At 50.9% G+C, this 138,870-nt stretch overlaps 3 protein-coding genes and 2 non-coding genes across 6 annotated transcripts; 3 read left to right on the forward strand and 2 right to left on the reverse strand.

The window, feature by feature from the left end:
- The first annotated feature begins 18,432 nt into the window (after window positions 1–18,432).
- Rps3 (ribosomal protein S3) lies at window positions 18,433–23,215 on the forward strand. Its single transcript, XM_021166269.3, has 7 exons — window positions 18,433–18,571; window positions 19,490–19,620; window positions 19,831–19,924; window positions 20,266–20,360; window positions 22,035–22,222; window positions 22,629–22,825; window positions 23,143–23,215. Exons 1-6 carry the CDS (start codon window positions 18,542–18,544, stop codon window positions 22,820–22,822), a joined length of 732 nt encoding a protein of 243 aa, XP_021021928.1. The 5' UTR covers window positions 18,433–18,541; the 3' UTR covers window positions 22,823–22,825; window positions 23,143–23,215.
- LOC115031592 (small nucleolar RNA SNORD15) lies at window positions 19,259–19,405 on the forward strand. The gene has a single exon (XR_003837267.1). It is a non-coding gene; the product is annotated as a small nucleolar RNA SNORD15 (small nucleolar RNA).
- LOC115031591 (small nucleolar RNA SNORD15) lies at window positions 22,392–22,536 on the forward strand. The gene has a single exon (XR_003837266.1). It is a non-coding gene; the product is annotated as a small nucleolar RNA SNORD15 (small nucleolar RNA).
- A 3,819-nt stretch (window positions 23,216–27,034) lies between the features above and the next one.
- Window positions 27,035–33,262, reverse strand: Klhl35 (kelch like family member 35). The gene is made up of 6 exons (XM_021168678.2): window positions 31,930–33,262; window positions 30,693–30,877; window positions 29,961–30,079; window positions 29,128–29,316; window positions 28,007–28,195; window positions 27,035–27,231 (listed from the first exon to the last, which is right to left on the reverse strand). The coding sequence occupies exons 1-6, from the start codon at window positions 32,784–32,786 to the stop codon at window positions 27,043–27,045; spliced, it is 1,728 nt and encodes a 575-aa protein (XP_021024337.1). The 5' UTR covers window positions 32,787–33,262; the 3' UTR covers window positions 27,035–27,042.
- A 6,302-nt stretch (window positions 33,263–39,564) lies between these two features.
- Gdpd5 (glycerophosphodiester phosphodiesterase domain containing 5) lies at window positions 39,565–118,701 on the reverse strand. Of its 2 annotated transcripts, XM_029480154.2 has the most exons (19): window positions 117,837–118,701; window positions 112,826–112,910; window positions 89,159–89,241; window positions 75,924–76,100; window positions 62,280–62,383; window positions 59,578–59,671; window positions 58,892–58,951; window positions 53,032–53,130; window positions 52,678–52,771; window positions 52,182–52,327; window positions 49,493–49,575; window positions 48,149–48,299; window positions 47,293–47,511; window positions 46,663–46,820; window positions 46,233–46,380; window positions 44,760–44,842; window positions 44,287–44,301; window positions 42,398–42,510; window positions 39,565–41,320 (listed from the first exon to the last, which is right to left on the reverse strand). In XM_029480154.2, the coding sequence occupies exons 4-19, from the start codon at window positions 76,038–76,040 to the stop codon at window positions 41,181–41,183; spliced, it is 1,824 nt and encodes a 607-aa protein (XP_029336014.1). In that variant the 5' UTR covers window positions 76,041–76,100; window positions 89,159–89,241; window positions 112,826–112,910; window positions 117,837–118,701; the 3' UTR covers window positions 39,565–41,180. The 2 variants fall into 2 exon arrangements, with proteins under 2 accessions (XP_029336014.1, XP_021022767.1); XM_021167108.3 differs by lacking the exon at window positions 44,287–44,301 and having other exon boundaries at window positions 117,837–118,694.
- Between the last annotated feature and the right edge of the window lie 20,169 nt (window positions 118,702–138,870).

The raw sequence follows: 138,870 nt of genomic DNA on the forward strand, positions 1-138,870 counted from the left end.
CTCCCACGTACTGTGATAAGAAGGCTTGTACCACTATGCCCAGTTGTTATATTTACCTCAGTATCTTCTGGGAGACTCGTGGAGTCCTCACAAGACCCCTCTCCACAGCAAATGCACCTAATACATTAGATGAACTACCCATACACACAAAAAGTCCTAGAAATACAAAATACACGTTGGATTTCAGTATTAATACTAAAAAATGTTAATAACAATGCAAGATGACTAAATAAATTTTATCTTAATAACAGTTTAGAAATATGGGATTAAATTAAAATATTAAAATTCTTTTCTTTTTCTTATCTTTTGTTTTTTTGTTGTTGTTTTGTTTTGTTTTGTTTTTTGTTTTTTGTTTTGTTTTGTTTTGGTTTGGTTTTTCGAGACAGGGTTTCTCTGTGTAGCCCTGGCTGTCCTGGTACTCACTTTGTAGACCAGGCTGGCCTCGAACTCAGAAATCCGCCTGCCTCTGCCTCCTGAGTGCTGGGATTAAAGGCGTGCGCCACCATGCCCGGCCTTATCTTTTGTTAAAAGGGACTTTTTAAAGGGGAATAGAAAAAAAGAAAGACCTGACTGCTCTTAGGTATGGTAGAGGAGAATGTTTACTGTAGATCAAGGGAGAGCTAGCAGAGGCAGAGGCAAGGACATCTGGGAGAGTCCAGAGTGAGCAAGACCCTGAGGAGAGGGGAGGAGCCGCTGACTGGGAGGGTCAGCCTCGTCCAAGAGATTGGTTCAAGAGACTGGCATAGCTAAAATATCTGAGTTATGGGGTCCAGAGGAGCTGGGGCAGGAGGAGTTCTGTTGGGGGTGGGGTGTGCTAGCCAAGAGGGCCTTGTAACAGGTAGAGATAGAGGGGAGCTGGGAGAACCTGGCAGCCAGCTTTGATATGTTGATGAACACCACAATTAGCCATTTATTCAGGGTTTGAGACCTAATAAAAAGAGTACTAGAAAACGTGAAAATAAACTAACAATTTATTTAAAAAAAAAAAAAGGAAAAAACAGGAAAGCTTGAAATTACATACATGGCTCACATTGTGTTCCTATTGGATAGTTCTTGCTCACTTCCCACCTCCGGGCTCCAGGCCTTCCTCCCTCAGCATTCACAGCTGTGGCTCCAAAGAGACAGCCTCAGCCAGGCTTTTAAACCTATTTTCTCCTGCTTTCAGGACAGCACTGAGGCTTCTGCCCTGTGTTCTGCTGCCCCCAAGCGGCCGCTCTTCTACGCAACCCTCCAATGACAGCTACCCTTAGTAGTGGGGTTGTATCTAATTCTTGAAACACTTTTGAGGTCCCAAACCAAGGATCCTAAGTCTTTCCAGTCCTTTGATTTTGCTGGATTCGGAGTGTGGAGATGAGACGGTCTTTCCCTGCCTGCCATCTCAGCACGTCCGAGGTGGAAGTAAGAAACTGAGGCGTTCAAGGACATCCTCTGCGACACCGAGAATTTGACGCCAAAACAGAACAAAAATCCAGTCTACAAAAGGAACCTTGGTTATTTCTTGGTCCCTATTGACTGTCCTTTTGCTTATTGCTGGCATGATTAAAATGCATATACTTTTTTTTTGGTCTCTCATTACAGATGGTTGGAAGCTACCATGTGGTTGTAGGATTTGAACTCATGACAGAACAGTTGAGCCATCTCACCAGCCCTGCATGCACCTTTTAATTGTGGCTTCTGGTTGGTGGAAAGATATTGTTTACATCTGATAAAGATGCAACTCACCCCTTGATGTTAAAAAATGCCTGAATTTATGGAGCTAGAACTTGTCCAGGAAGATAATTTTCTGTTATTGGCAATGTTATGTTATTACTGTGTTATGTTCATAGCATGGCAACAGGCTTGATCTCACCATGAAGACATAATGGAGGTTGTATATGAGAATTATATAGTGTGCCTCATTCTTTTTGCCAGTACTGAGGATCAAGCCTTCATCCTCACAGGTTAGTGCTCTACCACTGAGTTGCATCCACGGCTCTTAGCATTATAGAATGTCTACCACACATTTAGCACAGGGCCCAGCACATTGCAAACTCCTGATAACTGTAGCCACTAATGTGTGAAACTGTTACTTGAATAGGCATGATTTGAGGGTGTTCTTTGTTGCATGCTAGGACTCTATGTCAGAAGCATCATGTCAGTCAACAAAGGGAGTGGAAATGAACTACATTTCAATCTGACAGTAGACTGGGAAAATGCCAAGCTGCTTGGGATCTTTCTGGAATTTTGCCAGTCCTGGGTGAACTCAGCCAACCATGGCAATGGGAGCAGATGGGAGAGGTCATGGATCAACTCTACAGGGACCTCTGATATCCCAGGGCTGCGTGGAACTATAGATGAGCTGACATAAAATGGGCAGCTCTTTAAGGAAAATGGAACTGTATATTTTAAGATTATGGTCAGTATCAAATTCCAATAGCATTCCTATTTCTGTGGATACAGGGTAGTTAAAAGAGTGTCTAACTGTTCTGTTTTAAGGCGTTAGCATTGTGATAAATAATGCTACAAATTATAGTCTTTGTGGATGTATTTAAACTTATGGGGGAAAGCTGTCTGTAGCTTGGGTGCAAAAGTTGAAAGTTCTCTCTGGGCACTATGGCGCACATCTTTAGTCTCAGCACTCATGAGACAGAGGCAGGTGGATCTCTGAGTTTGAGGCCAGTCTGGTCTACAGAGTTCTAGGCCAGTGAGGGCCACCTAGTGAAACCTTGTCACCAGAAAAGGAAATAATAATAACAACAACAACAATAATAGTAAATTTTCTAGCCCTCAGCTTTTTGTAGGGAGAATGTGAACAGAACTTTTTGGAGCTAGAACTATGTGCTATCTCCCCAAGAGGGGAATTGGTGGGCTGCAGGTACAACCACCATTCCTCCAAAATAACAAGCTTTCCATGGTCAGTGAAACAGCTCAGCAAGAAAAGATGCCTACCACTGTAGTTCCAAGGAAGTGTACGTGAACCCCAAAAGACCACACCAGGGTCTTTATTTGAGCTAGCTTGGGCTTCACCACCAACCTGAAGGACGACGGTTCCAGTGGAGGGAACGTCCTGAACATTTATTGAGACAGGTTTTAGAGAAAACTGCAAGCAAGGGGTGACTGTTTCTAGCCTGGCAAGCATCTAATCAGAGTGCTACTGTGGCCTTTAGCATATTTGGCTGGTGCTGGGAGCCCAACCATAAACTTCTGATTTCTTCCTAATCGGTGGCTCTTAGGCAGGGGCAGGCTTGTAACCTGGAGATGCAGATTTGTTGGGGGGGAAATAATCTGGAGACTGGTGCTAGACGCAGCTTTGTTGGGGGAGATTAAACTGGAAACACGGGTCTTGTTGGGGTTAGCCTAGGAACTAGAGCTACGCTCAGGTTTTGTTGGGGAATAACTTGGAAACTAATGCTAGGTGCCGGCCTTGAGTTCAAACTAGATCAGGTTCTCTAAGCTGGAGTCTGAACCCAAAATGTGGTCTCTCACCACCAAGCCTCACAACCTGAGCTCAATCTCATGAACCCACATGATAGAAATGAAGAACGGATTCTCGAAGGTTGGCCTGAGCATGAAGCTGGTATATGCATGCATGTGTGTACACACAATAATAATAGATAAGCAAAGAGTATTTTTAAAAGCTTCCCAAGGTACCTGTGTCACCACACAATCTCTCCCAAGTGAGTGGGGATTGCTGCAGGGCATTTGCACAGGAGTGATGAAACTTTATTCAAAGCAAAGTGACAGAACATGTCAGGCACAGGGTCAAGAGTGACAGTTGATCCATGAGTGAGAACACTCATGGGCCCAAGTCATTATCTGAGGCTTCTTTTAATGAAGTCTAAAGAAGGGGTGGTGGCGGCAGTCTGCTGTTTCACAAGAACAACCTGCCCATCATCCATTGAGTCCAAGGTTGGGTAGATGTTCCTCGATCAGAGCCAGGACTTTCTTTCTTTTCTTTTTTCTTTTTTCTTTTTAACCAATCAGATTTATGTATCACTAATATCACAGTTTACAAGATGCCAATACAATAATTTCAGAGCCAGTTGATAACGATAAAAGCTTTATCCCAATATTTCTAATCTTGTGAAGTCATAACTACTTGTGGCTAGAATTCACCACGCGGGTATATGCCAGCAGCCATCTTCCTTTTCCTTCTTTGAGATGCTCTCTCAGAGCCAGGACTTTCAGGACCTGGAGAATCAAACTCTGTGGTCCTAATGGCATGTCTCTAAGAAGGAGCCCTCCGCCTGCACCGAGCCTGCACCTATCCTCCCTGTGACTCGGTTCCCTTTGGAGTCCCAAGTCTCTGACCTACTTATTTTTTGTTCCATCTTTTTCCTTCCAAGGAATGGCCCCTGCTGTGATGTCATGTCCATGTGGGCCATTTTGCCTGTATGGGACACAGTGTTCCACGTATGGGAGATGGTGGTAACTAATGTCTTATGCTTTTGTAAGAGATGAGCCATGTCTTGCTGTTGGGTGACATTACGTGTGAGATCAGCTGGCATAGGGAATTTTAGCAACCTGAGACTCCACTTGGCTTGAGCCCCTTCCTACAACGTCCTTAGCGATCTCTGTTGGCAACCTAGGATCTCCCACCTATATCAACCTGTAACGTCCCATTCATACACAACTCCAAACAGTGGGATTATTTCCCTTAATGATCCTTCAAGTCAGATTCTACTTAATCACATTCTAGTTATGTCTTAGCTATAAAGGGTCCAGTCTGCTTTGAACTGTTTTGGAATCTGTCTAAAGTTTCTATTGCTCTGATGAAGTACCATTTCCAAAGGTAACTTGAGGAGGAAAGAATTCATGTCTATTACACTTTCAGGTAACAGTCCATCACAGAGGGAAGTCAGGGGAGGAACCTAGAGTCAGAAGCTGATGCAGAGGGCATGGAAGATAGCTGCTCCTCATGACTTACTCAGTCTGCTTTCTTTCTTTCTTTCTTTTTTTTTTTTTTGGTTTTTCGAGACAGGGTTTCTCTGTGTAGCCTTGGCTATCCTGGAACTCACTTTGTAGACCAGGCTAGCCTCGAACTCAGAAATCCGCCTGCCTCTGCCTCCCAAGTGCTGGGATTAAAGGCGTGTGCCACCACGCCCAGCCTCAGTCTGCTTTCTAATAGCATTTGAAACCAATAGCTCAGGGTTGGGCCCCACTCACGACAGGCTGAGCCCTCACACATCAATCACTAAGTCCCACAGACTTGCCTACAGCCTGATCTTATAGAGGCATGTGCTCAACTGAGGTTCCCTCTTCTCTGAATACTATAGCTGTGTCCAGCTGACATGAAATTAGCCAGCACAGGATGCATGGCCAATAAGACAATCCATGTCTCCTAAGAGAACATTTAGGAAGAATTCCCTGTTACCATCTTGTGCCTATGCATCAATGGGCATGCATGTGATTAAAATCAGGTGCATTATGGGAAGAGACAAGCACAGTAATCACAGGTGTCTTAGGGTTTTACTGCTGTGAACAGACACCATGACCAATGCAAGTCTTATGAAGGACAACATTTAATTGGGGCTGGCTTACAGGTTCAGAGGTTCAATCCATTATCATCAAGGTGGGAGCATGGCAGCGTCCATGCAGGCATTGGGCAGGAGGTGCTGAAAGTTCTACTTCTTCATCTGAAGGCTGCTAGCAGAATACTGGCTTCCAGGGAATTAGGATGAGGGTCTTAAAGGCCACACCCACAGTGACACACTTACTCCAACAGGGCCACAACTTCTAATAGTGCCACTCCATGGGCCCAACATATATAAACCATTACAAAGGCTTATGTAATTCAACCTTGTCAATCAAATAGAGACTCACCCAAAGTATCCTAACTACTAGACCCTAATAACCAAGATCTTCCTCTTTCTTTTAGACCCCATAGATAGAAGCCCCAGACAATAGTGTGGGGTCTTTGGACTTTGACTCGTGTGTCAAATGTCACTCTTGACCCTGTCCCTGATATGTTCTATCAATCTACATTGAATGAAGTTTCCTTGATGCTTTTACAAACCTGTGTGAACCTTCATAAGTTTTTTTTTTTTAAATTAAAAGGCCAAGAACTTGTTATCACCATTGAGATGTGGATTACAGATAGGACTCATTGAAAGAGACTCACCGGGGGCTGGTGAGATGGCTCAGTGGGTAAGAGCACCCGACTGCTCTTCCAAAGGTCCAGAGTTCAAATCCCAGCAACCACATGGTGGCTCACAACCATCCGCAACGAGATCTGGCGCCCTCTTCTGGAATGTCTGAAGACAGCTACAGTGTACTTACATATAATAAATAAATAAATCTTTAAAAAAAAAGAAAGAGACTCACCTCAACCAAAACCACTGATGCCTAAAGTAAACCAAACTATTTGTCCATGTTAAGAAGTAGAATAATTGGCCAGGTGTGGTGGTGCACGCCTTTAATCCCAGCACTCAGGAGGCAGAGGCAGGCGGATCTCTGAGTTCTAGGCCAACCTGGTCTACTGAGTGAGTTCCAGGACAGCCGTAGCTACACAGAGAAACCCTGTCTCGAAAAACCAAAAAAAGAAGAAAGAGAAGGGAGAAGGGAAGAAGAAGAAGAAGAAGAAGAAGAAGAAGAAGAAGAAGAAGAAGAAGAAGAAGTAGGATAATTGGGCTGAAGAGATGGCTCAGTGAAGAAGGAGAAGGAAGAAGGAAGAAGGAGGAGAAGGAGAAGGAGAAGAAGAAGAAGAAGAAGAAGGAGAAGGAGAAGGAGAAGGAGAAGAAGAAGAAGAAAAAGTAGGATAATTGGGCTGGAGAGACGGCTCAGTGGTTAAGAGCACTGACTGCTTTTCAGAAGGTCCTGAGTTCAAATCCCAGCAACCACATGATGGCTCACAACCATTCATAATGAAATCTGATGCCCTCTTCTGGAATGTCTGAAGATAGCTACAGTATACTTACATATAATAAATAAATAAATAAATAAATAAATAAAAGAAGAAGAAGAAGAAGAAAAGAAAGAAAAGAATTTGGCTGAGCAGTGGTGGCACACACCTTTAATCCCAGCACTTGAGCGGCAGGCAGATTTCTGAGTTCGAGGCCAGCCTGGTCTATAAAGGAAGTTCTGCTCCTCACAATGGATACCCACAGATAGGGAAAGATCTGGAGACTCCTGTCTCTAAAGCTTACACTAACCATCCATTCTCATTTTTCTTTCCCTGGGACACTTTTTTTTTTAATAAAATGTGTGTGTGTGTGCTTGTGTGTATGCATGTGTGTGTATGTGTATGTATGTGTATGCATGTGTGTGTATGTGTATGTATGTGTATGCATATGTGTGTGTGCGTGTGTGTATGCATGTGTGTGTATGTGTGTGTATGCATGTGTGTGTGTGTGCCTGCTCATCTGTATGTGCACCACACCACATGTGTGCAGACCTCTATAGAGGCCAGAAGAGGGCCTCTGATCCCCCGAGGCTGAGTTACACAAGGTTGAGTGACTTGACAGGGGTGCTGGGAACTGAACCTTGGTTCTCTGCAAGAGCAGCAAGTGACTGTAACCACTGAGGCGTCACCGAGGCCCCTGTTCTTTTTTATGGGCATATTTTATTGTTTTGAATCAGAGAAGGAAAGCTATTGAACTGCATGGAATGTTTGTCCCTTGCTCTCCTTCATCCTGCTCACTCTGCCCATGTTCCCTGACTGTGTTCCCACACACATGTCTCTTCTGAGCTTCAACTGAAGGGTAGATCCTGTGACATTTTTAAAGGTTTATGTACCGGCTGGTTTTGTGTCAATTTGACACAGGCTGGAGTTATCACAGAGAAAGGAGCTTCAGTTGGGAAAATGCCTCCACGAGATCCAGCTGTAGGGCATTTTCTCAATTAGTGATCAAGGTGTGCGGTCCCCTTATGGGTGGTGCCATCTCTGGGCTGGTAGTCTTGGTTCTATAAGAGAGCAAGCTGAGCAAGCCAGGGGAAGCAAGCCAGTAAGGAACATCCCTCCATGACCTCTGCATCAGCTCCTGCTTCCTGACCTGCTTGAGTTCCAGTCCTGACTTTCTTTGGTGAGAAACAGCAGTATGGCAGTGTAAGCTGAATAAACCCTTTCCTCCCCAACTTGCTTCTTGGTCATAATGTTTGTGCAGGAATAGAAACCCCGACTAAGACAGTTTATTGTTTTATTTGTTTGTTTGTTTGTTTGTTTGGGGGACAAGGTTTCTCTGTGCAACAGTCCTGGCTATTCTGGAACTCCTTTTGTAGACCAGGCTGGCCTTGAACTCACAGAGATCCACCTGCCTCCTCTGCCCATGCCTCCCGAGTGCTGGGATTAAAGGTGTGTGCTACTGTGCCTGGCTTTAAAGGTTTATTTTGGAGTGTGTGTGTGTGTGTGTGTGCATGCCAAGGACCAGCCTCTGCTTGGAGAAGAGTTCCTGAGAGGAGTGTTTGAGAGCTTTGAAAAAGCAACTGTTAGGATAAACAATATACAAGGTACAATTTGCAAAACGCATGAAACTCAAGAAGAACGAAGACCAAAGTGTGGACACTTTGCCCCCTCTTAGAATTGGGAACAAAACACCCATGGAAGGAGTTACAGAGACAAAATTTGGAGCTGAGAAAAAGGATGGACCATCTAGAGACTGCCACACCCGGGGATCCATCCCATAATCAGCCTCCAAACGCTGACACCATTGCATACACTAGCAAGATTTTGCTGAAAGGACCCTGATATAGCTGTCTCTTGTGAGGCTATGCTGGTGCCTGGCAAACACAGAAGTGGATGCTCACAGTCAGCTATTGGATGGAACACAGGGCCCCCAATGGAGGAGCTAGAGAAAGTAGCCAAGGAGCTAAAGGGGTCTGCAACCCTATAGGTGGAACAACAAAATGAACTAACCAGTACCCCCGGAGCTCGTGTCTCTAGCTGCATATGTAGCTCGTGTCTCTAGCTGCATATTCAGCCATCATTGGGAAGAGAGGCCCCTTGGTCTTGTGAACTTTATATGCCTCAGTACAGGGGAACGACAGGGCCAAGAAGTGGGAGTGGGTGGGTAGGGGAGTGGGGTGGGTAGGGTATGGAGGACTTTTGGGATAGCTTTTGAAATGTAAATGAAGAAAATGCCTAATTAACCCCCCCCAAAAAAAGCAACTGTAAGTCAATTATGGGTACTAGCTGTATTCTGCTTGAGACAGCTTTCTCTGGAGCTCTTCAGACAGCTCATCCAAATAGCTCAGCTCTGGCAGACTGGTTCTTAGAAAGAGACAGCAAGCACAGCTTTTAACATTGCAAATGAATTCAGATATCTGCTTGCCTTTGTAAGCACAAACAATAAGCTAACTGAGTGAGATCCTGTCCTGAGATTATCATTCCCACCATACCTGGGCCCAAATTAGCTCTGTCCCTGGCTGACCTTGAACTCAGGACTCTGTCTGCCTTTGTATCTTTCTAACAAGCTGGCTCATTAGTATAGCTGCCTCTACTCTTTTAGGTCCATGAAGCCCTTCATACAATTCACATTGCATCCTTATATTTTGCACAGTTGAGATATTACATTTTTTAAAATTATTAATTTATTATATGTGAGTACACTGTAACTGTCTTCAGCCATACAAGAAGAGGGCATCAGATCTCATTACAAATGGTTGTGAGCCACCATGTGGTTGCTGGGAATTGAATTCAGGACCTCCAGAAGAGTAGTCAGTGCTCTTAACTGCGGAGCCATCTCTCTAGCCCGAAATTACATATTTTTGAATTCATGTTTTCAGAGTTATTCCCCACAGCTTTAAGGTCTGTCCTGAAGGTCATAGCATTTACCATTTTTCCTAAGGACATAGACATACCCTTGGTTCCTAGACTCAGGTTGTCTCTGATTATCATGAAGCCATTAATTAACCTGGGCAGAGAGGACATTCCCAATAACCTTGGCTTGCAGGGAGAATATTTCCCTAAGGAGAAACAGAAGAGTGTGTGTGTGTGCATACTATATGTGTGTCTGTGTGTGTGTGTATATATATATATATATATATATATATATATATATATGTATATGTATATATATGCCTTATACAATATATATTACACAAATGAGCCTCATCCCCAGCAAACATCAACACTTGTAGAGACTCATGCCCTGCTGGCTCTGCCCCAGGAGCAGGAAACCTTATTATGCCATCTCGTCCAGGTCATGCAGGACTTGGAATATGTGGGTCTGTGTACCCTCTGAGGCCAGAAGAGGGAGGGGGTTGGGTCTGCTCAAGCTGGAGTTAAGGCAGTTGTAGGCCACCTGATATAAGCATACTATGGGGATGAATTCAGGTCCTCTAGAAGAACAGTATGAGTCCTTAACTGCTGAGGCTGGGCTGCCATTCCAGACCCTGTAACAACTTTTTAGATATACCCTTAGAGTCCCATTGTCTCTATGGTGTCACTTTGGACACTTACCACATTTATTTACATATCTCCCCAGCAATAGATCCTGGGAGGAGGAAGCTGTGTCAGGTTTATTATTATTCCTGGTTACAATGACCCCAGTATCTACCTCAAATAGGAATAATAATTCCAACTGATGTCCTAAACTATTAGTACATTCCATATACTAAGCACTTCGCTTGTATTAATTCATGTAACTTCACAATGATGTGTGATATCACATTAACACTGTCATCTGATTTTCTGGATGTGGAGACTGAGACAGAGATAACTCATGTCACAGAAATGGAGCCAGCCAGAAGTAAGTGACTGAGCACTGTGTCACACCAAATCTATGCCTGTTAGGACTTGGATAAGCAAAAGAAGCTAGAACTTCTCCAAAGTCCTTCTCTCCCTCTCTCCCTCTCTCCCTCTCTCCCTCTCTCTCTCCCTCTCTCTCTCCCTCTCCCTCTCTCTCCCCCCTCCCCCTCTCTTTCCCAGCCAATCTCTGTTGTTCAATTCTCTTGGACATATGGATGGCTTATATAAGAAAGAGCCTCTGGGGGAAGGGCAGCCCAGCCCCAGGGCTAGAGTTTAGGGTAGGTGTTGAGGTATGTCAGCCATACTCTGTAACAGGTAAGTTACAGGTAACTGAGGGATGCTGGGAAAGCCTTGCTACCAGGGCTGCTTTGATATGTTAAATAGGCACCTTAGCCTAGAATTTGAGACCTAACAGTTTCCTGGTAGTCAGCCACCCATCACCTCCAGTCTTACACCTCAGTCTTACACCTCACCCACACCTCATTCATATATATATATGTATATATATATATATATACACACACACACACACACACATGGTCTCACTGAATTGAGGCTGTTCTTTTTTTCTTTTTTAAGATTTATTTTTTATTTATATGAGTACACTGTAGCTGTCTTCAGACACACCAGAACAGGGCATCAAATCCCATTACAGATGGTTGTGACTCAGGACCTTAGGAAAAGCAGCCAGTGCTCTTAACCACTGAGCCATCTCTTCATCCCCCATCACCCCCCCCCTTTTTGAGGCTGTTCTTAAACTCACTGCATAGTCCAGAATGACCTTGACCAGAATCGACCTGTCCCAGGGTTTATCGCCATGTGCCACCTAGCTTTTTGGAAGGCATTCATGATGGCCCCAGGCAAGGTTTAAATCCATATCTATTAAACCAAATCCATTTAAATCCAAGGATATAAATCGACTGTGTGCCCTGGCTTCCTGCCAATTTGGTTCTGGAAAACTGAATAAGGCCAAGGGGCTGACATGACTGAATTTACCTTTACTCATTCTCTGAGCTTGCCAAACATCAACTCATAAGAGAAAAGAGGAGTGGGGAAGGGCTCGGGCGGTCTCATCTCTCCAGCTCCAGGACTCAGCAGACAGTCCCAGATTTCTCTTGGTCATATTCCTTGGTTCTTCTATAGCGGCTTGTCTAGACCAAGAAGAGATCCCAGGAATTCAACCAAGTAAAAAACTCAGTTTCTCATATGTTGTAAACAAGATTGATATTTTTAACTTTATTGTGGTTGTTGGTGGTAGTAGTGTGTGTGTGTTTGTAAGATAGAGAAAGAGAGGGAGGGAGAGAGGGAGGGAGGAGGAGGAGGAGAAATAGTAGTAGTTGTAATCCTTGCCATACCCATCAGAGGACAATCTTGTTGAGTCAGTTCTTCCCTCCCACGTTTATGTAGGTTCCAGGGTTTGAACCCAGGTTGTAAGGACTGGGCTGTAAGTGCCTTTACAAGCTGAGCCAGCTTACCAACTGCATAGGATGGCTTTGTTGTTGTTCTGTTCTGTTTTGTTTTGTTTTGATGCTCCTTAGAGTCAAGCTTGGTGGTGCTTGCCAATAATCCCTGCACTGGAGAAATGGAAGCAAAAGAATTATGAGAGAGAAAACCAGAATATATTTATTTAGTTGGGCTAAAAGGTGTCTAAGGGTTACATTTTTGTGGAAACTCTCAATCTACCCTGCAAAAAAAGGCAATGCCGATTTATACCCCACTGACAGTGTGAAGGCATTCCTTCCCTCACCCTTGCACACCCCAGAGCTTATTTTTACCATAAGTAAGGAACTCAGAAGTGCCAGTTCTGGACTGGAGAGATGGCTCAGCGGTTAGGAGCACTGACTGTTCTTCCAAAGGTCCTGAGTTCAAATCCCAGCAACCTCATGGTGGCTCACAACCATCTGTAATGAGATCCAATGCCCTTTTCTGGTGTGTCTGTCTGAAGACAGCTACAGTGTATTTATAATAATAAATAAATCTTTGGCCGGAGTGAACAGGGCTGGAGCAAGCAGGGCTGACAGGAGCAAGCAGAGGTCCTAAATTCAATTCCCAGCAACCACATTATGGTTCACAAGCATCTATACAGCTACAGTGTACTCACATACATTAAATAAATAAATAAATAAATAAATAAATAAATAAATAAATAAATAAATATCTCTAGAAGTGTCAGCCCTTTAGCCATGATGCGAAACCAGCAAAGCAATATCTTGGTGTTTTTCTTTTTCTTTTTTTTTCTTTTCTTTTTTTTTTAAAGATTTATTTATTATATGTAAGTACACTGTAGCTGTCTTCAGACACTCCAGAAGAAGAAGTCAGATCTCGTTCCAGATGGTTGTGAGCCACCATGTGGTTGCTGGGATTTGAACTCCGGACCTTCGGAAGAGCAATCGGGTGCTCTTACCCACTGAGCCATCTCACCAGCCCCCGGTGTTTTTCTTTTTCATGTGAGAGATTCAAGTTGAGGCTCTGAGTGAGTGCTGATCAATTTTAGTGTAATCAATGATTATCTATGATGCCGTGGCTTCTGGTCATGGGTATTAGGTGCTCTCCTGGGGACAGATGATCCTTCCATGGTGTAGGTCTTCCTCCAGGTTAGCCAAGCACCCCTGGTTATTACTCAGGATTCTGTAGAGTCACAGAACTTATGGAATGTCTCTATGTATTAAGGGAATTTATTGTAGTGACTTACAGTCTGCAGTCCAACTAACCCAACAATGGGCAGCTGTAAACGAGAAGTCAAAGAATCTAGTAGTTTCTCAGTTCCATAAAGCTAGGTGTTTGAGCTGGTCTTCTGTATAAGCTGGAATCCTGAAGAAGTAGGTTCCAACAGATGTGCTGGCAAGTAAGTGCAAGCAGGTGAAGAAGAGAGAGCCTTCCTTCTTCCATTATCCTTCTGTAGGCCTCCAGCATAAGGTATGGTCCAGATTAAATGTGTGTACCACCATGCCTGAATTTAGAACTTACTCTGTTCCTGGCTACCCTTGAACTCAGAGATCTCCTTGCCTCAGTCTCCTGGGATTAAAGGCGTGTACTACCTTGCCTGGGCCTAAGCTTTTCATGGCCACTATGCCTCAAGATCTGGATCAGAAGTGTGTCATCCCATGTCAGTATCCAGGTCAGAAGCCTGTGTCTTCCAACCTCAAGATCTGGATCACGGGTGTGCCCTCCATTTCTGGATTGTAGTTCCTTCCAGATATACTCAAGTTGACAACCAGGAATAGCCAACACAAGTAGTTTGCTTATTCAGGAGTCTCACACAAAGCAATGCAGAAGCAAAACACATTTGAACAGTGTCCTGGCTGGTCTTATGTCAACTAGGCACACAAACTAGAGGTATCTGAAAGGAGGGAACCTCAACTGAGAAAAATGCCTCCATGCTGGGCAATGTTGGCACAGGCCTTTAATCCCAGCACTCGGGAGGCAGAGGCAGGCAGATTTCTGAGTTCAAGGTTAGCCTGGTCTACAGAGTGAGTTCCAGGACAGCCAGCCAGGGCTATACAGAGAAACTCTGTCTCAAAAAAGCAAAGAGAGAGAGAGAGAGAGAGAGAGAGAGAGAGAGAGAGAGAGAGAGCTCTATAAGATCCAGTCTGTAAAACATTTTCTTAGTAAGTGATCGATGTGGGAGTGCCCAGACTATTGTGGATGGTGCTATCCCTGGGCTGGTGGTCCTTGGTTCTATAGGAGAGCAGGCTGAGCAATCCATGAGGAGCAAGTGTCATGGCCTCTGCATCAGCTCCTGCCTCCAGGTTCCTGCCCTGTTGAGTTCCTGTCCTGGAAATGTAAGCAAATAAACCCCCTCCTCCCCAACTTGCTTTTGGTCACAGTGTTTCATCACAGCAATAGAAACCCTCAGACAAACACTTAGCTCTGCTCTGGCCGCCCCATGAAAGCTCCAGGGCTGTGATGAGGGCACACAGGATGCTGCGGAAACATCTAGAAGAAGCACAAACTAGAAGGGAGTGCCATGGTTTTTTTGTTTGTTTGTTTGTTTTTAAATAACTTTTTAAAAATATTTATTTATTTATTATATGTAAGTACACTGTAGCTATCTTCAGACACACCAGAAAAGGGCATCAGATTTTGTTACAGATGGTTACGAGCCACCATGTGGTTGCTGGGATCTGAACTCAGGACCTTTGGAAGAGCAGTTGGCGCTCTTAACCGCTGAGCCATCTCAGGAGTGCCATGTTGATCATGGAAGCAAAGAGCCAGAATGAAGGAAGACCACCAAAAGGATGGCAGAGACTATGTGACTTTAGGCTGGAGGGGAGGTTATTAAGCTGGTAGGGAGGAAAGGGGTGCAGGGTTATAGGGTGGGAACAGTTCTTGCCTGGGAAGGAGACAAGGGACTAACAAGGAAGAAAGCTGGCTTCTAAGAATAAGGAGTATTTTGGATTAAAATTTCTCACACACACATACACATACTCACTCACACTCAGAGAGAGAGAGAAAGAGAGAGAGAGAGAGAGAGAGAGAGAGACTCACTATGGCTGTCCCGGGATTCACTATGTAGTCCAAAATGGCCTTGAACTCACCAGGTCCCCTGTTTCTGCCTCCCAAGTACTGGGATTAAAGGCATTTGCCACCATGCCCCGCCCCTCAAGATTTATTTATTTAATGTATGATGTATGTGAATACACTGTATCTGTCTTCAGACACACCAGAAGAGGACATTGGATTCTATTACAGATGTTTGTGAGCCACCATGTGGTTGCTGGGAATTGAACTCAGGACCTCTGAAAGTTCAGTCAGTTCTCTTAACCACTGAGCCATCGCTCCAGCCCCACCCCCTATTGTTTTGTTTTATTTTTGTCAGCAATCTCTGGTGCAGCCCTGCCTGGCCTTGAATTCCACACATAGCCAAGGACAATCTTGAACTCCTGATCCTCCTGGCTCCACCTCCCAAAAGTTAGATTATTGTGGGAATTGTCCTGGAATAAGCCCTCTGATACCAATGAGAGTGGAAGACAGATGCCACCAGATAGACAGAAGCCAGGAGAGATCCTGAAAAGCTTTGATTCCCTTGTCTACTTTGCATTCTCATTTTATACCCTAAAACACAAGGTGGGGCAGGAATGCAAGCAGGAGTCCACAGAAGCATACTTGACAGTTAGCAAGTTAAACACAGTAACCCATTGGCCCAGTGATTTCTCCACATCATTTTATTCCAGGTAGCAAATGACATCATGCTTGCTAAACAGGCAGTATAAGCAGTGCTTTGAGTAAGTCACTAAGTGAGTCTCTAGACAAATATCTAATAACTGTTTTTTCCTACCTTATTCTACTTCAAGATTACAGGCATGAACCACCTTGCCCAGTTCAGAGGTTCCTGCTTCACTTTGCTTCTCACATTCTCCTGCCACTGTAGTGTCCTGCTCAAATACATGGAGCCCTCATGTAAAATGGGGTAATGGTCACACAAGCCTGTTAGTTACCTCAGCCTTGGAGGTGGAGACAGGAAGATTTTAGGAGTTTGATGGCCAGCCGGCCTAACTGGAATGGAGAGTCCCAGGTTCAGTGAGAGGCCCTACTTCAAAAACTAAGGTAGAAGCCAGGCATGGTGGTGCACGCCTTTAATCCCAACACTTGGGAGGCAGAGGCAGGCAGATTTCTGAGTTCGAGGCCAGCCTGGTCTACAGAGTGAGTTCCAGGACAGCCAAGACTACAGAGAGAAACCTTGTCTCAAAAAACAAACAAAACAAAAAAACAAACAAAAAAAAAGAAGAAGAAAGAAAGAAAGAAAGGAAGAAAGAAAGAAAGAAAGAAAGAAAGAAAGAAAGAAAGAAAGAAAGAAAGAAAGAAAGAAAGAAAGAGTGTATAAGACTGTGAACCCCTGGAATTTACCTAGGACAGAGACTGGCCGCTGTGACTTCAGCACTCAAGGTCATGTGCCCTCCATCAGTATTGACATCCTGAGTATAAATGGTAGTCATTTTTTAAAAGGTATTTACTTTTATTTCATGTGCGCTGGTGTTTTGCTTGCATGCATGTCTGTATAAGGGTATCAGAGCACCTGAAACTGGAGTCACAGTTGTAAGCTGCCATGTAGGACTGGGAGTTGAACATGGGTCTTTTGGTAGGCAAGCCAGTGTTCCTAACCACTGAGCATCTCTCCAGCCCTGAGTCATGGTTTTAGTGTGAGAGGCATCATTGAATTTTCTGAGCACGGCCATCAGGGCAGCTGGCACAGGTCTTCAGATACAAGGAGATAGTTATAAGAAGGCAGCCATAGCTGTGGTGCACTAGAAATGGAGAAACAGCTTCGTCAGGTGACAGACCAGTCTGACTCTGTCCCATGATTAGAAGCCATCTTGTTACAAGGTCAAAATAAGTTCATTCCTGTTTTCTGTAACACTTGGGTTTGATCCTGTCGTCAACCCATTTTCTGGAATTTGACATGTTCCATACTCCATTATACCCTGACTTCCACCCTGATAAGATGTTCTGCCAAGTTCCTGTGTAGCCAACATTCCCCTGGAAATCTCTCAACCCTTGGAAACCACCTAGTCTTAGAAATTTTGAGTTATATAAATTCCACTTCTATGTTTGATGCTATTCTTTAAAACCCCACTTTGGGGAGATAACCCTGTCTGATAGAAAATAAAACTTGCTTAATTTATCTAAAAGAGTTTAAGTAATAGTTTTTACTTTTGTTCCGTGGGATTAATACTGAGTGAAACAGACTTCCGTGTTTCCAGTGTGAAGTGCGCCACACACTGCAGTACAAGTTATATCAGCAGGTTCTGCCTCTGGGCAATGAACTTTTGCTGGTGTGGACATCAGGGTTTGTGTGAAGGGAAGGTCCTGTGGCCTAGATTTATACTATTCAACAGTCTGTCCCCCGAAGCCCTGGTGCTTTATTATTTTGACAAGCCACTGCTGCTGGTATTCCACCTTGCTGAGAGTCAAAGAAGTTCCTGTCTCGGAAAAAAAAACAAAACAAAAAAAACAAAAAAAATTTTTCCCCCCCACAGGTTCTAGTGGAGGTACTCACTACCAGAAAACCTACAAATAAGCCTGGCGTGGTGGCTCACGCCTTTAATCCCAGCACTCCGGAGGCAGAGGCAGGCGGATTTCTGAGTTTGAGGCCAGCCTGGTCTACAGAGTGAGTTCCAGGACAGCCAGGGCTACACAGAGAAACCCTGTCTCGAAAAACCAAAAAAAAAAAAAAAAAAAAAAAAAAAAAAGAAATCCTACAAATATGCCCATCTCATGGATCAGGGTTTATCTTTGTAATAATATTAAATCTGTGTGCATGCGCGCGCACATGTGTTTTATGCTTGCGTATATGTATACGCAGCCATGGTTTTCTACTGTCCCACTCACTCTGTAACTTACTGAGCCATCCAGCTGGTCCTCTAAATACATTTCAATGAAAGTTTTCATTAGTGTGGACGTGAAGGAGGTAAAATCTGTTAGTGTGTGCTTATGCCTGTGGTTTGCACCTCTAGTCTGAAGGTTGCTCTGTTCAAATTTTTTATTTATTTACGTTTTTACTTTTGAGTCAGAAACTCATACAGACCAAGCTGGCCTCGAATTCGCTATGTAGTCAATGATGACCTTAAACTTGTGACCCTCTACTTCGTTAGTGCTGGAACCCCAAGCGCGCTCCACCACGCTGGGTACAGAGCACTTTCAGACCGGAACTAGATGTCTACTTCCTGTTCCGCCTACATTACAGGTTGCTAGGTTACACACACACACACACACACACACACACACACACACCCTTTTACGCCGTTTTAGACGCAAAACTTCATTTCCCATGAACACTTGTAAGGGTTGCCGCGCTGCGTGGCGTCATTGCTCCCGCCCTATATACCTACTTCCGCCCGCGAGCCACTTCCTTTCCTTTCAGCGGCGCGCGGCTGCAAGATGGCGGTGCAGATTTCCAAGAAGAGGAAGGTAAGCGTCTGGGCCCTGTCCGGGAGTCCGCCGCGGGTTCTAGAAGTGCCAGGGAGGCCTGTGGCTCCGTGATCAGTCCTGTGGAGCGTCTGGGGCCGCCTGCCGTCTCCTCGAGCCTCGGATGGCCGTAGATTGTGTGCTGGGCCGGAGCCGGGCGAGTGCTGTGTGTCTGGGCAAGGGAGGGACAAACTCCTCGAGTTCTGGACCGACTCGAACACCGGGCGCCTCCAGTTCCGGACTAGACACCTTTGAGCGTTTCTTGGTCTCCATAATAGCAATCCTGTGGCACAGTTAGAGGGCGTGTGCCATCAGATCTAGTCCAGTTTCTTTAGTAAGTGAAGTTTAGCAGTCCCTTAGTCGCGTGATCCTGCAAGTGGCCATAGTTGAAAGCCTACTTACTGACTGCTGCCGTGTTCACTCGGGACCCGGAGCTGCAGCGTCCCTGTGGTTGTGTTTTTTTTCTTTTAATCATTTCATGGGGGAAAAGTGTGCAGATTGTCAGGTTTAGAAATAGATGGTCTGTGGTTTGTGCTTACGCACACAGGTGATAAAGCTGTTTTGAGTCAGGATTCCTCTCATATCCCAGGTACAACTTACAGCCCCGGCTGTGCAGGATGAACTGTACACGTGCTACTTGGAGACAGATTTTTCTTTTTGTCTTTTGGGTGTAGATTATGCCGTAGAGCCCTTCGATGAAGAGGTGATGACGAGTCTGAGTAGGAAGTGTTGTCTTTGTCCAAGATGCCTCACTGGGCTGCGTTCTGTGGCACAGCTGAAAGCACTGTGGTCAAAGAAACTTCCTAAAGATGACCTAGAGGCATTTGTCTGAGAAGGGTTGCTGCTTTGCTGTAGGGCCATTGGGCTTGCTCTGACTAACCCTGTCTTCACCTCAGAGGTAACTTGTTTCCTTTGGTTCAGTTTGTAGCTGACGGCATCTTCAAAGCTGAACTGAATGAGTTTCTCACTCGGGAGCTGGCTGAAGACGGCTACTCTGGAGTTGAAGTCCGAGTCACACCAACCAGGACAGAAATCATTATTTTAGCCACCAGGTAAAAATACCATTGGTTATCACCTGTAAACACTGTGTGCACTGAGATGCTGTGTCAACTTGGGCCAACCAAGCAGTAAATCTGGCCTCAGTGGGTGTAACTGCTTTTTTAGAACTGCACTTGAAGAGAATTTACCTTGCATTTAACGTGTATGCTGGCCGTGCTGTGGATGGCGGGTGGGATCTTGAATGATCGCGTTTCCCTCTACAGGACACAGAATGTTCTTGGGGAGAAGGGCCGTCGGATCAGAGAGTTGACCGCAGTTGTCCAGAAGCGCTTTGGCTTCCCTGAAGGCAGCGTAGAGGTGGGTTCCTCTGCTTTATCTCCCGGGGGTTTTAGACTGAGCGGGGGCATATCTTGTCCTGGCACCCAGAAGGCAGGATGACGGCGGTGCAGAGCTAGTCAGGGCTGCTGTAGTGAGACCCTGTCTTAAACCACAAACAGTATATTCTGGTGGTCTAATGTAGAAATAATACATGGGTTATCCTTACTGTGATTGTGAGGAGCCAGAGTAGAAGGGCGTTTTCAGCCTTCATCGCTGCCTTGTGTGGGTAGTGGAGATACTTGAGTATCTAAGGGATATTATATTAAATGGCTTGATTGAAGATGGGTGAGTGACAGGAATGTACTTTGCTTTCTTTAAAGCTTTATGCAGAGAAAGTGGCCACAAGAGGTCTGTGTGCCATTGCCCAGGCAGAGTCTCTACGCTACAAACTCCTTGGGGGGCTTGCGGTTCGAAGGTGAGTGTCCTGAGACTTGATGGTCATGCCCTCCTGTGGATCAGTGTGTGCTAGCATTTTTTGTTAGCAAATAACTTGATTGACAGAATCATCTAGTCTCTGGTGGTGTAGCTCATCCCCTCACTGAACCTAGTTAGGCTAACTAGGCTAGTGGTAGGCTGGTGGATGAAGGGCCTATTGTTGGTGACACATGCCTGTATGCCAGCACTGGGAGGGCCAGCCTGGGCTGCGGGATGAGCCCCGAAAGAATGGTTAGTGCTGTGACGAGGGAATGCTGTGGGTACGGGTACGTTGAGAATGAAATGAGTAGATAGAATCATACAGGGAGGGGCATCTGCTCTGTTTGGTTTAGCAAGGACCCTTGATAGGTGAGCAGGAGAGCATCCTGCCTGTCACTGCACCTGGGAGTCGTGCAACGCTTAGCAGTGCAGGTTCCAAAACAAGCTAGAAGTCCTGCAGCTCTACTAATTAATGCATCCACTGTGTGGATATAGAGATAGCAGTTCTGATGGGAAACACATTTACACCAGCAATTGGCCAGGGCTCATAATGCCTACCCCTAATCTTAGCACTGGAGGTAGAAAATCAGCAGTGCAAAGCTCCAAAGCCAGCTCAGCCTCAAAACAGAGGCTCGTCTCAGGGGAGGCCCTCTCAAAGACCCAAAATTTCCTGTAAATTTTAGGGCACTGAGAAGTGATGTAAGATCAGGTAAGGGGCCTGACATTGTTTCAGAAGTTGTAAAACCTTGCCTTTGTTATAAGGATTAGATGTTGAGAAGGCCAATTTGCTTCTTTGTTAAGAGTCAAAGTCTCACTGTATAGCCTAGCTGACCTCCAAATCAGGTTGCTTGCTGAAATTAGGGTGTGTACCACCACACCTGGCTTTAATAGGATTTTGTTTCTCTGTGAGACCTTAGGCTAGGCTGGCCTCGAACTCCGATCCTCCTTCCTCTGCCTCCCTAGTGCTGGGATTAAAGGTGTGCGCCACCACTCCCAGCTTCCTAGTGTTGTATAGGCTAAAGGGTTTTTTGGTGCCATTAATGCTTAGGTTTCCTGGTGGGGTGGATTGTAGAGGTGGAGGGGCCTCCCATGGCCTGCACTTAGGAGAGTTTTGTGTACTTCTCAACTAAGGTGGTAGCTGGGAGCCACCCAGTAAACACTTCTCAAAAAATGCACATTCCTGCCAGGTGTGGCTTGTGTTGCACACCTTTAACCCATAACTCAAGACAGTCTGGTGGATCTTCTGCAACCTTGTCCTGACAGCAAGGTCCTTGGCCACCAGACAAAGGCGAGCCTGACAGCCTGGGTTTGGTGTCTAAAGGAACGAAACATGACTCTATAGTTGTCTCCTGGCCTCCATGCAGTCACATCATGTGCATGCTGCATGGTAATAGATTAACTAGTAAGATGTGAAAACATACCTCTCTTTGAGTTTGGCCAGCCCAGATAACTGGCTTAGAGAAGGATCTGGGCATGGGGGTATAAAATTTTCTAGAGGTGATTCTAGTGCGCAGGCCAAGGCTGGAAAGCATTTGGTCAGTGAATGGCTGTTCTGGTCTAACTGGTTGTTTCTTCTGTCTACCATTGGAGAGTTGTTAATGTGAAAACCAAACTTGGTGGGGTGAACAGGCAGGTTGTGTCTTTGGTAATACCAGATGAATCTTGTCTTCCAAAGGGCCTGCTATGGTGTGCTTCGGTTCATTATGGAGAGTGGGGCCAAGGGCTGCGAGGTTGTGGTGTCTGGGAAGCTCCGAGGACAGAGGGCCAAGTCCATGAAGTTTGTGGATGGTCTGATGATTCACAGTGGAGACCCTGTTAACTACTATGTTGACACAGCCGTGCGCCATGTGCTCCTCAGACAGGGTAAGTAGCTGTGTCCCTTTAAAAACTGGGTAGCTAGGAATGCCTAGGGCAGAGAGTGGCATTTCTATATAGACTTCTGTTCAGGAGGTGTTGTGGATTCCCTTCAGGGGCTGGGAAAGTAGCATTGCTGAAATGGTGAGGTCAGTTGTTAGACACAGCTTTCTGTGCCCTTCAGTGATGACACGATGACGAGTCAGAATGGCCACGTCTTGCTCTTGGTCCCTGTCAGTGCCATGTTCTGTGGTGCTGTACATGGTTCCCTTGGCAAAAGTGTCCTGCGCACTGATTGATTTAGAGGCATTTGTCTGAGAAGGGAACAGAGCTCAGTGTTTTTGGATAGCTGCTTTCCCCGCCGTCCACTGTGGTGGGGAAACGCCAGCTCAGCCCTAACCTGGGCGTCTTCTAGGTGTGCTGGGCATCAAAGTAAAGATCATGCTGCCCTGGGACCCAAGTGGTAAGATTGGTCCCAAGAAGCCTCTGCCTGATCATGTGAGCATCGTGGAACCTAAAGATGAAATCCTGCCCACGACCCCCATCTCCGAACAGAAGGGTGGGAAGCCAGAGCCACCGGCCATGCCCCAGCCAGTGCCTACAGCATAACAGGTATGTCTGCAGTGACCTTCCCGGGCCAAACTGCTTTTACTGGTCTTTCCTCTGATGTTTCAGTTTGTGAATAGGGTTCTTAGCTTAATGTGGGAGAATACTAGTTGGGATGTGGTGTCCGATTGACAAGTCGGTCAGTGGGTGGATACCCACTTAGTTCGATGCCTTTGCTCAAGACTTTCCAGCTCTTGTGGGCATTGGTGAAGGTGGTATCAAGCCTTTGTGCTGGGCTGTATTAAGGCAGGCTGAGTGGGAGTGTAGTAAATGAAGGCACACAGGTGCATTTCTCTTACCATTGTTATTTTATTTGGTTTCAGGGTCTTGGTAGCTGCATCTGGAGGCTGGATGTTACCTTGTAAAGACATTTAATAAAATCTTGAACAAAGACAAGGCCTGACTGGATTGTGTCCAGTATTCAACTGACTGAGTTATGTTGCCTATGGAGCCATGCTTATTCTGTTGGTTTAAGCTGGAGGGCATGAGCAGAGCTGACCAGAGAAGTCATGGTTCCATGAAGTTGGTGGCCACAGGGCAGCATCCTGACCCTGTGATGAACAATTGAGGGTTAGAAGAGCAGTTTGGTTTTGGTGCTCTTGATGGAATCCAGGTCCTTGGACATAGTAAGCACACATAAGACAGAGTGAGACTGCTGTGTCTCTGGCCTGGAGTAGTCTTTCTTTCTTTTTTCTAGAATGAAAGCAGATGGCCCAGCGAGTTAGGTGCTTCCTATGAAAGCATGTGTGCTGATTTGTCATGCACACACCCCTGCAGGAGAGAGTAGAACGGCTCTGTTGCCATGCTATACTGTTTTAGTCTCAGCATCCCAAGATAAAAAGGGAGTTTCTACTGCCATTTGAGCTTGGGAGTTTGAAATGTAAAGCCTGTCCATATGTTTTAAGGATCCATGTATTTTTTGTTTTTCAAGACAGGGTTTCTCTGTAGCCCTGGCTGTTCTGGAACCTTGAACTCAGAAATCCACCTACCTGCCTCTGCCTCCCAAGTGCTGGGATTAAAGGTGTGCGCCACCACTGCCCGGCAATCCATATATTTCTAAGTCCTGTACTTAGGCACTGTTTTGGAAAATTCATTTTGGAAGCATTTACTGTTGGTGTGTTTTGTGGGGAATGAATGTTAGCTTGGGAATTCTTTTCTGTTTGAGAGTGAAGCTGTCGAGCCCGGTTGTAGCCTGGCTGGTGCTCAAAAGCTCACCTTCGTGAGCCATCAATGCTCTTTCTCTCATTGTCTTCACCTATGTAGCTTTGCGTGGGGTAAGGACTAAAGTTATGTTGGGTGCACACTGACCATGTCCACAACCTGTTACCCAACTCTACATGATGAGTACAGATGTACCTTTTTAAAAAGTGTTAATGTGTAGCCCTGGCTGGCCTCTGCCTCAGGGTATTATGAATAAAGTGTGCAATCTTCATCTGATGGATTAAACTCATGAGTATACAATTTTTGACATCTGAGGTTTCCAGACACTAACACAGCTAGTTATTTACTGGACTCTGGTAGAGTGTTTTATGAGACCTCATGAAAAAAATTGGTTCCTCTTCCAGAGAACCCAAAGTTAGATCCCCAGCACCTGTGTAATTGATGTTCACACACAACTGAAACTCTAGTCCCAGGGGATCTGACAGCTCTTCTGGCCTCAGTAGGTACACAGACAAAACAGTCATAAACTTATGACTGGGGAGGCCAGAGGGAGGTTGCAAACAAGTACTACTGAGGACCTATCTAGGAACAGAAGGGCAAAACTGCTAGCATCCATGTGGTATCAGTGGCTTTGAAAACCTTATCTCCAGACCTGACCCTTTTTTGGGCCACAAAATCAAGGCCTTTGAGCATGCTCAGTTAAGTCTGGTCTGGCACATCAGTTGTACATATTCTATTAGATATTTAAAAGTTCAGCCTGCCAGGGCAGTGGTGGCACACCTTTAATCCCAGCACTTAGGAGGCAGCGGTAGGCAGATTTCTGAGTTTGAGGCCAGCTTGGTCTACAGAGTGAGTTCCAGGACTACACACAAACCCTGTCTGAAAATCAAAAAAAATCAGCCTGTGAGATGGTGTTTGCTTCTTACCCAGGAGGTGTCACTGTATCACAGCATTGCTATAGAGGACCAAGTAGGGAATCTTACTCCTCTAAGCCAGCAGGAATCTCAGGGCTGGGAAGGGAAAACCAAAAGACTGGACTTGAACTTGGAACATGTTGGCAGCATGAGATCAATGCTGAAGTGTACGAACTTTGCCGGGGGGGGGGGGGGGGGTGGGGGGTGGGGGGGGTGGGAGTGCGTGACTGGCCAGCAACTCAGGTCCACCTACCTGTGATCGTTTTTTTTTTCAATACTGTTTTCTTCCTTGGGGCTATTGCCTTTTAATGCTAAAATCTTTATGAGGTGACTTTAACCCCCTAGCCCACTAGTAACATTGAGCATCGCTATAATAGACCCATTCTGATTGACAGCCTCATCTTCACTGTCTAAGGGGGCGTGTCTATTTCTCTGAGGGTTTACCTCACCATCTTCATTTCCAGGCAGAGAATTAACTTCAGACCCAAAGCTGGGAATGTCAACTGCTCTCAAGCTCTAATTACAAATAAAACTGCAGCCCTGGGTAGCTATGATAGGTGAAAGTCTCAGCTGCTCAGACTGGGCAGTTGTCCACTGGGGGTGTCACTGCTATGTTGGATGATACATCCTGCCGTCTGGTAAGCTACCCATGTAGATAGGCTATGGCTGTCACCTGGGACACCTTGAACTTGCCATCCTGTCCCTCCTGACTGAGATGGGTTGGTTTTTGGTTTTAATTTTCCCCACCAATTTAACAGGAGCCCTGGATGGGCTCCTATTGTTCTTGGATAGACATGTGATAGGTGCCAGTGCTTTGTCCTGTGTCCTCTTGGGGTGAGGACAGGCAGGATCCGTGGGTCTGTCCTGCACTCCCGTCCCCACCTGCCCACCCGCCCACTCACTGTCATTATCAGCGGTGTCCAGATGGCCACAGTTCCCTAATCTGTGCTATTGAAGCTCAGCTGGGACCGCAGCCTTTGTGCCTGGCTGTGATGGGGCAGCCCCAGCTGGAGAGATCCTGCAGACATGACCCTCAGGGCACTGAGGATGGGAGAGATGGGAAAACAAACAGGCTCGTCTTCAAAAGGCAATCTGAGTGCAAATGAGTGTCTGCAGCTGGGGCTGGCCAGGACCCAGGACTGTAGCGTCAGCATCTCTGGTGTGTTATCCTTTCTCCCATCCAGGAGTTCTCTCAGTGTCCTGGATCCCTGAGCCATACAGAGTGTATTGTGGCATCAGAGTTGTGCCTCATATTGATGTTGGGGATGTGGCCAGTCCAGGTACATCCTGGCCTGTGGCTGTGGTGTCTTCTGCCCTGAAACAAAACAGCTGAGCCTGGAGCGGTGGCTCAGTGGGTAAAGGCTCTTGCTGCTAATCCTGATGATTTGAGTTCAGTCCCTTGAACCTACCTGTTAGGAAAGAACTGACTACAGTTTGTTCTCTGACCTCCCCACAGGTACCATGACTCAGAAGTTGTAATATCTACAATAAGCAAAGTAAATGGGGTAATGGGTGCACTAAAGGTTGAATGTAAGTGTTCCTCCAAAATCAATGTTAGGACCTAATATCTAATGTCAGCATACAAGTGGGGGTGGTGACATGGCTCAGCTGGGAGTGTTTGCCATGCCAGCCTGATCCCCAGAACTCAGGCGGAAGGAGAACACAGAACCAGACAGAATCTGATGGATGGCACCTTGCCCCTAGCCTCTCATGCCCAGACCTGAGTAATTTATCTGTTCATACACTCCTACAGTGGTCTAAGGAGTGGCTTGCTTTGGCACAGGAGTCCTGGCAAGCTGCAAAAGCAGGAGTGGAGGCTAGGGATCCTTCTCTAGCTAAGCAGGCATGAGTTGGAACACACCCAACTCCCCACCCCCGACAGGGTTTCTCTGTGTAGCCCTGGCTGTCCTGGAGCTCTGTATGTAGACCAGGCTGACCTCAAACTCAGAAATCTGCCTGCCTCTGCCTCCCGAGTGCTGGGATTAAATGCGTACGCCACCACTGCCTGGCCACACCCAACTTTTGAAAAAGCTTTTATTTCTGTAAGAAGAGGGGAAATAAGTTAAAGGACTGTTCACATGGAGGTTCCAGGAGGGGAGCCAAGTGCCATGCCCAAATGTTCTCTTGGCTAAGGCTGCCCCATCTGAGTCATCGGCTCAGGCTCTGCACGATGGTGACACAGCCATGAGAGCTGGTGCAGCGCTGCAGGGATGGCTGGGCCTCCACCTGCCCAGTGCCAGGGTCAAAGGTGAAGACACTGCTGGTGCTCTCCCCGTGTTCGTCCCGCCCACCAAGGATGTGGACCTTCCCGTCACACACTGTCACGCCACAGCTCTCCTGAGTGGGGACAGACAAACAGTTAACTGAGATGCACCCGGTGACTTCTGCTATGTGGCCAAGCCTTGCCCTACAGCCTGACCAGGCAGTCTGGATGGCATCGAGATAAGTCACATACTTTATGTCTTAGGTCTCATTGCACAGTTCAAAGAATAACCATCCTCTACTTTGAATATGGCATAGCCTTCATTTGATCTTAGCCAGAAAGCTAAAGATATGCTTAGAAGATTGTACCCAGGCCTGGAAGATTGTACACACGGGAACAGTGACACCGCCCTACAGTCGTATTCAGAGAAGTTGGAAGCCTCAGCCTTGAGTCATCCAGGACCCAAATGGACAGGAACCACCAATTATACCTGATACATAGTTTCTTTGGAGTTTTGGGGTGACAGGTGGGTGCAGGGGGAGCAAGGGGCTGTGAGAGTCAGAACTTGTGCCTCTGGTCACTGATGCCACTGGAATAGGGAACTTAGCAGGTAGGTCTCTTGCCCATTCTTTGCTAGTTGGTACCTTTGGGACAGACCAACTCCCTTACTCAGCCCCAGCACTTGAATTCTATGTCCTACCTTACATTTTGGTCCTAGACCAACCTCTCTAAGGTCTTTCTCATCTGAAATGAGAGGTGATTTGTCACTGGGAGGACAAGCAAGGGGACTAAGTGAAACCATTTACAATGGGATCATGCAAGACCTCTAGCCTGGAGCTCCAGAGCCTTGGGAGTGGGTCTGTACCCCCGAATGGGCCAGTGCAGGAGCTTGCCAGGGAGCCCACTTACCACAGGGCTGGGCAGGTCAGCTGCCTCTCTCCAGACATCTGAGCCAGGGTCATAGGTGAAAATTTTGCTCATGAGGCCTCCCACCACATAAATGGTGTCTTCCAGGGAGACAGCCTCAAGACACCGCTGCAAGAAGGGTGCTGGGGACCGCAGACTCCACTGGTCCTCCTTGGGGTCAAAGCACTGCACCTGTAGGAGGAAGACTGGTAAAAGAGCCTCACCCTGAACTGCTCTGCTACTTGGCACAGCATCCTAATTTTTATCCCACTACAACTGGCTTATACAGTGCAAAAGATCAAACCCAGAGCTTCTACAATCCCTGCTTTTAATAGATCATCATCATCATCTTTTGAATAGAGGAAAAGCATTTTAACCAGTTCTACCTCTCCTAATTTTTGTTTGTTTGTTTGTTTTCAAGACAGGGTTTCTCTGTGTAGCCCTGACTGTCCTGGAACTTACTCTGTAGACCAGGCTGGCCCCAAACTCAGGAATTCGCCTGCCTCTGCCTCCCAAGTTCTGGGATTAAAGGCGTGTGCCACCACTGCCCAACTCCTAATTTTTAAAAATATTGTTTTTATGTGTTTGTTTTATGTGTTTGTGTGCATCAATGGGTTCTTTCAGAAAGCCAGACAAACCTGGAGGCAGTTGTGAGCAGTTGTGAGCCACTTAACACAGGAGTGCTGGGGACCAAACTCTGGTCCTTTGCAAGAGCAGTCAGTGCTCTTGAATACTGGGCCACACTTCCAGCCCCGATTTTTTCATTTTTAAAATCTATGGACCATCGGAAGAGTTCAAGTGTTCTGTTGACTGAGTAACCTTTGAGGAGTGCCCCCTCCCTCTCCTGGATTTCCGAGACAGGGTTTCTCTGTGTAGTGGCTGCTCTGAAACTTGCTCTGTAGACAAGATTGGCCTAGAACTCCCAGAGATTGACCTGCCTCTGCCTCCCCAGTGCTAGGATTGAAGGCGTGTGCTTGGCTGAGGTCAAGATTCCCTGAGTGCTGATGGGATTTAGGAAATAGACTGGCTCACACCAGTGCCCAGATCTAGCCTGCACATAGTAGGCTATACTGTTTCCTGTACAGTTTTCTCTACAGTCCCCTAACCACAAAGCCTGAGCCCACCTTGTCAGTGTTGACACCGTCCTGCCCTGCGCCCCCAATCACGTATAGCTGGCCAGCACAGGGCGCCACGGCTGCAGAGCTCACGGCCTCCGGCAGGGGCGCTGTGGCCGCCCAGGTGTTGGAGAACGGGTCATAGCGCTCCACGCTGCGCAGGCGTCTCAGGCCATCGAAGCCACCTACTGCAAAGAGCTGAGGGCAAGAACAGAGGCCAGGGCCCCTGGATTCAGAGCTACAGGCGCTTCCAGCGCCCCACAGCTTCACTCTCTGAGCCCATCAGGGGCGTCGCAGCACAGCTATTGCCTGGCCAACTTCCTCTCTCCCTAGTTCAGGAACCCTTCCCTAGTCGATGCAGGTGACAGGGAGCTGGTGTCCGAGTGACGACGATTTCGGCTGCAAATGATGTTTAGTAATAACCCGAGTGGTTTCTAAGGGTTTACAACCCACCTACCACTTCCTGATTTTGACTGCTGAACGATGTTTACAAATATAACTGGCAGTATTTTGTTTATATGTGGGAGAGTCAAGACTCAATCCCTGGTCTGTTTGGTACCAAAGCCTAAACCTTTCACCAATGTATTCCTCACTGTTGGCTATTTATCTGGTAGGGGTGGTAATGTTGAGACAGTCTTGCTATGTAGCCCTGGCTGGCCTCAAACTCATGACCCTCTTGCCTCAGCTTCCTAAGTACCCAGCTGCAATGATGACTGTTAACACTATTATGGGATCTTCAGCAAGTCCTTATCTTTTGGGGGCCTCAGATCCCTCTGCCTTTGCCCCCCCCCCCGACCATCTCTGCCTTGGATCCTAGGGCAGCAGCCATAGCATGTGCCTACCTGTCCCTGCAGGGCCACCATCTTGTGCCTCCACCTGCCCTTGTGCATTGAGGCAACCTTGATCCAGGTGTTCAGATGGGAGCTAAACATCCAGACGTCACGGCTATTGATGTGACCTCCTATGGAGAAAGAGGCAGCTGTCCTTTCATAGCCCTCTTACTAACCCCCAACGCCCCCAAAGAGCCATACAAACTCCTAAATCCAAAGGAGGGCTTAAGACCGTAGGGACAGGCCTAAGAGATCCAGAGAGGGGGCAGTAATGCTCACCGGGTGCCTGTGGTGTGACACATCTTGTGCTCAGGGAAGCAAAGCAGGAGTGTCCCCAAGTGTCACTGAGAATGTGTGTTGGGCCAAGGGAAAGCAGAGTGTCTGTCTGCACAGTGGTGGAGTGGTTGGGGCACAGTCATCTCTCTTTACTAAAACTTTGCCTTCATTCCCGTCCTCATTCTCCGAGGTGTTAGGATTATTACAGGGTCTCCATTTAGGAAATGAGGATGGAGTTTAGGGACCAGGAAATGGCCGACTGAATACCAGGTAGCCTCTTGTCAGAGCAAAGACTAACACCAAGGCTTAAGGCTTCTGGCCCAAACCCCATCATCAGCACTCCCATCGTGACTAGGCTTTGCTGGACCACACATTTTTAGTCACTAACCAGCCCCCATCTCCTCACTGGAGGGAAATATAAGGGGGTGGGTGGGAAACTAGAGGCTCCTATTTTACTTGTACCCTCACCAGAAACGTAAATATCATTTCGAAGTGCACAGGAGGCAAATTCAGAGCGTGTATAACCAGGAAGGCTAGGCAGTGGGGTCCAGCGCTGACTTTCTGGGTGGTAAGCATCGGCAAAAGGCAGTTTCAGGAGCCCCTTTCGGTCACACCCGCCAATGACCACAATCACTTCAGCTAAGTCCATGAACCTGGGGTGGGGATAAATTCAAGACCTCTAGATCCACACCTACACTGCTGTTCTTCTCATGCTGTGCGCCCCTGTCCCCCAAACGGTGCTGGGGATTACTGAACCAGAGCGCTAGTGTGCTCTCCTCTAAGCTATATCCTCAGCACATGGGTTTGCTTTTTTGACAGCCTCTGTTCTCTATCCTGTTTCTGCTTACTCCGCACTGGATTTACAGGCTCCCAGCACCAAGCCCAGGTCCTTTCTGCTGTTTTGATCACACCAGACAATGCCCGCTGGCTTTCTGCCTACCCTGGCAGCTGCCCCTGGAAGCCACCACTTCCATCCTGACCTCTGGTTACAGACAGGAAGAAGTCACTAACTCTTACCCCAGTCTGCTGGGGAGGGGGGGGGGAGCCTTTCTTCTCCTTTTGTTGTTTAGTCCTTCAGATGGCTGTTAGGATTATTGCGCCTTTTACAGAGGAGAAAACTGAGGCTTATGGATTACGGGCTCTCAGAGTCACGCTTAGTTTTGAATATGACTCTTCTGTCACCACCAGCTAATGTACTGTACCCTGCCTTCCCCTAGCCACCTCCTAATAGGGAATTGCAATGAGCAAGCTAACTCAGGCTTTCCGCAAAGCTCCCCACCACCCTTTGGCCTCATCAGGATATCCAAACTCTCTGGCTAGTGCTTTCCTAACCCACTGTGTCCCCGACCTCATACTCAGCATTAGAGACCGCATTAATCCCTGCCTTCAGTCCCTTGGGTATGAAAGGCCATTGTAGACTATAGTCTCTGGGTCTGGCATCTCACGGGTGGAGTGGGTGTTTTGTATGTCTTTGTAGGTTTAGTTGTCTTACTAGCCTGTGGAACCCCAGAGGGCAGATCCCTACGGGACCTGTTTGTGAGAATGAGAGATGGGGCATGGAATAGAATGCATTCCTCCTTCACTGACGCCAGGTACCAAGCTTATGAAGCGGCGACATTTCAAAATGGACAGTGAAGGAACCAGAGCTGGGGAAGACACTAGGTCTCGCTGGAGCTCGAGGTAAGCAAGCCGGAGGCCATCATACCTCCGCGGCCTGGCCCGCAGCGCGCCCGCTTCCCGGCCCAGGATGAAGCAGGCGCGGGCCTCGAGCAGCAGAGGGCGGCAATCGCCGCACGCCTGCAGCAGCTCGTCCGCCTCCACCTTCTCCAGGAAGTAGGCGGGCGCCAGCAGCGGCAGGCGCACGTGCTCCAGGAGGCGACGCAGCTGCCCGCGGCGGGCCGGCGCGTCGTGGCGCACCCAGCGCATGGCCGCCTCGAACACGGCCTCCTCGCGCGCCACGCGCAGCGCGGGATCGGCCAGCAGCGCCGCCACCTCATCGGGCGCGAGCTCCAGGAAGTCGGCGTGGCGCGTCACCTCCTCGAAGGCCTGGCGCAGCACGCGGCCGCAGCGCTCCGCCAGGGAGGCGAGCGAGAAGGCGGCGGCGACGCGGCGCAGCGCCAGGCTGTTGGCGGCGCGCAGGCGGCCCTCGAGGAAGCGCGCGCAGGCCTCGCGCAGCCCGGCCACGCCCAGCCGCTCGGCCAGCGCCAGCACAGCAGCCGCCTCGTCCTCGGCGCGCAGCCGCACGCCCGCGCCGTACACGTAGTCGAGCACCACGGCCAGGGCCGCCGCCGTCCCCGGCGTCTCGGGTCCTACCGGGACCACGGCCGCCGCGCGCTCGGGACGGCTGGCCGCGAACAGGCCGCGGAAGTGGGCGCTGGCCGCGCTGAGCGCCGCGCGGTGGCACGGGAAGTCGCGGCCTCCGGCGCGCAGCACCACGTCGGTGAGGGTGCCGCTCCGGCGGTACGCGTTGAGCGTCTGCAGGATGCGCTGCGCGTGGCAGGACGCGGCGCACGGGGCCTCCGTGCCCGGCTCTGACTCCTCGCGCCCCGGGGTCTCTCGCATCCTGCGGGGAGAGGACACGGACCGCGTCGGAGATGGGCCTGCTGGTGGACTTCCCGAACATTTAGGCTTCCCTTCACTAGTTCATTCATCACTCACTTCCCGTGCACTCACACCATGCACCTACTGACCCCATCACCCCATCTTGACTCCCGATGGCGGTGAGCCAGCCCTGCCTTCTGTGTCCACTCTTCCTTTCCAGTGGGAGCCATATTGCCCTTTCCTGTTCAGATTTGGTAAGCTTTTCCTGCCAGGCTCTGCAGGAAACAGATGGCAGACTCAAATAAGATAATTTGAGGAGAGATTAAAAAGAGGGGGTGGTGGTGGAACGATTCATAGGAGTCTAGACTATGCAGTGTTTAAGGGATTTCAACTAGAATTGAGTGGTGTTCCATGGCTACCACTGACAGGAAGACCACTCCCAAGTTCTGAAGAGGGACCTTCAGGGAGTTTGCAAAAACCTGGACAAAATGTCTGTATAGGGATGGTCTCTTTGCACGAACTGTAGTCTCTGGTAAAAGGGTTAGGGCTACCCTACTAGACGTGTGTGTGTGTGTGTGTTTGTGTGTTTGTGTCGCCTTTAGATCTCTTGTAGGTACTTTCCCTTGATCAAACTCTCCTCTATAGTAGTGTACTAGGAACTCAGTACTTAGCTCAAGGTCAAGTTCATGTATTATTTAAACTGGTGTTTATTAGAATGTGTGTGTGCGCGCACGTGCTGAACAATAATAATTCCTGCCTTTCTGGATCTCAGAGCGAGGGAGGAGGTCCTTTGAGAGATCTCAGGAGAATTGGGGGAGCTCAGAAAGGATAATAAACACAGTTGGAGCAGAGATAGGAAAGAGATTCCTGAGAGGGCAGAATTAGCTGTGTAAAAGCAAGAGTGAGAGATGTTTCTAGTCTCCAGTGGGAAGATCCAGGTTCTAGGGACTGCATGGAGCTCTCATCCTCCTTTAGTCTGGTGTGATCTCACCTAGGCAAGCCACTGGCACCATTTCTGAAACAGAACAGTTATAGTTCCTAGCCAGAGAACTATAACTATTGGATGAAGTATATAAAATCGCTGCATTTGTAGTATGCCCCAGTTATCGGCTTACCTTTTTAGAGCATGGGGTGTGGGTAAGTTGACTCTTATAGGAGTTGTGAGGAAGCAGTCATATGGAGGGAGCCTGCCCTTGAGATGTTTGCTGTGAGGGTCAGTGAAGGGGTGTGTATGAAAACACACCACAGATTGCAGGCCGTTCACCCTGGTTAGGACTTGGTCCTTAAGAACTCAAGGTCAGTACTTGACATGGTCTGTAAATGGACCGAGGTCTCCTTTCTGTGGGAACTTACTCCATGGCTCATCTCTGCTTCTTATCTGCCTCTCCCTACATTGTCCCATCTGCAGATCATCCTGCCTCTTCTAGCCTATGCAGGACCATGTAGGTGGATCCCCTGCCTCAGAGTCATAAGAAATAAGTTCCTGGTGGACAAGGACTGTAGCCCAGATAGTGGCTGCCAGCCCAAGTCCACCATGTACCCGGCAGCCCTTGCCAGGGGGAGGTGTGTCCTCAAGGAACGACCAGGCATGCACAGAGGGAAATGAGACAGGTCGTCAGAGTGCAGCAGGGCTGTCCTTAGCTAGCCTACGACACAGCTACTCTCTAGGCTGAGACCCAGGAAGGCAGGTCTCGACAAAAGGAGTCTGCCTGCTAGTGTGGTGGACTGTGCCAATACTTAGGCATTCTAATGCCACCTCTGTCCTAGGCTGAGGGAACTGTGGGGACACGATAGTGGGAGACTCAGTTTCCACCATGGAGTCAATCGTCTGGGAGTCCAAGGACACATGAGAAGTTAGGGATTCTGTCAACATTCTCCCATCTCAGAGTCTCAGCCTGTGAAACTGGCTCAGTGAGCCACTATCCTGCTCTTCCCCCGGACACACACACACCCCTCCACCCCCACATACACCCTGACACACAGCATAGTCTCACACTTTGGGTGGACGCCCCTCAGAACAAGACATCACTTTAGCCAACCACTAACCCAGGTACTTGGCTCTTACCTGGCCACGCCCTCTTCCTGGGACTCGAAACTGCTGATCCCGTGGAGCCTCTCCTGTCTGTGCCTGCCGCTTGCCAGCTCTTCCTGCTTGCCTTGCAGCCTGAGCTGATTTTATTCTCGCTTTGCCTAGACTCCCACTTGGGCTCAGCTGCGGGAGGACAAAGGGTCTGTCTGGGCGCCAGGGGGGAGGGGAGGAGAGGGAGCCGGTAGGAATGGGCACTGGGCTTTTGTTCCACTCTTGGGCCAGTTTTGGAAGGGAGGAGTGTAGATAAGCATGGAATTGGTCGTGTGTTATGGTGGGCTGCGGTGTTTTGAAGACTGGGGTGTCTGCCTCAGGTAGATGGGGTGGTTATCAGAATGTAGGTGTTCCTAGAATGTGTGTGAGTGCATACACACAGTGACTGTAGTCCTGGGGTGATTGGGCTCTGGGGACATGTGACTACATGGCTTTGGATGTAACCAAGAATGGGGCTGCCTTTGCTGTGGATCCAGGTTTCCCTTCTGCCTCTTTGTCACCAACTCACACAGGTTCCTTCCTCACAGGGTTCCTGTCACTGTATTTGTGACTGGTCATTTGCATGTCGGGCTGGGCTTGTGTGTGTGAGGAATGAGTGTAAGGTGTCGGTGTGGACAGATGCTCATGCAGGTGTGACCAGGATCTTCTGGGCTGTGTGCATTGCGTGGTTCTGTGACTGCACTGTCCGAGTGGAGTGTGGGCCCCATGGAGAGGACACAGCGGGAGCACATGGTGGCACTGAGCAGTTTAAAGTGGATGGAGAGAGAATGGGACGGCTCTGAGTCCACCTGACCTCCCGGAGCCAGACAGTGTGGGTTTAGAGGGTGGCGTGGGACCACTTGCTGCCTCTGTGAAGGACTGCAGGGCTTGTCACAGGAGCACAGCAATCCAGGAAGAAGGTGGGTCTCCAATAGCATCTGTCCTGTTGTGTCAGGACACTGTCACAGTTGTCACACTGTCAGTGTTGTCACTGGACAACACTGACTACATCGATGCCTGCCCCTCGGCCTGACTTCACTCATCAGCAGGAGGGTAATGGTGACTCTGCCCTTTGTGTGGAGTGACCTCTGTGTGTTAGAGCCTGATACTGCCTGGCTCAGGTAGGCTTAGAGATCGTGGAAGACGGGAGGCATTATGGTTTGGTATGAGTATAGAGTGTCCCCTGAAAGGCCTCATGGCGCCAGAGAGATGGCTCAGAGATAAAGGCGCCTGCTTCTATGCCTGAGGATATCTGAGATCCACAAGGTGGAAGGAGAGAACTCACTCACATACATACTGTAGCACACAGGTGCCCATGCACATTCACACATCCGTACATAACAAATAAAAATGAGAAAAAATTAGATCAGGTGTAGTGTGGTACATGCCGTTTATTCCAATACTGCAAGTTCTGGGACAGCCTGGTCTACTTAGTGAATTCTGGGATAGCCCAGGGCTATATACTGAGTCCCTGTCTCCAAAAAAAAAAAAAAAAAAATTATTTTTAAAGCTCTACAAGTTGGTACCTTGGTCCCTAGGCTGGTGGTGCTATGGAGAAGTCTTTGAGCACCTTCCTAATGGGCTCATCCATTAATGGACTAATAATTTGATGGTATTACTGTGAAGTGGCAGAGAGTTCGAGTTGGGGTGTAGTTGCTTGGCCCTGTATTTTCTTGCTTTCTGGCTCCTGCCCACCATGGAGTATGTCATTTGTTCTGACACGTGCTCCCTGACACCATGTAGCAATAGTTAAGTTGCCAAGTATTGAAAAATAAATCCTACTTCTTATGATGTTGTTTTACTCTGGTATTTTGTTCCGGTGGTAAAAATCTAGCGCAGAGCGTGTATTCTGAAGTCTAGCTGAGGTTGTCAATGAACCCTGCTTGTGCTGACTAGTTTTTTTTTTTTTTTAAAGATTTATTTATTCATTATATGTAAGTACACTGTAGCTGTCTTCAGAGACTCCAGAAGAGGGCATCAGATCTCATTATGGATGGTTGTGAGCCACCATGTGCTGGGATTTGAACTCAGGACCTTCAGAAGAACAGTCAGCACTCTTAACTACTGAGCCATCTCGCCAGCCCAGTGTGTTGACTAGTTTTATGTCAACTTGACACAAACAAAAGTCACCTGGGAAGAGAGACACTCAACTGAGAAAACATCCCCACCTAAGTGGCCTGTGGACAAGTGTGAGGCTCATTTTCTAAGTCAGTGATTGATGTGGGAAGTCCCATCCCTCAGGGGTTGGGGGAAGGGTAGGCGGTCCTGAGTTGTATAAGAAATCAAACTGAGCAAGCCATGAGGAACCAGCCAGTAAGCCTTGTTCCTCCATGGTCTCTCTGCTTCAGTTCCTGCCTCCTGGTTCCTGCTTTGCCTTCCTGCCCTGACTTACCTCAGTGACCTGAGAGATGTAAGATGGAATAAACCCATTCCTCCCCAAGTTGCTCTCCGTTGTGATGTTTTATCATAAGAATAGAAAAGTAACTAAGATGCTGCTCCAGAAGTGGTAAGCTGCCTGAATACCGGAGGGAATGAACTTCTCAGTATAGCGGAGAAAGGGCATCATGGGGGCAGGGAGACGGCTTACCAGGGAAAGGCACAAGCTGCCGAATCTGATAACCTTAGGTCAGTCTCTGGGACCCGTCATAGATATTATGTGTCCAGGTATTAACCTGACACAAACCCATAGTCACCTGGGAAGGTGGAGCCTCAGCTGAAGGATTGCCTTGTGACTGGTTTGTGGCCATGTCTGGGTTTTTGTGTTTTTTGTTTCCTTTTGTTTTTTAATTGCTAATTGATGTAAGAGGATTCAACTATGATGGGCAGTGCCATACTAGCCAGGTGGTCCTGGGCTTCATAAAAGGCATGTGAGCAAGCCAGAGGGAGGCGAACCAGCAAGGAGTGCTCCTTGGTCTCTGCTTCAGTTCCTGCCTCGAGCCCCTGCCCTGGAAGACCTGACTCTCTCTTGTTTTCTTGCTTTCTGCCTCTGACCTCCACATCTGTACTGTGACACACACACACACACACACACACACACACACGCTGTAAAAGGAAGCGAGTGGCTTGAAGACCTTTAGACTTGGGAAGGAGCTGAGGGTTCCCAGAGGCCTGCAGGAGATAGAGGTTCATCTGGACAGAGAAGGCACTGGAGAGGAAGGAGCGAGGCACAGGAGTGTCCAGAAGGTGAAGAGGCTCTTTTGCTTCTCTGTAAGGTGGGCAGTGAGGTGTACTCTGTAGTCAAGGGGATCTACTGGGGGCGTTATCAGGGCAGGGGGTTCAGTAACCACTAAGTTAGGGAAGGGAAGCCAAGGTGCAGCACAGGCTGAAGGCCTTGGAGGATGGAGATAGGACTGCCATTCATTGTTTGGTGACAGGGAGGTGGCCTGATCATCCTTGGGCAGGAGAGGATTTCAGAATCAGGTTCTGATGAGGGTGGGATGCAGCTAGCGATTCTGAGTGGGACTCTAGGTCCTGCACCCTTCTTTATCCCCCCCCACTCTAAGATTTCAAGGTGTCTCATGTGCACCAGCATGGCCGGGAGCCTTGGGTACCCTGTCCAGATAGCCCAGGGGAGTTGACTGGACAGGGAGAGGATTTCATGAAAATGTGTCATCTTTCCGAATGGCTTTCCATAAGCTAGACAGTTGCCATGACATCATATGGGTAAGACTGTACACATTTCCCAGCCTCACAGATCAGGTTTGATTCTACCTGTGTCCTGGGACAGGCAGAGATGATCTCTGCCACAGCAAGAGATGTGCAGTAGTGAGGAAAATGGTGGATAAATCCCCCCCAGATGCCCAAAGGACTGTGTAGAGAGGCAAATGGAGGACAACTGAAGGGTCTGAATTTGGAGGGGGCTCAAAGTGACACAGAATCTTTTCATAGATCAAGAATTCCATCTGGAACATCCACTTTTGGAGATGAGATAGTACATTGTCCCCTCAGTGGTGTGGCATTGACCTAGTGCAAGCTGGGGCACCGGTTCAGCTTTCTTCCCTTCAGGATGCACTCAAGACATGCAGATTTGGGCAGAGCCCCAAGATTTTTTTTTTTTTTTTTTTTTTTTTGGTTTTTTGAGACAGGGTTTCTCTGTGTAGCCCTGGCTGTCCTGGAACTCACTTTGTAGACCAGGCTGGCCTCGAACTCATAAATCCGCCTGCCTCTGCCTCCCGAGTGCTGGGATTAAAGGCGTGCGCCACCATGCCCGGCCTAGCCCCAAGATTTAAAGGCTTTCCCTATTTTCCATGGCTGACCCTTACCACAGAGGGCAGAGCTGGGAACACTGAGAGGTAGGAGGGGGCATGGACACCTGTGTTCCCTGGGCTATGTTTGACTTCCAGCCCAGGGGCCCTCTCTCATGCTAAGTCAGGGTATGAGCCTGTCTCAGCCAGACCCACAGCCAAACCTCTGCAAGGTGAGGATGCATCCTGACACTCAGGACTTGTCCTCCATGTCACCACAAAGGCCCCCCTGACCCAGGCTCTGCAGAAGCATCACTCTGCTGCACCATTCCTAGATGGTTACAAAAGGTGCATGCAGGCTGGGTGTGAGGCCCTGCTCTCCCCATCCCTCTCAAGAGAATTGAAGGTTGTTTCGTTTTGTTGTTTTGCTTTTTATTAAGAGCCAGTTATGATGGAGCACACCTTTAATCTCAGCACTAGGGAGTCAGAGAAAGGTAGATCTCTATTCAAGGCTAGTCTGGTCTGCATAATGAATTCCAGGACAGCCTGGGCTACATAGAGAGACCCTGACTCAAAAAAATAAATGACTTTATGTAGATGGGTGTTCGACCTATACCAGGTGTGTACAATAAGGGCCAGTCACAGATAGCTGCGAGTGTTCTGGCGCTAGGTGTTGGTTCTTAACTGCTGAGCCATCTCCCCAGCCCACTGGAGTTTATATTTTTAGAAAGACATTTTGGGGGCTGGAGGGATGGCTCAGTGGTTAAGAGCTCTGGCTGCTATTCTAGAGGACCCAAGTTTGGTTCCCAGCACCTCTATCAAGTGGCTCACCACTGCTTGCAACTCCAGCTCCGGGAGAGCCAACATAATATTCTAGACTCTGAGGGTGCCCCCACGCAAGTGGCATGAATGTATGCACACAAATGCATACTTCTTAAAATTAAAAAAGGTAAGTTCTTAAAAAGCATGTGCCACCCTCCCCCCAAAGACAGTTTTTAAGCATAAGAGTTAAGGGTGTGGATGTAGGCTTCTCAAAGAGTAGCCCTGGCTTTGCCTATGTGACTTTGGATGGTCACTTTAGCATCCTGCCCCACATAACTGAGGGGCATTCATTGGGTGTACGATTCAGGGGTTGCTGAAGTCCTGGCATCATGGCTGATCAAGGGAGGGACTCAGATATTTAGTAGTTTTCACTTTCATCTGGGAAATGGCTCTTCGTCAAAACCTGGGGCCAACACCTAATCCCAACCCCAGCATGCTGGGTCCCCAAACTGCCACTGACAATTCAGAGACAACACACATCAAGATGGCAGCTTTAATTGTCTTTGCCCTTGGGTTCCTTCTACTGTAGGCAACTTTGGCCAGAGGCCCATGCTTGACTGAGCCCAGTGTGCTTCGCCCAGGTGGCCCATTGCCCTGTGGCCGCTGCTGTGGGAACCTGAGGTCAGATCAGTCTGTGTTCACCTGGTCCTCAAGGCTTCTTCTGCCCCAGAGGCCTGCTGGACAGTTGGGTGTGAGGCAGGACAGCCCTGAGTCTGTGATTCCGGTCCTCTCCAGCTGCTTCTCAGGGACAGAGAGGACAGTGGTGGAAGGGAGCTGGTTGGGAGGAACGTGTCTCCACCACAGCCACTGCTTTCTTCTCCTGAGATGAACTTCCTTGTGCTTTGAGATGGGTGCAGAGCGTAGAACCCCCCCGGCAAGAGGGAGGACCAGCCAGCGTCCTCAAGGCAGGGGTGAGAACAGTTAGTCATCTCACAGCACAGACAGATAAATAGAGAGGTGTGGGCACAGGGAGACATCCATGTCCTCCTCTTGCCTGTGGCACACGGCACAGCCCAGTGACTCACCAACCCTTCCAGGCTGGGAGGCCAAGGATGACTATGAGAGTGGACCAGGAGACTAGGCCTTCACTTCCTAGATGAAAAGCCCCAGGCCTGCAGGGGCACCTGGAGGCTGGAGTCCTGGTCCAGCTGAGCCTCAGCAGAGAGGGCCCCTTTGGTCCCCCCCCCCTCCACACTCATGCAAGAGAGGCTGGAACAGACAAAGGAGCTTGGAGCGCAGAAGTAGGCTGAGGAGCCAGCTCCCAGGCCCTCCTAGGTGCAGCTTCTTTCATCAGGCCTTCCTCTCTTCTAGGTTCTACCTTGGGTACAAGTTGGGCAGACAGATCTTCAGCTAATGCCCGCCCTGCTCTGTGACGGTCTTGGCACGGCTGCCAGCATTTCGAGGGCCCACGGGGGTGGCTGTGCTGTTGGCATAGGTGTCGTAACTGCTGTCTGAAAGCTCATCGGAGACTTCCACACCATCGCTGATCTCTGTGTGACCAGAGGAGACAGAATGTGAGCGAGGAAGATTGGCTCTGAGGACAGGGGGACAGGCAGAGGGGAGGGAAGGCACTCGGAGACAGATGTAATCACTGGTTCCAGTCAGCATGGAGCCTGTGGGCACTGAGCCTGGCATTCAGGGGCCTCCTCAGTCCCTCCTAGGCCGTTAGTCCTCTGCCCCCTGGAACTCCTGTGGCAGAAACCTAATGCACTCTCGGGGGCTTGTTACCCAGCCTTTACTTTGCTCCAGGCATTTGCACATGTTGCCTTCTCTCTGTCGAGTGTCTTCTCTCCCCAGCAACAGCTCTTTTCCTAAAATCTAGCTCAAGCCTCCGCATCCCTGGTATGTCAGCCTACTAGACATCTCCTTGATTCCCCAAGCTGGGCTGGGACTTCCTATTTCAAGCCAGCCCGGTTCATCCAGCTCTCTCACAATCTACAATAGCCCATGTCCTGGTGTTGGGAGGTGACTGGGCAGAGCCGAGGTTCTGGAAGGTGGCTCTGTGGAATGCTGCTTGGTTCTTTACGCCCAAGACAAGCAGCACAGCCTTGGGGCACACCCGTGTCCACAGAAGCACTCTTTCTAGTGTCTGATCAAGCCGTTACCCAGGCACCTCCAGCCTCCTTCACACCCAAGCCACATCACCACCTCAAACCTTTCTTGCTGCCCCAGGGAGCCCTGAGCACACTTTCTGACTCAGTCCTTCTCTGAGGAGCCTCAGTGACACCCAGTTTCGCACACGTCTTTACAGCTGCCTTCATAGACCAGGAATGCCAGCAGGGACGGAAAAGAACACTGTTGTCACTTGTGGAAGTCATGTGTGAACCAAGGAAAGGCGTTGGGCCTTCACACGGTCACCCACCCCCACACTCCAGCTTGTCACGTTTGTTCACCAACCCACAGCTCACACTGAGCCCCAGAATCTGGGGTTGTGTGATGTGGACACACATGTGTTTCTGTCCTTTGGTACGTGCGTGGGTGTGGACCTGGAGAGAGGGATATGCCGTCCACCTGTCCTGGTGTATTACATGTGTGCCACCTAATCCAGGGCCCGCACAGGCTGTCACCTGAGAAGATGAGTTTTTCTTTCATGATGCTGACGTCCCGGCTGGTCCGGCGTACGGCGGCGCTCAGCATGATCTGCTCTGGGTTGTAACTCCGTATACCACCCAGGCGCCACCTGCAGAGACGGCCCGGTGGGCATCAGGTCCTCCCCCAGCCTCCCAGGAGCAGAGACCCTGCCCATTTCCAGAGCCTCTCCTCATGTGGCCTGAGAGACCCATGATCCAAATGGGGAAGCTGAGGCCCAGAGACGGGTAGTGTACTGATTTCCAGCCAGGGCCCTCCTGCCTCTCTCCCACCTCCTTTATCAGCCCCCCTGGCCCGGAAAGGCAGTTTTATATATCTTGGCTCTCTTTGGATGGGACAGTCTTGGGAGGAAGGAGCCTAGCAGATAGAACACTGATGACCTCCTATAAACCAACTAACAAAACAGGCTGAGCAAAACCAGAAGAGGCCAGAGAGGACAGTGACAGTGAGGTTTGGCTTAGGACTAGCCCTCACAGGTCCCCGGACAAAGATATTAGAGGAACATGGTCTGGAGTTATCTGCTTAGAAATAAAAACCCCTGACTCCCCAGGAGATGGACCCCTGCTGGGTGGTTGGAGGCAGCTAAGACTCCATATAAAACTCACTGTGGGGTTATAGATGGGGCCGACACAGCAGAAATGGACAGACAGGGTAGTAGGACAGGCAGACAGAGGGGAAGCAGGAGGCTGGAGGGGAAGGCACTGTGCCTCGGTGGGCCAGTGCTTGTTCCTCTGGCTCCTTGGCTGGCCCCCAGTGACAGCCTCAATGCCAGGCACGCTGTGAGGCTAGGCAAGTGTTTGTTGAATCAATGAATGAAAGGGTGAGGCCCACAGGAAGTATCTCTCTCCAGATTCATCTCCTATGGCTCCCTGTCCTCTCTCTGGCTATTCCTGACCCTCAGGAGACAATGACCCTGCTGGGGCTGTGCCTGTCTGCTGGGCTCAGTACCACACAGGCAGCGCCTGCAGACTCTACACGTGGAATGAGAATGCGCGCGCTAGACTTCCTGTCAAGGGCTGAGCCCCATAGCCAGGGTCGAGGTTCTCTTAGCCTCAGACCTAGAAGCTGGTCAACAAAGCAGCCTGACCCAGCAAGTCTTAAGGTCCCTGACCACCCCTAATACTAAGGTCTCATCTTAGAAATTAGTGTTAGAACCCACGGGGGGGGGGGGAGAGTATCAGGCTAGGGTCTCTACAGGTAGGCACATCCGGGTCAGGAAAGCCACCAGGGGTTGAGGGGTGGAATCGGTCTCCCCGGGGGAAAGGAGAAAGGAATGAGGGTGTGGATCACAGATAGCAAAAAAGGTTGTGGGAGAGATACAGAGAAACAGCATGAACCACTGGAAAGGAAGTCCCAAGAGTCAAAAGCCATTGGAGCAGGAGAGAAACAGAAATTTGGGCTTTGCACTGGGCAGGTGGCAAAGGGCCCCCTGAGTGCTGGACTTGGGGAGGTGAGAACCCTCTCTCCAGGGGAGACAGTCTGGTGGAGGGAAACTGGGTCAACACCTACCAAGAAAACACTGGTCTATACCTGCAGACACTGCAGTAGGGACCAGAAAGTGCAGCCAGACAGGAAGAAGACATCCCAGCACTCAGGAGGCTGAGGCAGGAGGATCAAAGGTTGGAGGACAGCCTGGGCTACACAGTGAGACTTTGTCTCAAAGGAAAAAAAAAAAAAAGGAAAGAAAAAGAAAGCAGAAAGGAAGGTGGAGGGGGATGGGAAGGCAGAGAAGGGCCCGTGCTTCAGGCAGAGACGGGCAAAGGTGACCCAGGCTCAGGGCTTGGTGCACTGCGGCCTTTCAGACAGACCTGGAAAGGGAGTGGCCAGAAGGGGAGAGAGGAGCAGGAGGGGAGCACATCAGAATTACCTGATCAAGTGATAGCTGTGAGATGCCAGAGTGCAGCAGAGAGGGGGAGGGGAGAAAGGAGGGACGTGCGCCATCAGAGCAGGATGGGACAGAGAGAGAACGTCAGTCAAGAGCCAACCCCAGCCCCTAGATTCCTGGTTGCCTAAGGCCCCAGGCTGGCCCAGCATCTTCCCCTCCCCAGACCACCCAGTCCACCATGGCAGCCTCATGCCAGCTGTCTTAAGGGGTGCGAGGGGCTTCAGCTGGCAGAGTAGCACTCGGTCCTACTAGGAGTGAACCCGTGCACTGGCTCACAGTGGGCAGAATGGCCACAGAGCGGGCAACAGCCACCAGATACCACACAGCAGATCAGAGCAAGGTTTGGCTCTGAGTCCTGAACTGGGAGCCCATTCTAAAGAGCATCTGGCTTCTGCTGAGGGCGGAGCTGGGCCTGCTGGGGTAGGCAGGCTATGGAGGGGTTAGGGTCTACTCACTTCTGGAGCACGAAGATGCCGATGATGAGGCTGAAGGAGATCAGGTCAGCGGTGACCCACATGAGGCAGTACTCGTCTGGGGGCTGTGGAGAGATGACCCAAGATTAGCTTATGAGTGTATGTACAGCTCATCTATAACGAGGGGCCACAGACTGGGGGACCTCTTACAAGGATGGGCAGGGAAGGAACTTGAGGCTTCTCACTGTTTTATGTTGCAGGAGTGAACTCGGGGCGTGGGGGGCTGCGCATGTGTGTGTGTGTGTGTGTGTGTGTGTATGCAAACATGTATGCATGCATGAGTGTATGGCACCAGGCGTGGTGGCGCACGCCTTTAATCCCAGCACTTGGGAGGCAGAGGCAGGCAGATTTCTGAGTTCGAGGCCAGCCTGGTCTACAAAGTGAGTTCCAGGACAGCCAGGGCTACACAGAGAAACCCTGTCTCGAAAAAACAAAAAACAAAACAAAACAACAACAACAAATCAAGGTAGAGATAGTATGTTGAAATTCAAGTGTATATAAGTTACAGGAGCTCCAGGCAAGTGACAAATGATGATGCATGTGAGATACCATGGGCCAAGCAGACAGACATATGACCCTACAAATAGGTATGGGGCACCCATGTCAGACAGTAGGACATTGATCACAAGCCCCATAGATGTGGCCTCAGTACCCTTGACTAATGGGGGGGCACTTTTCTGTCCATCAACTCCCAGGCCTGAACTCTACAATATGCACGCTTCTGCTGCCTGCCTAGTACTTATTTCATGTCACCTTAGAGGAGGTGTTTAAGGACCGTAGGCAGATGGAAGCTGAAAAGCAGGGTCTTTCAGGACTGGCAGGGATCATGATAAGTTGTATGAGTCTAAAGCTAATGACCCAGGCCTCCATAGCCCCCTCTCCATGACTGAGGCCCTCCTCTGGCCTTGCCCACACCTTTCTCCCATGAAACCATCGGTAACTTAGCTCTGACTTGCCACCTCTGCCGCCCTTAGCTGCAGAGCCTTCTCCTATCTTTGTGGCCTCAGGGACACGGCAAGGGGCCCCTGCCTCATCCCCAGGGTTATCTCAGGGGCAGGAACAGGGGCTCAGCAGGTCTCAGGTGCTCCAAGACTGATCCCCACCTGCTCCTCACAGTCCTCTGTGTAGACCTGCCCTGCCCTCCAGCCTCGTTCTGGAACAACTTTTCCTTTAAAACTAAATCTAAGGAGTAGCCCATGACCCAGGAAAGTGTTAGCTTCTTGAGTTATCACTAAGCCATGTGATCTTTCATATGGGTCAGGCCCAGGGTCCCCAGAATTTCAATGCAGACCCAGAAGCTATGACAATTCCATTCTGTCTAAGCCTACACATACCTCCCACCCCCAACCCCATACACCATGGATGCCACCATCCCTGGATGCCCTGCATCCCCTCCAGGGAGAGCCCTTACAGGTAACTGATGGATGTCCTCAGGCCTCATAGTCTCCAACTCACCATGATCCAGAGTGGAGAAGGCACCCGAGAAAGGGTATGGGAGTTGTCGGAAGTGACAGAGGGGACCCCAGCACACCACAGCAGGGAGAAGAGCCACGGTGCATTGACAGTGTACAGGTTCACACTCAGGTTCCACGATGCATAGTCCCTGGGCAGGGCACAGAGGACTTTAGGTGCTTTGCTGTGGGGAGCTGGAGGAACATCCCTCTGATAGCCAGACACTTTCTCAGCCACCCCAGGAGGAAAGTGTGCTTGTGTCCAGGGGCACCAGCACTGCTCAGTGGTTCCCATCTCACTCCCAAACCCTGTGTGCCCAGGCTCCCTGTGTATTCTGGCCTGTACCCACATGTGCTAAGTGGAGAGTTGAACTGGGGGGGATACACAGTCCCTCACTCCTCCAGGGCCACCTTGGGTGGCACAGGGCAGGCACCTGAGCTCCTGGTGGGACACCTGAGTGTAGCGGAGGTTCAACTTCTGGATGTGACCTTTCCGTAAGTTAGCGATGGCTTCTTTGGACCCAGATGTTTGCTGGAAGCCAGGAGCCATCTTTCGTACCAAAGGCCTCTGCCTGTTAAATAGCCACATGACCTGCCGGCAGGAGACAGGGTGGTCAGGCTGGTCAGACCTCTCACCTCCAGATTCGGGGAGAGGGTCTGAGACTTCCTAGACCCTTCAAGGGTCAAAGTGGGGCCTGTCCGAAGCAGTAGAGCCCACAGTGAACAATTTGGGCAGCTTGCCTGGTCAAGACAAGATGGACAAGCCCACCCTCCCCTCCTCTGACCACAGTCAATAGCATCTAGAGAAACTGTGTTGTCAGAGTGGTATCAGGTTCCCAAATGGTCACACCACAGTGATTTGGGCCAGGTTCCACTCAAGTAACCAGAGAATGTGGGCCACCACCCTCCTCTGAGAGATTCAAAGGATCTGTTGTCCCCACAATGGGCCAGTCAGGAAAATAAGGTGCACACAGCCCTGCTTCGCCAACAGGGAAACTGAAGTCTGGAGAAGGGAACAGGTCTTGATGCAGGGGGCTAAGCGGGGGCCACCCACTGGGCTCCACCTGGTGCTGAGGGAAGCCTGAACGCAGCACGGCCTCCAGTGTGACGTTGAGGAAGCTGCCACGGTAGGGGTGATCACGGGGCGGGTCCCGAAGGTTGAGCAGCAGCGAGGCATTGCCCTTGGCTAGCTCCAGCAGCTCTGCCAGGCTGCAGATGGACTGGTTCTGAACCTCCCTGTGGTCGGAGGGCGACAGGGAGCTGGCCGTCCAGAAGGGGTCGGTCTGGTAGAAACAGGGACATGCATGCTATCATTAGGTCTTCGGAGCTTTCAAACGCCTTCCTGGCCATGGGGCATGGAGACCCGGGGCTGCCAGTGACTGTGGATGTGTTGAGCAATTGATCACTGTGGCCCAGTAGGGGACTTAGGAGTGCCTGACATTTGCCTCTATGTTCCCCCCCCCATCTCCCCCACCCTCGCTTTCCAAATGAATCCTTTGCTTAGAGCCTGTCCAGCGTGACTTTGAGTCCACTCTGTAATCAAAGATGACCTTGAGCTCCTGTTCGTCTTTACCCTCATCTCTATTGCTGGGATTACCCTACCCCATCAGGTTTCTGTGGTGCTAGGGAAGGATCCAGGGCTTGGTACACGCTAGGTGAGCACTCTGCCAATGGAGCTACATCCCCAGCCCTGTATCTGCAGCTTCAACAAGTCTACTAAAGATCAGCATCCATGAGAGGGAAAGCCAATCAACAGAAACCCCACACAAGCAGTGACAGCTATGGGGTCCAGATGCAAGGGACCAGAGGGGGGTCACTAGCTAGCCTGGTCAGGATCATCTGAGCTGAAGGCCACCTGCCTCCTTCTTTAGGAGCCTTCCATGTCTCCCATGCCTAAGGCAGGCCCAGGTACAGGCAAACCTTGAGGAACCACTGGCCGGCATTGAGCCTCTGCAGGACAGTCCAGTTGAGCATGGCAGCAGGCCTGCGGGCAAGCTCCGGGAACAGCTGCTCCACATTGGTGGTCCGCCTCAGGGTAGTGTCATGCATGAGAAAGGGAACACCATCCAGGCTGCAGGAGAGGATCACTGTCACCGCCCACTCAGAGATATCATCTGTTCCCATCACCGCCCTCCCTACTCCCCACCCGCAAAGGACATAGCTGTTCTGTGTCCATCTCAGCTGCAGATTCCCCCCTGGGCCAGTGGGGACCTCAAAGGGTTCAAGGGACAAGTCCTTGGCTCTCTACAGAGGTCAAGTGGAGAAGACAGCTGGGGAGGGGAGGGCTGGGGAAAGTGGACCTGTGCACTTAGCAATGATAGAGGGTAAGTACTGCCTCGCTTGATAATGGGAAAAACGGAAGCTAAGCAGGAAGCGTTTAGTTCAAGGTCCATGGCTACTAAATGGTGGAACCTGGCCTCAAACCAAGTCCTTGAAATGTCATATTGATAGCAGTGCCAGCACAGGTCCCTTAGACAACGTCCACATACTTCCTGCATCCTTATCAACCCACCAGGGCTGGCTACAACTCACAGAGTTCCTTAGTGTAGAATAATAATAAAGGGCCCCTTTGCTCCCTGTTCCTCAAGAAATTATATCCACTCCTATGGAGAGGTGTGGGGCGTATAATCTATGTGGTCTACACCAGGAGTGGTAACCTCACATACGTGGTGTAGCTGTATATTGTACACCCTGTGGAGCAGTATTTGGTGGCCCTGCCTTCTCTCCGCCTCAGGGGTAACCTCTGAGTTACCCCTGAGGTTGGGATGCGTTTCCCCGTTGGTTTGACATTCGTGCTAGCACAAACACTGCATCTAGAGATGGAAATGTTCACATCACTTCCATATGATTTGTTTGTTTGTTTGTTTGTTTATTTGTTTCGAGACAGGGTTTCTCTGTGTAGCCTTGGCTGTCCTGGAACTCGGTTTGTAGACAAGGCTGACCTCAAACTCACAGAGATCTGCCTGCCTCTGTCTCTAGAGTGCTGGGATTAAAGGCGTGAGACTCACAGGTGTCATTTTTTTTCCCAACAGGTCTGTGTCAGGGCTCTAAGTCCCCACACCTAAACCCTGCCCGGACAAGAGTCTGTTCTTTCTATTCTGGAGTCTAGCACAAACCTCTAAAAGGATGCCTGGCCTGTTGTGGATCATCCAAGTCTTCATCCCCCCTCCTATCACCAGGGGCAGGAGGTTTTTATGAGGAGACCCAGATGCAGAGGTGGGGGTGGGGTGGATAATGGCCACCACCCTTCTCCGCCATGCTAACCTGATGGTGATGTCAGCTTGCAGCCCATATAGCCTCTGCTCCAGCGCCTTCCGGAAGGACATCACTGTGTGTTCTGGAGCCAGCTGGAGAGGAAGGACTGGTGATGGCAGAGCTAGGGTCCAGTTGGTGACCCTTCCCCAGCCAGTGGGAGGTGCCCCCTGCTAGGTCTGCCTCTCATTCTGGCTCCTTTGTGGAGTTGCTATGGGAACCTAGGCACCCACACAGCTGCTTCAAGGTTCCATGTTTTCATTTGTTATGATATGTATACCTCATGGAGGTTTGGGGGGGAAAGGACAGGCAGTGTGCTGGGTATGGACTCGTATGAATATGAATGCCTGACACAGCCATAATGACAGAGTTAGCAAATAATCACTCTGATCACATTGTCCTTGCTGTATTACAGGCACTGAACAAGACTCTAGAAGCAAATGGCCTTCCCCACAGGCCTGTGGGCCTACAGTAGCCTTGGGCAGAGACTGAATGCTTGGTCCCTTCTGGCTTAATCTCAGAGCCCAGTCGGAGGGGAGATTCTGGAGGGGGAAGGAGAGAGGATGGGGTTGCTGTGGTGTGATGAGTTTCTTCATCTATACAGCAATAATAGTAATCTTTCCATCGCTACACTGGATGGACTCAAATTCATGCTTGACACCTAACTTAGTAAGTTTGCAACCCTAGGGAGGATCATCACCCAGAAGGTTGACTCCAGCCAGTGAGCGGCGTGACCCTGCCTTGCAACCCTGGGTGAATCCTCCCTCCTAAGGACCCACCCCCTCTTCAGACCTTTGGGGATATGGGATCACTGTTCTCTGGGGGTATCTAGCTGGGCAGTGAGTCTCCTTTGGTCCTGTGCAGAGTAAATTGCCATACCTCTTCCTACCACTAGAGGTCAGCACCAAACCAGAGATTGGATTTAGACCTGGCCACTCAAAAGGCTGGCTATCATTTGAGAAGCCTTCACAGGAACACACACTTGGTGACCTTGGCTGGACACAGTCATTCACAGTGACATGGAGAGAGCACTGGCTGTCCGCCCCTCCACTCCCCCCTCCCCCCCAAAAAAAAACAGCGCTAAAGTGTCTGCAAGATGGCTTAGTAGGTATAGATTCTTGTTGCTAAACCCGACAACCTGAGTTTAATTCTCAGGACTGCTTGGTAGGAGGGAACCGTCACCTGCAAATTGTTGGCTGAATCTCTACACGTGTCCTGAGGCATCACAATGCCACATTAAAAAAAAAAACAACATGTTTTGGGGTGTTTGTTTGTTTGTTTGTTGTTTTAAAGTTGACCTTACAGAAGTAAAGAGCAGAATAGTGATCAATAGAAGGTAGGAGGGGGAGGGGATGCCAGTCACCAGGTGGAAATGATGGGCCATGTGAATGGGTTCTAGCATTCTACTGCAATAGGATGGCTGTGGTAAATGCTAACTCCCTGTGTCTTTTCAAACAGGCAAAGGAGAGGATTCTGGACGCTCCTAACACAATGAAACAGGGTGCGATGTGACAGGTGGATCACTGCAGTGTGAGGATAATGCATTGTACAATTGAGAACCACACCGTGACCTGCAAATATGCATCACTAATTATCCTGTGTCAGGGTAAAAACCAAACAAGCATAAAACGAACGCCACACCCAGGCATGGGGCACACACCTGTAACCCTAACACTCAGGACGGGGATTCAGGCGGTTTGTGAGTTCCAGGCTATTCTGGGCTGCGCACCGAGACCCTATCTCAGAAACGGGACAACAGATATAATGAGCAAGTCACCACTGCAGGATGGAGCAGCCAAATGCACAGCTTGGGAGGCTGTCTAGAGACAGCTTCATCAACAGATAAATAGCACAAAGGAGACTGGGGGGAGGGGCTGTCACAGATGAAAAGACACTCGGGGGACATGTGTCAAGCAGATGGGCTGCATGATGTCATTTGGATCATGATTTTAAAAGTCTGCACTACAGAAAGATATATTTGGAGACAAAGGAAAAATAACTATGATATTAGGTCATGTTAAATAATTGTTAATTTGGGGGCTGGAAAGATGGTTCTGGCTGCTCTTTCAGAAGACCTGGGTTTGATTCCCAGTGCCCACATGGCAGCTCACAACTGTCTGTAATTCTATCCAGTCCCAGGGGATCCAACGCCCCTTTCTGGCTTCCACGGTGTCAGGCAAAGCAACCATACACATAAAAGTGAAAATAAATACTTTTAAACATTGTCAGTGTGGTGTTATAGTCATTATCATTATGTATGTATGTACGTGTGTGTACGTGTGTGTGTGTGTGTGTGTGTGTGTGTGTGTGTGTGTGTGTGAGCATGTGCACACATGCTTCAGTGCACACACAGAACATCCTCTCCTTTATCTTTATGTGGGTGGCAGGGATTAAACTCAGTGTGCCAGGCTTTTACAGCAAGTGCTTTCCCCTGCAGAGCCATCTCCCCAGCCTGTTGTTTGCTTTTAAGTCCTTATGTTTTGGGCGTGCTGGCATATGCCTGTAACCCCAGCACTCAGGAGGCAGAGGCAGGAAGGCTGGCGGTAGTTTAAACCCCAGCTTGTCTCAAGCAGATCAAACCCAAACCAGGAAGTCCTTCTATGCTGGCGCTACATCTGCTACCACAGACATGACATTTATTTCCCGCACGCTCCTCTCCTGCAACGGCTGTTGCCCCGTTCCACCCTCTGGGGGTGCTTACCATGGGAGCCCCTCGGTGGCCGATGAGGGCAGGTTTGGGGCCCAGGTCTTTTTTCTCCATGATGCAGGGAGAGGAGATGGTGAGAGGGATCAGGTAGAAGGTGAAGACCACAGCGAAGAAGGTACAAAGAATGGTGAGCTGAGAGGCTGCAGACACGGGCAGTAGGAACGTCCCATGAGCCACTGCGCATCTCTCACCAGGCCCAACCATGCCTAGCCAGCCAGACTGGAGTCAGAACGTGGTGTTCTGTGGAGTGGCCTTTGCTCTGACAGGAAGTGAACCCCACACTTAGGCACACATTTACAGGAAGACATGGACACCCAGAGCATTCTTTGGTAGCATCTATGACTGGCCTGGAGCCAGCCGTGATGCTGAGCACAAGGGCCCCACCTCATTCCCAGACCTCCCAGGTAGTCCCTGGACAGTGGGGACAGTCTAAGCTGGCGTTGGTATTCATGGAGGTCAGGATGGGTGGGCCCTCTCTAAGGGTACTCACAGGACCGCTCTGCACGGGCGAACTGTCCAGCGACGATCCAGGAGAGTGCAGTGATGGCCACCAGGGCCCCTATATGCAGGAATGGTGCCGAGCCCTGGGTGTGAAGAGAGGCAGGAGGGACCAGGGACTCAAAGGCAGGTCCAGACCCTCAGGTCATCAGCATGCTGCTGACCGTCTCTACCTACAAGACAGGCAATCCTGTCTCCATCTGCCCGCTGAGGATGCTGGGAAGCCTGCTGTGCAGACCCCTCCCTGTTCCTCTCTGCGCCTTGGAGAAACAGGAGTGTTAAAGGCTCTGCCTGTTGCAAGGGTCCTGGGATGGCAGTGTCCCTGTCCCTAGCCCGCCTCACTCACCTGCAGGGAAATCAGCAGCACCTCCCACTCATCCTCCCAGAGCTGGGCCACTGCAGACATGGCCACCACCGTGGAGGCCAGGATGACCACCAGCCCCATCTGGAGAGAAAAGTACCAGAGGGTCAGGGCAAGAATGGGGGACCTCTGTCTGGGAAAGGAGGAGGAGAAAGAAAGCAGACGTGCACACAGGCTGGGCAGGGGCAGTGCAGTGCAGTGCCTTTAATCCTAGCACTTGGGAGGCAGAGGCTGGTGGATCTCAGTGAGTTCAAGGCCGGCCTGGTCTATAGAGTGAGTTCCAGGACAGCCAGGGTTATATAGAGAAATCCTGTCTCAAAATAAAACAAAACAAAAGCAAAAACAAAAACAAAAGATGAGGAGGAGGAGAAGGAAGAGGAGGAGGAAGAGAAGGAGGAGGAACACAGAGCAAGAAGAGGAGGGAAGGAGACAGCCAGGGATGAGCTGAAGGCAGCGTGGACAGTGAGAGGCCAACCAGAGGCAGAGGCAGGAAAGGCAGGCAGATCCCAGGGAAAGAGACATGGAGAAAGAAAAGGGAAGATGAAGACAAGATGAGGACAAAGTGGAAAACAAGGGCCTCTCTGGCATCAGGCCTCTACCAGGGCAGTAGCCTGTGAACTGTGCAGTGGGAGGGGGCTGGGCTCATACTAGGGGGTACTTGGCTCACAGTGTTGTCTGTCGGACTGGCAGCCTAGGTCTCCTACATTTGGCTGCTTTTCTCTTGACATCAGAGATGCAGTGGCACCAGAAACCCCAAACTAAGTAAGACTAAGCTGGGGTTCCCTGCTTCAGTCTTCTCTGGAGCCCTAGAATCCTTCCTGATCTGGGCTCCTCCCTCATTCATAAAAGCTCCTGTCTGTGGTGGAATGAGACAGCGGTGGGTGGGTGGAGGAGGGACTCTGAGGAGCTCTTTCTGAAGACATCTTATTACAATAGGAGGCCAACCGCGGAAGTCCTTGCAATAAAACTGATTCCCCATAATCCTAATACAATTAAAATTTCATCACAGTTTTACAGTCGCTGCAGTGGTACCCATCATGCCTGGTAGCACTATCGAAATGTTCGGGAAGGGGTTCTTCCCCGTGGTGTCATTCAGACACAGGAATAGCACAGGCTTGCATCCTTGTGGCTCCCAGGATCCACCCGGAGGCCTGGGGTAGACCTGCCTTGGCACTTCTGTCCTTCTGGGCTATGACTCATGATGGCACGGGAGGAATCCACTCATTCATTCATTTGCTCATTCATTCATTCATTTTTGCCTGTGTGCTGAGACCCAAGGAGAGTTGGAATCCAGGCTTGTAGACTGGTTAGCTTCTTGGCAGATGCCTGGGGTCTCTACACCTGGGTCAACCCCTGTTGCACCATAGGAGGATAGCACCTTCCTTCAGGGAACAGCTCTAGCAGGGATAGAGGGATGATGATGAATGCCTTCCAGGGAGGAGTTTGACACATAAATAAGGACATGCATGCAAGGTGGCTCTGCACAGAAGCTGCCACCAAAAGGAAAAGAATATTAGATGTCCGTGCTGCCATTTTGAACAATTATAACTGAAAGGGATAACAGAGAGAAAAGGACGTGTCGCATACAGCAAGTACTCAATAAATGCTGCCTAATGCTGTTATGACAAACATGGCGTCCGGCATACTGGAAGTTCTCAAATGTGCTCGCTCTCTCTCTCTCCGCCCCCACCCCCACCCCGGACTTCTCTGTGTAGCCCTGGCCGTCCACCTGCCCTTTCCTTTTGAGTGCTGGAAGTAAACGTGCCAGGTGGAAAGACAGAAGCTAGCACCAGAAAGAACTGTCATGCACACCAGCAGCCTGAGAACAGGCTGAACTCACAGTCAGTGCTGCTGAAGTGTCCATGGGGCCCAGCAGGCCGCAGGCCAGCTCAGCAGCACCTCCTGTGGTCAGGCAGAGTCTGGCTTCTCTCTCGGCTTCAGCCCTCCTGGGTACAAGCCTTGAAGCCCAGATGCTGCCTCCTAGGGTAGGGGAGTTAGGGGCACAGTGCAGGGGCAGAGGGAGTGCCCAGAGCACAGCATCCCTCCGAAGAGGCCTTTGAGATGGCTCTGGTGGGGGCTGGGCCTTCTGTTTGTCACAAAGCAGGTCCCTGAAGTGCCTTGGCCCCTCCCAGGCCCCTCGCAGGCCAGAGCCCTGGGTCACAGTGCTGCCCTCCCTGTCCATTCCCAAGCCTTTCAGCCCTCCCCTGTTTGGGACTCAGGGGAACCAGGGACTCTAAACACAGACCAGGATTAAAATGTCCCATAAAACTGACATCTTCAAAGCAATATGACCCTGGCACAAGGCCAAAGGGATAAATGAAAGCCATGTTCAGAAAGAGATCGAAGCATCGAAGGTATAAAGGCATCTCTGATGTGGAGGGAGGACAGCTGGGGACAACGGGAAGCATCTTCAGCAAGCCTGGGAAGATTGTACCAGGCCCCAAGATAACTTCCAAGAGATTAAGGAACACTTTATTGTTATACAACTACCAAATGATATCCTAAAACATCTCCATATCATCTTGGAGTGGGGAGGACCCTTCTAAGTCTAATCCCAAGAAGGGCCACAAGAAGAGATGATAGATTCAAGGGCTGTTTATGTCTCCCCCCCCACCCCCCAAGACAGGATTTCTCTATGTATCCTTGGCTATCCTGAAACTCATTTTGTAGACCAGGCTGATCTCAAATGCATAGCGATCCACCTGCCTCTGCCTCCTGAGTGCTGACGTTAAAGGAGTGTATATATAACTATCTATACCCAGCCAGACTTAAGTTTTGTCTTTTTGAATTAAAAAAAAAAAAAAAAACCCTGTGGCACAAATGCAATAAACAAAGTCAAAAGATGAAGGACAGACTGGGCAGAAGTATCCGCCGTTCATCAGCCAAAGGGCCAACCTCCCAAATTTACAAAGGGCGCCTGCAAATTAATAAGCAGCTCCCACAGCAAAAGGACCGAAGACACAAAGACAATCCTCCGGTGACTGAAAACTGAGCAGAGGGGACATGCAGCCGGGAGTTCTCAGGGGAACCTCTGACCTCTCAGGCAGGCCTTTCCCAAGGGATCAGCTCCCACCCGAGGGCAAGGGGATCCCACTGGCACAACCACACACTGCCTAGGGAGCATGGGTTGGCGCTGTGTGCCAAAGGGCATTTGTCAAGATCAAGACTGTGAAAGTGCATACCTTCTCATTGGACATGGTGGCACAGGTCTGAGGCAGGAGGATTATGAGCTTAGAAAAAGCTGAGAGTAGTGATGTACACCTTTGATCCCAGGATTCAGGAGGCAGAGGCAGATGGATCTCTGTGAGTTCAAGGCCAGCCTGTTCTGTAGAGTGAGTTCTAAGAGGCTACGTAGTGAGACCCTGCCTCAAAAAACACTGAACGAAGAGAACAAGGAAGATACACAGTGTTCTTTTCTCCTGGATCACAGCTATGCTGCCCCAGCAAAGGACTAAAAACCAGCACATGCTAATGGGCTGGGCAGATGACTCGGGAATGAGGGGGCAACCAGAGCAAGCGCCAAGCATCGATGGCCATGGCCTTACTGTGTCCAAGAAGGCACTCCTGGCACTTTTTTAAAAGGAGGGCACAGGTGAGAGAACTGTGTGGACAAAGAAAGGGAGAGGGCAGGAGGCATCCCTCAGCAGTTATGAGCACCACTGCCCTTGCAGGGGACCTCACAACTGCAATTCCAGTTCCAGAGAACATTACGCCCTCTTCTGGCTGCTAGAGGCATTGCATACATGTGTTATGTTTAAATAAACGCAGGCAAAACACCTGTGCTTGTAAAATAAATTTAAAGGAAAGGGGAGAGCAATGAGGTGGCTTAGCAGGTAAAAGTGCTTGTCGCCAAGCCTGATGATCTGAGTTTGATCCCCAGGACTCACACCGTGGGAGAAAAGGAACTGACTCCCAAAAGGTATGTTTCGACCTCCATATATGTGCTGTGGTGTGTGCTCATGCACGCATGCGCAGACACACACACACACACACACACACACACACACACACACGTAATTAAAATAAAAAGGGAGTGTATGCAGGAAAAACCTCACAGAGTATGATTTCTCATGTCTGGATTTTTGGTCACGTAAAAAATGGATGAAGAGAAAGCGAGCAGGCAGAAAGGACCAGGATTCCTTAAATACTTCTGTAGAATTTCCCGGCCCTGTACTAATACCCAGAGCCTGGGCAGCCAAGCCAGCCAGGCCAGCCTGAAAACAGCTCCAGCTTGGATCATCTCTGCCTGGCAGGCCCTGCTGCCTCTGAGATCCCGCAGGATGGTGTGGAAGGAAGGGAAAGGGCCTGGAGCAGGACACAGGGCACCTGAGGGACCCCACGGGGACCTTTCTGATCTGGCTGGCTCTGTAGAACTGCAGGCTTCTCCCTTAGGATCAAGCATGCGTGGCCTGACCTGCTGAGAGCCAGGCACAGCCCCGGGAGGTCACCACAGCATGTGTGCCCGGTCCCCAGATGCCAGCTGATAGATATCCTCTTTCAAGTGTTAGCCATGCAGCTGAGAGAAGAAAGCACCTCCCGGAGGGGGCCGAGGAAGTCCCAAAGCAGTCCTCAGTATGGAGTCGTCAGCAGGGACTGCTCTCTTCATCCCAGCAAGACTTCAGTCACCCAGGCCTGGCTCCCAAGGTGCCCCCCTCCCGCTCCACACACCTAACTCAAGTTTACCTGTGCCCCCTCTCCTTCCTTCTGTCTCCCTGCTAGCTGGGGAAGTCTCCTAGGTCCTGTTTGTTTCCAGACATTTCTGTCTCTTCTTAGAATGTGTGCCTACTTCTAGCCATGCTGTGGGGAAAGAAATGACTCCTCCCCACTCCACCACCACAGCCCCTGGAGCCCCAACCTTCCCATCTCCACCCCTCAGAGCTCCTCATAGGGGATGGCTCTATTTTGGCCAGGACTAGCCCAGGCCTATGACCCTGATCAAGCATAGCAGGTATCAACAACCTATACTCAGCATAGGTGTGTGTGTGTGTATGTGTGTGTGTCAGAGACAGAGAGGGACAGAGAGAGACAGAGAGAGACAGAGGGGGAGGGAGAGGAAGAGGGAGAGGGAAAGAGAGAGATTGAGAGAGAAGGTTTGGACCAGTTAGTCTGGAATGAACACTGGGGACAGCAGAAGAAGCCATCAGTGCCAGTTTAGTCTTCAAGGGTCACCAAATTAGAGTGGGTTGGGATCAGGCACCTGATGGAATTGATAACACAAATGTTGTAAAATGTATGTGGGAGGGGAGGCTGCCGGGGCTGAGGAGAAACCCCTGCCTTGGTATACAGGCTGCAAAGAGAGGGTTCAAATACAGAAAAGGGCTCAAAGAGAGAGAGCAAATGAAGGCCACCAAGGGGGTAAAAGCCAAGGAAGGGTGGGCATGCCAAGGGTAGGAATGATGTCTCCCACAGCAGAAGCTGAGGTGACTGTCCCATGGTGGTAGCAGAGAGTCATCAGGACCAGACCGGGACAGTCTGGGCCATCCCAGACACCATCACCAGAACTCAGGAGTACAGTAGAGAAGGCGGAGCGAAAGCAGAGCGGGTGCAGTGGAGTGCCTGGCCGCAGGGCAGAACACTAGGCCTCCCACTCACCCTGTGAGACCTTACACATGTTGTCTAACCTTTCTGGGTTTTGCCTCTGCAGCGCAGGATGGTGGCTGTGCGTACTCTGCAGGGCTGTAAGGGTTAAGGGAGTGGTGCAAACAGGGCAGGCTGTGCCTGGCCCAGTAAGAGTTCAGTGGAATAGCAGAGCAGATACAGAGGCGAGCCAGGGGGAGGGACCACCCAGGCTACCCTGTGCTTCCAGGCCTCTGTTCCCCTCCCCCTTAGAGCAGCCTTCCATTACCTTGTGTATCCAGTGCAGGTTCAACTGCTGCCCCACAGCGATGTGACATAGTGCCAGGACCTGAAGAGAGGCCCAGGGGGCCAGTCAAGCCACCACGTGTGCCTAGAAAGCTTGCCAGCTCTCCAAACACCCTGCCCCACACTCCTGCCCTTGGTGTGACCCTAGGCAGGCAACACACCCTCCCCACAGGCACCAGGAATGCCCAGGGCCAGCCCTGTCCAGGCCTGGCTTCCTTCCAGATTACTCCAGGCCTCAAGCCTCCTCCTCTGGGAATTCCCCTGTGAAAAGGTCCCTGGGTTCGGCTGCAGGAAAACTGCCCTGCATAACACTTCAGCTTGTTGGGAGATTCAGAGGCAGATCTGAGCCCTGCCCCCAAGGAGCTGCCAGTGCTGAGTGCGCTCAACCCGAGTCTCTCAGTGTGGAGACTGCACTGTGGGTAGGCAGCCCAAGCAGTTTCTGGAAGATGTCTATAGTAGATGCTGAAAGCCAGAATGGCTCCTCTGCCTGGGTGGCAGGGAGTGGCTTCCAGAAGGGCAGAGGAAGGAAAGTGAGACCTCCTCCTGCCAAGCAACGCTGAAGGAGTCTGGGTGGATAATAGCCCTATACCCCTGTAGACCAGCAGAGGCCAAGCCTGCCCCTCCTGGGAGCAGAGCCACCAAGGGACCCCCTCCCCAGCCCCTCCATACCAGGAGGCCTGCGATGTATGTGAAAGCAGCAGCCGAGGTCACCAGGATGGGCACGGACCAGTCGCTCCAGTAGCCCATGCGGTTGTAGAGGTACCTGGTGAGAGAAGGGCAGAAGTCAGACCTCCACTGAGCCATGGCCCAGCCAAGGATCTAGGACAGTCTCAGCTCTCAGGAAGCTGCAGTCGGGAACCACAAACGGGCCCTTCCCGCCCTCTATCGGCAATCAGTGTTTCCTTTATTGACAGTCATGCCTACTTCTGGTGGGCACTCAGAAAGCAAGAAGCAGAATCGGCCAGAGTCACCATTCTGAAGGCCATTACACGTCCTTCCCATGGGCCCCTGCACTGCACCTTTATACGCGCGTGAGCAGCGGATCTGGGATAACCACCCCAGGGCTGTTCCACACGCCTGCGCTCACCACCCTCAGAAGCATGGCTAGCACAACCCTGAGCGATGAACACACTCTGAGATCTAATCCCCACACTGCCTCTTGCTGGCTCTTAGGACCTTGTGGCAATGACAGGTGTTACAGAGCCCAAGATGCCCTTGACTGTGCCATTCACCTCAAGTTCAATGGCAAAACGTGAAAATGTGGAGCCTTAGGGGTGAAGATCTATACCACTCCAGTTTGCTCACCTGGAGGATGGAGATGGTGGAACGCCCTTCACAGGGCTTCAGGGAGTGAAGGGAGGGAGGCTTGTGACAAGGACATAACAAACTCTTCCTAACACAGCATTCACTGAAACCAGAAAAAGTGCTGAGAAAATGTGATTAAAACAAAAAACAAAAAACCCAGCACGTGGCCTTCTTGCACTCATGGGCTGAATATAGGCAGCTTCCCATTAATGAAACTTCCTAGCTTGCAATGATTCGCTGTATAAGCTAACACAGAGATGAGAAAATGGCCACATCTCTTTGAATTTCTATTTCCTTGGTTGTGTTGCTATAAACAGAATGACAGGGCAGAGGGAACAAATTTCTCCCCGGTCCTGGAGGCTGCAGCTTAGCTACAGAAAGACGGCTCACTCTCACTCAACCTCCGTGTGTTAGTGAGGAGAGAGAAGCTCGGAGGCGAATGCACTCACTTGGTGTATTGCAGAGTCTGAGCCACTGCCAGGACCCTGCTTGGAGCTGGGAGGTGACATCGGGAAGACTCCACTCCACGGGGCATCTGCCTCCCCTATCCCTTCCCAGGGCCTTGCTCTGAGTCTGTGGGGAGCCTGCTATTCAGAAGGTCACAGAGAAGGCTCAACCACTGTACAGCTTAGGAAACTGAAGCCCAAGGAAGGCAGGGGATTGGCCCTGGAGCTACTGTGAAAAGATCTTCTGGTCCTACTGGCCACATTGGGCAGGGACACCTCCAGGACAAACACAGAGTAGCCTACTAGGTGTGACCAACTTGCAACCCGTGGGCCGCATCCATGAACTTTTGTAAAGCATCGTCTAAGGTTTGCTTGGGTGTTTTTATGATTTTGTTTGCAACCCCAGTGTATTCTCCAGTGTGAACTCTGCAGATGCTCATGTTGTTGTCTCCATGGCAAATGGCTGGACGCTCCAGGCTCTATGTCTATCCCCATTCAGTGCCAACTCCTAGATCTTGATTACCCCCCCCCTCTCTCTCTCTCTCTGTGTGTGTGTGTGTGTGTGTGTGTGTGTGTGTGTGTGTGTGTCGCACAGGACATAATCTCCATGACACACCATAAGCAGCTGCCTCAAGCTCCTGTCTCCATGACGGTGACAGGTTGTACTCTGGAACGGGAGTTGAAATAAGCCCTTCTTTTCAGAAGTTGCTCGCATCAAGTATTTTTTCACAGCAATGAGAAAGTACATAACATGCAGGTAGGTCACAGCAGACTTCATGTCCCCTTAATAGAGTCCCGGGATCCTAGCAGAATCCTTGAATGCACCCAGTCCACCAGAAGCTGTGACTCAGAGGCTCCCTCTGCTGGAGACTTAGCCTCCCAGGAAGCAGCTCTGTGACCCGCCCCCACCGAGCCCCCTCTCTTGTCCCGCTAAGGACCTGATGAGGCGGGAGTTATCCTACTTCACAGAGGGAGAAAGAAATCCAAAGCACACCAGAGGCTCAATCCCTAGCCCTGACTACCCACACTGGATAGTCTCCAAAATCTGGAGAAGTCAGCGGAGGACACACGGGGTCTCCCTCCCTGGCCAGGCCTTCCACTGGTCAGCAAAAGCTGACAACAGAGGACATGAGGAAGGGCCCTGCCATTGGATCTGCAATGCCCCTAAAGGGGGCACAGCTGAATTAGACAGTGACACTGCTTACTGTGACAGTCCCACCACAATGAGCCAGGGAGCCTAGGCTAGGGACCACCTCTTCTGCCCAGGCCTTGGTCTTTCTGGGCCTTGGAGCTCTTGTCTACAAAGGGCTCATGGCCTTCCTCCTCAGGCTGATGCTGCCCTGCCTTCTGCTCCTACTCCTCACAGCCTGGACCTACAGGGATCCGAGAGCCAGCTCAGGCTAGCTCCCATGTCTCCTCCTCCAGAAAACCTTCCTAAAATCCCAGGGGCACAGAGCTCTTCCTGTTTTACCAGACTGTGACAGGACCTGCAGATGGGCAAGAGCAGGCCTCCCAGTATGGGCCTTACTCAAGGCCATGGGGTAGAGCTCTCAGGGACGAACTGCAAGCTGCGTAGGAGGCTCCATTCTGAGCCCCGGGTCGGGGGTCCCCTCCACTCACCAGTTGAACTCATCGTAGTCATTGTGGACACCCCACCAAAAGTAGAGCCAGGTGAGTGTGAGGCTGAAGGTGCAGACCAGGAGCAGGAACCACAGGCGCTCCCACTGCAAGAGCAGAGTAGAGGGTGGAGTCACATCCCAGGGCAGGGGACTTTCCTGCCCTCCTTTCCTGAAGCCTCAACTGCCAGGAGCTGAGGCTCAAAGAGGACCAAACCTGTCCAGTGCCACAGAGCCAGGTTACAAGAGAGTGGACAGCCAGGAGCAGGGCTAGGGGTCCACAAGCTGCAGCCTAAGGTCTTTCTGCCGCATCTGGAGGCCTGCCCACTGTGTCTTAGCCCCTTGTCTGGGGCTGCTCCCTAAAGTCCTCTCACAGAGTCACCTATAGCCCAGGCCAGCCTTGAACTCCTGGTGTAGTGGAAAATGGCCTCGAATTCTGGTCCCTTTGACCTCTACTTTCTATGTGCTCGGATTATAGGCATGTACCCCTAGGCCTGGTTGTTTTAAGGTTTATTTTATGACTCTGTGTGCGTGTGTATATTTGTGTGTGTGTATGTATGTGAGAGTATGTGCATGTATGTATGTGTGAGAGTGGGTGCATGTATGTGTGTGTATGAGTGTGTGCATGTATGTGTGTGTGTGCGCATGTGTGTGCGTGTATATGTGTGTATGTATGTGACTGTGTGTGCATGTGTATGTGTGTGACTGTGTGTGCATGTGTATGTATGTGACTGTGTGTGCATGTGTATGTGTGTGAGTGTGCATGTGTATGTGTGTGAGTGTGTGTGCATGTGTATGTGTGTGAGTGTGTGTGCTTGTATGTGTGCATGTTTATGTGTGTGAATGTATGTGTGCATGTGCTTGTGTGTATGTGTGTGCACATGTGTGTATGTGTATGCGTGTATATGTGTGTGTGTGTGTATGTGTGTGAGTGTATGTGTGTGAGTGTGTGTGTGTGTGTGGCTGTGAAAGCCATAGACATTGGATTCTTCTGGAGCTGGAGTTATAGGAATCTGTGAGATGCCCAACGTGGACCCTGGCAACCAAACTCAGGTCCTCTGCAAGAGCAATGTGTGCTCTTTACCACTTAGCCAACTCTCCTGCCAGCCAAGTAGCCTTTGAGGCAATGCTGAGTATTGAACTCAGGGCTCTGTGCATACTAGGCAAGCACGATCAAGAGAGGAACACACACACTCCCCGCCCCACCCCACCCCTTTCCTCTCCTGCCCTCCATCCTCATAGGCCCACAGCAGGCACAGCTTACCACTTCTACCCCATGCTACTGACAGAAACACTGACGTCCATAAGAGCAGCCAGTCTGCCAGGGCCACATAGCTAGTTAGTAGGTTAGGACCAGTGAGCTCCCTGACTGGAAGAGGTGTAGCCACTGCCTTCTCCCTATGGTGCTGGGGCTGGGGCCGAGCTGTGGAGGATCACACTTTTGTGACTCCCACTGGCTGAAGCAGGTGAACACAGACCTGGCCATGCATCTTCTGGGAGCCTGAGCTCAGAAGCCTGCAAGTGCATTCTCTGGCCAAGCCCCAGGTGCCCCCTCCCCACCCCCAGCTTCCATCTCTCTGTTGATCTCAGCAGCACAAACTGGGGCAGATCATCTTGCTATGCCCTGCGAGAAGCTGCTGAGGTCAACAGAGATGATCCGCAAATGAGAAGACAGGATGCAAATTAGTCAGCCCAGGGTCCCTGAACCCAGGGTGGCCAGCCTGGCAAAAGGATAAAGAATTCCAGTTCACCTCTTCCCGGGTTCCTCGATGCTCAGACCCTCCTTCTGTGTGTGACCCCTGACCCCAGCTTCATCTCTTCAGCTAGGAAGGGTTCTGATTTCCTATGGAGTTGGGTCACATACCACCCACTCTGAAAGCCTTCCTGGATGAAGTTCCACTCCCTCAGCCTACTGTACTCCTGAGCACCAATGCTTGTCTTTTCTAAATCTACTCTGTGCCCCTAGATGGTGTGGGGTCTGTTAGTACTGATGACTCGGAAAGACGGTGTCAGGGGAGAAAAACATGCCCTAGCTTCACAGAATCATTTCACCCCATATCAGGAACTAAATGTGTTTGGAGCCAGACTGCATGGGAATCTCAAATCCCCACCTACCACTGACAGGCTGTACATCTCTGGACAGTTGACTTAACCTCTGTGCTTTCTCTGTGTGTGTGTGAATGACATGCAATAACAGCATTCACAGCACAGGGGTGAAATGAATGGCCCCTTGCCACCATGCAGAAGAGATTCTCAACCCAGAAAAACCATGGCTCGGTGCACACTGACACCCTCCTGCCAGGGTGAGTCACTCATGTTGGTGACCCATGTTTGAGTGAGCAGTTGCCACCACTCACAGTCATATGCAGAGCCAGGCTGCTTGGCCTAACCCCGCTCTGCCTGTAAACAAGGATGTGACGGTGACAGTTCTTAAAAGTCTGGTCCACTGCAGGTTCAGGGGTGGGATAGCCTGGTCCACTGCAGGCTCAGGGGTGGGGTAGCCTGGTCCACTGCAGGCTCAGGGGTGGGGTAGCCTGGTCCACTGCAGGCTCAGGGGTGGGATAGCCTGGTCCACTGCAGGCTCAGGGGTGGGGTAGCCTGGTCCACTGCAGGCTCAGGGGTGGGGTAGCCTGGTCCACTGCAGGCTCAGGGGTGGGGTAGCCTGGTCCACTGCAGGCTCAGGGGTGGGATAGCCTGGTCCACTGCAGGCTCAGGGGTGGGGTAGCCTGGTCCACTGCAGGCTCAGGGGTAGGATAGCCTGGTCTGCTGCAGCTCAGGGATGGGATAGCATCTCAGGGAAAAGTCTGCCTGTGTCTGTCCAATCTGGGCATGAGCCAGCATAGCCCCAGACTAGGAGAGAGAGAGCCCTGGCTAAGATCAAGGCAGGACACTTGTCTTCCTGTGGGGACTGGCCACCGGGGCAGAGGAGGTTCTGGTGAGGGGGAGCCTGAACCTACTGAGGTCTGTCTTAGGCAAACAGCCTGGGTGTGGAGAGGCAGGGCATCTGCCACAGGTGTGACCCAACCTCCAGGGCATTACTGATAAGAGGCCAGGAGAGCATTGGGCAGGGTCCTGGGGTCACTTGGCCATATCCTTACGGGGTGCTGAGGCAGGGCAAGGAACCTATGAGGGCTCGCAGGCTCTTGGCAGCTGAGAGCTGGCAAGGTTAGAGCCGATTATTGTTAGGCAAGGCGCCTGGGCATAGTGGGAGGGGCATGACCTCGGAAACCAGGAAGTAGGAACCTCATTTTCAGAAGCTAGTGGCCGGGGAAACCTAGTGATTAAGGTCCTTTGGAAGCTGGAGGTCACTAAGCCACAGGCAGCCACTGACTGGGGAAAGACAGAGGCACACGGTTGTACCAAGAACAATGAGGAAGAAACTGAAAAGCAGGGATTAGGAGAGAGAGGACGGGGAAGGAAGGCGAGGAGAGGGAGAGGAAGCGGTTCCACTGATAACGAGGTTCCCAGGGGCACTAATGGACTTTGTCAGGGAGAATTACCAAGGAGAAAGGCCGGGGCATGTTCTGCCCATTAGTGAGTGGGGTTGGCTAGGCTCCTGCCATGTGTAGAGGGCTCGCTGCCTCACCAACCTCGGAGGCCACAGCAGTGGACCCTGAGGCCCTGGCCCTCTGGCTCTCCACATTTATAGGAACGTGCCGCGGCAAGTGATGTTCAGAAAGAGAAGGACCATCGCACCCCCTCCGGGGGAGCTGCTACTGAGCCCTAGCATTCGAGGCAGTTACCACGCAGTGTAGTTTACCATGACAGCCCTCTGGCAGAGAGCAGTCAAGGGTCCACCATAGGCAAGTGGAGGCCAGAGGGGTCACCAAGTAGGGGAGAACTGTGAACCCAGAGATCTGAGATGCTCCCCCTGAACCTGTCCTACACCCCTGGGACTCCGTATGGCAACACCAGAGAAGGCTTTGTCCACCCTTCCATTTCTGCAGGCTGTGCCTCCAGGACTAACCTCTGGCTCCTCTCGGGGACACCTTAGTGTCCCTGTAGCGACCAACAGCCTTCTACCTCTGAACAGCCTGTGCTGGCTCTTAGCACCCAGCAACCTGCCCTCCGACTGCACGCAGCTGCAGAGATAGGGAGGGTGTCTGATCTCCAGCTCTGCAGTTTAGGCTGGTGGGGTTTGCCCACGGAGCCTGGATTCCCTCTCACCTATAGGATGGGAACACTAAGCTCTACCTTGGAAGGGTGCTGTCGAGTCAGCTAAGCTGCTTCCAGTGGCCCACAGTAGTGTAAGATAAAGGAAGGCTCACAGACTAGGTTGTGCACTTATTGGGGAGTGGTGGAGAGAAGTGGGACCTGGGTCCCCAGGGACACAAGGTGACACTCTATTACGGTGTGAGGAGCCAGGAAAGGATGGAGTCCAGACTGAGAATGGAGGAGGCTGGGTTCAGACCAGCAGACTACTCTGGGGGTAGCAGATTAGCCCCAGGCCCAGGGGCCCACTGAAGGAAAGAAACCATGTTTCCTTCTGAGCCCGGGGAAGCTGGGGGCTGCACTGAGGGAGGCCCCTTTGTTGAGTGGCAGCTCAGACGATCACAGATGATCACACAGTGGCAGGTAGCGGGGAGGTTGGGGATGGAGGCATCTGGGTTGGGAGAGAGCCTTGGCCTGGTCAGGCAGTATCTCCTATCCCTGCTCTGTGGGATGGAGGCTGATGGTGGATAACTGACAGAGGATCCCTAAGGCTCCAGCCCCTCAGCCCTGTCTCATCTCCTCCCAATCTTGCCCCGGCCTTCCAGGAGCTGAGACGCTTTGTGGCAGTCAGGGCCACAGGGAGCTAATTTCACCAAAGGCCATGGTCCCTCCTGCTGATGAGCACCTCCTTGCCTGAGCCCCACTCCCACACCAGAGCACTCTCACACCGAGACCTTGCTCACAGAACTCCTTAGCAGCTGAGCTCTGATAGTCCCCAAGCCCAACAGGACACAGCAAGTATGGGCACCGGATGAGATGGGGCTACTCGGCTACTGCTGACTTCCACTCGGCACCCCTACTGCCACCAGGATGCATGCAGCTGCCCATCCTTGCTGAACTCTACGATCTCACGGTGCTTGACAGGAGCTGTGAGCCCTACACTGGTACCATGGAAGGCTCAGATTCATAGGCACTAGAGCCTGAGATGTCTCACTCAGCTCTTGTTTCCTGTATTCTGCACCCACCCCCCCCAGACCAGGGCAGGGTAGGAGGCCAACCTACTTCAGCTCAGGCAGCCCCAGGGAGAGCCCCCAAAGCTCTTCTGTCTTAGACCCTCAGCCTGACCAGCAGCTGGGCTCAGCCATGCTGGGTTGGAGCCCTGGGATACCTTTGGAGACATCCAACCTCTTTGAACGCCAGCTTCCTGCTCTTAGAATAAGGGCAGGTATGGTGTGTCACACAGGACACTGAGAGCTCTCTTGCAGTGTGGTGCTGGCCAGCCAGGAGAACTGTTCTCTTAGGCCCTTTCCCTCCTGCCTTCCTACCTCCCTCCAGTGGAACTTAAACCTCCACTTAGATGGACACCATGTGACTAATCCAGCCAAAGGGGTCAAACAATACTGGGGTCAAATGGCAAGAGAAAAAGCAAGTGAGTGAGAGAGCATGAGAAATCACTGCTGGGCTTTAATTCCAGCCTTTCTACCCACCGGCTGTGTGGTGTGAGGGTGGCTGTGAGGCTGTGGGCCAGGCATTCAGCACCTCAACCCTCAGCTTCCTCCCTTGTCATAGAGATGACATCACCACCAGCTCACAGGAAAGCTGCCAGGCCCCAGCGATTACACATGTAAGCTCTAAGTCTCCAGCTCCACCATGGTTCCTATAATTACCATGCGCGTCTGACAGCCCTTTAATTATGTGAAGACAGCGATGAAGTCTTCGCCCTCCCGAGCTCGACACCGAGCCTGCCTCTAGCTGCTGAGGACAGCAAGCCCATCGCCTGCACCTGGCCCAGGGTGGGCACCCATAGGCAGCCAGACAAAGAGATGAGGCCTGGCTCGGCAGGCGGAAGGGCTGGAGGCGGACCATGACAAGAGCCTGGAAGGCCATGGTTCAGTCCCTGCCTCACACACAGGCTGCAGCCCTTATGTTGGGGGACAGAGGTCTGGAGGGACTCTTCATAGCATTGGGGATTCGGCTCTCTACCTCCTTCTCCCACAGTTCCGCAGAGCAGGTGGGGGTCATCTCAGGAAACTGAGGCTCAGACAGGGAGAGTGGCAGGGCCTAAGGTCACAAAGAACAAATACCACTGGTCAGCCAGAACTGGCCACCAGGCCTGGGTCCTCTGTGGTCCTCAACTGTCTTAAGGAAACAAGGGCCACAGATTATCCTTGTCTGGCCACAGAAGAAACAGGTGAAAAGCATTTCAGATTTCACCATCTCACCCCATCCACTAAAGAAGTGGAGAAAACTAAGAACCAAGATAAAGGTGGCCCAGAAGCAGGGCCACGGGACTAGGACTCCAGCAAGGGACTGCAGAACACAGAGAAGACAGCACATGGGGTTGGGACGCACGGACATCCACTCTGCAAAGCTCCCCACCTCACACCTCACACCCCACACCAAGCCCCACCCTCGCCACGGCTCTCTCTCTTCCTGTCACTCCTCTCAGAGCCGTGGAGACCCCGCAGCAGTGAGCAGGGAGCAGGTGGGACACTCCAGTCCTGGGAATGCATGAGAGCAAGAACTGCCTAAAAGCACAGAGGACAGTGGGTTTACTATCTGCTATGGGAGAGGGACATAGAAGGCTTCCTGGAGGAGGAAGGAAGGCTAGAAGGAAAAGGCTTGCTGTGAGGAGGGCTGGGGAGCCTCCATCTTGGCAGGAAGGAGCAGAGGGTGCAGGCATGGAGTAGTCAGGTCTTGTTCAGGGAAGTGGTGTCTCCTCTTAATGGCCTTTTAAAATTATTATTTTTATTTAAAAAAATATTGCTGTGCAGTGGTGGCACACGCCTTTAATCCCAGCACTTGGGAGGTCGAGGCAGGTGGATCTCTGAGTTCTAGAACAGCGTAGGCTATACAGAGAAATCCCATCTCAAAAAAAAAACCAACACACATGCACACACACACACACACACACACACACACACGCATGAAGCTGCCATGATACATTCATGGAAGTCAGAGGATAATTTTGTCAGTGGCTTTCTCCTCGGATTCAAGGTTGCCAGGCTCGGATGACAAGTGCCTGTACCTGGCTGGTATCTCATCCACCTCCTCTCATCTTTTTAAGCTGATTCTGAACCCGTGGTCCGCCTGACTCTACCTCCCACGTGCTGGGACTCCATGGTGTTAGAAGTCTGAACATCAAGTTCATTAGACTGACACATCACATGCCAGGCAAGCACTCTGCCTACAGAGCTACGCCTCAGACCCCCAATTTAAACTTTCCCGTCGTCAGGTCTACCCCCTTTAACTTTCTTCAGAGCCGCCTCTGTGCTTGAGGAAAGCGGCTGAGCACAGACACTACACTTAAGTCGTTGTTACAGCAGGGAATGCACAGCCTCACCTTCAGCTCTGAGTCCCGCCCATCCTTCTGCACAGCAGTACCCCGCCCAAGAGGGTCTCCAGAGCCTGCCCAGAGCACAACGCCCTGGGCAACTTTCCATTCTATCTGACTTCTTCAACAAATTTCTCCATGCTTTCTAAACAGAAGAAACATTTGAGAATAGGCAAAGTACATTTCAATCTATCTGAAATCCTTTCCGGTGTGTGACTCTGCCTTGAACAGACTTTCTTTCGGCTTAGCTGCCCCAGTGCCTCGTGTGCTTCAGCTCTGCTTGGGAGTCCTAGAGCCATGCGCATCTCAGCATCCAGTGACACTCCTGTCCCATGCTCAACTCACTGGTCCATGCTCAATTCCTGTCCCATGCTCAACTCCAAATGAAGGAGTGGAGGGAGAGTGGAGGCTGGGAAGGGGGCAGGAGTTCCTGGGAGGCAGAGATGGGCATGCCCTGGCAGGATTACGCTGGCTCTGGCCCAGGAGATTTGGGGGAGGGGCAGCCGGGCAGGGCTGAGATAGATGGTAGCATTAGGTCGAGTTGGGAGGGGATTATTAGAATCCCACAGCCAGCCAGTTCCTGGCAGCCTAAGCGGCTGGATTTATTTCTCCAGGCTACAGAAGGCTGGGCAATTAGGCCTCTGTCTGTCTTCGCTTCTGCCAGGGCACCCGCAGAGCAGCTCATTAGGTGGGAGGAAGGGATCAGGCCCAACTCGAAACTCCTCTTTTCTCAGCCACCCTTCAGGCACAGCCGAGCTGGACGACCCTGGGGATGACCCACTGAGCACCCCTCAGGCCGTGCTGGGACACTTCACATACTGTCCCTAAGGGGTGGTCCAGCCTCTACCTACTCAGGCCCAGGCGCTGCCAGTTCTGTTCCCAGAGGAGATGAAAGATATCAGGAGGTCCTCTCCTGGTCTCTTCCTCACTCCACACTACTGTGGAAATAAATGAAATATAGGGGACCATTCCTAACCCTCCAGGGTCTGTCCCTGGAGCCACTGAAAGGTGCATGCCATTGTGGGACGTCTGTAGGAAGGGGACACTTTTTTTTTCAAGGTTGGAGCAGGGTCTCTTCTTACATGAACAGGAGGCGCATGGGTACCTGCCACCTAATACCCCATTTAACCAGCAAGCAAGCTGAGGCTGAGAGGCCTGGAGCTTGCCTGAGAGCCTGGGCAGTATCAAAAGCAGAGTTAGAGATACAGAGGTCTGGCCAGCACTGCCCGTTTGTGTGTAGCTGAGTCTAACCATATCCTGGAATCTGCTTTAAGGGGCTTCATCACCAAGCCAACCCTGCGGTCTTTCTTCCCCTACAAAAACCCATCCAAGACTCAAACCACAGGCTGCCAGGACAGGAAGCCGGGAAATCCCCCTTCTTGTCCACCTGTAGAACAAGCCAATCTCAGCTTCAAGGGTGGCCTGGGAAGACCCGAGGGTTGAGTCAGCATCCTCTCTTGCTAACCACAGCCAGAACCCTGAGAGGCAGGACCGGAATACAGCAGGCCCTTTATCACATAGGTTCATCTTCCTTCTCTAGACCCCAACACTCAAGAGTTTAGAGGTCCCACCCAGCAGTGGTCAGCAAGATGCCAGCCAGACACACCCCCAGGCAACTTCCTCAGTCACTGTCCACTCTCCACGCCATTGTCCGTCCTGCATTCCTCTTAACACACCTTGTCAAGCCTGAGCCAGGCCTTGAGTCCACTGGGAGGCCCAGAAAATCCCGGTCCTTAAGGCTAGCACTGGGACAAAAGGGTTGTGGTTGTGAGAGCCACAGGACGAGGAAGGAGAGTGATGCCTCGTTTGGTGGGAAGACCTGAGTTAGGTGAAGAGAGAGAGGCGGGGGTTGGACAATGGGAGCCATACCTCTGTGGTGAGAGGATGAGGTGCCCAGGATACGGAGAAGCCAACTGGCTTGTGTGGAAGGGAGGGGAGGGAGAGAGGCAGCAGACACTCATGGCAAGAGAAGCACTCATCCACCCCAGGAGGGAGGCCCCTGGGGCTGAGGACACAGACTTGTCTGTCCATCCCAAAGCCTCTCTCATGCCCTTACAGCACAGTCTGCCATCTCTAGAGTGGCCTCCAGCTTCCCAGACTTTGGCGTGAGAGGGACTCTTTCCAGGGCTCTGCCCGGGTCAGCCTATGATTGGACCTTCTGGGTGTCTGTGACATCCCTCCCCTGACCCACACCTTTGCACATGTGCATGTGTGTATGAGCACACATGCGTGTACACATGTCACCTCCCCAAACTCTTCTGGCTGTCTGGCTTCCCTTTCAAGAGCTGTTGGGGTACTCTGCATAATTTAACATCGGGGGCCTTTGCACAGCTTGGCCCAAGGCTAAGGCCTAGGCTGCTCAGTATAGCTGCAGGCTCAGGCCTCCCAGGTAACCTATTTTTTCTTCCCCAGATGAGGTGCAATGATTTTTAGCTCCCAGATACAAGTCAGTAGCAACAGGCACCCTGCTCCATACACTTACTACCCACTCTCACCCAGCATTCCCTGGGCCTGGCTTTGATTTCCCTGGGTGTCTATTCATATCTGTCCCCTGACCTTTCCCAGCCTGGGCTCTCTTTCAAGGGAGGAGAGAACCAGGTCAGACACAACTGTGATCCGTGAGCATGTACCAGAATAGGTTTGTTGATTGAATACACAAGTGCCTGGCACACTGGAGGGTGGAAGGGGAGAAGACACAGGCTGGAAACGTGATTGGGACAGGGGTGAGGGGCGCACACACTGTGCCAATGGCCCCTCAGTATGAATCAATCACTCTTCTTGGAGCCCCATTTACAAGCTAGGAGGATCAATTAAGGTCATAACAAGCTTTTAAAAGCAAGTATAGTACAGGCGTGCAAGACAGCTGATTAACATACTCGGCTTGTTGGTGTCTGGCTGGGAAGTTCCTCCAGGCCTCTGACCTAAATCCCTCTCAGTATGGAAGTTGGTTTTGACACTGCTGCCTTCAGGGGACCTAGGGACTTGTGGGGGGGTGGGGGTGGCGGTGTTGCCAGAGGTAGGAGGGCTAGGGACAACCAGAACAGTACTGTGTCACTGAGTCCTTAATTGGCAGTATTAAAGTAATGACTCAAAAACAACAGCCAATTAATTATCCCCAGTTATAAAAAGCTCTGCTTCCCTTCCTTGCTGTCGGGTGAGACTCCCTCAGCCTTGCTGCTCCACACCCTCAGCCAGGGGCAGGAGAAGCCAGTCCATCTCCGAGCTTCCAGCTTCCTGCTTCCATATGCTGTGCCCTGTGAACAAAAGCTCGGAATGGTACCGAGGGCCGCCGTGGGTGGGCGGAGCGTGGCCTACATGGAAGAGTCCTTTTCCAAGCTCTGTGATCTTGCTCATCCCCAGGGCCTGCTTGGAAGCCATCCTGGCCTGACTGAGACTGTCATTGGGGATCCCTGCCTGGCATCAGAGGACAACCCTGCCTCGCCCCAGACCCCGCTCCTCAGTCACAACTTCCTGACTCTGCTCCTGGCCCCATTCTCCTTGAGCTCCTATTAGTTATTCATGCACCAATGTAAGCCATCTTGCTGCAGCCTCCAGCCCCCCAGCAACTGTGGCTGCAGACCTGTCCTGACCTCCTGCACAGCTGCTTTGCATCTGAACATCTCCGTCTGTGAAATGGGTGTACAGTTAAAGGTGGACAGCAGGGGTTGTTGGAACAATTAACCAGGCATTGTTTGTAAATAATTTGCTCCCTGCATACAGTGGGTGCTCAATAATGTTATCTCTTGCCATGACTATCTGCCTTAACTCCTAGCTCCAGGATGAAAGGGGCACGGCTCATCCATGCAATGCCTCCCATTGCACAGGTGAGATATGGAGTGGGGGGGACCCTTGCAGAGGCCTCTCTGCCCTATTCCTGAGTTAGCGATAGCCTCTACTTGCCCTGCAGATTGTACCTGTAGCCCCAGTAGTCCCCGTTCCTCACAGGCTGCTTTTGGTTTGTTTTGAGGCCAGGCCTCGAATAACTCAGGCTAGTTGGTACCCTCTAAGTGACTGAGGGTGACTTTGAACTTCTGATCCTCCCCCTTCTACTCCCAAGTAGTAGGATCGCACACACAGCTGTGTTCCCCTATGCCTGGCTTATCCGATGTTGGGAAGCAAACCCAGGGCAAGCACCCTACCAACTGAACCCCATGCCTAACCTGCGCCAGCTGTCTGAGTCCACAGACCTCTGTGCCCTTGACTATGCCTGGTAAGGGCACTCAGCAGAGCCTCGTCACCACTGCTGTGGCAGGAGGGGATCGGGAGAGCGGAGAACGGAGAGAAAGAACATTCGCTCGAATAGGAGAAGAAGCAGGCTATGAGCCTCAGAGGCTCAACATCAGCTGACTTTGGGGTCCCCTGAGGTGAGCCCAGCCATCTGCAGAGACAGAACAGACTGAAGTCTCTGCCACTTCTTCAGCCTCAGTTCCATACCCAGCACCCCAGACTCTGGTGTCCCCACAGCCTGAATCACCGAGGCTCCTGGTCACTGCCTGGGCACACCTTCTCCACCCCTCAGCTCCTCACAGTCAAAGTCCCTTTTTCCTCCTTCTCCCTCCTGACTCATGGCCTGGGAAGGCTGCCTGGCTGGTGGACTTTCTATTAGGAGCTTGGTCACCCCTCAACTGCTTTCCATCCCCAGTTCTGCTTGTTACCATTGGATGATTTTTCCCTAGTCCCTGGCTTCTGCTTCTCCATGCAACAGGAGCGGAGCCTGTCAGCACAGCACTGATCCACAGAGCAGACAGGGTGCCAGCCAGAGGGAAGCCTGCTGCCTGGCCCAGGTCTGTGGGGTGGGGGTGGGGGGTGGACTGTTATGGAACAAAGCAGATGACCCAAGATGCTGAAATCACTGATCTGACCGCTTCCCACTCAGTGATGTAGCAGCTGAGGCTCAGCACCTGGAATGACTTTTAATGTCTTCTCAGAGGTGGTACCATGCTGATCACTCAACAACCCTGTCTCACATGTTGGCCCATGAGAGGGTATGTTACTACCTCTCCCTCTCATGTGCACAGCTTACAGCCACTGACTACTACTGCAAGAGGCACCTGAGACCCTTCGTCTGTCAGCTCTCGTCTGTGTCTCTCCCTGGCAGACAAATCCTGCCTACCCAAGAGAGAATGGTCACAACACATAGTGCCCAGGATGCCAGCCCATGCTGTGGCTACGGTGGCCTTGGCCATGTCCCTTCCTCTTCCTCAGCCTTGCTTTGTTTAGCCGTGTTTCCTCCTCTGTGCTGGGAGCGGGGCCACCGTGAGGAATCTGCTCTGGATTCACTCTGATCGTCCATGCTTCTCACGGGGGTCATAGCCTGGACTCCTGCCTCCTGTCTTGCACTCCCTCCGTCAGGAGGAGAGAAGCAGGTAGGCCAGTACCTTGCCCTCCCCATGCCTGGCTGAGCCTCCTCCTACCTCAGCTCAGCGGCTATATCCTTGATCCTACGGCCTGCTCGGGGCTGGTGAATTCAGAGGCTAGCTTCTTTGTTCAGACAAGCAGGAGGGAGGAGAAAAGCTGTTCTCCAGGCAGCAAAGCTTTTAGATAAACACCACAGAGGAATTGGGTTCCTTCAGAGAAGAAACCAGATCCACTGGCTGATAGCGCCCGGGGGACAGGAGTGCAGTTCGGTCTGGCTGGGAAGCCAGCACTAAGGCCTCTTTATCCAGCTTAGCACCTGCTGCCGGCCCTGGCAAGCAGGCAGCTCAGGTGACTGGGCCCTGGTCCCAGGTGATGGCCCTATCAGCTCCCAGGCTCCAGGATGGCCAGACCCCACCCCCTCTCCCTCCTGACATCCCTACCTAGCCTTTTAGACCTGTGGGAACTGTGAACTGTTTTTCTTGAGGTGACCCCTCTTAGATCACACACACGCGCACACACACACTCCTTTCTTCTCAGGCCCCTGGAGTATCTGTCCCCACCACTACCAGAAGACAGTTAATAACTATCTATATCCACATAGATAAGCCCCTTCCTACCCATTCCACCTGGCCAGGGGTCTCAGGAATCACTATGGCCCAGCTTTTCCGAGGAAGACACTGAACCCTGGAAGGGTAATGGGCCCATGCAGAACAACACAGAGACAGTTGAGCCCCGAGTCCCCTCGGCTCCCGGGCCCATCACTGGGCTTTTGGATGCCCCTGACTCCATCCCAGGGAAGCTCACCGGCGTGGTGTCATCGTGCGAGCGTTGGTAGCGCTTCCAGCGGCAGCCATAGATGCCTGTGAGGCATGAGAGGCACAGTTGGGGCTCGTAGTATTGCAGGGGCTGGTGTCTCACCATGCTCGTGCCCGCAGCCCTGCTGCCTGGCCCTTAAGCGCCCATGGAGGCCCCTGGCTGGTGCTGGAGGAGAAAGCACAGGTTGTGAGTCAGGGCAAGTGTGAGGAGTTAGTCCTGCAGAAGTTACCCCAACCTAGAGCAGGGAGGTTATCCTCTCTGGAAGCCCTTCTGGAAGTCCTAGGTCCCTGGGACGTGTCCCTGCGACTCGTCCTCTGACTTCTTCCCCGTCGGTCACACTGACGTCTTCAGCGTTTGCCACTCATACCTAGTATGGTTCCGTTTTCACTTTCATTGGAAACCTTCATGGCCTCTCTTTCCTTGTCTCTCAGCTCATCGTCTAGCTTAGGCTAGCCCTGGACTTTTGATATTCCTACCCCAGCCTCAAGAGCATTGGGGTTGATGGCATGCACCATCGTACCTGGGTTCCTTAGACTTTTCCAGATGGCCTTCTGCAGACCTGGAGCCCCTCCCCCACCCCCCACCCCCAAGCTCCCTTCTCTGGTCTCAGCTTTATTCTCTCAGCAGCATTGTTAGATATAATGTATCTGCTTATTCTGTTTGTCTGCCCACCCTTACTGTAAGTTCCATGAAGGCAACGAGTTTTGTCTTTTTAATGCTCTGCTGTCTCCCCCATAACTGGAACAGAGCCTGGCAATAGCACACTTTCAAAATAAACATTCTACAAAATCCATTATCATAAACACTAACAGGCACCGAGGGATTGAGACACGGCTGGCACTGGGAAGTGCCACACTTGTTCATGCTTCACTAAAGTGGCATCAACCCCCCCTAAAGTGGCAGGCACCCTCTCCTAAAGCTGTCTGACAGTTGAACAAACCAAGGCCTGTAAGCCCACCATCTGAGGGTCTGTTCCAGCACCCCCAAGACATCGAGGCCCAGGCGGCATTCAGCATACCGGGAACTGTAGAGACCTAGGACGGTGGGAGGCACCATGAGAGTTGAACTGCCTCTTCCAAATGCAGCTTGTCAGTCTGGACCCCACTCTCCTCCCCAGGACTCGGCCTCCCAGGGCTGGTGCTGGTCAGATGTGACCAGGGAACCCCAGCATCATTCAGTCTTCAGCCCAGCTCTTTGGGTGTCACCAGTATGGTGAATCCGGTGTGTGGATGAGGAGCCTGCCCTGTTCTGAGGCCTCTAAGACGCAAAGCTGTAAGTCCCCACCAGATCCTGAGATGATGGGGCCCAAACTCATGCTTCCCTTGCACTGTGCTACCAAGCGTCTGCGGGAAGGAAGCAGTGTCCCACTTTTTATCAAAAACCACTTTGCATCTGTAAAATTCACCCTGGCACAGCACGCACTGTGGTGTTCAGTGTGCATATGCTTATTGCATTTGAGAAGCTATGCTTAGCCCCTAACCCTACTACTCAATACCACAGCATTTCTGCCATGCCAACAATGACCCCGAAGCCCACCCGCAATGCCACCCTCATTCCTCCTCATCCACCCCTCAGGTTTGGATCTACCACGCCGCTTTCTGTCACTATCGGTTTAGCAGTTCTAGAGATTGTCCATCTTGGAATCCATGGCCTTTTGAATGATGCCGCTTTTATTTAGCAAAATGTCTCCAAGGTTTAACCATGTCATAGCATGCATCAAAGGTCATTTTCTTCTTTTCTGAGACAAGGCCTCATGTAACCCAGGTTGCTCTTGAACTTAATAAGTATCCTAGGCTGGCCTTGGACTCCTGGCCAGTTTCTCAAGTGCTGGAATTACAGGCACAAACCACCACTCCCAGCTAACTTTTTAAATATAAAGGTAAATAATATTCAACTCTATGGCTGTTTTCCATCCTGCCCACCACGCATTGGTTGTAGGACACTCTAGGTTATTACTGGTTTTTGCTTGTTTTTGAGTGGTCATGTATTTTCATGTCCTTTCAATACAAACTTTGGGGATAGATTTGTAGATACAGTAACTCTTGCGACGGACATTTGGTACTTACTTGGAATAAATACTAAACTTATTTTTTTTCCAAAGTTGCTTTCTCTTTTACATTCCCAGTGCATTGTCTTCACCCTCCCCATTTTATATATTAGAAATATCAAGTTCAGAAAGACGCAGGCCCTCACAAAAGTCACAAAGCAAAGCTAAAAATCATACCCAGGCAGTCTGGCTCCAGGGAACCTTATTCAAACCCACGGCTTGGCAACCAACTATAGCCACTGGTTTGCCAAATCTGACCTGTTTCCTACCTTTTTTTTTTTTTTTGTACAGCTTGAAATCTAAGAATGTTTTTTATATTTTTAAACCACTGGGGGAATGAACTTTAAACAAGAATATCTTGTGACACATAAAAAATTCTATTAAAGTCAAATTCCAGCATCCATAAATAAAGCTTTATTGAACAGAGTCACACTTGGCCCCTCTGCACGAACAGTTCGTGGTTGCTTTAACTAGAACTGTAGGTCAAGTGGGCTGCTACAGGGGCCATATGAGTTCAAAATACTTCCTGTCTGGCTCTCTAGAGGGAGGGCATGTGTAGAGATTCCCTCTGCCACTCGGCTGCTTCTGCTGCCCCCAAGCTGGGGGTATGAGTGAAGCCCACGATGGAGGGAGATGGGGGTGGCAGGGGTGTTTAGCCAGGGACAGGAGGACCCAGGGCTGCTTCCTAGAGACAGTGTGTGACTGATTCCTCAGATGCCAGTCTCTATGCGAAGGTGTCTTAGGGCTTCTGTTGCTCTGATAACCGAGAGCTGCTTGGGAAGGAAAGGGCTAATTCCAGTTTACAGCACCTGGGTCATGCTCCATCATTGAAGGAAGCCACAGCAGGAATATTAACCCAAGCGGGAAAGATCAGGGTAGTCACAGGCAAACCCAAGCAAAACCAAAGTCCAACAGTGTAAATAACTCCGTCCCCAGTGTCTGGGCATCGATCACTCTCCTCTGGGCGCTAAAGGGCCACTTCTCCAAGTCTGACATCCACAGCACACATGGCTTGTCTCCCAGGCCCAGCCTAGTTCTGTTCCACAACTGCTGTTGCCCTTGGTGGTAATCCCATGACCCCAGCTCCTCTGAAGTTCTGGGGATGCCAGTGTAAGGAGGCTGGATCCTCACCAGTAACTCTCCTAGACTCTCTTCCTGGACTCTAATCCCGCTAAATGGTACCAGACCTCAACTTTTCTCCACGGCCCCTTCTCTCACGCCCCAAATCCCAGGGCTTTGATTGCGACTGAGGCTGTACCTTCACTAATGGCCTCTCTCCAGGGACTCCAGGCCTGCTACCCAGTGCCAAGCCCAGCTGCTCGTCACGACTCCTTCATGCCTTCAAAACCTGTACCACCTAAAGACTTTTACCCAAGTTCACCTCCCAATACAAATCACAGGCTGGCCCCACATATACACTTCCATGTGTTCGGTGTTCAAGAGATGGTGGGAATGGAAGCCACAGCCAGGCAGGCAGAGCTCAGCCATGCAATCCCCAGCTACCACATCTGCCCTTGCCTCCCATCAGGGAAGAGGCAACTACAGTGTCGAAAGAAGTCCTGGCTGTTGACTTACTCCATGGCAGGGCCATTCTAGGCTCTTCTCTGGGCTTCAGTCTCTGAATATGCAAAAGTGGGTGACAGGCTTTGCTTTGGAGATTATGGGGCAGGCTCCATGAACTGCTGGCTGGGAGCAGAGGAGGGGAACCTCTTTGCAAAGCCCAACAGGTGTACCAGCAGCATGGCCAGAACTCCCTGACCCTTGCCTGCTGGCATCCCAGTCACCTCACTTCAATCCACATAAGAAAGGAAATGAGAGCTCCATCTGAAACGGCAGCAGGGAAGGTGGTGTCCCACCTGGATCTGGAACTGGGATCTGGATCTGGGATCTGGGATTCTATGCTAGGCTTCTTCCTGGCTTCAGGTAAATGTTTATCCTACCCATGGCTGCAAGATCTCTTCTACTCCCCCTGTGCATCCCCAACAGGGGTCATCTTATCCCCTCCCAGTTTCAGTAACCAGGTGACCTAAGCCTGTGACCAAGGCCACCTTGTCTCTGCCTCTGGTTATGACTGCCAGTGGCTCCTGCCTTTCTGCAAGGGGATTCTCCCAGGCCCTGCAAACCCAACTCTACCACACTGCCTGCTTCTCTGGCCTTCTTCAAGCCATGCTTCCCACCCCCTAGCCAGGTCTCCTCTCCCTAACATCCCAGCTATCCTGAGCTCAAAACCCCACTAAAGCTAGGGTGCACTTTCACCAGCCCAGTGACCAGGGCCTGCCCTGCCAACCCAGCCTGCCCTCTGTCCCTTCTGGTTTACTCCTCTTAGCCCTGGTAGTCTCCAGAGAGCCTGAACCCTGGCTTAGTTAGAGGTCTCTTGGACCTATTCTAGCCTACAGGTCCTGCCAGTCTCTCTTGGGCCGTTCTGTTATGTGTGTACTGCTGACATGTGTGCCTCCCCCGTGTGGCAACTGACTATCCCCTTATCCCTCCATCTCCCTAGAGACCAGCACCGAGCAGTGAGAAGAGAATGTTCCAGAAGCTTGCTGGGCAGAGGAGCATCCAGTTCTGCTCACAGAGTTGTGGCTCAGAAACTGGGCAGCTGATACTTGGGTCAGCTCTCACAGGCAAGGTTCTTTCCACCTGTCCCTCTTCTTCAAGCCATCTCCTCAGACTGGTCACACCAGCCAAGTGCCTGAGAAATGCCCTGCCAAGAGCTTTTCTGCCAGTTGGGGAACAAGAGAGGCTTCTCTCCAGCCCAAAGTCCTGTGTTGTCTCAGCACCTGACTCAACTTCTACAGCCTCCTGGTCTCACAGGGAATATCCTCGCCTCCATGGAGAAAGTACCTGCTGTGGAGTCCCAGCAGGACAGTGCTTCCAGGGTAGGCATGCCCACCCTAACCTCCTGGAAGGTGCCAGACATAAGTCCCCACTCCTCCTCCCATCTATGACGACTAGCTGTCGAGCCAACCAGGCCTCAGACAGTGATGTCCAGTCTCTTTTCTGAGATGTGAGGGCCTGGGTCTTTGTGTGGTCTCCCTCAGTAGACTTGCTATGTGACTTTGCAAGCCATTCTATCTCTCTCTTGGCCTTGTTTTAGTGTCACAGAACTGGGGGTAGCCAAACGCCAGAGGAAAGTGCTCGTGTCTGCAATAAAAAGCAAGGGGGCAGTGATAGCTCAGTAGATAAAGTGCTTGCCACATAAGCACAAGGACTTGAGTTTGATCCCCAGAACCTACATAAAAAAGCTGGGCACATGAGCCAGAGAGATCACTCAGTGGGTAAAGGTGTTTGCCTCTGAGCCTGAGGATCTGAGTTTGACCATCGGAACTCACATGGTAAAAGGGAGAGAACTGACTCCTACCAATTTTCCTCTGACCTCACAGGTGCACCGAGAATCATACATTCATACATACGCGAGCTCGTGCGCGCACGCAAACACACACACACATATCATATCACAAACACACCACATCACACACAATCATACATACCATATCACAAACATACCACATTACACACACACACACATACACACACACACACACACACACACACGGGGGGGGGGGCGGGGGAGAGAGAACCGGTCAGTGTTGTATGCACTTACAATCCCAGCTCTGGGGGGTGAAGACACGCAGAAGCCTGTGGTTCCATGGCCAGTAAGTCTAACCTAATTGGTCTAATTGGTGATTTTCTGGCCAAGTGAGAGACCCTGTCTCAAAAACAGGATGTTGGTACCTAAAACAGGACATACACACACCCACAAGGGAGTAAAACATGGATGCTTGATACAGAAATGAATCTTGAGACTTGACCCTAAATATAGGAAGCCAGTTTAAAAAGACTACTTGTTAAGTGGCTCTATTTATAAGGCTGGCTGAGGCGAACAGACAAATAGCAGATTAATGAACTCCAGGGCTGGGGGGGGGGGGCGGGCGTGAGAGAGGGACAGAGCATCTGACTGTGGGTCCGAAGCTGCTTCTGGAAGTGATGAAAATGTTCAAGAATTAATGGTAATATCTGTGTGATTATGAATACACAAAACCCACTGAACTGTGCTCCTTAAATAGGCAAGTTGTAGCCAGGTATAATGGCGCAAGCCTTTAATCCCAGTGCTCGGGAAGCTGAGACAGGAGGACCTCTGAGTTTGAGGCCAGCCTGGGCTACATAGTAAGTTCCAGGACAGCCAGAGCTACATAGTGAGGCCTTGTCTCAAAAAAACAAGCAAGCAAGCAAAAAGCAGGTTGCGCCAGGCACAGTGGCACATGCCTGTAATTACACCACTTAGGAGACTGGGGCAGGAGGATCACCTGAGCTCAAGGTCACCCTGGTCTACAAATTTCCAGGCAAAAATAAAACAAGGCTGGACATTTTTTTTTTCTAAAGTTGCCATGACCAAGGCAACTCTTTTTTTTTTAAAAGATTTATTTATTTATTATATGTAAGTACGCTATAGCTGTCTTCAGACACTCTAGAAGAGGGAGTCAAGATCTCATTACAGATGGTTGTGAGCCACCATGTGGTTGCTGGGATTTGAACTACAGACCTTCGGAAGAGCAGTTGGGTGCTCTTACCCACTGAGCCATCTCACCAGCCCCAAGGCTGGACATTTTTAATGCATTTTTTTAAACCCCAGCACTAAGGAGCCCAAGGCAAATAGTCTGATCTACATTCAAAATTCCAGGCCAGCCAGAGATTCATGGTGGGACCTTGTCTCAAACAAACAACAACAACAACAAAAACAAAAAAAACAAACAAATGAAAACCCAACAACAACAATGAAGTAGACAATTTGTATCTTATACCATAAAACTGTTTCCTTTTTCTTAGCCCAGGTCTGAAAATCACTGTTACAGAAGGGACAGTGGTCTTGGGTTCTTGCTGTACCTGGGCCCCTCTATTCCTGCCCAGGCTGGGATCTCTGGGACACACCAGTTCTGTGGACTGTCCTATCTCCTTCACGAAGCTCTTCTGCTCAGATTGACTGAATTGTTTCTATGGTTTGCAATCCAAACCCTTTATTAGGACACAGGTATTCACTGTGACCCCCAACTCTTAGCAGGTTTTAAGCACTGAATGAATGTGCCGTGGGAATGGCAAGACAGGCCAGGGACAACTTAACTGCTAGTCACAACAACTGTCCATCATGCTGTCATTGCCTGATGTACGATATGGCAGGCTCCTGGGATGAGGATTAGTGGCGTGTGGTGGGCATCCTGGACACAAGGGGCCTGTGACAACATCACAGAGAAGGTCCTTGTTAATGACATGCTGGGAACCACGAGGTAAGAGCTTGCTGGGTCCTATGCTTAGTGCTGCCCATGGAACTTCCAGACAACAGCCCTACCAAGGGAGACCATGTCTACAAACTGCCCGAGAGAAGTGGGTTACCCATGGTGCATCACACAATGGAATATTGAATATTATCTAACAATTAAAAAGAAAAGAGCAACCTGGGTGTGCTGGCAAAGACCTGCAATCCCAGCCCTGGAGAACTACACAGTGAGACTCTGTCTCCAAGAAAGAACTAGCACGCCACAGAAGGACAAGAGGAAACTTGGAAGTATAGTGGTGGGTGACAGAAGGCTTCTCTCTGAGACATTCTAGAACAGGCAAAAAATAGACAACAGAAAGATCAGTGCTCGCCCCAGGGCTCAGGGGAAGGGAGAACCAGGTGGAACACAAGGATATTAGAGCAGCTACCCTATTCTGTATGACCCAGGAATACCCCACTTGTCAAACCGGGAAGGCCAAGCAAACCCTCACTCTGATCAGTAACAATGTAGCAACACCCACTCACTAACTGTCCCAAATGTAACACAGTAACAGAATATACAAACTAGAGAGTGCACGAGAGGAGGGCAGAGGAAAGGTGTCTGGGAACTAGGCTTTACAACCAACCAACCACACACACACACACACACACACACACACACACAGAGAGAGAGAGAGAGAGAGAGAGAGAGAGAGAGAGAGAGAGAGAGAGAGTCTATGAAGCGTATACAGATAATCTCAGAAGAGTCCATCTGAAATCAAGGTGCTAATACAATTCAGGTTACATTTCTGGTAGCCCCCAGATCCATGCTACCTCTGCAGTGGCCCCCAGGGTGGGCCAGTCCTCAGTCTAGTCCTGTCTACATCCCTGTCGCCACAGGAGACAGCAGCCAGTGCCTCCCAGTGCAGAGCACTGTGTTTTGGTTGGCATCAGGGACGCGCAGGCCAGGAACTGGAAGAGTAAACCCTCAAGGGTGCCAGGGCTGGGGGTGGGGCCTGGCCTTCTCCATGGGCTGCCAGGCCCCAGGGAAGGAAGGACACACTGGGAAACATCTCCTCGGTCTTGGCTGCATCTACTACAGCTCAACCCCAACCAGGCCCAAGCGCTGGTGGTGGTCTGTGGTTAAGCTTGGCCACCTCCATTTTCTGTGTGACCACATCTCTAACCTCGCTTGCTTACTGAGATCACGGGGGCAGAAACTCTCTCAGACAGTCTCCAGAGGCGTCTTCAGCATGCAGTTCCTATCGCTCTTTACTTACCAGTTTTCTCTTCATCCCTGAAGAGGTGGGGAGGAGGTGGGATGGGGGGCAAGAAGAGCTGTGACAGTTCAGGGAGGACCTTCCTGTGAATGGAGAAAGAGCCTCTCTATTCCCAGGGTTAGCCTTGAACATGAAGAACTCTGGAAGTTCTCATGCCTGGAGGCTTTGAAAAGCCCAACCGCAGCAACGTGAAGTTAACCAATGCCTACCAGCCTTGCTGTCTGCCTGAGGTGGCCCTAGGTTCCCATGGCCTGGCTTCATCAGGTGACCTGCTTGGAGAGCAGTGAGCTGTCACCATCTTCCTGTGTTATCTTGAGTGAGGAGCTCTGCCTCTCTGGATCTCAGAGACAGCCTTAAGCTCTGGTGAATGAATAGTGAAGTAACTAGGCCTAGGGCACGGAGGAAATCTAAGTCTCCAGGCAGTGGCAGCGGGAGAACCTGGCAAGCAGCCAGAAGCACGAAAGCACTCAGGAGGCCTTCCAGGTTAAAAAAAAAAAAAAAAAAAAAAGCCCAGTAGGCTCCATCCATCACACTGCTCACTGATGGGGGGTGGGGGGGAGGAAGTATCTGAGTTGGGGAGGTCTGCAAACCAGAGCCCTCAAAGAAGTAATCATGCCATAATTAGGGTCATTAAGAATCTTCTGCTTGGTAATGCTAGGACCTCTTGTTTACCCAACTCTTCTGTCACAGGAGACTGCTGGCTCTTCTGGGAAAGAACTGGAGGCCAAAGAAGGCCAGGCCTTCCTATATGTATGAGCCCCAGGCCGTGGAAGGCCAGGCCTTCCTAGATGTGTGAGCCCCAGGCCATGGAAGTCCAGGCCTTCCTATACGTGTGTGCCTCCAGGTGATCCAGTCTTCCCAGGTCCTGCCCCTTTTGTCACAGCTAAGGGTGGCTTTCTCCTGAGGCCTCAGCCTGTCCTTCCCTCAGGTTCTGAGCTCTGTCACTGGAATTTTAGAGGCTCCCACTGGGGTCAGGAGTGACTTCTAGACAGCTAGCGATTCACCACTAAGGCCCTCTTTCCCTCAAGATGACCTCAATGTAGCAAAAGCAGCTCCAATGGCAAATGCAGGCACAGGGCTTTACAGTTTACAAAGAGCTTCCATGTGCGTCATCCTGGGGAGGCGTCTCACTGACTTCCCAGGTCTTACCACGATCTGCATTTCACAGACATCATCAGTGAGAGGAACAGGAAGTCACCTGAGGCCTCCTCAGATGCTGGGAATCACAGATTCTGAGCTTTGGAGGTGGGCAGAGGACCACATGTCTTCAGAGCCTTCTCCCTCAGGCAAGGGCTTGAGAGATAAAACTGTGTGCTAGGGAGACAGTCAAGGCCATGGGTTTGACAAGCTCAAGTACTTGCCTAGAAGTCTTGGATTCTCTCAGGACTCAAAGACTGTAGGGATCTGTTCTTCTAGGTTATCAGTTCTTAACCTGTGAGTCACAACCCCTCTGACAAACCCCTATCTCCAAAAATAATTATACCATCATTTCTAACAGTAATAAAATAACAGCTATGAAATAGCAATGAAAATAGTTTCTTACATTGGGGTCACCACAATATGAGGAACTGGATTACAGGGTTCCAGCATTAGGAAGGTTAAGGGCACTGCTACAAGTCACAAGCACAGGACTGAAGAGTCAACAGGAGTGGCCAGCCCGGCCAGGCACAGTGTGACACATGCCTTTAGTCCCAGCACTTGGGAAGCAGAAGCAGAGCCAGGTAGATCTATGTGAGTCCATAACTAGCCTGGTCTGCATAGTGAGTTCCAGGCCAGCCAGCCACCTAGTGAGACACTATTTCAATAAAAGAATGACTAGTCCTACCCAGAGAACAGAGCTTTTCTTCACAAAACCATAGACTTCAGGCCTTTTATATGCCCCAAACCAATCTCAACATCAGCTCACGCAGCCAAGCATATCCCAAGCACTCAGTCGGGCAGGAAAGTAAGAACATGAGTTTAAGGCCAGCCTTAACTACATAACAAGCCCTGTCTTAAAATAAATGAATGAATAAGTAAACGTCTTTAAAAATCACTTCTCCCAAGATGCCCACAACCATAGAATTCTAGAGCAAGCAGACTAGGATTTCAGAATCAGGAAGTTACAAATTTTGGACCAATGAAGTCATAGTGTTACTTCCTCATCTCTCCTCCAGGCAGACGGCCCTGTGCAGCAATAGTGCCTATGCTGTCTCCTTAGACAGGCTCGTATGGTGGTCCTAACTCTCTGGAAACTTGGGCAGCCTCTCCAGGCCATCAAGACTGCTGGAAGGTTGTCCTGGGAGGAGTTCCTGCCCCTGTCTTGGCTCCCTTCTCTCAGGAGCACTGTCAGGTTCTCCCTGAACAATCAGAACCTGTAAGCATCCTGAAGACCTTTGGCTGAGTCTTGAGGACTATCGTGTGTGTGTGTGTGTGTGTGTGTGTGTGTGTGTGTGTGTGTGTGTGTGAGTGAGTGTTAGAATGGCCTGACTCACCACCCTCTCATCTACTCTCAGGTGGATGGATGTCCAGGGCTTTGCTCAACAGCCTAGAGTTTCAGTCACAGGGCTCAGCTGGCTTTCTCTCATGCCTCCCTCTGGGACTCTGAGAAAGGGGGTTACTTTCCCTCCAGGTTACCAACTGGGAAGTCTCCTCCCCTCCTCCTTCCTCACCAGGCAGGAGGCAAGTCACTGACCACTTTATCGCCCCTGTCCCTAGCTCCCATTCACACTAACACAGGGGCCTGGTGCAAGCCCTGGGCTGAGCCGCCCTGTCCCATAGCCTCTGCCTCCTCTGCCTCCTGCCTCCTGCCTCCTGCCTCCTGCCTCCTTGCTCCTGCCTCCTGCCTCCTGCCTCCTGCCTCCTGCCTCCTGCCTCCTGCCTCCTGCCTCCTGCCTCCTGCCTCCTGCCTCCTGCCTCCTGCCTCCTGCCTCCTGCCTCCTGCCTCCTGCCTCCTACCTCCTGCCTCCTGCCTCTGCCTCCTCTGCCTCTGCCTCCTCTGCCTCTGCCTCCTCTGCCTCTGCCTCCTCTGCCTCTGCCTCCTCTGCCTCTGCCTCCTCTGCCTCTGCCTCCTCTGCCTCTGCCTCCTCTGCCTCTGCCTCCTCTGCCTCTGCCTCCTCTGCCTCTGCCTCTGCCTCTGCCTCTGCCTCTGCCTCTGCCTCTGCCTCTGCCTCTGCCTCTGCCTCTGCCTCTGCCTCTGTGCTCACATGGACTGGCCAAGCCCTGAGAGCCATTACTGATCTCAGTACTTGATCATCAGCTACTTCTGTCCTGACTCCAGCCTCTTGTGGCTACTTATCTGAAGCCCCAAGTATCTGCCACCCTGAACCCCGTGATAGGGACACAAGACACCACAGACCTCTCCCTGCCAAGGAGTCATTGTAACAGGGGACCTGGGTATCACACACTGGGTTAGACATTAAGCAGACGGCTATGTGTTTTCCAGTGGGAAAAACTGATTAAATGTGCAAAACAAGGAAAGAGAAACCAATCAGTTTTTAAAATCACACAACTAGCAGGTGCACACATGCATAACCTCAGCTAAGGCAGGACAGAGTTCAAGGCCAGACTGGGCTACACAACAAGGTTCTGTCTCTAAATCAATCAACCCCACAGCTACAGAGCTATTCCTAAATCTAAGCTGAATTCTGCCTTTGAGTAATAATCATTAGTTGTTTCCTGACTTATAAAAGAACTACACTGCTTAAAACAACAACAACAACAACAAAAGAACCCCTCAAATTAGACACTTTTCTCCTGCAATTGTTTTCTTAAGCTCCTGATGCAGGTTCCCATGCTTTTATACCATGTCCGGTGAGGGTGACCTCAGGCAGTGTGCAGGACCTCCTCCCCTGTTATCCCCTCCCCCATCATCTCCTCCCTGCCCCTCCCCCATCCTCCTCCCATTATTACTGCCTTTCTCTTCCCCACTGCATTCTGCAAAGAGAAGCAGTCTCTCTCTGCCTAGGCATGTCTCAGAACATGAGGCCTAAACCTGTCTTCACCTTGTTCAAAGGTCCAACCATTCTTTCTGGTGATTAGAGAGAGCCTTGATTGGCTGTTGTGGAAGAATTTCCCAGGAGTCAGCAGGCCCACCTCGGGGCTCAGGGCAGTTCCACGGCGCAGGCCTCCAAGTCCACCATTTGCCATTCCTTCCCTTGACTGAAGCATGGCTTTCTCTAAGCTCTCCTCTCTGAGGCCATGAGCTCATTAAAAGCCCCAAAGTGGAGTTCAAAGGACCAGCTAATATGAGCTATAGAGAGTCTGTGCACAGAGGCTGCAGACAAGCCTACACTGCTTAGGTTCAAACCCCAGATTTCCTACTTAGTTAACTGGGCAAGTGACCAAATGCTTCAGTTTCCTGATTTATACCAAGACATCAACTTCACGGGCTGTTACAAGGATTAAGTGCGCTACGACATCAGACAAGACCTAGAATGCAGACCCCGTCCCTAGCAAGAAGCCCCTGTTCTCGGCACTGCACTTTCCTTATCTATATATAAGTGGGACAGCCTTCCTGTTTCTTCCCATTCTCTTCCTAAGTTGCAGAATTCTTCCCCAAGGGAGAAGCAGACATTGTTTCAGAAGCAGACAGGGGGCCTGTTCTCTATAGCCTGTTTCGACTTCCTTTCCCTCACCCCACTTCCTCCCATTCTTCTTTCTTTACCTGGAAGAAGGTCCAGGCGGCTATGGGCTGCACTCCAGGGGTGTCCTGTCCACAGAGACGGTGATGTCACTTCAGTCGAAGAGCTGAGGAGACAAGGCAACAAATTTTAACTCCCACCCAGCGTCTTCCACACCTAGCTTTAATGAGCCATGCCCTGGTACTGCCCCCCCTCCCAGTAATGCTGCCCACCCCGTGCTGGAGGTGGGCCTGCTGATGGGTAGGTAACCCCTAGTCCCAGGTAAATTAGGGAAGCCATAAAGTTGGTAGCTGGGCCCTGAGATCAGGACACATGGTCCCATTTCCATTCCTGCAGGCCAAGGCCAGAGAACCTGTTCCTTGAACACCCATGCCCCTTGCAAGGCCCCAAGAGAAGAGGCTGAAGGTGCTGCTGTGCTGGGACACAGATCTTCATGCTTCCTCGGGAGCTGTGAGACCAGCTGTTCTTCCAAGGAAGCTGCCAGGGGAGGGCTGGTGGGATCTGGGGCACCACAATTATATGCCTGGGTCTGACTCATGCATTGTCTCCCTGAAGCTCCCACAGCCAGCAGGACAGTCCCCCAACACCCCACACCTAGGCGCTATGAGGAGAGACCGGCTATACAAGTAGAGGGTAGAGGAAAGGGCCTCAGGCCAGCATTTCCGGATTTAGAGGACATTGCCACCTTGCCTATTCAGGGAAACCAAGCCTGGCAGGGCCAGGGCCTTTCTGTGTCACAAAGAGCAGCAATGGCTGAGGTCTGGGCCCCTGTCAATTTGACAGCTCTCCCCAACCCACTCAGATCTTGGAGCCAGCATGAAGTACATAGCCAGCTTCAGAGTGGGCAGGAGGGGGTGGGTCCAGAGACAGCATCTAGACACAGACGCAAACACCCGCCCCCGCCACCCCCTGCCTGCCCCTTCAGTCCTAGGGATGTGACGTACTTTATAGTTTACAAAGCACGCTTATTGACACAGGCTTGTTAATGCAAGTCTGTAAACTTAGCTAGTCAGGAGGCCAAGGCAGAAGGATCAAAAAGTTCAAGGCCTTGGGCTTACAGAATGACTCAAGGACAGTTGGGACAACTTAGTGGGATATCTCAAATATTTTATAAGTTAAAAGAAGGCTTGGGTTATAGCACTCACCAAGGCCCTGGGTTCAAGCCCCCACCTCTAGAAAAAATGGAACAAATAAAGAAAAACACTTCTTTCTTTTATCTACATCAGGGATGGATCCTCAGGTTTGCAGCAGAGGGATGTAAACAGAGCAGGGTGGCTCAGACTTGCCCCCCCCACATCACACATACACACACCACATATATACACCTTACACCACACACACACACACACCACACCACACATATGCACACACACATTAAAATGCAACAAAATTTCCTAAAAAATAAAGCAGAGACCCTAGGAAGTGGGCACACCCAGCAAGGTGGCAAAGTTCAAATTAACCCCCAGTCCCTCCCCACCTCCTCTTTTCATCTACTGAGACAGAGTCAGGCCCAGAATGCTCTCAAACTTGAAGCAACCCTACTGCCTCGGCCTTAAGGGTTAGGATTATAGCAGAGTCACTCACATGTCTTTTTCATTTCTCCTTTAATGTTTTTTCCCCCACTGTGTAGTTTTGCTATGTGGAGTTTTTAATTTTTTCTCACGAATATGTGTGTGTGTGTAACATATGTGTGTATGGATGTTCATGTATGTAGGCACACATTTGTGCATGTACATGTACACACCTAAAGTTAACATGAGGCACAGTCTCTTATTTGAATCCAAACTCGCTGATATGGACAGTTTGGCTAACGAGCTTGCTCCAGAGGTTCTTCATCCTGCCTCCTGAGCCCTAGAATTACAGGCAGACCTCCATGCTCGCCCGCCAGGTTCACACAGGTCCCGGGGATTCAAACTCCAGGCCTCACACTTGCACAGCAAGCACTTTCCCCTGAGCCACGGACCCAGTCCTTAAACTTGCTCTTACTCCAGACTATGTTGTTTGCCTGTTTAGAGACTGGGTCTCACACAGCCCAGCTGACCCCAGGCTCCCTGTGGAGCTCCAGATGATCTTGGACTTCTGTCCTCCTGCCTCCACCTGTCAAGTGCTCAGATGGCCGGTGTGTGCCACCACTCACAGTGATGCGGTGCTAGGATTCGAACCTGGGACTTTGTGTGTGCTAGGAAAGCACTCTACCAACTGAGTCCCACAACCCATGATCTCTTGGGATAAACCCTTCAAAACTGAGTTGTATAAAACATCACTGTCAGCAGGAGACATTGGACACACTTGGGTATGGAGGCACAGAGAGGGGGCAGGGAACCCATATGGTCACCAGAGATCCAAGCATGGAAGAGAAAGTGTGATGGACCCACACCGAGGTGACTCAGCTGTCTCATAACCTCCACCTGGGCTCGTGGCTCCCAGTGAAAACAGATGAGGGACGGCTGGATTCGGAGGCCGCCCCCATGTCTACTCTGGTCTCACTGAAGCCCGTGCCCACCAGGCAGACCAAGATAGAACAGTCTTGCACCTGAAATAAATCAAGATAGTCCATCTCCCACCTCTGACTGAACCATTGGCTTAGTCTCTGGTCACCAGGTGCGGGGGCCAGGCTAAGGGTGACATGCCCAGGCCTGACTCCAGCCCTACCTTCACTTCCCAGCACAGGGACAGTGAGAGCCAGTGAGTCACTTGAAGGAAGTGCTGGGCCCCAAGCAGGAAGTGGCTCTTCAGTCCAAGGCCCCTCCAGGACTAAAGCAGTGGGGGAGGCTGATGACTGAAGGGGAATAGGTGGGACCCAGCACCACTTGCTAAGACTTCACCCTAGCTTCTTCTCCTTCACCAGCACCACTCAGGCCCCTGGCAAACGTGAAGAACCAAAGGTGTGTCTGCCCAGATGCCTGTCTGTCATCTGCTGAGAGAAATACATGCTGCTACTGCTGGTGTGTATGCATGTGAATGTGTGCTCACCTGTGCATGTGTCTCTGTGTGTGTGTGTGCCCATGTGTGCTCATGTGTGTGTGCATGTGTTTGTGTGTATGCGAGTGTGTGTCTGTGTGTGTTTTCTTCTACTCATGTGGTAAAAAGTGCATGGAACCCAAGGGACATCTTACAATATTTAACAATTTTCACTGTGCTCATACAACAGGAAATGAGATCCTCACTCTATAAAATATATATCTTTATTTTACATATTGATTTTGTGTGTGTGCCACAGTGTAAATGCAGTAGTCAGAGGACAGCTTGTGGGAGTTAGTCCTTACCTCCCACCTTGTGGGTCCCACCACTCTTGTCTACTTAGTTAGTTTTAGGGGTGTTAGATATTAAACCTAGACAAGCAGTCTCCCACTGAGATATATCCTCATCCCATACCTTTTTGTGTGTGTTTAAATTTTGATTCAGGGTTGCTCATTACCCAGGCGTTCATTGGCGGGCCATGTGACCTTGATCTTCAGCATCTCAAGGAGTTGAGCTTGCAGGAGCTAGCCAGGCTAGGAATCTAATTTTATAATCTTGTACTAATTAGGATGTAGGTGGTTTAATTATAATAAATGTATAATGACAACTTCTGCAAAGATAAAATAAAGTTTCCTGTTTTCACATTCACCCTAGTTTACATTTTTGACAGAAATATACTCAAACTTCACATACTATGTATGTGAATGTGGCACTAGTGGTGGTGACCAAAGCCTTGTGCATGACAGGCAAGTGTTCTGCCACTGGGCCACACCCCAGGGCTCAAACTCTGTTGCCTTTGCAAGATAACTGCATCTTGTTTTTAATCCTTTAAACCACCGCTGCCAAAAGAGCTGAAGTGCAGAGTAATATGTTTTGTGAAACAAATAGAAGGGAAGTGTGAATCTCAGCCCTCACAGTAACCTCAGCAGGGCCATCAGCAAAACAGGGAATTTAAACACTCTCACTGACTGAGGACTGGCTCCAAGGGTAAAGTGCTTGCCTTGCAAGTGTGTGGACCTGAGTTCGGTCCCCAGGACCTCCATAAAGCCAGGTGTGGTAGCCAGCATCTGTAATTATGGCTCTCCTGCAGTGAGGGGGAGGTGGGGTGGAGAGTATCCCCAGAGAAGAATGCCCAGAGGCTCAAAGGCCAGCTGTGCTGGTTGTACAACAGAGAACTACAAAAAGAGACAAAATGACAAAAACAACAAGACACTGCTTGAAGTTGAGGACCAGTATCCATGGTGTCCCCAGACCTCTGTGCTTGTACATGCATGTGTACACACTCACACTCGCGCACACGCACATTGAAAATAAATGAATACAGACACTCAATATTTTGACACTGTACGTCGCAAAACTGTCACTTTACACACGTAGTTCTGTTCTTCAAGGAAGGCGTGCTTGCCACGGTGGGAAGGCTGACTGCTTAACACCCCTGATGGCTCAGGTGGAGACACCTACACACAGTTTCACCCCACTGTGGAAGGGATCCTACTGGCAGTAGGTGACGCTGCAACAGGCAAGCCTCAGTGGTTCACCACAAATCCAGTGGCCGACACACACTACCAGAGCTTTCCTGAGTGTCCCATGAACTTACAGCGCAGACTGGAGGAGCCTGTGCTAGTCAAGGAGAAGGCTTTGTGTGAAGCAGGAGGCATGCTGAGGGGAGGGAGTGAGAGGTCTTCTTTCAGGGAAGGGAGGCAAAGCTGCCCCCATCCTCAGTTCCTGCGGAGCACAGGGCTAGACACACACGTGAATCAGCAGGCTTACTCCCTGGGGACCCCAGTGCAGCTCTTCCCACTGGCCTCTGGGGGCTCTAGACACTTTAGATTGTTTTCTCCTTGAGGCCACTACCCTAGGTACACACACACACACACACACAGAGGGGTGGGGTGGGTCCCAGCTTTGCCTCAAACTGGACATGAACCCTGATGACAGATGACAGCAGGGCCAGATCCATGTGATCATAGATTCTCTGACACAGAGGACAGAGGTCCTCTACAGCAGGTGTGAGCCCACCTAACAAGCACAGAGCAGTAGGGGCACAGGGCTCAGCCTATTCTCACTTTCCCAAGCAAAGAGGGGCCATGGCTGGGGCCAGAGCAGAGCTGGGAAGGTACACACCAGGTGCCCGGTGTACTGGCCAAAGAGCTGAAGCAGGTCTTGGTGTTCTCCCCTCTAGCCTTCTGCTGTGTGATCCCAGGCCAGTCACTTCGAGTGGGCATCAGCTGTGACAAACAGGAATAATTAGTACCATACTAAAATCATCTGACTTTAGATAAACATCTGTCCAAGTTCAGTTAGGAACCTGAGGCACTGAGGTTCAGAGAAGGAAGGAAACTTGGCCAAGGTCACACAGCAGGTGATAGAGTCTGGCTGGACTAGAACTCAAGCCCGTGCTCTTCAGGGTCAGCCTCTCAGCGGCCTGAGTCAGAAGGCAAAATTGTGGGTGACATCACTTGTGATGTCACGGAGGATAGGAGCGGAGTTAGGGTGGGGACCATCGAGACCAACCCAGGCTGACCTCAGCAGTCTGAAATCAGATTCTGGGGTTTCAGTCAGAACAGGACGGAAGGACAACTTTCTGTTTGTTCCTTCCTGAGACACGCTGGCCAGCGTGAGTTCCCCAAGGAGGAAAAGCCGAGTGTAACTGAGGAGAGACCAACCAAGGTCCTCCATGGCCCTGGCATGGGCCAGCGTCCATGTTGTCACTGATGTCCTCTGGGCTGGAAGGGAGTGCCACAGCCAGACTGACAGGCTCCAAAGCTGCTGGGTTGCAGACTCACTGTTGTTGGTTCTCTGGGAACATGGAGACACCTGGAGGCGGAGTTCAAGGAGAGCCGGGCTAGAGGAGTAGCAGGTGTGGTGATGGCCCTGCTGCCTGTGTGGCCCTGGAGCTCCCTTCCTGCACCTGGCTTAGGAGCTGTCACTCGCCACGCTGAGACCTGGGCACTCAGCACTCACAGACCTTATCTCCTAGTCCTGTCTTGTCTCAGAAGTCAATGCTCCCTTCTTCCCCCCCCCTCCCGAACGAACCCCTTACTCTTGTGGGACACACTGGACCATGTCAACCTCCTGATGGCAGGCACCTGGCTTTGGGGGCCCAAATTACCCAGAACTGATGGAATCCCTGTACCCCAGGGCACAACTGTCCTCCAAGTCAGCCCTTTACCAACACTGCCCTTGGTCCTGGAGGGTTACCACTGGGTCTGTCATTGTCTCCCAACTGCCTGCTGGACTGAGCCAGAGTCCCTGCACAGGGCTGACGGAGACCACATCTCCTCCTCCCCTTCCTTCCTTTAGCAGTTTCTGTTTCACTAAAATTCCTGAAAACCATTCTCACGTGGCTCCTGCATCTGGACCATGTGACCTCAGACACCTAGGGGTCCGAACCATTGCAGAGCAGAGGGGACTGAGGCACAGAGGTCGCCATCAGCTGGGCAACAGAATGGGCACTCTATCTGAGGTCTTCCTGAATGACAGCCCAGGTCTTGGCCCCTCCGCTCCTGTCTGCCCGTGGCTCACATCATTGGGCTGTGTAGGTGTCCTCACATTGCCACTGCTGTCCCTCCTGGTCCTCTGAGCTCACCTTCCTACATTTCTCCCATCGCTAGAGAGAGAAGGGAAGAATCTATGGGAGGTCCAAGGAGAATGATTCAGTCCTCGGACTCCTAGCTGGCTCTGACCCTGTTTTTTGGTCAATCCTTGTGAATCAGGGCGGGCCTGACATTCTGGGAATGCAGGGAGACTTCAAACCAACTCCATGAAAACAAGTTGTAAAAACACTGACCGCGGCTCCAAGCGCTTGGTTGGATGATAGGTTTGGCTCCAAGGCCAGGGTTGAACAAGTTCATCAGGAGGGAACACACAGAAGGAGAGACATAGGCTAGACTCAAAGGAAGAACTTCCTAGTAATGAGACCTAGGACCAGGGTTGGGTCTGGGCGTGGTCTCTTTGCAAACAGGCAAATCAGCATTCTCACCCTTCCAGGACCTTCTGGTCTGAAACATCCAAGAAACACTCTCAAGCACTGAAGGGGTCAGCCGCACCCATTCCCAGGCTCCTTGCCTTCCCGTGCCTGGTTCAGGAAGATCCTGGGCTTCTCGCAGCCTGCTGGATGCTGCTCTATAGACCTGAAGTCAGATGGGAAGCTGGCAGTGGGCAGTGCTTTGGGCAGGATAAAGGCTCCCACCACAGTCCTCCCTGGGCTTTTATAGACCACATTGTCCCTACAAAAAGGAACATCCCCTCCAGGCACCCTCCAAGCCTGCCACTGAAGACCACAACAGGTCCTTAGGGTACCTGGACAGCCCACTCATAACCTGCAGACAAGTTCCTAGTTGGGAATATACAGGCCTGAGTCTGTTCCAGACACTAGGCTCTGCCTCTGTCCCCCGACCCCTTCCCAGCCGTGTTCTCTAGAGTCGTGGCTCAAGTTCTTCTTATAGGAAGCTCTGATTGCCCCTACAGACTTCAGTACGCCTTCAGCTGTTTGCAGACAGCTTCTCCACGCCCTACCAACCTCCGCATTCAGAAACACCCAAAGCAAGCAGCACGTCCGAGATCCAGGCTGGCTCCTGTGGGGAGCCATCTCTCTGTGTCTGCTCTGACCCTCAGCCCCCAAGGTCGGATGCCTCCCTCTGTTTCTTCAGGAGCCCTTTATGAGTCACACCACTTTATTGCTACTTCCCAGAGCTTTCCCAAGAGCCCAGAGAGCACAGAAGGTGCCCTTTACACATCCATGCACAGCCACAAGGACAGACAGACAGACAGACAGACAAAATGCACAAGGCATGCATGCAGGTGAATGTTCCTACCGAGGAGACACACTGGCACCAGGGCATAGGCTTATGGAACACAGAGATGGGCCTATGAGACATGGACATCCTGGGGACAGAAGAGACCTGGATCATGGTTGTTCTGAAGCCACCAGTTAGGAGGACAGCAGATCCGACCAGCTAGCTCATCAGCCACCCCTGAAGGGCCACCTGGTCTGTCTGTCCCCTGAAGCTGTAGAAGGGTGAGGGAGAATCTATGAGGAGGAAAAGGCAAGGGCTGAAGCCAAGTTGGGACAAAGGAGGGCTACTTGGTGACTTCTGGCCCCACTGGCCCTTCTGCCAAAGCAGGTCTCATCCCCTTACAGTGGAGCCAAATTGAACAGAGAAGGGGTCTGATCTATTGGAAGGTGGGAGAGAACCAGGGTACACACATCACACACAAAGCTGAGAGGAACAAACCTGACATGGGCCCGATCTGCCTGCCCGCCCCCCCCCAACCTGGAATCTCCCAAATCCTCCTGAGTTCACTTTACAAGGAGAAGGAGCCCCCCCCCACACACACACACACAGTACTGTAGGACTTTACACCTCCTTCTGGGACCCTATAGATCAAGACTGAACACCACAGGCAAAGCTTTTCTTGTCCTGTCCGCAATTCACCTTTCTAGTCCCGCCCTCTGCACCCGAGGGAGCCCCCCCACCTAGAGCTGTGTCTGTCTCCAGGGACTCCACTTAGCTCTGAATCTCCTTCCCGTGGAGCATGTGTCCACTTGACAAACTCCTATAGATCCCTCAGTACCCACAGGAAATGCTGCTGTTCCCAGGACTAGCTTCAGTACTGGCAGCCAGGTTCCAGGGTCAGCACCGCACGAGTAAATTGCATATGGTCAAAATCACACCGGGCTATATATAGCTCTAGCTTATATGTGGTGCCTAGGCACTGTCCTAGACATTTCCTGTTTTGACTCATGGAGCCCTTATGACAGGGGCAGATTGGATTTCCAGAGACATCTGCAGCAGCACAGCCCATCCCCCACAACCCCCCCGAAGCGTCCTTCTGACATTTTCCCTCGGAGAACTGAGGTCTGTGTACCCATGCTCAAGGGTGGGAGAGCCTGGAAGTGGTGGCTGAGGGACACTTGGACCCTCTCAAGGCCATGCCTCCTAAGGGAACACAGCTGTTTTTTCCCTCACTCCTGAGCATGCTCCTGCCATAACCCTGAACCCCTTGGTAGTTACTTCAACTACATAGGAACCAGCCTGCTATGGGAGGGCTCAACCAGGTACTTTTGTTTGTTTGGAGACAGAGTCTAATTGTATGGCCCTGGCTGGCCCAGAACTCATTAGGTGGACCAGGCTGGCCTCAAACTCACAATGATCTGCCTGCCTCTGCCTCCCAAGTGCTGGAATTAAAGGTATGCACCACCATGTTCAGCTCTCAACTAGGCATTTGGACAAAGGAGACCCTGAAACTGTGTGAGGGCAAAGAGAAGCCCCAGTCCCAGTGATCCAGCTTCTTGCTGTTCAAGCCACGTGCACCAAGCCAGGAGCTGCTGGCCTGAGCCCATCTTAAACCTCCGATTTATAAAATGAAAGGCAGATGTTTGCTTTGCTTTGTTTTGTTTTGTTTTTGTTTATTTGTTTGTTTGTTTTGTTTTTTGGACAGAGTCTCACGTATTCCAAGCTGGAATTCACTACGTAGGCGAGGATGACTTTGAACCTCTGGTCCTCTTGCTCCCACCTCCTGGGAATACAAATCTGTACCAGCATGGTTGGTTTTAGGAGGTAAAGAATCAAACACAGAGCTCTAGGTAGACTTGGCAAATACTCTCCAGCTAAACTATATCCCTCTAAAATGGTGGCTTTTGTGTGAAATCACAAGGTTTGGTGGTGACCAATGTGTAGAGTAGAACGTCTCTCTGCTTTAAAGAAGAAAGATGTAAGGCACAGAGAGCTTAAGCGACTTGCTGGAGGTCACACAGGCAGTAAGCGGCAGAGGCAGAATTTGAACCCAGGCGGTTTCAACCCAGAGTCCCACACTCTTCCTGCCATGACTATACTAAGTGCCTCCAGATTTGACTGGTCTCCCACCTCCACCAAGGAGCTCAGGGGAGTATTTACTGAGTGAAGAAATGATGGAAGGGAAAGATGGGCAAACGGATGACAGGGTAAGAGGGAGCAGAAGCACAGTGTGAGCTTCCAGGTTCAAGAGGGGGACCTGGGCCAGGCTGTGTGACAAGCGAGACCGCCCAAACCGTTGTTGCTGGGACAACTTCACTCGCTACAACCCAGAGCGGCCATGGGGTCAGAGGTGCCTTGCCCACCATGGGGAGTCTCCTCTCAATCTCACCCTGTTTATCCCCTCCTCCGGCAGCTCTGACACTTGCAGAATTATACACGGGCCACAGGCTGCTGATACACCAAGGCAATTCTCAAACTAAGGGTCACGACCCCTGCAGGGCATAGAGGGTGTTGAAATGACCCCTTAAACAGATTTTCCAAGACACAAATATTTATCTTATGATTCACAACAGTAACAAAATTACAGTTATAAAGCAGCCACCAAGATAATTTTATGGTTGTGGGTCACCACTACATGAGGCGCTGTATTCCAGGGTCACAGCATTAGGAAGGATGAGAAGCACTGCCCTGAGGCTGTGGGCCCTAGGCATTGCTAGAGACTTGGATTGGATCATGGCATGGCCATTGACTGGCTGTGTGAACTGGACAAGCCTCTGACTTTTTCTGAGCTCAACTGACAGACGCACAGCCACTACTCTGGCTTCATGGGGGTACAGGTGACATATGCATATGTGGGTCCTATAACCCACAGACAAAAGGACATGCATCCAAAAGAAACTAGGCACTAGGAATGACTTCTGCCCCCACTCAGTGTGAGCTTCTGTGTGCCAGGCCTTTCCACGGGCAAGCTTCTGCTCTACCACTGAGCAGAGCCGTTGATGGGGAAGGACGCAAGCTCATAACAAAAGTGACCCTGAACATGGGGTCCAACCAGAGAAGTCCCAGTCCTGTCACAACAGTCACGATCTAGAGCCAACCCAATTATCCGTGAATGGGTGAGTGGTGTCAGGTTCATAGAAACAGAGGTAGAGCGATGGTTACTAGGAACTGGGGTCAGGGGACGGGAGGAGTGAGGGAAGGGAAGGGGAGGTGAGGGTTGTCTAATGGGTTTACGTATACAGCACCAGTTTTACCTGATGATAAGATGAATTCTGGAGATGGAGCTCAGGGGCAAACACTTTCCTCTGTGCATTAATACAAGGTCCTGGGTCCTAAAACAACCACTCTAGGGTCTCGCTGTACAACAATGTAAATGTAGTTACTACCATGCAGTTGTGGGTCAAAATAGCACAGATGGTATGGTGTGTAATGTGTTTCTTTGGTTTTTAAAGACAGGGTCTCTAGCCCAGACTGGTGTCAACTCTCTATGTAGCCGAGGATGACCCTGAACTTCTGATCCTCCTGTCTCCAGTGCTGGAATTACAGGCCTATGTCCACCACACCAGCTTTTTAATGTTGTACCAGAAATCAAACCCATGGCTTCACCCATGTGTGGCAAACATTCTACTAAACAAGTTACACCCCCCTGCTCGGTGTTATGAGTTTTTGTTTTGTTTGTTTGTTTTGAGACAGGGTTTCTCTGTATAGTCCTGGCTGTCCTGGAACTCACTTTGTAGACCAGGCTGGCCTCGAACTCAGAAATCCACCTGCCTCTGCCTCCCAAGGGCTGGGATTAAAGGCATGTGCCACCACCACCCGGCTTCAAGTTTTAAATATAAGATAAAATTTAATGAAATGCTCCCAGATTGGGGGCAGACAGAGCTGAGGAAGGGTACAGGGGAGGAACAATCAGGAAGGCCTCACATTTGGCACAGAGATATTTCAGTGGGCAGGATCTGGGCAAACACACATGGGCCTGGGGCCCACCAGGCTGAGGCTGTACCTCCAACCTACTCCAGCCCTGACTTTCCAGGTCCCCAAGGTCTGCCCCTAAAGTGATGCTCTTGACGAGAGCAGACCTTGGTCTTCAAGGAATAAGGGATTCCTTGAGTACCTACTGCATGCTGCTTGGCCCACTTACCGTATGTCCTGGGCCTCCTTCTGTCCTAGGGCTCCTGTCTTCCCCAGTGACTCATGATCTCAGAGTACCCTTATGGTTCTCATAGTGGAAATCAGTGCGGTAGAGTGATCACTAGAGGCCTGCAGAGGGGAGAGTCTAGGACACAGCCTAGAGGGGGCAGCAGGGACCTGGTACTTTGGTCTCATGGCCCTCCCCATGCAGTCTCTGCCCACTTTGTAGAAGGGACACTGACCCAAGAGGGTTTGATTTAATTCAAACCAAACAGGCCTATGCCTGGACCTGGTGTGTGTGTGCCATGGCCTCAATCCCCAGCCCCATGCCAGTAGTTCTGCCCAGAATGACAATGGTAGAAAAGACTCAGATATATAGCAAACCATGATTTCCTATAATCATAAGGAAAAAAATCTTCCCATCCAGTAGCTCTCTCAAAGAGATCCAACTCTGGTCCCCTCCCCCCCCAGTTCTTAGCAAACCCCCCCACACACACACACAAACACACAAACACAAAAGCACAGGGTAGGTAAGACCTTGGTTCCCAGCCCCAACTCTGCAGGGTCATATCAGGGCACTATACCAAGGATCCTCTCCACAGTCATTGGGTAGGGTATGAAGCCAGGACACCACATTCTGAGGCCAGGTTTGGCATACAGTAGGCGCTCAATAACAGCCACTACCCTCTGTTCTCTCCTTTCCAACAAAAAGACATTTTTATTGATTGGTTTGTTCCACTCGAAGGCTGGTTTGTTTGCCTGAATCGTCCCAGAAGACATTTCCCCAGGACACTGGGAGACCAGAGGCCCAGGGGAGAGGGAGGTGGGAGGAGCAGCCATACTTCACAGAAAAAGGAAAAAATGTCATTCATCCCCTGGGACCAGACTGTGAAACTCTTGTCAGCTGCCCCTCCACCCAGGAGAGCCCAGGGTAGCCCCAGATCCTGCTTAATAAGCTCCCTGGTGCCAGCCGGGAGCTGATGTACTCTGCCGCGCTTAGATCACCTCTAACCTTCTATTCTTAGCCAAACAGAACCTGCCTGGCGCCTGTCCCGCACTGTCCAGGAGAACCTGCCAATCCCAGGTGGCCACTCACAGCAGTGGGGCTTAAATGGTAGCTCTGTGGCCTGAATTGAGCCAGGTCTCAGGAGGGCCTCAAGGTGGCCCAGGAACCCCATGGAGGGGCCTCCCGGGGCTGGGTCCAGGTTTGGATTCTATGACTCCTAAGGCCACTTCTATATTACAACTTTATATGGCCAAGGCTCTAAGGTCCCATGAGCCAGTAATCTCAAGATCTGAGGATAAAGGATATATGGTTCTAGAAGTGCAAAGGTCTCGGAGGGCTAGGAAGACAGGCCCTCTTGCCATACACATCTGCCCTTCCCCAGTCAGCCGTGGAGGCAGAGGCTATCACGGGTCCTGATCCTGGGCCCCCTCCAGCAGTATGACACAGCTGGTAGACTCCCTCCCCCACCCTCCAATCACCCCAACCTGCCAATGAACTTTCCCATGACCCCCAGCACTAGCCATTACTGGGCAGGGTTACACTCAGTGTCCATCCCGTGCCTGTAGGGTCAGCATACCCCATCATAAACAGCAGTGAATGACCTGTCGCAGTCCCAAAGTGGAGAAGTGGGGTGGGCGGCCCCGCTGCCTTTAGAGACCATAGTTCCCTGACTCTCTCTCCCTTCTGCTGACAGCTTCCTGGCACCTCCTCTTCAAACACCCTGCTTAAGGTGGGGAAACTGGGGCAGAGAGAGGAAGATGGATGTGATGTTCAAGGTCACATCGAAAGCTGGAAGCAGAGCCCAGCAGAGTCCTCCCCGAGTGTCCTAGGGGTTGCCAGTGGACAACCTTTGGTCTACTGCCTACCACTGATTCTTCTCTGGGCCCTTCCTCTCCATCTGCCCCAAACTGGGGCCCCCTGGGGCATGGCTGTCTTCTGTTCTCTAAGTCCCCAACACGGTCTCTGTGGGACAAACTGGGAGCAGGGGATGGGGCAGTGAGTGGGCCATGGCCTCATGCCCAAGGCTAGCTGCTGAGCGCACACATGGTCTGTTGAGGACTGACCCTGACACGTGTAGGGGACACTTGTCAAGCACACCAGCAGCTAATTAACCAGCTGCTCCATCAAAGGAAGCAAATGAGGCTTACACAGCCCGTCCTCACAGCCTGGCTGTCACCAGGGCCAGGATGCCAGTCATAGTTGCTGGAGCCCCTGGGCTGTACCCCGGGGCTACGCCCCCAGGGCCCCACAGCCCAGTGGCTTCTGCTTTACCTCCAGTACAGCATATGGAGAATGTAGCATGAGGTTCCCTGTGACACCAGAACAAGGACGAAAGGGACTCCTTAGATCACCTGGTTAGCCTGCAGGGCTGCCTGGTGCCCCTGAAAGTGACAGATGCTGGGGTGATTTGAAGTGACAGGTGCTAGCATACCTTTGCTGTTGCTCTGCCCCAGGGCCTATGGAAATGGCCTCTTTCTTGCTGAGGGAGACCAGATCAAGTATCTAATGCTCTCTGTTTCTATGCTGCGGCCCGGAATTGGCCCTTCCCTCCTAATAGGCAGCCTACCACGCACCCTGCTTGCCTTGACAGCTCAGCCTGTGAGACAAGCCGTTTCAGCGGCCCTTTCCAAACACGGTCAGAAAGGCAAGCTGCAAACCCAAGGGTCTGCAGGCACAAGTATGGAACCCAGGACAGAACCCACTGGCTTTTCTAAGCCAGAAAGACAGAAGGTGGATTAGAGACGTGACTCAGTGGTAGAGTGCTGACCTAGTATGCCCAAAGTCTTGAATGCATAAGGCCTGATCCCATGCACAGGACTGGGGAGGGGAATGTGTCTTTTCTCTGTAACCAGCGTAAGTTACATTGCTATGCTATTACATCCTTTCAACTGCTGCCACCCCTAGGCCTCTCCTACCCACCAACCCACGCGTAGGGAACATCTGGACTGTCTCTGAGGGCCAGCCCTGCCAGCTGTCTGCTCTCCATTCTGCTCTGACAGGGCCAGGACACCATCTGGGAGCCGGAAAGGCATTAGGAAGGACCCTTAGGATTCAAGAGGATGGGATGCTAGGTAGACCTAACTCTATCCCTTGAGACCCCATCCTGGCTGGGGTGCTCTGACCAAGCACACTGTGTTGCCAGGCTGCTGGTGCCTGAAGTGGGTGCCCTGGGCTTTTAATGAAATAAAGCAGCAGGGGTCACCCTGGAGACCCTCTGTTGCCCTACTGATGCCTTCTTGAAACCCGTAGAGAAAGCGAGGGGATGTTAGAGTGGCTGTCTCCTGTCCTTCAGGTCTGATGACTCCCAGCCCCAATCCTTCATCACTGCCCAGAGACACCAGCTATATGCAGGCAGGTCCTGTTGGGCCCAGCCTACAGCAGTGCTGACAGGTTGAGGAGAGTTTCTGACATGTATTTCCCGCCTGTTCCAGAGGCCAGGCCCTCACACTCCTGGGACGGAGCTGAGAAGAGTGGTGTCTGGTCCCTGAATCCAAGAGACAAGACATCTGTCCCTGCTCTGTGCACTCGGACACACAGTACTTGCTCGTGTGAGCAACCTGTGCATAATTCACAGAGTCCTATTACTGTGGCCAGGATAAAACCTATGCAGCAGCCGAAGTCTGGCAGGAACCCCTGAGCCACTACCAGGGAACACTTGCAGAAACGACGACAGGTGAGCCAGAAGCCTGGGGTGCGGGGCTGGGGGGAGGTATACCAACTGAGCAAAACATACTATCTATTGATGATCACACCTGCTTAAGAAAGGAGGTCTGTTTATCTGTCTATCTGTCTATCTATCTATCTATCTATCTATCTATCTATCTATCTATCTATTCATCCATCCATCTTTCTATCTATCTATCCCCCATCCTTTTTTTGAGACAGGGACTCATCTATCCCAGCCTTAATTTGAACTTAATACAGAATCAAGGATGCCTTTGAATTTCTGATCTTCCTGTCTTTATTTCTTGAATGCCTGATTTATACACTGTTGGGGATTGAGTCCAGGGCTTTCTAGGTAAGTGCTCTACCCACTGAGCTACACCCCAGTCCCTAAGACAGTTTATAAAATGTCTACATGCTCTCTCCCTAGATCAGCACAAATGGCTGGTGTGGGAGTTATTATTACTCTCCTTGTTCAACGGAGGAAGAAACTGAAGATGGCAGACTGGGGAATCTTCTGTAGTTCCTACCCCGGACCAATCGGCACACACCAACCCCCCTTCCAGCCTGGTTCAACTCGCTTCTCCAGCTCCTCCTTGCTTTGTCATGAGATCTGACACCTTAGGGGAGCAATTAGAGAGGTGACCAGGGCTACCAACTGTGGAAGCAAGGCAAAAGGAAGGGTGCAGTTCACTGGTAAAGGTGAGGCCTCTGGTTCCTCCAAGCCCAGCTGGGGCAACCTGGAGGACCTCAAGACTGGAGGGAAAGCCTGAGAGCCTTTAGCCATTGGAAGGATCTGCCAGTGGCCTTGCCTAACCGCAATAAGGGGACTCACAGAGGAGAAAGACCCACTTAAAGATCCAGTCAGTCCACACAGGTCAACTGGGCACTGGCCAAGAGCTGGGGGGCACTAGGATGAGTTTACTTGGCCCTGACCCTCAGGACCCTCTTGGTCAGCTAGGCACCCACTCAGCTGATCCTTAAACACCCTTATCTACCCAGCAGCTGCTCCAGATGTTGCTTCCCTGAGAACATGGGACCCTACCCCAAGCACCCCACATCTCCCCTCCATGGCACCTCAGTATACATCCTCGATGCCAAGTCCAGGCCGATGGCCCCCAGGGGGCAGCATCCTGTGCTCTCTGCCCCCTCCTTCTGAGCCTCCCTTGCTCCACTTGACTCCTCAGACTTCCTGCAGCAGCTGTGAACCCTGCCCAGGGTGATCGGTCCTCAGTAGCTCCTAGGAGATCTGACACTAAGCAGGGCCTAGGTACAGTTCCATGGCACAGAATAAATGTGTCACCCGCCCACCCACTACCACGACCTGGAACAATTAAAAACTTGCTTCTTCCTTTTAAGGCTTGTATTTGTCTTTCTTTAAAAACCCTTAGTGGGCTGGGAAATGAAATGGAGGATTCTTAGTCAGACGTGTCTTGGCATTTCCCGGGGCTGGCTGTGTGCCTGGCCCACAGTCGGTGCCTGAGACAGGTCCGTTTGGCGGATAAAGAATCCAAACATCTCTACCTTCCACGTGTTCTGCAGCCTGAAGTTCTGCCATTGTAGCCAAGCCTTGTCTTGCACCAGTGTCCCCAAGATAGTCTCCAGAACACAAACCGTTCTAAGCCTCGCCCTGTGGCTTCTTGTGCCAGGTAGCCTGATGCCAACTTGCCAAGCATCTTGTCCCAGGTTCCAGGCCTGCAAACAAGCTTGGGTGCCTGGCATGACAGTGCACACCTGAAATCACAGCACTTAGGAGAGAGACACAGGTAGACCTGCAGTTCAAGGCCAGCCCTGATTATATGAGACTTTGACTCAAAAACAAAGCACACCACAGCAGCTCACATGTTTGGGAAGGGCTCACTGTACACTGTAACACAGGCAAAGCCTCAGGAAGGTTCTGAGTTACATGGTATATGTGGCGCTATGGCTCTCTAGAGCATTGTGGGGATTAATTCAAGTCCCTGGCAGGACAGTGTGTGTGTGTGTGTCTGTGTGTGTCTGTGTGTGGTCTCTATGTCTGTGTGTCTCTCTGTGTGGGTGTCTGTGTATGTGTGTGTCTGTGTATGTCTCTGTGTCTCTGTGTGTTTATCTGTGTGTGGTCTCTGTGGCTATATGTCTCTACGTGTCTCTTTCTCTCTGTGTGTCTCTGTATGAGTCTGTGTGTGGTCTGTGTGCCTGTGGTTTTTGTACATGTGTCTGTGCCTGAGTGTGTATGTGTGTGTGTGTGTGTGTGTGTGTGTGTGTGTGTATGGGTGTGTTTTCAACTTCAGCCACCAACCCTTGGTGACAGAGAGAAAAAGGTGATACTGTATAGCCTGCAAATAGAAGACAGAGGAAGGATATGGTCAAGGATGGGCAGAGGTGTGAGCTGGCTCTGGGGCAGGGACTTTGTCTGCTGGGCCAAGCATCCATTGTTAGCAAAGTGGGGCTGAGATTCCTCCCTAGAGTGTTGTGGAGATTCAAGGTGGTAAGACAAGCAGGAGGCAGAAGTCGGGTGCCAGTATTTGCTCTGTGCATCACGATTTCCCTGTCTTCTGCCAGAAGGGTGTGGCCATGTCCTGACCAAGCATAGCTACTGCAGAGGTCCTCCAGCAGGATGGATGGACTCTCCAGAAAGGCCCGGGGTACCAGAGGCTAGCTGGCTAGGAGTGAGTGAAGGAAGGCTAATAACAGCAGCCACTTAGAAAAGACACTCAGGCAAGCACAAGGGGGAAGACAGGGGAGTAGGAGGCAGCAGGAGGCAGCTTTGTGGACATCAGGATGAAGGGATGGGGAGACTAGAGCCAAAACATAGAGCTGAGCAGGTACAGTCATAGGAGCGGGCACTTGGAAAGGGGGCAAATTCTGTACGACCCATCCTTACAAGATGACCAGCCCACCTTGGGCAGGAAGCAAACCATTTCCCTATCCCAGGCTTCATGCTCTTTCCTGAAGGTTCCATATAAGCGACGCAAATGGTTTCACAGGTGTACGAGGCAGAGGAAGCTTCTGAGCATGGCTCGGGCCTTCCCCCTCCAGAAGACATCTTCATACACACTCACCACTTGGCATGTGTATGCATAGGACATTTTGAAAGTGCCTACTATGTTCCAGGCAAGTGCTGTTTGGCACTATAGACAAGAGGCCACGGCAAGCAGCAGCGCCACACAGAGAAGGTTCTGAGTAAAGGAGGCAGCAGGTCACTTGAGGGTAAAAGTAAGGTTTTGTAGGAAAAATAAACAAGTCCCCACAGACTGGAAGCCTGGAGGACGAAACCACACCACGGCGTGGCCTCAGGCGATTGATCACCTTTCTTTGACTCTCCACCCTTTCGTCTGTAAAGTGAGGCCGTCCTCGGTTAAAACCACAAAAACTGCACCAGGCGCAGGACAAACATCCTCCCCCTCGCTCGCTCAGCCCGCACAAGGTCTCCAGCTGGGTGTGTGAGTGAAGACTGCCTCTTCCTCAGATGATGAATCTGAGGTCCACCAGGAGATGGGAGTCAAGGTGGAGTCCTGGGCAGATCGGCTTCCAGAACCTACCCTCATCGCCTCCCTCACAAATGTTCCTCTCAGACTGTAGGGAATTCAGAGACATCGAGATCCTAGTGCTTTGCAAGGCTACACTGGTGTGTGTCCAAGGCAACAGGAAGGAATCTTGAGTCCCCTGTGATAGCAAAATGCTTACATTCCCAAGGCTTGCAGAACTGGCCTGGTCTACAATACCTGCATTTCTTGGCTAGGTGCCTCCCAGGAAAAGTAAGCTATACTCCTGGGGTCCCTGTAGGCCCTCCCCCATTGCCCACAGAACAGGGTTCTGCCTAATGTCTAACTCCCCTAGATGGGGCCACGTGGTCTCCAACATCTGCCTACCCTTGGCTCCACCCCTGTCAATCACCTGGAGGGTCCTGCTTGGTCTGAGTGGTGAGGGATCCTCTCCAGGGTCCCTCCCCAACCTCCCTGACAGATTGTGAGGCTCTCTAGCCAATCCTTGTATTAGCGTCTCTGAGCCTCTCTCTGGCTTCCCACTTGCAGGGATTGAAGAGACTATCAATAGTGTGGTTCTCCCAACCGGAAAGTATACACGCACTCCAGAGCCTCTGTGAGAAGTTAGCTGGGTAGGCCCAAGAGCACCATGCTGGCCATGGCCTGGTCTGAGGAGGGAAGCTCACCAGAAACCCCCGCCTGACCTCAAATGCAAGGCCATTCCTTGGAGCTTCAGCCTGAATAGTGATTTATTCAGATCCCACCACCCCTAGCTACTGGAGAACCTTTACCTACTCTATGCTCAGGCTGTCTGGGGACCAACAATAAGAAAATGGCCATGAAGCCAAATTGCATGGCTTCACTAGGAAGACCTAATGCAGATACCCTCTAGGTCCTCTGTGGGTGAAGGAGGTTGCTAAGTAGCCTCAGGCTGCCCTCACGGTAAGATAGGCAGCCACCAGCATGCAGGCTTCTAGCTTTAGCCCAAGGCCCTCTCCTTTGCCCCAGAACTATACCTTTTAGTGTGAGTAGCTAGGGCAATTCACACACAAACTCCCCATCCTGGCTCTGCTATCGACTGCTGGGACCCCAAGCTCCAGGGTAGAAACTGGCAGGCCCAGTTCCCTGCTTGTCTGCTCAGTTCCCCGCCTCGCTGTAGTTACTGTTGGGCACATGAGGATGGAGGATGGGCTAACTCTGCCTCTGCACAGTCTCCAGACAAGATGAGAAAAAGACCGGTTGCAGAACAATGGACTTCAGTTAGATGCCTGAAAGAACTTCCTGGAGAGGTATTAAGGATGACACAGAGAAGGAGCTGGGTGAGGGTGGCTGTAGAACTTCCTGTGAAATATAAGACACTGTCTTTATCCATTATGTCATTGCCTTTGGACAGCCTGGACAGTACAGGTTGCTATACCAGACTCACGGGCATGCTGCGAACGCTCAGCCTGGTTTCCCGAGGAGCTCAAAGTCTTTCGGTTCTGCTCAGAGAGACAGAGGTGGGACTAAAAGTGAGGACAGACACTGCAGTCCACATTCCTCCCTCTGCAAGATCACCCCTGAGCACTGAGACACTACTGTCTCTGATGCTCAGGTGTGAGCTTTGAGTGGGGGGTTGTGGGGAGGTGGAGGCAGGAGGCAGAGCAGGGGCAGGGCAGGATGAGGGTGCTCCCTGGTGATTGGCTGCAAGGGCTCTGTGTTCTAGGCCTGTCAGGCTCCTCCGTAGACATCATCACCGTCTCATGGGCCCTCCTGGCATTTCCATGCCAGGTACCCAGCCACATCTCCTGTACTGTTGCTTAACTAGGCTCCTCCCACTCGAGAGTCAGACTTTTACACCAAAACACCCGCTCTCTGCTTGGAAATAGCCCTACATGCTTCCCACTGCCTCCATCACGAGTGATAACTCTCTACCATAGCCTGTAGGATCCATATTCCCTTATTGGCCTTCAGGAGACTGGGAGCTCCTGAGCCCAGGGAAGCAAGGCCTGAATAAGGATCAGAGAATAGTGGTGGCACTTATCAACTCTAGGGAACACTGAACAAAGCCAACCAGAGGGCTGGCTTTGAGCGTGCAGAGGCCTCTATGTGCCTGCCATCAGTATCTTCATAAACGTCACTCACGGAGAGATAAGGCAAGGCCTCTCTGGAACCCATTCATCCCAACTTGCGGGGAGAGGCAAAGATGGAGAGGAGGTGGCCCCAGAATCCTTTGAGAAGAATGTAATAGTCAAGGTGCTTTGGCATGGTGTGTGTATGGGGGGAGGGGGAGCTTATTTGTCAGGCTTTGCTTGACTGCCCAACAGTCTCATTCACGTAGAAGAATCCTGCTCAAAGACAAAATTACTCACCCGTTGTCACCTCACAGTGAGTGACAAAGCTGAGACTAAAAGTGCAGACTTTGGTGTCCCTAAACCCATTGGCTCCTCTGCACTACAAACTGGATTGATTCTGCCACCAACATAGGGGGTTGACTCCAGTGGGGTCACCTGCTGGTGAGGGCTTGCACAGAGGCCTCTGATGTCCCCTCCACACCCTCCCCTCACTGAAAACAAAACACCCCTCTGACATTCTCCAGCTCTCCCAGGTGGGACCAGGGCCTGGTGAGCAGGGCAGTGGGGTGCAGGGCTTTGAAAACAAGCAGGCTCAGACAAGGCTCCATTGTTACAGGGAGCCTGACACTTTGACCACTAAAACAAAACCAAGCAAATGGAGAGCTGACTGCCACGGAAAAGGGGAGATGGTGGGGTGCTGGAGAGATGGCTCAGTGGTTAAGAACCCTGGCTGCTCTTCCAGAGGACCAGGGCTCGATTCCCAGCCCCCACATGGCAGCTCAAAGCCATCTACAACTCCAGGCCCAGGGGACCTGACATCCTCTTCTGACCTCTGTAGGGACTAGGCGTGCATAGACATACAAGCAGATAAAACACACACACAAAGTAAATACAATGTAAAACAATGAGCAGAAGCCCAAGCCTAGGGACTCCAACCCAGCCCCCACACCTAGAAACCTGGTACAAGCAGGTGGCTGGGCCAGGGACTCCAGGGACTGAGTCCAGCCAGGCTCTGCTGCTGCTGCTGCAGCTGTGACCTTTCACTGCACACTGGTGATGTGACCTTTCAGGCACGCACATTCCATGCATGGCCTCATCTTAGACATAGATTATTTCTACCTCCATCCATTCTTCAGATGAGGAAACTGAGGCTGGAAAAAGACACCAGGAGAGCCCTGTCTGTCAGACTGAGGGTCTTCCCACCTGTTGCTTCTCTACTCAAGAAGTCCCAGGCCAGACAGTGTGGCCGGGAGCTGCTCCTCAAATGGGGAGCCTGTGAGATGCTCTAGGCGGCATGTGAAGGCCACAGGCAAGTCTCAGGTGCCCCACACTGGAAGCTCCCGAAGCTCTGATTATAGAGTCCAGCCTTTGCCTCGAGAACAATGAGCCCAGGCTTTCCCAAGCTGCACAGAGTTTCTCAGAAGGCCAGGAGCTACTGCAGCCAAACCCATCTCCGGAACCTCATTAGGAAACGAAGGGACTTTAATACTCTGATCTCATGTTCAAGGGGGCAGAGTGTCCTTAACCTTTACCGCCAATCCTAACGAAGACAAGCACAAGGGTGCCCTGACCTCAAGGTGCCTCTGGGTGAGCGTCTTTAGGGGGGTACGGAGGACCTGACTCCCTTTAGGTAGGAAAGAACTTTTTCTTTGAGCCTCTTGGGAAGGGTGGATGCTTTGAGGGCGTGACACTTCTTTTTCTTCTACCTCTTTCTTCTTTTGTTTTTGATCTTTGTTTGTTTGTTTTTTGAGACGGGGTCTCTCCACAGAGCACTGGTTGTCCTGGAACACAACTATGCTGATCAGACTGCTCTTGAGCTCACAGGGATCTGCCTGACTCTGCCCCTCGAGTGCCGTGAGTGATTAGACTCATGCACTCCAGGCCTCACTAGGGCATTTTTTTCAGAGTCTACTCATTCGCAAGCCGGACAGCTACAGGGGAAAAGCCAGGGACCCTCACTGCTTCTCTGTGAGCCAGAAGATAAAACAGCTTCAAGGAAGCCTGCCCCCAGCTTGGGAAAGGCTAGGCCTCTTGGGCAAATGGCCTATACTTCCTCCTAACATGCCTTTGGGCACTCCTGTTGTGGAGGGAGGGAGGATGGTCTACAGAGGTTAAAGGTCCTGGCTACCCTTAGGAAGGAAGACAGAAGCCCAGCTCTGAAACACTGCCTCTAAGAAGCCTCTCCTAATGTCTGGGCAGCCCAGCCCTGGCCTACCTAGTGACATTCTGCACTGTCATTGCTTCTGTGTCCTCCTCTCCCTCCCAAGCTGTTCATTCATACTGCAGAGCAACTGTCCTTGGCCTGGGACCTACTCCAGCATCCCTGAGCACCTGTTTCCTCCCAGCCACCTGCGAGGTGCCAGTGACATGGACAACAATGGTTTACCATTCAGATTGCTCACTGTGTGCCTGGGCTTTGTGTGTGCATGTATGGTGCTAGTGACTGAACCCAGGACCTTATGTAGATTTGGTAGGTTCTCCACCTCTGAGCCAGGCTGTGCTGGGCCTTTTGAGTTCCTTACGTGTAGCATCTATGTCATCCTCACAAGATCCCTGGGAAGGAGGTGATGTAGTGCATGGGTCCCATTTTACAGATGAGGTGACTTTTCTCAGCTGCATGGGTGGGATCAGCCCAGACGGAGGCACCCACTTTCAGCACCCACATGTTTACCTGTGCTCCGTGTGTTTCCTCCACAGCCCACGGTCTCCAGTGGTGTCACCTGTCGGTGGATGAAGAATGTGGTAATGCTACCTCCCTGTTTAAAAAAAAAAAAAAAAAGATCAGTGCTTGCTTGTTCTGTATCCATTGGCTGGATCCCAATGGCTTGTCCCAATTGGGTCACTGCTGCTGCAGTGTTTGAGAGGAGACACCTAGGTCCCCAGACATCTCAGTCCTACTCCCTACCCCAATCCCAGCTCAAGGCCCCACCCAGGCCAAAAACCCTGCTCATGCTTACACATGGCTGTGCCCTGGAAAGGGGCTGGGGGCAGCACCTTCCATCTAAATCCACTCAAGAGCCTCCTCCAGGAAGTCCTCCCTGCCACACCCTAGCTCCAGTTACTGGGCTCTTCAGTTTGCTTCTTACAGAGCCATTCGTTCACGAGGCCAAAGAGGGAAAGGCAAGAGGGTTCACTGAGAGAGTGCCTGCCTGTGTGCCAGACCTCAGCAGGTACCCGCTCTGCATCTCACTAAACCTCATACCTTGCTATTATCAGCTCATCTTATAGATAAGAAAATAGGCGCCAGCGTTGAAAGACTTGTGCCAGGGGCCACTTGCCTCCTCTGTCCTAGGACAGCTTCTTTGTGCCAAACACAATGATAGGCATTCAGGAGAGGGGTTCTGCAGGTTTGCCAGCAAGCAGATAGATCTATCCTCTCCCTAGGCTAGTCAGTGAACAGGGGCCATGGGCCAGTAACAGAGGAGGGCAGGGCTCTACCTGTTTGAGAGGAATCCCAAGGGCCTCTGGGAAGGAGCACCTCTAGGCTTAGAAGGAGTCTACCAATCCTCCCCTAACCACAACAGAACAGCAGGCAAGCATGGCCCACAAAGACCTGGCGCCCAACAGGCAGCAAAGCAAGGAGAAGCCAGCTGCCCTGCCAACGACCCCATCGTGGCCGGGCCAGCTGGCCTCTAGTCCTGCCAACCTGGCCTAGCCCCGCCAGCTCTCAATCATGGCTAATGACCATGCTGCCTGCAGTCTAGGCCACCACCCTCCTTCAAATGACCACAGTGCTCCTGGCCCAGATATCAGCTAGGCCAAAATCACAGCTGTCTGTCCCACCACATCCTTCAGCCCTGTGCTGTGGCCTCTTCTTCTTGCCAGGGTCATGAAGGACACTGCAGAAGACCTGAGACATGGGATGCTGGGACACTGACAAGAGGGACTGACTCACTGAAAGCAATATACCTGCCAGCCAGCACAACCCAGGGCCAGGGTTCCTTCCTGGGCTCTTCATTCCGTCCAGCACAGCCATACCCTGGCCTAGGGAAGAAGACTTGAGGCTAGGCTTGTCACATGCAAAGAATGCTTTCCAGGTACAGGGTGGAGTTGAGGACAGAAAACATCTCCTAAAAGCTGGCTAAGTGTCAGCTTTCATTCAGAGAGGAGCACAGATTTCCAGTTCAAATGGATGCAGGCCTGATTCTCAGTTCCCTGATGTTTAGCTATAAGGATTTGGGCAAGACAGAGAGTACCTCCATGAGCTCCAGTTTCCGGGAAAAACCAGCCGTTTTGTAGTTACCATGATGACAGTATCTAAAGTGCTTGACACATTGTGTCAAGCGTCCTAAGTAGTAAGGGTATCAGCTATTACCAGCATCGCCATGACAATAGAAGTAAATGTACGGGCATTTCCTAAAATATTATGACTTTTATCAGTAGATGTTTACTGTGATGTGGTAAACATTCATAGATGCCACCCCAGAAGGGTGGCCAATCCAGGAATATTTGAGGGTGGGATCGGTGACCCAATTGGGCCAAAGCAGAGAAAGTGAGAAGAAAGGGGGCAGGGATGTGGCTCGTACTGTCCCACAAGCACAAGGGTAGATGGGTGTCCACATGTGGTGTGTTAAGTAGACAGTGATGACCAAGGAGCCTGAAGCCCCATTAGTGGCTGACTATGGCTGCCAAGGCCACACCCAAGGCCTGGTCTGGTCTCACCGTCACAGAGGGGCTCTAAACAGAGCCTCCATTTCTCTCCCACCCAATTGCTCAGCCCTCTCTGAATATGAATCACTACCCCAGTATTACTGTTCCAGAATTCTCCTCCCTGCTCCACCTACCATACCATTTCATTCCCTAGCACACACTGACTCCCCTGTGTGCTCACACTGAAGCAGTCCTTTACTGTCCACCATGCATGCCTGACATTTTGCTTAGGTGACCCTATGGTCACCCATGGTGAACTTGAGAAACAAGCCTCACTATGCTATGGTCAGGTGTCTTGGCCTCTAGCCTCACTGTGAGCAGGTGGTACAAGCAAAATTCCCTAAAGACCTCCCTGGCCGCCCCCACCCCTCGCCCTTCCCCAACACCTCTGGAATCAGAGACCTGCAGCTTGATCCTAGCTGAGCTATTTTGACTATTTTGGTTGCCTGTAGGTACCCCTGCCCCATCCCCCAACAGTACAGAGCTAGGAGGATAACAGGTCCTTCTCTCCTTGTGTTGTTCCACCTCTCTCTCTCTCTCTCTCTCTCTCTCTCTCTCTCTCTCTCACACACACACACACACACACACACACACATACACGGAGCACAACCCAGACTGAGGTACACACAGGAGCCCCTGGCCTCCTCTGGAGGGACGGAAGCACAGCAGAATGCTGCTATTTCCCTAGCCTGCCTCCCAGCGAGGGGAATGATAAATTATTCACTGTACCCTGTGCTGAGGGAGGCCAGACAATGGGCCACAGGGAATGGACACCAGCTCCTGCCCCACAGGAAGCCACAGTGGGTGTGAGGACTGTTAGAATCCAGGGCCCCTTCCCAGTGTCTCCAAGTAGATTAGAGAAGGCTTTGTAACCAGGACAGGAAGCACAGGGAGCCTTATCTGCCCAGGAACCCGAGATGGACAAAGCTGTTGAAGTCTCTCAGCCTGTGACTGCCACCTGTGTGTGTTCTAACCTCAAACAAGTTTGAGGATTTCCCAGACTTCCTGGTCAAAACTCCAGTTTCCTTTCTCTGTAGGGAAGGAACTGGATGGTAGCCAGGCACTGTGTATCTGTAGCTCAGTTAATCTTGGTGGGAGAGCCATTCCACTCTCCTAGAAAAGCAGAGGGCTCAGAGGGTAACATGGCTGCCCGTGACCCCAGAGGCCGAGTACCTTTTTTGCCACACAGCACTGACCACTGGCCACTTAGGCTCCAGTCTGCCGCTTAGCCCACCTGCATCACTTCTACAACACTTCACAGTTGACACTAAAATAGTCCCTGAAGCAAACTCAGCAGGCCCGAGTCAAAGATTTCACCTCTCTGAGCCTCAGCTTCCCACACAAGATAGCCTTAAATAGCAAGCCCATATTGGGCAAGCTCCACAACTCCTTAGCGCTCAACAGTTTGCCTGTGGGACCCTCTCTTTCCGAGTAGGTAGCACCGTGCTCTGACCCCCATCTTGCAGGTGAGACTTCAGAAGGAGGCTTCCCCTAGTCTCCTGCTCTGCCTCACCGGAGGTTCCCAGCTCTTTCCAGCACACAGTGAAATGAGATCACAGGTGTGAAATTAGTTCATCAAAAAGGGAGCTCTGTTTAGATGCAAGGATTATTATGAGACCTGAATCCTCAGGCAGAGGTGGGGGAGGGGGAAATCCCAAGCCCCTTAGACACCTTCTAGGCTGCTCTAACCCCTCCAACCCCAGGAACAGGCTTCTCATCTTTAAGACCCTGCTCCATCTCCCAGGGGCTTTCCAAGGTAATTTCCCCACACTCCAGGGAGTCCAGCCCAACAAAGGTTAACCAGTTCCAGCCAAGGCCATAGTGCCCAGACCAAGGCCATATGCCTCCCCAGCCCCACCCAGAACAAGAGCCCACAGAGTCCGTGCCAAATGCTCTTTCACAATACCCTCTCCTACAAAGATCCCAGGGCAGCGAGCGGGAGGCACTTCTGCCTGGGAATCAAGCACCTGGACTGTGTGTCCCCAGATCCGGCAGCCCTAACCTTAAGAGCTGGAGAAGGTCTGCCCTGGGCCATTTTGCACATAGAGGCTGGAGTCAGGCTTCTTTGAGCCCCAGTTCCAACCACACATACTCTCTGCAGTCTCATACGCACTTACCTCAACTGCATGCTGGGGCTGGGGAAACCCGAGCCACAGACCCAAAAGGTGTGAGCTAGGAAGGGGAGCAGACCCCTTGATGGATGTTTGGAAATCTTTCAGGTCTACTTCTCTCTCAACCACTCACTGGCTTTAGGACCTGGGGTCACTGTGCCCCCCACAAGTCTTCAGTGTCCTCATTAATAATGCCAAAGGAAGGTGGCTGAGTTCTGAGGGACCACAGCTCCAGCTTCCACATGGCTGTGGCTTGGGGAGCAATATGGTGAGTCCTTTAACAGATAAAGAGTACTTCAGTAACTTGGGGACATTAACTATGGGAAGCAGGTTGTCCCTCCAGCCCGGACCTCGGGAAGAGATCTTTTGGAACAGGGAAGCCCTGCCTCAACGCAGGTTCACCTTTCCTGGGAGGTGGCATGCCCATGACCCAAGAGTGGCTGGTAAGAAGGACCTCTTCGGCTTCAGGACCAGTGCCTGGATTTCGATGCCCCAGAGGCCCCCACCCTGCCAAGCTCTCACGTGCATGCAGGCTATTCACTTCTTTTCTTCTCCCCTCCCTCTTTGCTCTTTCTCTCTTTATCTTCTCCCTTCTCCCCAGTCTAATCCTCAACATGGAAGGCAGAGGACCTCAACCCTGCCACGCCTCAGTTTCCCCAACTGTCTGCGCCCATAACAATACACAATAGCTTTTATCTCGGGGTTGCTCTGAGCTTTGGATAAGGAACGATTTGTGCAAGGGCGGGGCTCGGACCTGCACACAATGGGCACTCAATAAGTGCGGGCTTCTCTCTACTATCTTTCGCGCGCCCTCTCCTAAACAGTTCAATCTCTGCCCGCGTCCCCTCCACGCCCTCCGCCGACCTGGGCCCTGCCTCTAAGGCTCCCGGGACTGCTCCCGCCGCGCATCCGGGCTCTCACCTGCAACCTCGGCTCGCTGGAGACTGTGGCAGGAGAAGCCCCTGTGTTCCCCTGGGGGCAAGCACCCCAAAATCCTTAACCTAGAGCGGAGAAAGGTGGCAGCTTCGACTCGCAACACCAGCCCAGGGATTTCGTCCGACTGTTCTGCCTGCTTGGGACCCCTCACGGTGCGCTGGACCCGGGCGGTGCCAGTACAGTTTCAAGTCCGGCGCAGTTCGGTCCAAGGCTGCTGAAGATTTCGTTCCCCGGGAGCTGGAGGCCGGTGGGCGTCCCGGCTCCTCTACACTCAAGTCCCAGAGCTGGAGCCACCTTGCGCCGACCGGGGGGCGGAGGACACTCCAACAGAGATGGGTCAGTATGGTGGGGCCGAGAACGTCCCGTCTCGGAACTCCGGATCAAGGCCGGGGCTCGAACGTCCCAGCAGCTCCAGACCACGGGGCTAGGAAAGTCCAGGCGCGGAATGCGGGGCTCGGACAAGCAGGGCAGGGCAGGGCAGGCGGAGCGCCAGCGGCCGGAGCAAGGCGAAGAAGTCTGCCCAGGTCCCGACGCCGCTCACTCTGCAAATCTGGGCGGACCTGCCCCGGCAGCGGACTCCAGAGCTCCGGGCCGCCGCTTCACTTCCTCCTCTTACCGGCTCCGCGCTCACCGCTTGCTCAGCCTCGCGCCGCAGCCTCTGCTACCGCCGCTGTCACCCTAGCCGCCCACCCCCACCCGAGCTGCAAACCGAGCCGAGCCGAGCCGAGCCGAGCCGAGCCGAGCCCTGCCGAGGCAGCTCAGGAGCGCCTGCGAGCTTGGCCCCGCCCCTAAAGGGTGGGACCAACAGAAACCCCGCCCCTGGCCGGGCGGGGAGCAAAGGCGGGGCGTGAGAGATACTGCTAGGCTGGTCCCCGGCGCAGTTGGGCAGCAAGAGCCAATGGGAGAGTGGAAGTGGGGTGGAACTCTGCTGAGCGTGGTCTGGTGCGGCTGGAGAAGGACAATGAAAGCTGCGCGTAGCAGGCGAGCCAGCCTCCTGGAGATCAAGATGGTGGGCTTGGGGGCCTGGGTTGACTGTGACTGAGCACGAGGCCAGCAGTGGGAGAGGGGGAAGCATGGAGGAGGCGAGATTAGGACTGGGATGTCCCTGGATGGCGGAACCTGGGGCGCAGCGTGATACCGCCAGCCTCTTGCTCCTCCCCGCTGCTAGGGCTCCTTGCACTGAGTAGCATTTGGGAGCTGTACAAGGCTCAGATTTTAGGAAGCGATGCAAAAAAAGTTTGTAAAAATAAAAAGCAGATCTGTTTCCCACACTTCCCCTTTCCCGGCGTTCTGCGGCTCAGGGAGGAACGTTGTTATCAGTTTCAAAAATATGAGCGGAGGTGTGTGAGGACAGCTCACCTCGAATCGTGACTTTTGTCGGCTTTGCACCTTCCCCACCCTTCCCTGTCTTTGAAGTATCCAGCGTCCTGTGTGGGGCACGGAACAGACGTGATGAAGGGTTTTGATATATGAATGAATGTTGCGAGTGCGCGTGGGCAGGGCTTATGTCACTAATTGGCTTGGGGAGCCCTAGGATGAGGCAGCCCAGCTCAGGTTCATCTGCAAACCTCAAATCAATTTTCTGCGTGAAACCCCTTTGTCACTGCTGTGGACCAAAACTGTAGGGGGCGCATGGTCTTTCCCAGATTGCTGTTGCTGGTATAGGATTCTATCCACCAACTCTGTGACATTCCTGGACTAGACTGGCTCTGGAAGATGGCTTTAGCCTCCTAAGGCGATGTTCAGTCAGTCCAAGGTCATCCTTGACTACACAATGAATGGAAGCCAGTGTGAGCCTGTCTCACAAGACATAATAATACCACCTTAAAGAAACTCAAGACACTGCAACTTGACAGTCGAATGAGTGAGGAACCACATGGGCAGTGGGCTTAGAAGACCGAAGGAATGGCTTTCCTGACAGAAACAACAGCACTTACAAAGGACACCTCCAGAGATCTCTGCCTCATATTGATTAGCAGAGGCTTCCCTGAGCAGGTTACAGGCAAACTGAGGTCAAAAAGAGCTAGCAAGGTTAGGAGGAGTGGACCGTGCTCCTGAGAAATCCTGGCAGCTGTAGAGCAAAAGTCAAAGTGGGAGATTCCAGCGAGGCAGGTGGGAGGGAGTTCAGACTTATCCAAAGGACCAAAGATCTCCTAAGGTCCTCCTGAGCCCACAGCCCAGCTGGATGCTGATGCGGTCAAGCTAGGAGGAGCTTGGAGTTTGGATTCCATTAGCAGAGGGCTGTAAGAAGTTTTCAGCGCACTGTCAACGTGATGGAGTTCTGTAGGGAAACAAGTGTCCTTAAAACACAGCGCCTAGGGGAGTGGCAAAGGGCCTGCCTGAGGATTGAAGCTATCCGTATCACACTTGGTAAGGGTGCCGAGATCTCGTATACCTTCCCCTTGGCCAAGAACCTTCAGCCTTCAGTTGTCAGCCCCACAGAGCCCTGAACTCTTAGCCTGCTATTGTAGCCCCTCGTCTTTCCACCTCTTCTCCCCGCCTCTCCCTCACACCTCTCTCAGTTTCGCTAACAATGAACATCGTCCCCACACAGTGCCTCCGAGTGGCTGCCCTTATGGTCCTCCTGGACTGTTGTGAATCCCACCTTGAGTTTATTCCTGCTGCCCTGAAGGATTGAGGTGAGAGTTTGAGAGCCAGTGCTCGCCAGCTTGCCTGACTGCTGTGTCCTAGAGCCTTGCCTGGCACACAGTAATTGAGTCACAAATGTCACCTTCTCTGAGATGCCATCCTGAACTCCCAGGCAGCCTTTAGTCTGATTCGCTTACGTGGAAAATTCTTTAGGAATGTTCATGCCTCATTCCCCTCCTCCTTCATGGCTGGGAGCTACTCTGTGGATGTATGTCCCCACCCACCATGGCCCTTGAGAGACCTCAGCGTTAGGAGATGAATGAAAGAGGTTCTCAGAGGAGAGCTGTCTGGCTGTCAGGACAGCCTCTTCAGGAGGTCAGATGGACAGAATGCCCAAAAGAAAAAAGCTTTTCAGAACATAGCTTCCTCAATGACTCCTGAGGCCCACTTAAGGTCAGCAAGTGGTGAACGGCCGCTCAGGTCTCAAAACACCCACGTTTGCCCTCTGGCTGCCCCTATGGAGGAGAAGGAGTTTTCTGATCTGGGGCAATCTGGCCTTTTGTGGTGAGGGAGGCCACAGAGTGACAGTGGATGATTGGTAGTGGCTTTGTCTGGGAGGCTGTCAGTGCATGGCCTGGCTTGGAAGCCATGCCTGGAGGCTGACAGGAGACAGTAGCCTTCTGTGCACCCCACGGCTCCTGAGAGCCTTGTGCATCTAGCCAGAGCGATCTGCAGATGCCGCTCCACAGTGTCCGTGCAGAGGGCACTTTGTGTTCTCGTCCTAGATGGACACTCGCTTGCAGGCTGACAGTTATCAGTCACTTTGCATTCCTTCTTTAAATAGGCCACCTTGGTGTATAAACCCTCTTCACTGGATAACTTTGCACTCTGTGCATGATGGGAAGGCACCATGCTCGGTGGTGGCAGGGGCGGGGTGGGGATGGGTGGGTACTAAGACTCAACAGGCAGAGGTGATCCTATCGTCGTGCAGCGCGCTGTCTAGAGGGGTTGGTGGGCTCAGCTGAGCTCACTGTACCTGCAGATTCTGGATGCTTTTCCACCCTGGTCTCTATCTCCACCAGCCCAAAGTCCCTGCATGTGTCCCTTTCCACCAGGAGAATGCCCCATTCCTAAAGGCTTCTCCAAGAAGCCTCTCCAGGTCTCTCAGTGGGCAGCACTCTGGGCTCTGTTGCAATGGAAGCTCTTGCCCCTCTCTTGTAATTTATGCCCATGGATTAGGGCAATTGGAATCAGTTTCCCAACCCAGTTAGGAGCTTCTAAGGACAAGGGATGGGACAGGACCCCTTGGCCCCGCACTGAGATAGTGTGCTTCATTCTCTCACTCTATGTCCCTAAGTGCCCTGCACTTGACCAAGTCATATGCCACATATTGGACACCCAGGCTGGGACAGTGACACCCTCTAGGCAGAGCCCTTGGTCCAGGACTCTCTGCATGCAGCCATATGCCAAGTTCTCTGTGAGCACAGGGGCTGCTCATTTAGCTGGCTGTGCAACAGTGTTGCCACAGGGAGAGCATCAGAGCACTGGATACCTGGAATGGTTGACATTGTCAGCCTGGCCAGATTTGGAATCACCCAGGAACAAGCCTCTGGGCACGTGGGGGTGGGGAGCTCTACACTGGATTTTTATTTTTATTTTTTATTTATTTTTTTAAAGATTTATTTATTTATTATATATAAGTACACTGCAGCTGTCTTCAGACACTCCAGAAGAGGGCGTCAGATCTCATTACGGATGGTTGTGAGCCACCATGTGGTTGCTGGGATTTGAACTCTGGACCTTCGGAAGAGCAGTCGGGTGCTCTTACCCACTGAGCCATCTCACCAGCTCGGATTTTTATTTTTAAAGAATTATTTATTTTATACACTGTTGCTGTCTTCAGACACACCAGAAGAGGGCATCGGATCCCATTATAGATGATGGTGAATCACCCTGTGGTTTCTGGGAATTGAACCCAGGACCTCTGGAAGTGCTCTTAACCACTGAGCCATCCCTCCAGCCCTACATTGGATTTATTAATGTGAGAAGTCCCACCCTAAGTGGAGGCAGTGCCATCCTACAGGCTGGGGTGCCATTCTGAATAAAGTGGAGGAAGCAAGCGGAGCACCATCACTCAGCACTCTTGGTCCTGACTGTCACTGCAATGCGACCTGCTGCCCCATAATACCACGTCCTTGACTTCCCTGCCATGAGGAACCGAGCCTCACGCTGTGAACCAAAATAACCCCTTCCTCCCTTCCTCCCTCTTTTCCTTCCTTGCCTAAGTTGCTTTTTGTCACAGCAATTTAGAAAGTAACATACAATACCTAAGGATTTAATAAATCCTATATAATCAGGGGGCCCTGTTCACAGAGACATGAGCAGGGAACAGTCGAGTGACAGGTAAGAAAGTCAACCCATTTGTAGAACAAGACTGAGTCAAAATGGAGAAACTAAGGTTGCCTCATGGAGCAGTTAGAGCACAGACTCTGGAGCCACGTGGCCCAGCGGGGACCCCTGAGTGCCTGTGTTAGCTCTGTGATCTCGCTATACTTCGGTTTCCTCATCTGGAAGGTGGGAACTTAACTCAGGATATCTCAAGGGATCAAGTGAGTTGGTTTTTCTTATGTCAGTAGGTGGCGAGCCCCATATAAGTGCCCAATAGATAGAATGAAGATGGAGGAGCTGGTGGGCTTTGGTGGGGCAGGGGTGAGTGTGAGCTTCACCCTGAGGAAGTTTCACTCGGATAGACAGCCCCCGTTTTGTCACCGACACATATCCCAGGGCCTCTGAGAGCACCAGTCTGCTGGCCTGTCACCTTCCTATCCACATATGTCCCTTGTGGCTCTGCAGCTACAATCTGTAAAAGCAGGACTGTAGAAGCAGGGAACATACACCAAGAAGACTTTATGGTCCCATCTGGGACACCAGGTCATTATAAGCCTCTGAGCCCTGTTGTCAGCCTCACCTTCTCTGAGGTCAAAGTAGAGGTAAACAGGGATGGCCTACTAAAAGGTTAGTGTGGGGGTCTGAATGAGAACGGGTCCCATAGGCTCATATATTTGAATGCTTGGGCTGTGGTCGGTGGAACTGTTTGAGAAGGATTAGGAGGCATGGCCTTGTTGGAGGTGTGTCACTGAGGATGGATGAGCTGAGAGTTTTCAAAAGCTCATACCAGGCTCAGTCTAACACACTCTCTGCTTGCAGCTCGTAGATAAGATGTAAGCTCTCAGCAACTGCTCCAGTGCCATGCCTGCCTGCCCTCATGCTTCCCACCACGATGTCATGTGCTCATCCTCAGAAACCGTAAGCAAACTCTCAATTAAATGCTTTCTTTCATAAGTTCCCTTGGTTGTGGTGTCTCTTCACAGCCAAAGAAATGTAACTAGGACAGGAAAGTCCAGGGCTGAGACTTTCTGTGGATATCTGGGGCCACAGATGATGATGGGAGAAAAGAGGGAGAAGCATCCTTGGGGACAGGTCAGCTGACAAAGGACCACAGGTTAGGATGCAGCCAGAGGAGGAGGATAGGAAGGAAGAGGAAGCTAATCTGGCTCTAGGAAGAAGAAGTGCCAGGCTGGAGCGATGGCTCAGCAGTTAAGAGCAATGACTGCTCTTCCGAAGGTTCTGAATTCAAATCCCAGCAACCACATGGTGGCTCACAACCATCTGTAATGAGATCTGATGCTCTCTTCTGGGCTATCTGAAGACAGCTACTGTGTACTTACATATAATAATAAATACTTTTTAAAAAAAAAAAGAAGAAGTGGCCTGGAGCTGGGAAGTAGCTCCTTTAAGTCTGGAGGACCACAGACGGCACAAGGACAGGTGAAGAAGCTGTACATGACCCTTGTGACTCGGGGCAGGGTAAGGTAAGTCTGTGTCAGGTTAATGAAAGGTGGTACCTGGCCCTCTCTTTTCCTGGTTCCATGACCACACTACCTGGTGAGGTGAAGGACTGTCAGTTCCTCTCTGATTGTAGTCTTGTCTGGCTCAAGACTGGGGATCCTGACTCCATACTGACTGGTCCTTCACCAGTTCCCTTGCCTGCTCATCAGAACTGGTGTTACTTTGTCCCTGTCACTCTCAGTTGCAGGGTTGTTAGCGGCTGGACCATGGACTCCTTGCCAGACCTACTTCAATGCCCTTAGTGTAGGGCATAGGTCACAATCTGCAGGTGTATGTACATTTTCTGTAGAAAGAGGTGCCTGCATTGGGCTATCTCTGCTGCCCCCTGCTGCCTGACACTGGATACTGCAATATAAGCTAACGCGCTGGTTCTCAAACTTTGGTTTCAGGACATCTTCCACAAATAAAACTTTTGAGAACCCTAATGAACCACGATTTTTGGATTTTTACATATTTATATACATATATGTATTGACATTTACATTACAAAAAATTAAAATGGGAAAAATTTAATTTTCTATAATTTCAGATCAAGCATAGTTGTCATTAAAAGAGGAAAGATAACTATATTCTCCCAAATAAAAGAAGATTGCCAAAGCTAATGAGACAGATCAGTGGATAAAGGCGCTTGCTTCCAAGTTTGATGGCCTGAGTTTGATTCCTAAGACCCATATAGTGGAAGGAGAGAATTGTCTCCAGCTAGTTGTCCTCTGACCATGCACACAAAGCACATAATGTGCCCACACACATGCTCGGAATAATAAACATAAGAAAATCCAGCAAGCCACTGTGAGGCCAACAACAACCACTAACCAGAAGCAGAGCCATTAACAACTATTTGCAAACATGTGTTCACTGCTCAGCTTAGGCAGAGGATGGGTGCAAGCCAGGTGAACAGGTAAGGAAAAGGGGGGCATTCTTCACCTCTAAAAGAGAAGGGGACTTTAATATAATGACACAACGTGGATGAGCCTTGGAGACATCAGGCTGAGTGAAAGCCAGATACAGAAGGACAGACGGCTGGTGATTCCGTGCGTTAGACACCCAGGGTAGAGAACCGCAGAGCCCAGGGAGCAGGGCGGGAAGTCAGTGTCTAGTTGGCTCAGAGCTTCAATTTGGCAAGATGGAGACAGTCTGGAAATGAATGGTAACAATGTAGCACAATGTGTGTGTGATTTACCTGGGTGTGATGGCCTTACAAAGTAGTAAACCATGCCTAGAACTCCAGACACTGCAGAGACAGCCCCAAGAAGGCTCAGGCTCTCCACCCCACCTCCGCCCCCTTTTTAAAAGATTTATTTATTTTATGTATATGAGTACACTGTAGCTGTCTTCAGACACTCCAGAAGAGGGCACCAGATCTCATTACAGATGTTTGTGAGCCACCATGTGGTTGCTGGGTAACTCAGTGTGTGTGTGTGTGTGTGTGTGTGTGTGTGTGCATGTGTGTGTGAGTACATGTGCATGTGTGAACTCAGGATCTCTGCAAGAGCAGTCAGTGCTCTTAGCCACTGAGCCATCTCTCCAGCCCGGCTCAAGCTCTTTTAAAAAGTGTTTTTCTCTTATTTTTATTTGTGTGTGTATTTGTTCATGCCGTGGCACTTGTGCGGAGGTCAGAGGAATCAGGTCTCTCCCACCACCATGTAGAATCCAGGGTTCAAAGTTAAGTGGCAGGTACCTTTACCTGCTGAGCCATATAACCAGCCCTCAAAATTTTTTTTCTTTTTTTTCTTTCTTTCTTTCTTTCTTTTTTTTTTTTTTTTTTTTTTTGCTTTTTAGAAACAGGTTTCTCTGTGTAGCCCTGGCTGTCCTGGAACTCACTTTGTAGATCAGGCTGGCCTCGAACTCAGAAATCTGCCTGCCTCTGCCTCCCAAGTGCTGGGATTAAAGGCATGCGCCATCACGCCCAGCTATCAAATGTTCTTAACAATACGAAAGCATCATTCAAAGAAAGAGACGGTGGTGCAGGCCCATACTTACCACCTTCAGGAGGATGGCTGAAACAGGGGATTGCAGGTTTGAGGCTAGCTTGGGCTACATAGTGAGACCCTATGGCAAAAATAAACAAGCAAACATGAATAACAACAAAAAACAAAAACATAAAAACAAGAAAAGAAAATACCATTTGCCAATGCCACTGTCACTGGGTTGTTTCTAACTATGCAAGAAGTCACCACGTGATTCACAGCCCGTCCTCCCATTTTCTTTTTATTTCATTGTCCTTTCAATACCTGTCTTTAATACATATCTATCTATCTATCTTTAATACGTATCACATAATATCTGTCTATCTATCTATCTATCTATCTATCTATCTATCTATCTATACATACACACATGCACACATACTCACGCACACACATGCACACACACACACACACACACACACACACATCCCCACCCCTGTATGTGGCCACAGAGGAACCTGGAGCCTTCCACACACTAACCCTTGCTCTACCACTGAGTTACCTGCAGCCCCAGGGATCTTTTGTGTATTCTGAGTGACAGCATGGGAAGTGTCACACAGCATTTTGCCACAGGGGATATGCTGTGACAACTGTGATCAGGAACGGCATCCAGGCAATTGTTTAAAGTGTGAGCTGAACTGGCCACCCTTTTCACAGGCCATCATTACCACTTAAAAGCAATACTGACAGTTGAATTACAGCTATGAAGACTTGGGTGTCTGTCGGACACTTACTCAAAAATGAGAAAAGTACATTGGCCATATTCCCAGGCAAATCAATAGCACTTATTGCCAGTGATAAAATTCAAGCTTTCAAGTGAGAAACACCAGAGCTTGGGGAAGCCTTGTGTTACTGTGTGAGTCTGACAGCCTCCGACAAGGTCAATAGAGATATATAGGGAAGGTGAGTTTTGTTTTAAAGGACAGTGTATTCTTCAACATCATACTTGATGTGATAACATCATACTTGAATAAAAGACACATTTGGGAGCTACAGGGATGGCTCAGGGCTTCAGAGTGCTTGCAGACGCCCAGGTTCTCTTTTCCTGCTGCCCTTTCTGGGCAGCCCACCCAAGGCAGCAAGACTTGTTGGTTCACCTGCTCGCAGCATCTTTCCCTTCCGCATTCCTGGGAGTTTATTCTGAGTGATTCCTTGGTGCCTGGGGTTATTGTAATGCTGGCACAGTGGGCACATCTCTGCCTTCGTTAAAAGGACTTTGTAGGAGAGGAGGGAGATGCTGAGCACCTGCCACTCGGGAGGAAGGGGACCTGACATTCAAGTAAACACTGAAGCAATGACAGGAACAAAGGTCTGAGGTGACGGTGCCTGGCGTCCATGGGAAAGGAAGGAGCGACTAGTGGGGACAGAAGAGACAAGAGACCAAGTCATGGAGGCTATGCTGGGAGCCTGGCTTCTTCTCGGGTTCCTGCGAGAAGGTAGTAAGGATAATTAACTGAGGGGGTAAGAGCGAGGCTCTGAGTGTGTCCAGCACAGTAGGACAGATCATAGTGACAGCAGGGATGGCGGTCAGACCCTTGGAAGTGTCTTTCAGACATTGAGGGCAGAAGAGAACCTCAGGAGTCGCTCCTCAAACTACCCCACTTGTCTTTTCAGACAAGATCTCTCCTCACCCACAGGCTGGGTACGATGGCTGGCCAATGAGCTCCAGGGAATCCACCCATCCTCACCTGCCTGGCTCTGTGACTGTAGTTATGAAGAATCCTGGAATTGAACTCAGATCTGCATGCTTACCAGGAAAACATTTTATTGAGCTATCTCCCCAGTCCAAGGATTTTCTGAGGAATTTTAAAATCCTTCAGTAGGTTGTAAGAAAAAGGGAGAATCAAAGGCACCACAATTAGCTAGTACAAGAAGAAGATGAGGGAGGCAGACAGAACTCACCTGTGGAAACTTTCATTTCCAAACAACATTTACACAGCTCAGTTAAAAAAAAATTAATAAAAAGGTTGGGCCCACCACTGAACAAACAAGTCTAGGGTCAGGAAGAGTTCTTGAAACCTGGGTGTTTCTGGCATAGAGAAATGCAATCTAATAGGATTGTCAATATTGGTGGCCAGAGAAGAGAAGGGAACAAGCTATAGGCTTGCCCAGGGTCAGGGCAGAGGAGAGCCAGGAGCCTCCAGAAAGTTAAAGATCAAGTGAGAGGAATCCAGGAGCCTCCAGAAAGTTAAAGATCAAGTGAGAGGAATCCAGAGAAGGGGGGAAAGAGTTGTCTGAGAGTAGGAGCCAGAGAGAGGGGCCAGAGAGGGGTGGCCAGTGGTCAGTGCACGGGACAAGCATAGAGGATTCCCCTCCCCAAACCCTGACCTAGAGTCTCAAGAGCCTCTCTAACCTTGGAATGCAAGTTTGGTGGAGAGAGAGCCATGATCCCTGTCTGCTGCAAGGGTAAGAGAATCAGAAGCAGGCAAACCTCTCCAGAGCGGGATCGATATAAAGTACCGGTTCTCAACCTGTGGGTCTTGACCCCCTTGCTAAACCTCTATCTCCATAAATATTTATATTACAATTCATAACAGTAGCAAAATTACAGTTATGGGATAGCAACCAAAATAGTTTTGTGGCTGAAGGAGGGAGTGTCACAACATGAGGAACTATATTAAAGGGTCTCAGCATTAAGAAGGCTGAGAGCCACTGGTACAAGAGGAGAGAGGACAAGGTTTTCCTAAGAGATGTGTCTGTTGATGGGAGGGGTGAGAGGAGAGGAGCAGCGATGAACTTCGGGAAGTGGAGGCTGGGGTTCACACTCAGGCAGAGCGGCATGGCCGACTCCTGGAGGTGGAGAGGCCACCTGTCCATCCATGAGAACAGATCAGAGCGCTGGGGCCAGTGGAAGGCTTTTTCCTGATAGCTTCGGAGTTTCTCTGAATCACAGGAGACTCCCGGCTGTTTGAGGGTTGGAGTAGATGTGAATGGGAGGAGAAGGCAGGAGAAGGTTACCCTGGAGGGAGAGAGAGTAAGCATGTGGGAAAGTTAGGTCTAATGGTACAGGCTCCTGATAGTGGCAGAGGCGACTGAATCACAACCACATCGGCAGAGTGCAGGAAATTCCCACCCAGGCAGCTGTATGGTAAGCTATCTGGCCAGTTGAAGGTTCAGGCCTGGATTTACATACTTAGGCAAAGCTGACCCTCCCAGTTCCATTCTGACATGCACGTGTGCAGTGGACATCTAACAACCATGGCTATATTCTCTTCTTTTTTCTCTTCACCTCTAGGAAGGTGGGACTCTGTCCAGGGGACCCACTTCATAGATCACTGTGTGGAGCTGGGCATTTGTTAGTCACTTTCCCTGTCCCTCAACCAGAGCCTCCTCTCAAGTCCTGGGCTCCTTACACCTGGAACCCCACAGCTGAATGTTCAACCAAGAGCCTGGAATGGCCCTTCAGTGTGGGGATAGCACATTCTGACTTAGGGTGTTGTGATCAGCCAGACCCATCCAGGAATGTCCCTGACTCTTATGTCTTAGCTCCAGCTCTGCTCTCCTGTTCTCTTACTCCCTCCAGGACACTCAGTATGGGATGTGCTAGCCTCAGGCACAAAGCCACTGTCTTTCTTAGGTGGGGGAAAGGTCAGCAAATAGTAAAGGGAAATGAAGCATACATTTTCTGCATGCTTCTAGTGTGGTCAGGCTTTGTACTCGGAATTCTAATACCCGTGCCTTGCTACTGCCACAGTGACAACATTTCTGATTTTTCTTCCCCTGGGTTATGGCCCTCTAAAACAAAAAGTGCCTTCTGCAGACTCTCTTGCAGCTATGTGCCCAGGACTAAAGCTATAGCAAATGGAATGTAGGCAGACTCTCTTGCAGCTATCTACATGCCCAGGACTAAAGCTATAGCAAATGGAATGTAGGCAGAATTGCTGTTTATGATTTCTGACAAGAGCCCTTAGACTAGCATGCAGTTATTCAGTCCTTTTTCTATCTGCAATCTAGAAATTGGGTGTAATGGCATGGGTGGGCTCTGGCTGTCATCTTGGTTTTTGGAGACAAGTATCACACCCTCGGGATAAGGGATGGATGAAACAAAGACCCTGTAACACCTCTGCACTATCTCCAGACTCTTTTTTATAAATTTTCATTCTTTTAAATATATATTATATATAATATATTACACACACACATATATATATATCTCATGTATGTCTATGTGAGGGAGTCAGATCCCTGGAACTGGAGTTACAGTCAGGTGTGAACTGTCATGTGGTTGCTGGGAATTGAACCTGGGTCCTCTTGAAGAGCAGCCAGTGTTTTTAACCACCGATCCATCTTTCCACCCCCAATTTCCAGAATTTGGTTATTTGGTTGGTTGGTTGGTTTTTTTTTTTTAAGATTTATTTATTTATTATATGTAAGTACACTGTAGCTGTCTTCAGACACTCCAGAAGAGGGAGTCAGATCTCATTATGGATGGTTGTGAGCCACCATGTGGTTGCTGGGATTTGAACTTCAGACCTTCGGAAGAGCAGTCGGGTGCTCTTACCCACTGAGCCATCTCACCAGCCCTGGTTTGGTTTTTTGAGACAGGGTTTCTCTGTGTAGCCCTGGCTGTCCTGGTACTCACTCTGTAGACCAGGCTGGCCTTGAACTCAGAAATCCACCTGCCTCTGCTTCCCAAGTGCTGAGATTAAAGGCATGTGCCACCACTGCCCGGCTTATTTCCAGATTTTCATCCAAGTGAGAAACACTTATTTGAGTCACTGTTATTCTGTGGGTCTGTTAACACTGAACCCACCTCACTTGTTCCGAGTCATCTTACTGTTGTCCTTACAACATCTCTGTCAAGTGGATGTAACCTCATTTTAAGAGAGAGAGTAGGAGGCTCAGAGACGTTAAGCAAGTGATCTGAGCCACTGTGAAGCTGAAGTGGGATCAAGTCCTGGTCACTCTCATCACTGGGCCCTGCTGTTTCTATGAAGCCTGAGGCCACCACTCTGAGGCTGACAGGCAAGTGTGTGCCTGTGGGTCTGGACCATGACATCACCTACTCTTCCCAGGTGTCCTTTAACCCATGGTCCAGATTCCTCTGATGGGCAGGAGGCATTGTTAGAGGCAACCCACTGCTCTAGTTTTCCAAAGACTGTCCCCATTTCAACCTTAAAAGTCCCATATCCCTCACTTCTGGGCAAATCGGTTCTGCTGGATTTGAGCTCTGGCCCAGTGGAACCTGCCACTGTCCCTACAGACAGCCACTGCCTGGTGGTTTCTACATCTTTGCTTCCTGGCACTGCTAGGAGCCTCTGGACTCTGGGCAGGGTTGAGCCATTAGAAAGTCAAAGCTTGTCATTGCCAGCAGGAAGTACCAACCCAAATGGTCTGCCCAGCACTCTCCTTGGGAGTCGACCCCATCTTCACCTTTCTAGTCTTCTGAGTTGCTGCCCAGTGCCCCTGCCCAGAGGAGTCTTCAGTGAGCAGGCCTGCATCTAGAGCCAGCTAGCCCAGGGGAACCAACTCCTTGACACAGGCCTCTATGCCAGAAAGACTCCCATCAAAGCTCCGTCTTCCTTCTGAGGGGTCCCAGTCAGAGGTGTTTGCCTCTGAGCTTGTTTCCAGACTGCACAGGGTTGAGAGTCCCTGCTCAGGTGACAGTAGCAAGGGCTGGGACAGCATGGCGCACAGCCAGGGCTGAGTACAGATTTCCCTGTCCTGTTGCTACTGCTCTTGCTCTAAAGAACGTCTCACCAGGCAGCCTTTGTGGACACCAGAACCCAACAGTAGGCCAGAACCCACCCATGACACCGCAAGAAAGGCACAAGCTGATGGAGTTGGGACACAAAGACAATTTTCAAGACACATCAGTTGCTGGGATGGGGGTGGGGGGAGTGGGGATGCTCTAAAGGGGATGCAGGAAGAAGGCAGCCTCAACTAGTGGGGAGTTAATCTGGAGGAGACAGGGGTGGGCCAACCCTGTAGACAAGAATGCAGCCAGGAGGGTCAGGGGCATAAGGACAATTCTTGCAGCTTCTCCAAGCACAGGATTCTGTCCTCTACCAGCTTCAGGGATCTTCAAGGATTCTGTCCTCTACTAGCTTCAGGAATCTTCCTGTCCCCAAGTTCTCAACAAGGGCTCTAAAAGTTGGAGACCAGAGTACCCCACACCTTCTGCTGAGCACCACAGGGTGCTCCCAGACCTGACCCACCAGCCCCTGCCTGATACCTATCCTGCTTTTAAAAAAGGGTTGTTTTAGCCGGGCGTGGTGGCGCACGCCTTTAATCCCAGCACTTGGGAGGCAGAGGCAGGCGGATTTCTGAGTTCGAGGCCAGCCTGGTCTACAAAGTGAGTTCCAGGACAGCCAGGGCTATACAGAGAAACCCTGTCTCGAAAAACCAAAAAACAAAACAAAAAAAAAAAACAAAACAAAAAAGGGGTTGTTTTGTTTGGTTTGTTTTTAAGAGGAAATTGTCTTTCTGCTCTGGCTTCTCTCCCACCTTTGTGCCAAATGAGGAAGTGTTCTGAGAGCTACTAGAGTGCTGTGTGTTACTCCACTGAGGGACTCACAAGACCAGGCTGGTCCCACACATGCTAAGACTGATGACTGGGTGCAGGTACGCTGGGGAGAGTCCGTCCATACCAGGGCTCTCACTGCTTGTGTGGATGAGATAGAGGGGCCTGCTTCCAGTGAACTAGGTGAGGACCTGTGGCTGGGAGGTGGGGGCACAAGGAGAGAGGAAACTGCTAAGACTCCATCAAGTCACCAGCTGACAGGTGAAATGATCCTGGGAAGGAAAACCTATCAATTAGTCAGCTTTGAACATCTGCCATGTCCCAGACAGAGAGCCACTCCAAGCCAGGCTCCCACTGTGTCTTTCTTCCTTCCTTTCTTTCTTCCTTCCTTCCTTCCTTCCTTTCTCTCTCTTTCTTTTCCTTTCTTTCTTTTCTTTCTTCCTCTATCTATCTATCTATCTATCTATCTATCTATCTATCCATCCATCCATCCATTCCATCTATTTATTTTTGGATTTTTCCTGACAGAGTTTCTCTGCACAGTTCTGGCTATCCTAAAACTCTCTGTAGACTAGTCTGGTCTCAGATTCAGAGATCTACCTCCCTGAGTGCTGAGTTAAAGGAGGGTTACCCACCCCCTCCCCCGGCCAAGGAGGGTGTTTTCTACTCTCTACTCCACCTACCTCAGGCCACCGGTAGCAGCAAAGATGGTTACAGGGGGGGAAGGGTCAGTGGTCTCATTGTCAGACACTCTGCCTACTCAATCATCCCCCTCAGCCCTTTGAGTGAAAGCTCTGAGAAAGAGTAAAGTAACTGCTTCCCTCTGCAAATGACAGAGTGGATGCCCGCTGTTTGACTAAGACACTAGAGTCAAGGTACAAACCTGAGACAGGCTGGCAGAATGGAAAGGACATTCCATGGAAGCTCAATGCTTATTTCTTTCATCTTTGAGTCCCCACTCTCCAGGACCGTGCTGGGCACATAGTGGGTGCTCAGGAAGTCATTCTGCAGCCCTGCTGCTGGGTTACCTGCCCAGGCAGTGGCTCTCCCCTAGTTGGACATTAACTGGAGCCCACACTCAGCTCTCCTCCAAGCCGTTGGCAGATCCTGCCCAGAGCACGCATGCCCAGAGTCAGTCAGAGGCCCCAGTTGTTTGCAGCGTAAGGGCAGCGAGAGAAAGCACTCTTGCTTGGTGCTCTGTAAAGATGTCATTGGCCATCATAAAATCGATAGTGAGGAGATTAGTGAACTAAGCTTAGAGCTGGTGGTGATATGGACGGTAACTGTCATATGCGAAAGGTGGACAGAGAAGGTCGGGATGGAGGAGTGAGGGAGCAGGGAGAGGCACTGGAGAAAGGGCAAAGGGAGAAACCTTTGTGAGCTTAGCAGAGAGAACAGGCACAGGCTAGCTCTGGGAGGTCTGCACTTCCCAACCCCTGCCTTTGAGCTTTCAATCCCTGTGCTCTGGGTAAAGGACCATCTAGGAACAGCTACAGTCTGCAGGACCCAGCTCATGAAGAAAATGCAGGGCTTCTTGTCAACAAAACAAAACAAACAAACAAACAAAAAAACAGAAACAGCTAAACTGTTTGGAGACAAGGTCTTGCTACATAGTTAAGTAAGACGCACCTGGAACTACATGTCTGGCCTGGTCTGGCCTGGAGTTCTCAGTGCTGAGCACTCAAAAGCCTAATGAGATTATAAGAGTTTGCCATTGTACTTGGCTTATTAAGGTCAAGCATGGTAGCGTATGCCTTTAATCCCAGTGCTTAGGAGGCAAAGGCAGACAGATATTTGTGAGTTTGAGACTGACCTGACTGAAGCTAACCTGGTTTACATAGCCAGTTCCAGGACAATCAGAGCTATGCAGTGAGACCCTGTCTAAAACAGCAGCAGCAACAAGAAAAAAAACCCCTCAAATAAAAAACTACTAAGAATTCACTGTGGGCTGGGGGTGGCTTAGCAGGCAAAAAAAAAAAAAAAAAAAAAAAAAGCTTGACAGGCTTAGTTCCAGCCTCAAAATCCATGGAGGAAGAAGAAAACAGACTCCTAAAAAGTCTCCTCTAACCTCCGCACACAGTCCCTGGCATGCTCACACAAGTGCACATGCACCCCTCAGCTCCCCACCCCACACCCACGAATAATACATTAAATAGGTAATAAAAAATTAAAATATAAAGAATTCAAGATGGTGATGGCAGAGAAGTGTGCCTGTATTATACATAAGGCTGCAAGCTTTAGCAAGAAAACGCCCCTAACTAAAGAGGAGTTTTCAGGGAAACATTTTTTTAAGTTAGGGTGTCTAAAGCAACATTTGTAACAAAATGTTTCATCTTATTTGAAAGCCAGCCTTACTTAAGCACCCTGTATTTCTATAGCCTTGCTTCCAGGCCCCGCCTGCCTCCTCCAACTTCTGGGCCTCTCAGGAAGGTTCCTGCCCAGGCGCCAGGAAAATCGTTTGCAAACTTTAGCCTACATCCACACCACCTGGAGGGCTCCGTAACACAAATGAACCATACCTCCTAAAATTTCTGATTCATAGGCGCTAAGGTGGGATCCAGAAAGTGTCCTTCTAAACAGATTTGATCTTAACTGATGTTACTAGTCTGAAAACTTCAGAATGTGCAGTGGCTTAAAAGGAACACCAGAGGGCAGAAGTGTCCACTGGTCAGGTCTTGTCCCTCCTGGTGTCTAGGGGCTGGTCTTACACATCTTCTTAGCGTTTGCTGTGTATGGCCATGCCTAGAGTCCTGAAGAAAACAAAGGCATGCATCAGACTCAGTTTCTGTCACTTGGGTCTCACTCAGGTTATGGAAAAGAAGACAGGTATGCTAACCAGAAGTTACAGCTGGTACTGAGGTGAGAGAAGCCCAGGGAAATGGGTGGGCACAGGAGGCCTGGGGCAGAGCTGGAATCTATGAGAGGAGCAAGGATGAAGGGAACACCAGAGTGCCTGAGGTGGAAGAGAAAACCGCAAGGATGCTGCTAACTCTGGCAGGCATAGAGGAAGCTTTAGTGGCAACCTGGGAACGCCTACCTGGTAATTCCAAAAAGCTTCTCACTAGATGGCATATTGGAACGATGCTCTGGCAACAGCGTGGAGGGGGCTGGAGGCTAGTTTGTACATATTAGGGGCAAAGGTCAAGAAGGAAGTGACCAGATAAAGCACAGATGGCAGTGCCATCAACCTCTGCACCCATGTATCCATCCCCGTGTCCGTGTATCCACGCATTCGTGATCCATCACAGACGTAACATGGAACACTTTCTCTGAGCCCAGCTCTGGATTGGTCCCAGATGCTGGGTGGTACCAGTGCTGGTGAAAGTTGACTTATCTACAGAGCTTACCTCCCAACAAGGAAGACCACAGTTCAATAGCCAGTAGCACAGAGAGCTGGCTTGTTACTGCCGTGATCCCTGAGGGATGCACAGCAAGCCAAAAGGCAGGGGCTGGACTGAATTGGGGGCAGGTTGGGAAGGGAAGTGGGAGGCATCTCCCAAGAGAGTTCCTGATCTGGTTATCCCAACTCAGCAAGCACAGATGCCCCATTCAGCAGACCCTGGTGCCTCTCCTGCCCCAGCCCAGAGCCAACAATACAGCTATTGAAGGTTCCTACCACTGCCCCAAACCACTTTCTTGGCCCGACCTCCCTCAGCCACAGGATCCTGGCCTTCACTGAGGAAGACAGACCAAGATTATACCTGGGTACCAGGCGTTACACATGCTCCTTAGAAGACTGGGCTGAGGAGTGGTCACACACTCCTATGAGCATCCAGAGCTCTTACTCCAATCTCCACACCAGGGTGATAGCCAGGAGCAGGGGGTTGGAAGAGGTCACTTTGAATGTCCTCAGTGCCCTGACCCTCTGGATTCCTGGAGCACACCATGACTGTACGCAGAGGTAGGGTCAGCCTCGTGAATGGATTGATGAAATCAGGCTGAGCAGGGCTGTGATTTCTAGAAAGCCACCCTTCTTGCTGCCCCTGGACCATGCCCCAGTTGTTTTGGCCTTGGCTCCTCTGTTCTTGCACTTTCCTGTGAGGGGAATCCTGGCCTCCTCCAAGAATAATGGCTTCCTGGGAAATGCCTGTGCCCTAATCCTTGGAACCAAGAAATATATCTTGCTTTGTAGTGAGGACTCTCATGTATAACTAAGTTACAATTTTGAGAAGCAAGACCAACAGTCAGCATCTTTACAAGAGGAAGTCAGATCCAGATAAGGAGATGACTGGAGGGGAGGGATGCAGGTGGCCTAGGGAAGGGACCCAGTGCTGCTGGGATGTTTTTGTTGTGTGTTTGTGTTTCAAGATGGAATAGCTCTGACTGTCCTAGAACTACTCTGTAGGCCAGGCTAGCCTTCAACTCAGAGATCCGCCTGCCTCTGCCTCTCGAATACTGGGATTAAGGCACCATCACCGCCTGGCTGTGAAGCTGGTTTGGAAGGCTGAGGCAGAGGCTGAGAGAGTCACAGAGCCATAGGGACCTTGGGGCTGAGAAGGACAATGTGGTGGCTGATTTTCCTTATCAATTTGACTGGATTTGGAATCACCTAGTAGATACATCTCCTATTGTGGGCAGGATAATCTCATGGGCGGGAAGCCTGGACTTAGAAAAAGAGTGAAGGAGAAAGTGACCTGAACACCCCCCCTCCCTCCCCTCCCTCCTTTCCTCTCTTCTTCCCTCCCCACCTTTCTCCTTCCTGACTGCAACCATGATGGAGCCAGCTGTCCCTACACCTGCTGTGACCTCACTACCGTGGTGGACTGTATCCCTCAAATCACAGCCAAAGGAAACCCTCCCTCCCTCCCTTCCTTCCTTCCTTCCTTAAGTTGTCTTTCCTGGGTTATTTTGTCACAGCATTAGGAAAAAATAACAAATAAACACAGATTCACCCCCACACAGTGCTGTGCCATATTTAGTATTCTGATCTCTAGAACCATGAGAATAAATCTGTGTTGTTTGAGGAAAGGCAGATGGTGTCTCACTATTCAATGACCAAGTAACTCAAGGTCTGTCTGTCTCCTCCTCTTTGCTCCTTCCTAGTATTAGGTTCGTTTCTCAGTTCACGGCCATCGAGGCAGCCCTGGAAGCAAAGGTCAGATCCGCTCAGTTTTTCCTCCAGGCGCTAGAACAGCACCTGGTCCACAGGGCTTCCTCAGAGCGTGTTTGCTTCACTGAAGAGAAGAGAGAAGGAAACAAAGAACGGCAGGGACGTGCCTGTACTCAGTGCTCAGGGATGGGGGGCTTTTTGGCTGACTGGAAGGATTCCCCCTGTCCCAGACTCCGGGAGGACAGAAGAGAGTCTCAGAGCTGCTAGGAAGGAAGGAGAGAGCAAGGGAAGGAGGAGAGGCATGTCTTGTGGCTGACATGCAGCTGTCCAGCTTATTCACCATCTCAAACCAGCGGTTTGCTTCGTTTTCCTTACTTTGTCTTTCAAAGCACCTGGGAGACGGACTTCTACTAACTGTGGGCTTGGGTTGAGCTTGATGGTGAATGCCGGGGCTCCAAAGGCAGAGGCAGGTGGGTCTCTGTGAGCTCAGGCTAGCCTGGTCTACAAAGTGAGTTACCAGACAGTCGGGAATATATAGAGAAACCCTGTCTCAAAATAAGACAAAACAAAAAACAACCATAACCAAAACCCAAAACCTTAAAAACCCGTTGCTTGCTGCCAATCCTGACAGCCCGAGTTCTATCCCTGGGACCTGCATGGCAGAAAGAGAGAGTTGCCTCTTGCAAGTTATAGGCTGACCTCCACATGTGTGTCCTGATATGCACACATGAGCGAGTGCACACACATACAAGTGTGTTTGGGTGTATGTTTGTATATGTGTGTGTGTGTTTGTGAATGTGTGTGTGTGTATGTGTGCGTGTGTGAGATGTGTGTGAGTGTGAGTATATGCATGTGTGAGAATGTGTGTGAGTGTGTGTGTTTGTGAATGTGTGTGTGAGTGTATGTGTGTGTGAGATGTGTGTGAGTATATGCATGTGTGTGTGTGTGTGTGTGTGTATGTGTGTATGTATAAGAACCATTATTCTTCTTACTTCATGGTGACCCTGAGGCTTGGGACAGTGATTTGAGAGGTGGGATTGG

The sequence above is a fragment of the Mus caroli genome, unplaced genomic scaffold (assembly GCF_978045245.1).
Source record: "Mus caroli unplaced genomic scaffold, Mus_caroli_1 scaffold_8, whole genome shotgun sequence".
Classification (NCBI taxonomy): Eukaryota; Metazoa; Chordata; class Mammalia; order Rodentia; family Muridae; genus Mus; species Mus caroli.

What these genes read in the sequence shown, in the direction of transcription:
- Klhl35 (XM_021168678.2), bottom strand. Translation starts at nt 32,786, where the DNA reads ATGCGAGAGACCCCGGGGCGCGAGGAGTCAGAGCCGGGCACGGAGGCC. An exon ending in CTGCGGGCCAGGCCGCGGAG is followed by an intron (nt 30,878 to 31,929) that starts GTATGATGGCCT and finishes TCCCCACCCCAG; the next exon opens with GTTCATGGACTTAGCTGAAG. An exon ending in CTGACCTGCCCAGCCCTGTG is followed by an intron (nt 27,232 to 28,006) that starts GTAAGTGGGCTC and finishes GTCCCCACTCAG; the next exon opens with GAGAGCTGTGGCGTGACAGT.
- Rps3 (XM_021166269.3), top strand. Translation starts at nt 18,542, where the DNA reads ATGGCGGTGCAGATTTCCAAGAAGAGGAAG. An exon ending in AGATTTCCAAGAAGAGGAAG is followed by an intron (nt 18,572 to 19,489) that starts GTAAGCGTCTGG and finishes CCTTTGGTTCAG; the next exon opens with TTTGTAGCTGACGGCATCTT. An exon ending in ATCATTATTTTAGCCACCAG is followed by an intron (nt 19,621 to 19,830) that starts GTAAAAATACCA and finishes TTCCCTCTACAG; the next exon opens with GACACAGAATGTTCTTGGGG.
- Gdpd5 (XM_029480154.2), bottom strand. Translation starts at nt 76,040, where the DNA reads ATGGTGAGACACCAGCCCCTGCAATACTACGAGCCCCAACTGTGCCTC. An exon ending in CAAGCTGACATCACCATCAG is followed by an intron (nt 48,300 to 49,492) that starts GTTAGCATGGCG and finishes CCTCTCCTGCAG; the next exon opens with CCTGGATGGTGTTCCCTTTC. An exon ending in CCGGCCAGTGGTTCCTCAAG is followed by an intron (nt 47,512 to 48,148) that starts GTTTGCCTGTAC and finishes TGTTTCTACCAG; the next exon opens with ACCGACCCCTTCTGGACGGC.